Here is a 144,179-nt window from a genome sequence, read left to right on the forward strand (position 1 = left end):
GAAGGCTTCTCCTAAAGCTGTGGTGCTCCAGCCTGTTACTGAGATGGGACAGTGGTTTGCAGTGAGCTTTCTAAGGGGGAATTCTACCAAACAAAGAAGAAATAATACCTATTCTACTAAAACTGTTTCGAAGGATAAAAGGGAGGGAATATTTTCAAACTTGTTTTATGAGGCCAGCATTACCTTGATTCCCAAACCAGACAAAGCCCGACCAAAATGAATTACAGATCAACATCCCTAATAAACATGGATGTAAACACTCTCACCAAGATACTATCAAATAGGATCCAATGGTACATTTACATTAAGAAAATTGTTCACCAAGACCAAGTGGGATTTATCCCCACAATGCAAGGGTGGTTCAACACCTATAGAACAATCAGTGTGATAGATTACATCAATAAGAGAAAAAGCTAGAACCATATGATCCTCTCAATAGATGCAGAGGAAGCATTTGACAAAATACAGCATCCATTCCTGATCAAAACTCTTCAGAGTGTAGGCATAGAGAGAACATTTCTCAATATCCTAAAAGCCATTTATGAAAAGCCCACAGCAAATATTCTCAATGGGGAAACACTGAGAGCCTTTCCCCTAATCAGGAACATGACAGGGATGTCCACTCTCACCACTGCTATTCAACATAGTACTAGAAGTCCTAGCCTCAGCAATCAGAAAACAAAAAGAAATAAAAGACATTCAAATTGGCAAAGAAGAAGTCAAAGTCTCCCTCTTAGCAGATGACATGATACCGTACATAGAAAATCCAAAAGACTCCACCCCAAGATTGCTAAACTCATACAGCAAGTGGGCAGTGTGGCAGGATACAAAATCAATGCCCAGAAATCAGTGGCATCCCTATACACTAACAATGAGACTGAAGAAAGAGAAATTAAGGAATCAATCCCATTTACATTTGCCCCCAAAAGCATAAGATACCTAGGAATAAACCTAACCAAAGAGGTAAAGGATCTCTACCCTAAAAACTACAGAATACTCCTGTAAGAAATTGAGGAAGTCTCAAAGAGATGGAAAAATATTACATGCTCATGGATTGGGAGAATTAATATTGTGAAAATATCCATGCTTCCCAGGGAAATTTACACATTTAATACAATTCCTATCAAAATACCATGGACCTTCTTCAGAGAGTTGGAACAAATCATCTTAAGATTTCTGTGGAATCAGAAAAGACCCCAAATAGCCATAGGAATATTGAAAAAGAAAACCAGAGCCAGGGGCATCACAATGGCCGATTTCAAACTGTATTACAAAGCTGTGATCATCAAGACAGTGTGGTACTGGCACAAAAACAGACACATAGATCAATGGAACAGAATAGAGAACCCATAAATGGGCCCTCAACTCTATGGGCAACTAATATGCGACAAAGCAGGGAAGACTATCCACTGGAAAAAAGACAGCCTCTTCAATAAATGGTGCTGGGAAAATTGGACAGCTACATGCAGAAGAATGAAACTAGACCATTCTCTTACACCATACACAAAGATAAACTCAAAATGGATGAAAGATCTAAATGTGAGACAAGAATCCATCAAAATCCTAGAGGAGAGCACAGGCAACAACCTTCTTGAACTTGGCCACAGTAACTTCTTGCAAGATACATCTATGAAGGCAAGGGAAACAAAATCAAAAATAAACTATTGGGACTTCATCAAGATAAGAAGCCTCTACACAGCAAAAGAAACAGTCAACAAAACTAAAAGACAACCTACAGAATGGGAGAAGATATTTGCAAATGACATATCAGATAAAGGGTTAGTATCCAAGATCTATAAAGAACTTATTAAACTCAACACCAAAGAAACAAACAATCCAATCATGAAATAGGCAAAAGACATGAACAGAAATCTCACAGAGGAAGACATACACATTGCCAACAAGCACATGAGAAAATGCTCTGCATCACTTGCCATCAGGGAAATACAAATCCAAACCACAATGAGATACCACTTCACACCAGTGAGAATGGGGAAAATTAACAAGACAGGAAACAACAAATGTTGGAGAGGATGTGGAGAAAGAGGAACCCTCTTGCACTGTTGGTGGGAATGCAAACTAACTAGTACAGCCACTCTGGAAAGCAGTGTGGAGGTTGCTCAAGCTCTAAAAATAGAGCTAAATTATGACCCAGCAATTGCACTGCTGGGTATCTACCCCAAAGATACTGATGTAGTGAAACACTGGGATACCTGCACCTCAATGTTCATAGCAGCAATGTCCACAATAGCCAAACTGTGGGAGGAGTCCTGATGTCCTTCGACAAATGAATGGGCAAAGAAGAGATGTTATGTACATACAATGGAGTATTACTCAGCCAGAGAAGAGACAAATACCCACCATTTGCTTCAACATGGATGGACCTGGAAGGTATTATGTTGAGTGAAGTAAGTCAATCTAAGAAGGACAATCATCATATGGTTTCACTCATACGTGGAATATAGGAAATAGTGAAAGGGACCATAAGGGAAGGAGGGGAAACAGAAAGGGGAAAAATTAGAGAGGAAAACAAACCATGACAATCTCTTGACTCTAGGAAATAAACAGGGTTGCTGAAAGGGAGGCAGGTGGGGGGATGGGGTAACTGAATGATGGACATTAAAGAAGGCATGTGATGTGATGAGTACTGGGTGTTATGTTATATGTTGGCAAATTGAATTGAATTTTAAAAAAATAAATAAGAAGAGAAATTAAAATTATTTCTCTTTATAAAAGTTTTGTTTTTAAAAACAAAACAAAAACAAAAAACCAAAAGATTTATTTATTTATTTGAGGCACGGAGGGGCAGACAGAGAGGGAGTGAGAATCCCAAGCAAACTCTGGACTGAACACAGAGCCTGACCCGGGGCTCAATCTCACGATCCCTGAGATTCCAACCCAGAGATCACAGCCTGAGCTGAAACAGTCAAATGCTTACCCAACTACACCACCCAGGCACCCCCATAGAGCAACATCAGTGTATCTAGAACATCTTCAGGTAGAACCTCTCATAGAGGAACAGTATATTATAGTAAGAACTTCACTTCCTATCATGGGGTGGGTTGAGAATGTACCATCAACCCACCTCTGCCATGGATCAAACTCCCACTTTGACTAAGTGGTGTGCTTTTCTGCAGCAAAAGAGCACCATGTTCACCAGCCCACTGTCTCTAGAAATGCAGGAGGTACTAGGCCCTGTAGACTATATAGATTCTCCAAATACCCTCACACATTCCTGTGGTGGCCCCTGCACCCTGTATAGAGAAGTTGGGGATATTTCTGCTGATGCCTGGCATACAGATAGGTCTAGTCAGGGCATCTTCCACAGGAGCTGGAGTCACTATTCAATCCAACACTGATGCCATCTGGATGGAAAAGGAAAAAACCGCAGTAGCCAGTGGGCTGAACTCAGAGCAGTTTGGCTAGTGATTGCTCATGAGCCCTGGCCATTAACCCTGACTGACAGTTGGGCCGATCAAAAAGGATTAAACCAATTTCTTGGATAATGCGAAGCTGAGGTGTGGATAATCATGAATAATCCCCTTGTGGGGTTGTCTATGTGGAAAAGGTATTTGGGTTTGCCTGCAAGAGCCTAAGCAGTCCTCACCTTCTTCCATATCACATCTTATAAGGTATTGATACCTCTTAGCCCAGGTATAACCCCTAGCAACTAACCCTTCAGTACATACAGCAGATTGGGTGCATAGAAGAGTGGCCAGTCACCATAGTATCCAGGTTGAATGGCATATTGCCAAGAATGGTGGATTGCCCTCGAAATACAGTGATTTGGTTAGTGCAATAACAGCATTCCTGTATTTTCTAAACAATGCCCATGGCAACTGCCAAAGGCCATCCACCAGAGCTCAACCAGTGAGAGACTGGCAAATTGATTATATTGGTCCCATCCCTCCAAGGGAGGGTTTGAAATATGCCTTTGTTTGTGTGGATACCGCATCTGGCCTAATCCAAGCCTTCCCATCGATGTGTAAGCCAAGCTACTATCATTAGGGCATTAGAGAAACTGAGTACTATATAGAAACACAATCACATTTTAAGAGTCATTATATTCAAGCCTAGGCAAAAGAACATGACATTAATGGAGGTTACATCTCCTTTATAACCTGTAAGTAGCAGAGATAGTAGAAAGAAAAATGGAATAGTAAAGCAGCAGATTAAATAACTAACAGATAAAACCACCTTGGCCAGGTGAACTAAAGTATTACCCCAAGCTTTAATACATTTAAATGATCAACAAGCAGAGGTTGTTGCCCCATGTGCCCAATTAGGGACCCCTGCCAAGACATCCACTATCAAAAAGGTATGGAAATCACAGTAAATAGTCATTGTCCCAACTCTCACCACAGATCAATGTTCTTTGTTGATGAGAACACCAAGCCCCATCATACCTGGGAAAGGCATTATCTACTGGGATATGGAATGGAATGACCTACTGGAATGCGTGATTACTTTACATCCCTGGGTGAACCACTCAACTTGGGATCCCATTTTCCTGCTGCAAGCCAGACCTATTGAAACACACTATACTTGGAATGAAACACACGCCGTTGAAAGAGGGGGAAATTTAGAGGTCCTGATCTAGTATATCCTGCCGCCAGTCCATCTTCTCACACCTTGACAGTGCTGCTTCCCTCAGCCAATAAGTATGGTATGCACAACAAAGTCAAGTTCCTAAAGCTGCCAACCTCCCTCTCTTTAAGGCCAGATGGGCATGTTCTGTTTTCCACTGGTACAATCATTTGGCTATCATCTCCTTTCCTTCCATTGGCCTGGTGGACATTATAGCATACATTATAAGCCATTACTAAATTCACCCAACAAGCTTTAAATGATAGCCAGGACATTCAAATTGGCAAAGAAGAAGTCAAACTCTCCCTCTTTGCAGATGACATGATACTGTACATAGAAAACCCAAAAGACTCCACCCCAAGATTGCTAGAACTCATACAGCAATTTGGCAGCATGGCAGGATACAAAATCAAGCCCAGAAAACAGTGGCATTTCTATACACTAACAATGAGACTGAAGAAAGAGAAATTAAGGAGTCAATCCCATTTACATTTGCACCCAAAGGCATAAGAGACCTAGGAATAAACCAAAGAAGTATAGGATCTATACCCTAGAAACTATAGAACACTTCTGAAAGAACTTGAGGAAGACACAAGAGATGGAAAAATATTCCATGCTCATGGATTGGAAGAATTAATATTGTCAAAATGTCAATGCTACCTAGGGCAATTTACACATTTAATGCAATTGCTATCAAACTACCATGGACTTTCTTCAGAGAGTTGGAACAAATTATCTTAAGATTTGTGTGGAATCAGAAAAGACCCCGAATAGCCAAGGGAATTTTAAAAAAGAAAACCATAGCTGGGGGCATCACAATGGCAGATTTCAGGTTGTACTACAAAGCTGCGGTCATCAAGACAGTGTGGTACTGGCACAAAAACATACACATAGATCAATGGAACAGAATAGAGAATCCAGAAGTGGACCCTCAACTTTATGGTCAACTAATATTCGACAAAGGAGGAAAGACTATCCACTGGAAAAAAGACAGTCTCTTCAATAAATGGTGCTTGGAAAATTGGACATCCACATGCAGAAGAATGAAACTGGACCATTCTCTTACACCATACACAGAGATAAACTCAAAATGGATGAAGAATCTAAATGTGAGACAAGATTCCATCAAAATCCTAGAGGAGAACACAGGCAACAACACCCTTTTTGAACTTGGCCACAGTAACTTCTTGCAAGATACATCCAGGAAGGCAAGAGAAACAAAAGCAAAAATGAACTATTGGACTTCATCAACATAAGAAGCTTTTGCACAGCAAAAGAAATAGTCAATAAAACTAAAAGACAACCTACAGAATGGGAGAAGATATTTGCAAATGATGTATCAGATAAAGGGCTAATATCCAAGATCTATAAAGAACTTATTAAACTCAACACCAAAGAAACAAACAATCCAATCATGAAATGGGCAAAAGACATGAAGAGAGATTTCACAGAGGAAGACATAGACATGGCCAACAAGTACATGAGAAAATGCTCCGCATCACTTGCCATCAGGGAAATAGAAAATCAAAACCACAATGAGATACCACCTCACACCAGTGAGAATGGGGAAAATTAACAAGGCAGGAAACCACAAATGTTGGAGAGGATGTGGAGAAAGGGGAATCCTCTTGCACTGTTGGTGGGAATGTGAACTGGTGCAGCCACTCTGGAAAACTATGTGGAGGTTCCTCAAAGAGTTAAAAATAGATCTGCCCTACAACCCAGCAATTGCACTGCTGGGGATTTACCCCAAAGATACAGGTGCAGTGAAATGCCAGGACACCTGCACCCTGATGTTTATAGCAGCAATGTCCACAATAGCCAAACTGTGGAAGGAGCTTCAGTGTCCACTGAAAGATGAATGGATAAAGAAGATGTGGTATATGTATACAATGAAATATTACTCAGCCATTAGAAATGACAAATATCCACCATTTGCTTCGACGTGGATGGAACTGGAGGGTATTATGCTGAGTGAAGTAAGTCAATTGGAGAAGGCCAAACATTATATGGTCTCATTCATTTTGGGGAATATAAAAAATAGTGAAAGGGAATAAAGGGGAAAGGAGAGAAAATGAATGGAAATATCAGAAAGGCAGCCAGAACATGAGAGACTCCTAACTCTGGGAAATGAACAAGGGGTGGTGGAAAGGGAGGTGGGTGGGGGGTGCGGGTGACTGGGTGACGGGCACTGATGGGGCACTTGATGGGATGAGCACTGGGTGTTATCCTATATGTTGACAAATTGAACTCCAATAAAATAAAATAAATAAAATAATAAAATAAATAAAATAATAAAATAAAATAAAATAAAATTTAATTTAATTTAAAAATGCCACTTCCCAATATGGAATGGTCTACCTTTTTCTTTGATATCCCCTTACCCTCCAGGTATAGGGACCAGTCTACAAACCAACAGTTGGAGATTTCAATAGCCCTCTCTCAACAGTTGATAGAACAACTAGAAAGAAAATCAATGAGGATATAGAAATCAACAACAGTAATGGGCAGCCCGGTGGCTCAGCGATTTAGCATCACCTTCAGCCCAAGGTATGATCCTGGGGATCTGGGATCAAGTCCCATGTCGAGTTCCATGCATGGAGTCTGCTTCTCCCTCTGCCTGTGTGTGTGTGTGTGTGTCATGAATAAATAAATAAAATCTTTAAAGAAACACAATATTGAATCAACATTTCCAGAATGCTTCAAACAATAGCAAAATGAATATTCTTTTCAAATGCCTACATAATATATGCCAAGATAGACTATATCCAAGGTCATAAATCAAACCTCAATAAATTGAAAGAAATCCTACAGACTGTGTTTTCCAAATACAATGGAAGAAAACTAAAAATTAATAACAAAAACTTAAGAGGAAAAACTATAAATATTTGGAATCTGAAAAATATACCTCTAAATAATCAATGGGTCAAAAAGGAAGTCTCTGGAGAAATCAAAATATAGTAAACTGCATAGAAAAAATATTCCATATTAAAATTCATGACACAAAGTTAAAGCAGTGATGAGGGAAATTCAAGAGCACTAAATGTTACATTATATGAGAAAAATAACAAATCAATAATCTAAGTTTCCACCTCTAGAACCAAGAAAAAGAAAACCAACATAAATCAAAAGCATACAGAAAAAATTAAATAATAATAAAAACAGAAATCAATGAGACTGAAATCACAAAGCAAACAAAGAGTTCACTCTGAAAAATGTCAACAAAATTGACAAACCTCTAAAAACACTGACAAAGAAAAGAGAGAACACACAACTTACTGATACTAGAATGAAACAAGGGACTATCATTGCAGACTCTACAGATATCAAAATAATAAAGATATAATGCAAACAACACTGCACATAGGAATCTAAAAATGTAGATGAAATAGATCAACTCCTCAAAAAATACAAACCATAATTCACCCCAAATGAAACATTATTTGAATAGCTCTATAGGTTTCAACATAAATGAATTCATACTTTGAAATGCTCCCCAAAGGTCTCCAAGCTCAGATAGTTTCACTGGAGAATAATAGCAAGGGTTTAAAGAATTAACACTAATTCTGCATGATCCCTTCTAGAAAACAGAAAAGGAGATAACACTTTTTAATTTATTTTACAAAGCTAGAATCCTGACAGTAAGACCAAACAGATGACAGAGAAAGAAAAGTATAAAACAATATCCCTATAAATATAAATATAAAAAATCCTTAACAAAATACTAGCAAATAGAATTCAGTAATATATATAAAAAAATCATATATCATGACCAAGTTGGGTTAATTCCAAGGATGCAGGGCTGGTTAAATAAAAATCAATCAGGATGTCACGAACATGACCCAGTCTCCATTCCCCCAACAAAGATCAACAATTAGATAGCTATCCACAAACAAAAATAACTCTGAAATGGCTCAAAAGTCCACGTAAGAAGCTTCAGCAACCCAGTGAAACAAAAACCTGAACATAACTACATAAAAAGTGTGGAACAAAACCTTTGCATTACCTGCATCATCCCCTTTGCCATGCCAGTGGTGCTCAGCTCCAAGAGGAAACTCTCCCATTTGAAAGAGTACCCCTCGTTGGGAAAGGGAGAGTGGGGTGAGCAACCAGCTTTCCCAGCCTTTCAGAGCACTACACAAAGAATCCATTTCATTTTCCCCCTACCCAGAGATTGGCAAAGCTGAGATGTATAGAGATGACCAGGAACAAAGAATGGCTCTAATATCAGTCACACAGCAGGAGTGACTGGTTACCAATGACCTACTTACTCTGCAGACAACCACAACAGTTTTTGCCACTAAAGAAAGCAACAGCCAGCACAGCAAATGTGACACCTTATAGATTTCACTTGTTTTTCTCCCACTGATATTCAAGTTGATTGCTTTTTCTGGGACTGGATTTTATCTTATATACTGTCACTGGCCTGCACTATTGGGCTGATCTGAGACCTGCATGCCCCTGGTTCAACCTCCATCACTGGCCTCCTTTGCCATGCACATACCCATGGGGAGAGAGTTTAGCCAAAGTATTGCATACCAACAGCCAGAACTCATGCACCTGGTTTGGGGCCCAGATCTAGCCCTGTCTTCTGTTACTGGCTTGCACCAATGGGCTCACCTAAAGCTAGCCCTTCCAGCTGTGTACCTGTATGCCACCAGCCTGATCCCCATGACCAGCATCCACTGCCATGTACATGCCTGCAGAATGACCATGCATCCACAGGAAAGCATGTTGATGGCCAGGGCCCATGCAGCTTCTTGTAGGCCCAGATTTGGACTTATCTCCTGTCACTGGCCAGCACTATTGTGTTCACTTGCAACTATGCCCTCTAATTGTGCACCTGCATGCCCCTGATCTGACTCCCAATTGTCATTGTCAAAAATGTAGACCCCAATGGCCTGAACTAATGAGTCATACCCAGATCTGGAGCTACAAAACTCTCCTGCACTTAGTAATCTGCATCACTAGACCCATGACCACAGCACACATCAGTATGCCACCACCCACAGGTAAAGGTTTGTTCTTACTGAAATTAGTCCATAAGGCCTGGAAGAAGTAACTGCTTCTTCAAATTTGCAGACAACTATACAAGACTACAGGGATCAAGAAAAATCACAGAAACATGACAACACCAAAGAAACAAGGTAAGCTTTCAGAAACTAACCCCAAAGGAGTAGAGATATGTGAAGTGCCAGACAGATAATTCAAAACAATTGTTCTAAAGACTTGCAGAGAGTTACAAGAGGAAACATATAAAAGAATTTTTTAAAGATTTCATTTATTTATTCATGAGAGACACACAGAGGCAGAGACATAGGCAGAGGGAGAAGCAGGCTCCCACGGGGAGCCTGATGTGGGACCTGATCCCAGGACCTTAACCCAAGGCAGATGCTCAAACACTGAGCTACCCAGGTGTCCCAGAGATAGGAAACATTTAAAAAGCAAAAATTTTATAGCTGAATAATACAACAACTAGAGAATCCAATAGAGAGCTTTAACTGCAGACTAGACCAAGCAGAAGAAAAATCAATGAGCTCAAAGACAGATAATTTGAAACTACTCAGAGGAGCAAAAAGAAAAAGGAATAAAAAAATGAATGGGAGGAAAGGAAGATAGTAGTGGAATAGGAGGACCTTAGGCTCATCTCCCACGAACACAACTAGATAACCATAAAATCATTCTAAATACCCTAGAAATAAACCTGAAGACTAACAGAACAAACTCCACAACTAAAGGCAAAAAAGAGGCCATATCAAAGAAAGTAAGAAGTGCAGACACGTGGTTTAGGGGAGAAATGAATCACAGGTATGGTAGAGGGAAGAGAGCCATTGTTGGTGAGAAGAGCAAGAAAGAGAAGGGCACACAGGGAAATGAAAAAGTAGAATGTTTCCCCAAACACACTGGCTTGGAAAATGACAGGAAAACATTAGTTTGTACAACTAGTGAAACTTCAAGCCTGGAGTGAACAGGCTTGGCAGGGTAGAATTAGGATGGCACTGTGCTGCTCCTGGGAAGATGGCAGGCAAACAACCCAGGGGAAGACAGTGTGAGGAAACAGTGATCTGAAGAACACCTGGTGCACACAGCAAGATTATTCCCTGCTCTAAGACTGAATCCCTGAGAGGCAGTATTCATGGAGATGTATCTCCAGGAACAAAGGAGCTGGTTTGCATCCTTTTCTCTCCCCAACACTCAACACAAACACAGAGCCACTTGTGGGAAGCAATATAGCACCAACACTGACTGCCTAACTTGCTTACACTAAGCCAAAAACCCCCTATGCTCTGGTGGGACTACCCTTTTCAGTCAACCATGCCCCAGTCCCAGTGCAGTTGGTGCCTCTCCCAGCATACCAGGACAAACCATTACTCAAGTCACATCTCCCAACCAGAGAGGTCTACAGGGCCTTATTCTGGTGGAAGTAATGTAGGTCTCATTTAACAAGCAGACCAGAGCACACCTAATTAAAACTAGCCACATTCAGGACAGGGACCAAATACTACCCACAGCAAACAAGGAGAGTCTCTGCAGACCTGAAGGACAGAGAAGCAAAAACACAACAGAATGAATACAACACCAACTAGAGACACTCACTGAAGTGCCAAGCTGTGGGCACTTTCTGACCTCTTCTTTATAAGGTCATTACTTCCAGGAGTGGGAGATATAACTCACTTTTCTAACACAGAGAAGAAGGCAGAAACTTAGACAAAGTGCCAAGACAGAGGAATTTCCCCCAAATAAAACAAAAAATAAGGCCACATATAGAGATCTAAGCAAAACAGATATAAATAACATGCCTGATGGAGAATATAAAGCAAAACTCATAAGGGTAGCCACTGGGTTTGAGAAAAAAATAAAAGACATCAGTGAGACCCTTACCACAGACATAGAAGAGTTAAAAAAGGATCAATCAGAGAAGAAGAATGCAATAAATAAGATTGGAAATGGCCTGGTGCAATGCACAGCACACTGGAAGAAGCAGAGAAATGAATTAGTCATGCAGAAGGCAAAATAATGGAATATAATGAAGCTCAACAAAAGAGAGAAAGAATTATGCAACACAAGAATAGACTTAGGGAACTTAGTGACTCAATCAAATGTAATGACATTTGTATTATAGGAGTCACAGAAGAAAAGGAGAGAAAAGGGGTCAGAAAATTTACTTGAAGAAATAATAGCTGAAAACTTCCCTAATCACGGAAAGAAAAAGACAACCAGATCCAGGAAGGACAGTCAATGCCCATCTAAATCAACAAAATCAGGAGCCCCTGGGTGGCTCCATTGTTTAAGCATCAGCTTCCAGCTCAGGTCATGATCCTGGAGTCCTGGGATGGAGCCCCACGTCAGGCTCCCTCCCTGCTCAGCAGGGAGCCTGTGTCTTCCTCTTCCTCCCTCTGCTTGTGTTCTCTCTCTCCCTCACACTCTCTCTCAAATAAATATTTACATACATAAATAAATAAATAAATAAATAAATAAATAAATAAATAAATACAGGCCAAAACCAAGACATATTATAATTAAATTTGCAAAATATAATGATAAAGAAAAAGTTGTACAAGCAGTAAGACAAAAGAATTCCTTAACATACAAGGGGAGACCCATAAAGCTAGTTGGGGTTTCTTAACAGAAACTTGGGGGATCCCTGGGTGGCGCGGCGGTTTGGCGCCTGCCTTTGGCCCAGGGCGCGATCCTGGAGACCCGGGATCGAATCCCGCATCGGGCTCCCGGTGCATGGAGCCTGCTTCTCCCTCTGCCTGCTTCTCCCTCTGCCTGTGTCTCTGCCTCTCTCTCTCTCTGTGACTATCATAAATAAATAAAAATTTTAAAAAATTAAAAAAAAAGAAACTTGGGAAGCCAGAAGTAAATGACATGACATATTCACAGTGCTGAATGGGAAGAATCAGCAGCCAAAAATATGCTCTCCAGCAAGATTATCATTCAGAATAGGAGATAAAGATTCCCAGACAAACAAAAACTAAAGGAGTTAGTGGCCACTAAACCAGCTCTACAATAAGCATTAAAAGTGACTCTCAGTAAAAAGGAGAGACCAAAACCCACAAAGACAAAGGATCAGAGAAATCCCCAGAAACAATGATAAAACAATAAAATGGCACTACATACATATTTATCAATAATTACATTGAATGTAAATAGACTAAATGCTCAAATCAAAAGATATAGGGTGTCAGAAAGGATGAAAAAAATCCCATCTATATGCAGGGTATAAGAGAGTCATTTTAGACTTAAAGACACCTGCAGGTTGAAAGTGAAGGGATAGGGCAGCCCAGGTGACTCAGTGGTTTAGCGCTGCCTTCAGCCCAGGGCCTGATCCTGGAGACCCGGGATCGAGTCCAACATCGGACTCCCTGCATGGAGCCTGCTTCTCCCTCTGCCTGTGTCTCTGCCTCTCTCTCTCTCTGTGTGTGTGTGTGTGTCTCTCATGAATAAATAAATAAAATCTTTAAAAAAATTCTGAAAGTGAGGGGATAGGAAAACATTTATCATGCAAATGAATATCAAAAGAAAGCCAGAGTAGCAATATTGATATTGGACAAGCTAGACTTTAAAACAAAGACTATAATAAGAGACAAAGAATGGCACTATACCATAATAAAGGGAGCGATCAAAAGAGAAGATGTAACAATTGTAAAACATTTATTCATCCAACATGGACAATCAAGTATATAAAACAATTAGTAACAAACATGAAGGAATTCATTGAAAATAACACAATAATAGAAGGGGGCATTAACATCCACTTACATGAATAAAAAGATCATCTAAGCAGAAAATCAACCAGGAAACCATGCCTTTGAAGGACACACTGGGCCAGATGGATATAACAGATATATTCAGACCATTTCGTCCTAAAATAGCAGAATACACATTCCTTTCAAGTGTACATGGGACATTCTAGTGGTTTTTAGCGGGAAGTACATAGCAACACAGGCCTAACTCAAGAGCAAGAAAAATCACAAATAAACAAACTAATCTTACATGTAAGGGATCTAAAAACAGAAGAATACACCAAACCAGTAGAAGGAAGGAAATAATAAAGATTAGAGCAGAAATAAATGATCCAGAAACTAAGAAAACAATACATGACATCAATGAAAGCAGGACCTAGTTCTTTGAAAATATCAACAAAATTGATAAATCTCTATATAGATTCCTTGTAAAAAAATGAGAGACAGAGGACACAAATACACAATATCACATATAAGAGGCAAGAAATAACCAACACCCCAGAAATACAAACTCTTATAAGAGGATACTATGAAAAATTATATGCCAACAAATTAGACAAACCTAGAATAAATGGATAAATTCCTAGAAACATATAACCTACCAAAACTGAAGTGGGAATATATAGAAAATAGGAGCAGACTATTTACCAGCAGTGAAATTGAATCAGTAATCAAAAATTTCCCAACAAACAAAAGTCCAGGACCAGATGGTTTCCCAGGGAAATTCTACCAAATATTTAAAGAATAGTTAATACCTATTTTTCCCAAACTATTCCAAAAAATTAAAGAGGAAGGACACTTCCAAATTCATTCTATGCGGTCAGTATCACCCTGGTACCAAAACCAAATAAAGATGCCACAAAATAAATTAAAGAGAGAGAGAGAGCACTACAGGCCAGTATCTCTGATGAACATAGATGCAAAAAATCCTCAAAGGATGACTAGCAAACCAAATCCAAAAATACATTTTAAAAACACACCAAAATCAAATAGACTTTATTCCAGGGATGCAAAGGTGGTTCAATATGAACATGATACAGCACATTAATAATGAAAAATAAAAACTATGTGATCCTTTCAGTGGCTGCAGAAAGGCATTTGACAAAGTACAATAGCCATTCATAATAAAAATCCCTCAACAAAAGTCTAGAGGGAACATACCTCAATATAATAAAAGTCTTATATGGAAAACCCACAGCCAACATCATATTCAATGGGGAAAACTAAGAGCCTTCTCCCTAAGGTCAGGAACCACACAGGACATCCATTCTCACTATTATCATTCAACATAGTACTGGAAGTCCTTGCCACAGCTATTAGACAACAAAAATAAAAAAAAGGTGTTAAAATTGTTAAGAAAGAAGTAAAACTCCTGCTATCTGCAAATGATATGATACTCTATATAGAAAACTTGAAAGACTCCACCAAAAACACTACTAAAATTGATAAATGAATTAAGTAAAGTTGCAGCATACAAACTCAATGTACAGAAATCTGTTGCATTCCAATATACTATTAATGAAGAAGCATAAAGTGAAATTAATAAAACAATTCCATTTACAATTGCACCAAAAACAATGAAATACCTAGGAATAAGTTTAACCAAAGAGGTGAAAGATCTGTACTCTGAAAATCATAAAACATTGATGGAATAAATTCAAGATGATGTAGAGAAATAGAAAGTTATTCCATGCTCATGGGTTGGAAGAACAAATATTGTTAAAAAATCTACACTACCCAAAGCAATATACAGATTTAATGCAATGCATATCAAAATACCACTAGCATTTTTCATAGAGTTAGAACAATCCTAAAATATGTATGGAGCCACAAAAGACCCCAAATACACAAAACAATCTTGAAAAAGACAACAAAAACTGGAGGTATCACAATTCCAGACTTCAGGTGTTATTAAAAAGTTATAGTGAAAAAGACAGTATGGTACTGGTATAAAAATAGACACAGAAATCAATGGAACAGAATAGAAAAGGTAGAAATGAACCCACAACTATATGGTCAATTAATCTTCAACAGAACAGGAAAGAATATCCAATGGGAAAAAGACATTCTCTTTAACAAATAGTGTTGGGAAAACCAGACAGTAACATGCAAAACAATGAAACTGGAACACTTTCTTTCACCATACACAAAAATAAACTCAAAATGTATTAAAGAACTAAATAGTGAAGCCTCAAACAATAAAAATCTTAGAATAGAGCACAGGCAGTAAATTCTCAGGTATCAGTTACAGCAACACCTTTCTAGATATGTCTTCTGATCAAAGGGAAATAAAAGCAGAAATAAACTATTGGGACTACATCAAAATAAAAGGCTTCCACACAGAAAAGGAGACAATTAGCAAAACTAAATGGCAACCTACCGAATGGGAGAAGAAATCGGCAAATGACACATCCAAGAAATGGTTAGTATCTAAAATATATAAAGAACTGATACCACTAAATACCAAAAAACCCCACAAATAATCCAATTAAGAAATAGGCAGAAAACATGAGGAGACATTTCTCCAAAGGAGACATACAGATGGCCAACAGACACAGGAAAATATGCTCAATATCACTCATTATGAGGAAAATGCAAATCAAAACCACAGTGAGGTATTGCCACACATCTGTCAGAATGGCAAAAACCAAAAACACAAGAAACAACAAATGTTAGCAAGGATGTGTGGGGGGAAAAAAGGAACCCTCTTGCACTGGTGGTGGGAATGCCAAATTGTTGCAGCCACTCTGGAAAACAGTATGGAGGCTCCACAAAAAGTTAAAAACAGAACTACCCTCGGATCCATTAATCACACTACTGCGTATTTACCCACCAAAATACAAAAAGCCAACTCAAAGGGATACATGCATCCTTATGTGTATAGCAGCATTATTTGCAATAGCCAAAATATGGAAGCAGCCCAAGTGTCCTTTGATTGATTAATGGATAAAGAAGATGAGGTACATGTATTCAATGGAATATTATTCAGCCATGAAATGAATGAAATCTTGTCATTTGCAACAACATGTATGGAGCTAGAGAGTATAACAATAAGGAAAATAAGTCAGAGAAAGACAAATACTGTATGACTTCACTCATATGTGGGATTTTAAAAACAAAACAAATGCACAAAAGAAAAAAAAGAAAACAAGAAGACAAACCAAGAAACAGACTTCTACCTATAGAGAACAAACTGATGTTTACCAGAGGAAAGATGTGTGGGAGGAGGGTTAAATAGGTGATGGAACTAAAGACTGCAGCTGTTGTGATGCGCACCTAGTGATGTATGGAATCGCTGTACGCTCGAAACTAATACTTGTATGTTAATAATATTAGAATTAAAATTTTAAAAATAAAAACTATGAGAAAAATTCAATAATAAATTTCAGTGAAGTGGCAGGATACAAAATTAATGTATAAAAAATCAGCAATTTTTCTATATATACTGACAATAAACTATCTGAAAAAGAAGTGAAGGAAACAATCCCATTTACTATAACATCTGAAAGTATAAAACACTGATGAAAGAAATTAAAGACACAAGTAAATGGAAATATATCCTATGTTCATGGATTAGGAAAATTAATATTGTTAATATTTCCACAATACACAAAGTGATAAACAGATTTACTGCAATTCCTATCAAAATCTCAATGACATTTTTAACAAAAATGGAAAAAATCCTAAAATTTATATGGAACCACAATATATCCTGAATAGCCAGAGTAATCTTGAACAAGAGGAAGAAAGTTTCAGCCATTACACTGCTGATTTCAAAATATACTAGATAACCGTAGTAATCAAAACAGTATAGTACTGGCAAAAAAAAACCCCAGACATATCAATCAATAAAACAGAATAGAGAGCCCAAATATGAATTCATGGATTTCTGGTCATCTGATCTTTAACACAGTTGTTAATGAAATGGGGAAAAGACATGAACAGAAATTTCACCAAAGAAGACATACACATGGCCAACAAGCACATGAGAAAATGCTCTGCATCACTTGCCATCTGGGAAATACAAACCAAAACCACAATGAGATACCACCTCACACCAGTGAGAATGGGGAAAATTGACAAGACAGGAAACCACAAATGTTGGAGAGGATGTGGAGAAAGGGGAACCCTCTTGCACTGTTGGTGGAAATGTGAACTGCTACAGCCACTCTGGAAAACTGTGTGGAGATTCCTCAAAGAGTTAAAAATAGATCTGCCCTACAACCCAGCAATTGCACTGCTGGGGATTTACCCCAAAGATACAGATGCAGTGAAAAGCTGAGACACCTGCACCCCAATGTTTATAGCAGCAATGTCCACAATAGCCAAACTGTGGAAGGAGCCTTGGTGTCCATCGAAAGATGAATGGATAAAGAAGATGTGGTATATATATATATATATACAATGGAATATTACTCAGCCATTGGAAATGACAAATACTCACCATTTGCTTCCATGTGGATAGAACTGGAGGATATTATGCTGAGTCAATCGGAGAAGGACAAACATATGGTTTCATTCATTTGGGGAATATAAAAATACTAAAAGGGATTAAAGGGGAAAGGAGAGAAAATGAGTGGGAAATATCAGAGAGAGTGACAGAACATGAGAGACTCCTAACTCTGGGAAATGAACAAGGGGTAGTGGAAGGGGAGGTGGGCAGGGGATGGGGTGACTGGGTGACGGGCACTGAGGGGGGCACTTGATGGGATGAGCACTGGGTGTTATATTACATGTTGGTAAATAGAACTCCAACCAAAAAAATATACAAAAACAATAACACAGTTGTCAAGAACATGGAAACAGCATATTCTCTTTAATAAATGGCATGAAACTGGATAACCACATGACAAAGAATAAAATTATCCCCTTTTCTTATGTCATATACAAAAATTTACTGAAAATGGATTAAGGCTTAAATGTAAGATCCAAAACTATAAAACTCCTAGAAGAAAACATAGGGGAAAAAAAACTTGACATTGATCTGAGCAATGATTTTTTTGGATTTGGCCCTATAAGCACAGTCAAAAAAAAAAATAGACAAGCCAGGTTGCATCACACTAAAAACCTCTGCACAACCCTGGAAATAATCAACAAAATAGGAATAGCATTTGGAATGGGAGAAATATTTGCAAATCATACATGTGATAAGGGGTTAATATCTAAAATATATAAGAAACTTAAACAATTCCATAGCAAAAAAAAAACCTCACAGTAACTCAATTAAAAATGGGTAAAGGGTTCATACTACCCAAAGCAATCTACAGTTTCAATGGCATCCCTACCAAAATGCCAATAGCATTTTCTTCACAGCACTATAACAACTAATTTAAAATTTGCCTATAACTGCAAAAGGCCTCAAATAGCCAAAGAAACCTTGAAAAAGAACAAAACTGAATATATCATAATCCCAGATTTCAAGATATACTACAAAGTTATACTAATCAAAACAGAATGGTATTGGCACAAAAATTAACATAGAAATCAAAAGAACAGGATAAAAAACCCAGAAATAAACACCTATATGGTAAATTAATATATGACAAAGGAGGCAAGAATACACAATGAGAAAAAACAGTCTCTTTAATAAATGGTGTTGTAAAAACTGGAGAGCTACATGCAAAAGAATGAAACTGGACCACTTTCTTACACCATACACAAAAATAAACTCACAATTTTTTTAAACTCACAATTGATTAAGACCTAAATGTGAGACCTGAAACCATAAAACTCCTAAAAGAAAATGTAGGCAGTAATTTCTTGGACATCAGCCTTAGCAACATATTTATGGATATGTTTCCACAGGCAAGGGAAATGAAAGTAAAATTAAACTACTGAAACAAAACAAAAACCCTTCATACAACAAAAGCCATCCACCAAAAAAAGGTAACCTACGGAAAGGGAAAAGATACTTGCAAATGATATATATATCGTATAAAGGGTTAATATTCAAAACATACACAGAACTTACATAATTCAACACACACAAAAAAACCCAATTTGATTTAAAAATGTGCAGAGTACCTGAATAGACATTTTTTTTAAAAGACATACAGATGGCCAACAGACACATTAAAAGATATTCAACATCACTTATCATCAGAGAAATGCAAATCAAAACCATAATGACACATCACTTCACACCTTTTAGGATGGCTATTATTAAAAGGACAAATGATAAGGTGGTGAGGATATGGAGAAAGGGAACCTTCATACACTGTTGGTGGGAATGTAAATTCGTGCAACTATTGTGGAAAGCAGTAAAGAGGTTCCTCAAAAAATTACAAAACAGAAATACCATATGATCCAGCAATTCCACTTCTGGGTATTTTTCCAAAGAAAACAAAAACACCAATCTGAAGAGATATATCCACCCCTTTGTTCATTGCAGCATTATTTACAATAATCAAGAAACAACCCAAGTGCCCATCAATAGATGAAAGGATAAAAAAGATTTGGCATACACACACACACACACACACCAAATAATGGAATAATACTAAACCATAAAAAAGAATGAAATCTCACCATTTGCAATAACAAGGATGGACCTACAGGGTATTATGCTAAGTGAAATAAGTCAGACAGAGAAAGACAAATACCATATAATTTCGCTTACATGTGGAAGGAATCTAAAAACCAAAACAAATGAACAAAGTCTTAAACATAGAGAACAAATTTGTGGTAGCCAGAGGGTTGGAGAGTGCAAAATAGATGAAGGGGATTAAGAGGTACAAACTTCCAGTTATAAAATAAATAAGTCATGAAATTGGAAAGGAATGCATAGGCAATATAGTCAGTAATATTGTAGTAATGTATAATGACAGATGGTGACTACACTTATCTCAGTACTACATAGAATTGTCAAATCAAGACATTATATACTGGAAACTCATATGATACTATATGTTAATTATACTTCAGTAATTTAAAAAATTGGGAAGAATGGGTAAAATAGACAAAAGAGATTAAGAGCACACTTACTGAGCACTGAGAAATGTGTAGAATTGAATCATACTGTATACCTTAAATTAATATAACATTGTGTTAATTATACTTGAATAAAAATTTTAAAAACATATATACCATTCATATTGTAACCAAAAGAGAGTGAAGGTGGCTATACTAATAACAAACAAAATAGGCTCTAAGTCAAACACTGTTGCAAGAGACAAAAAAGACATTATTATATATTGCCAGTAGTCAATTTGCCAAGAAGATATAACAATAAAAAACATATGCACCAGGTATCAAGACTCAAAATATATGAGGCAAATATTGATAAAAATCGAAAGAAGAAATACACAGCCCTACAATAATAGCTGGAGACTCTAATACCCTACATTCAGAATGCATAGAATAATCAGACATTGTATAAGTAAGGAAACAGAAGTCTTGAACTGCACAATAAATCTACCAGACCTCGCATATACATTAACAGTCCATGAATCAACAGCAGAACACACATTCTTCTCATGTGCACAACAAACATCCTCCAAGATAGAGGACTCTAAGTCTACAAAATAATACTAACACACTTAAGAGGTCTAAAATCATGCAAAGTATTATTCTAGACAGAAAGGAATGATACTAGAAATCAATAGTAAAAAAAACAGAAAATTCTCTAATACATGGAAATTAACACTAAAAAAAGCACAAAGAAATTTTTAAAATATTTTGAGAGAATCAAACAAAACACATGACACAAAAGCTTATAGGATGCAGTGAAAGCAGTGTTAAGATGGAAATTAGTAGATCTAAGTGTTTATATTGAAAAAAGAAGAAAGACTTTAAATCAACAACTAAAATTCACATGTTAAGTAACTAGGAAAAAATAAAACTAAATTCAAACCTAGCAGAATGAAGAAAATGATAATAATTAAAGTGGAAACAAATGAAATAGATAATGGGAAAAAAACGAGTAAATCAACAAAATAAAAAATTGGTTCTTTGAAAAGATCAACAAATTTGACAAACGTTTACCTATGCCGACTAAGTAAAAAGAGAAAAAAAATTATCAAATCGGCAATGAAGTGGAACCTTACTACTGATTTTAAGAGATAAAAAGATTGTAAAAGAATACTATGAAAAGTTGTCCACCAAGAAACTAGATAACTTAGATGAAATGGACAAGTTTTTAGAAACGCATGATCTGGGTGGGGGGATGGGGTGACTGGGTGACAGGCACTGAGGGGGCACTTGACGGGATGAGCACTGGGTGTTATATTCTATGTTGGCAAATCTAACTCCAATTAAAAATATATACAAAAAATAGAAACACATGATCTACCAACACTGATTCATGAAGAAATAGAAAATCTGAATAGACCTATAACTAGTATGAAGATGGACTCAGTAATCAAAAACCTCTCAATAAAGAAAAGCCCTGCATCAGATGGCTTCCTTGAGTAAACTACACCAAATACTTAAAGAATAATTAACATTAAGTCTTCTCAAACTCTTATAAAACATTGAGGAAGAGCAAAGACTTCCCAATTCGTTCTATAAGGCTAGCATTATCATGAGACCAAAGGCAGATAAAGGCATTAAATACTATGGAGAGTTCTCAAAAAAAAATCTAAAAATAAAACTATCATGTGACCCAGCAATCTCTCTTCTGGATATATTCTCCCCAAAAATGAAAGCAATACTTTCAAGATAGCATCAAAAAAATTGTATACTTAGGAATAAATTTAACCAAGAAAATAAAAAATCTGTACATTAAAAAACACAAGACTTTGCCAAAAGAAATAAAACACACAGAAATGGAAGGGCATCCTGTGTTCATGGATTGCAAGAATTAACATTATTAATTATTTTTAAAGATTTTATTTATTTATTTTAGAGACAGGGAGATAGTGAGAAAGAGCATGAGCATGGGAGAGAGGGAGAAGCAGGCTCCCTGCTGAGCAGGGAGCCCAACCTGGGGTCCAGTCTCAGGACCCTAGGATCATGACCTGAGCCAAAGACAGATGCTTAACCAACTGAGTCACTCAGTTGCCCTGGAAGAGTTATTATTATTATTTTTTAAAGATTTTTTATTTATGTATTCATGAGAGACACAGAGAGAGGCAGAGACATAGCAGAGGGAGAAGCAGGCTCCATACAGGGAGCCCAATGTGGGACTCAATCATGGAACTCCAGGACCATACCCTGAGCCGAAGACTGAATGCGCTTAACCACTGAACCACCCAGGTGTCCAAAGAGTTAATATTATTAAAATGTCCTTGTTACTCAAAGCCATCTATAAATTCAAAACATTTCTATCAAAATCTCAATTGCATTTTTCAGAGATAGAACAACAATCCTAAAACTTGTAGAACTATAAAAGACCCAAACAGCCAAAGCAATAATGAGAAAGAACAAAATTGGAGGCATCTATATTTCAACTATATTACAAAGCTATAATAATTAAAACATATGGTACTGGCATAAAAATAGACACATAGATCAATATAACAGAATTAAACCCCCACATTATTTTATTATTAAGCTAATACTTGATAAGGGAGCTAAGACTATCCAATGTGGAAAAGACAATGTCCTCAACAAATGGTGCTGGAAAAATTGGATAACCACATACAGAAACATGAAATTGGACCCCTATCTTACACCACTCAGAAGAAGTAGCTTGAAATAGATTAAAGACTTAAACATAAACTTGAAACCATAAAACTTCTAGTAAGAAAATATAGGGAAGAATCTCCTTGATATTGGTCTTGACAATGGTTTTCTTTATATGACACCAAAAGCACAGGCAACAAAAGAAAAATAAACAAGACTAGATCAAACTTAAACAATCAAGAAGATGAAGAAAACAAAAAAACAACAATCAAGAAGATGAAGAAAATACATGGAAAAAATATTTGCCAATTATGTATCAAAAAGTGTGTAAACATCCAAAAATTTTCAAGAACTCATGCAACTCAATAACAAATAAATAAAATTCTAATTAAAGAATGGGCAGAGAAACTACACAGATTTTTTTTTCCCAAATAAGACATCCAAAATGTCAACAGGTACATGAAAAGGTACTCAACATTGCTAATCAGGAAAATACAAATCAAAACCATAGTGAGATATTACCTTACACCTGTCAGAAAAATGGTCATCAAGAAGGCTAGAATTAACAAGTGTTGGCAAGGAAGTGGAGAAAAGGGAATCCTTGTACAGTTGGTGAGATTATAAAACTTGTTCAGTCATTATGGAGAATAGTATGGTAATTCCTCAAAAAATTAAAAACATAAATAGCATATGATCCAGTAATCCCTCTTCTGAGTATATATCCAAAGGAAATGAAAGCTGGTTATTAAAGAATATATGCAGCCCCATGTTTATTGTAGTATTTATTATTCAAAATATCCAAAATATGAAAAAATAACATTATCAATGGGTAAGTGGATTAAAAAGACATGGTGTATACATAATGAAATACTATTCAACCACGAGAAAAAAGGAAATTCTGTCATTTGCTACAACATAGATGGAATTTGAAGACATTATGCTACATGAGATAAGTCAGAAAAATAAATACTGTATGGTATCCCTTAATGTGAAATCTAAAAAAAAAAAAAAAACAACTTGAAAACACAGAGTGGATTCATGGTTATAAGGGGTTGGGGAGTGGGGAAATGGGAGAGATATTGCTTAAGGCCACATGCTTGCAATTGGTAGATAAATAAGACCTAGAGATCTAATACACAGTACAGTGACAAAAATATAAACATTGAACTTTCTAAGAGACTAGATTTTAATTCTTCCTACCACTAGAAGAAATAACAGTTATGTGGCATGACAGAGGTTTTACCTAATGCCACAGTGGCAATCTTATTGAGATATAAATTTATTAAGTCAATATGTTATAGACCTTAAATTTACACACTGTTATATGTCAATTATTACTCAATAAAATATTTTTTCATAAAATAAAGTAAAAAAACAAAAAGTATGAAGCAAACAGTAACAATAAGAGAGCTAGGGTGTCCATGCTAATATAAAAATATAAACCAACATTATTACTTGAGATAAAGAGGGATATTTCATAGTGGTTAAGAATTAATTCATCAGGAAAATATAAGAATTGTAAACATATCTGTACCTAACAAAGGAGCCCCATACTACACGAAGCAAAAATTAACAGAAATGAATAAAATATGTAAAATCCAACAAAAATAGTTGGAGACTTCAGTGACGCATTCTGCATAATGGAGAGGAAAATGAGACAGAATATCAACAAGAATATAGGAGAAATAAACAGAACTATGAGGTAGACCTAACTCACATTTTTAGAACAATCCAACCAATAACAATATAAATTCCTCTCAAATATACATAAAACTCTCTTAAAATAAATACTATGGTAAAATAAAATAAATCCCAAAAAACTTTAAAGGATTTTATATCATACAATTTATGTCCCCAAACCACACTGAAATTAAATTAGAAATCAACAACAGAAGAAAATTTAATTCAAATAGAAATGTTTTAATTCAAAATTAATTTAAATTTTGGAAATCCTTAAGAAAGGAAAAGACAGAGACAAGGGGTTGGGAGCAAGAAGGAGAAGCAAAAAAGAAGAACAGGAGAAGTAGGAAAAAGAGAAAAAAGGAGGGAAGGAAAAGATCTAGATTAGAAAGGAACAGATAAAACTGTTCATCACAGATTACATAAATTTACATGTAGAAAACCCTAAGAATTTTACAGATACTGGCACAGACACACATAGACACACACATGCACACACACAGATACACACATTAGAACTACTAAATGTGCTCAGAAAGGGCAAGAGGCTGCACATCAATATACAAAAATAAATTGTACTACCATAAACTAATAATATGCAACCCCAAAATGAAATTCAGTAATTCTGTTAACAATAGGTTCAAAAAAAGAGAAAACATGTAGAAATAAGTTTAACAAAAGAACTGCAAGTTTTGTGCACTGACAACTATAAAACATTATTAGAGAAAATTTTAATATTTAAATAAATGGAGAAATATGCCATGTTCAAGATCAGATGACTTAACATTGCTAACTTGGTAATGGTCCCAAATTTATCTATAGATTCATTGTGATTCCTATCAAAATTCCAGCTAGTTTTTTAAAAGAAATTGATGAGATGATCTTAAAATTTATGTAGTAATATGGAAGACTCAGGGAGGTCAAAATAATAATTAAAAAGCAAATTTACTGGACATACATATTCTAATTTAAAAACTTAGTACAAAACAAAAACCTACTACAAAGTTATAATATTCAAGATGGTATGGTACTGACATGAAGACAGACCTAGAGACAAGTGAATAGAATTAAGAGTCCAGGAACAAATCTCTAAGTTTACAGTTAATTGATTTTCAACAGAGATATCAAGGTAATTCAATTTAGAAAAAGGACAGTGTTCAACAAATGGTGCTGGGACAATTCAACAGCCACATGTAAAAATATGTATTTAGACTCTTATACAAACCACACACAAAAATGAACTCAAAATGGATCACAGACCTAAAAATGTTTTAGAAGTAAACAGAGCAAGTCTTTTTGATATTGTGTTAAGCAAAAATTGCTTAGGTACATATTAAAGGCACAAGCAATAAAATTTGATGAGTTGGGTTTTATCAAAATTGAAAACTTTTTCAGTTCAAAAGATGCCATGAACAACATAAAAAGGCAAGCCACAGACTAGTAGAAAATGTCTATTCACCATACATCTGATAAAGGACTTCTATCTAGAACATGTAAAGGGCACTTTGTAACTCAACAAGTAGACAACCAATTTTTTTAAAAAAGTTATACACACACAAAGTTATACACAAATGTTCATTGAAATTTTATTTATAAAAGCCAAAATCTAGGGGGGGGAGATTTCCTCAGTAGGTGAACTGCTCAACAAATCATTGTATATCTGTACTATAAATACTATACAGCAACAAAAAAGGAATGAATCGTGGATATACCCAGGAATCTAGATGATCCTCAGAAGTATGCTGAGGGGGAGGCGGGGCAAGATGGCAGAAGAGTAGGATTCCCAAGTCACCTGTCCCCACCAACTTACCTAGATAACTTTCAAATCATCCTGAAAACCTATGAATTCGGTCTGAGATTTAAAGAAAGAACAACTGGAATGCTACAGTGAGAAGAGTTCACGCTACTATCAAGGTAGGAAGACGGGAAAGGAAAGAAAAAAGAAAGAAAGAAAAGAAAGAAAAAGAAGAAAGAAAGAAAGAAAGAAAGAAAGAAAGAAAGAAAGAAAGAAAAGAAAAGAAAAAGAAAAAAAAGAAAGAAAGAGAAAGAAAGAAAGAAAGAAAGAAAGAAAGAAAGAAAGAAAGAAAGAAAGAAAAAGGCATCCGAGGGGGAGGAGCCCCAGCGAGGAGCCGGGCTAAGGCCCCGCAGCGAGTGCCCCCAGGTCAGTAAAGCCCAGGCCCAGAGAAGCGGAGCTTCACCAATCTTCCTGGATGGAAAGGCACTCCCAGGGAGCTTAGGCAGGATCCCAGGAATGGCGGGGATGCCCTCAGGCTCCCAGAGGAACTGCGCCCTGGGGGAGAGCACACCACACACTCTGCAGGCCTAGCTCCCTAAAGGGCTGCAGCGCAGGCCGGCAGGGTGGGGCGTGGGAGCAGCTCAGGCAGTGGCTCAGGCTGCAGCTCCGCGTGGAGAGGGCTGCGCGCCCAGGGAGCATGATACCAGCAGCACAGGCACCGGAGCCCACGGCCCTGGGGGACACAGCCTACAATCCGGTGCTCCCCCCGTGACAGGCAGAGGCTGGGAGGACACAGGACAGCAAGGACGCTCCTGCCACGGTGCAGCCCCAAGCTGTGTAGATCTGCACCCCCTGCCCCTGGAGCTTCCAGGCCCCTGTGGACTGGGAGCTGTGGTAGTTACTGCAGGAGCTGACTCTAAGGCAGGAGAGCTGGACTCCACCGCCACTGTTGTTCCTTCTGGTGTCACCTTGACCTGGGACTGAACAGGGGCCTCACAGGATAAAGAGCTCCCACTGAGCCGTGCACCTGACAGGGGGCTGGGCAGCTCCCCCAGGTGCACACACCTGAGAATCAGCACAGCAGGCGCCTCCCCCAGAAGACCAGCTAGAAGGACAGAGGAAAAGCAAGTCATTGACCAAGCAACACTGGAAAGTTCCAGGGGAAGTAGAGGGATCTACAGTATATAGAATTAGAGGATACTCCCCCTTGTTTTCTGTTTGCTTCCCCCCCCCCACCTTTTTCTTTTTTTTTTCCTTTTTTCTTTTTCTTTTTCCAGTAAAACTTGTTTTTGGCCACTCTGCACTGAGCAAAATGACTAGAAGGAAAAACTCACCTCAAAAGAAAGAATCAGAAACAGTCCTCTCTCCCACAGAGTTCCAAATTTGGATTACAATTCAATGTCAGAAAGCAAATTCAGAAGCACAATTATAAAGCTACTGGTGGCTCTAGAAAAAAGCACAAAGGATTCAAGGGACTTCATGACTGCAGAATTTAGATCTAATCAGGCCGAAATTAAAAATCAATTAAATGAGATGCAATCCAAACTGGAGGTCCTAATGACGAGGGTTAATGAGGTAGAAGAATGAGTGAGTGACATAGAAGACAAGTTGATGGCAAGGAAGGAAGCTCAGGACAAAAGAGAAAAACAAAAGATCATGAGGATAGGTTAAGGGAAATAAATGACAGCCTCAGAAGGAAAAAATCTACATTTAATTGGGGTTCCCTAGGGTGCCAAAAGGGACAGAAGTCCAGAGTATGTATTTGAACAAATCATAGCTGAAAACTTTCCTATTCTGGGAAGGGAAACAGGCATTCAGATCCAGGAGATAGAGATATTCCCCCCCCCCTTAAATCAATAAAAACCACTCAACACCTCCACATTTAATAGTGAAACTTGCAGATTCCAAAGATAAAGAGAAGATCCTTAAAGCAGCAAGAGACAAGAAATACATAACCTTTATGAGGAGAAACATTAAGATAACAGCAGACCTCTCCACAGAGACCTGGCAGGCCAGAAAGGGCTGGCAAGATATGTTCAGGGTCCTAAATGAGAAGAACCTGCAGCCAAGAATACTTTATCCCAAAAGGCTCTCATTCAGAATAGAAGAAGAGATAAAGAGCTTCCAAGATAGGCAGAAACTGAGAAAATATATGACCACCAAGCCGGCTCTGCAAGAAATATTAAGGGGGACCCTGTAAAAGAAAGAGGAAGTCCAAGGAAACAATCCACAAAAACAGGGACTGAAGAGGTATCATGATGATACTAAATTCACATCTTTCAATAATAACTCTGAACGTGAATGGGCTTAATGACCCCATCAAGCAGCGCAGAGTTTCAGACTGGATAAAAAAGCAAGACCCAGCTATTTGCTGTTTACAAGGGACTCATTTTAAACATAAAGACACCTACAGCCTGAAAATAAAAAGTTGGAGAACCATGTATCATTCAGATGGTCCTCAGAAGAAAGCAGGGGTAGCCATCCTCATATCAGATAAATTAAAGTTTATCCCAAAGACTGTAGTAAGAGATGAAGAAGGACACTATAACAATTGGAAGGATCTATCCAATAAGAGGAGCTAACAATCATGAATATTTATGCCCTGAATGTGGCAGCTGCCAAGTATATCAATCACTTATTAACCAAAGTTAAGATATGCTTTGATAATAATATACTTGGTGGCTTGAATGTAGCGCTTTTTACAACCCACAGGTCTTCTAAGCACAACATCTCCAAAGAAACAAGAGCTTTATATGATACACTGGACCAGATGGATTTCAGAGATATTTACAGAACTTTACATCCAAATGCAACTGAATACACATTCTTCTCAAGTGCACATGGAACTTTCTCCAGAATAGACCACATACTGGATCACAAATCAGGTCTTAACCGATACCAAAAGATTGGGATCGTCCCCTGCATATTTTCAGACCATAATGCTTTGAAACTAGAACTCAATCACAAGAAGTTTGGAAGGATTTCAAACAGGAGGAGGTTAAGGACCATCCTGCTAAAAGATGAAAGGGTCAACCAGGAAATTAAGGAAGAATTAAAAAGATTCATGGAAACTAATGAGAATGAAGATACAACTGTTCAAAATCTTTGGGATACAGCAAAAGCAGTCCTGAGGGGGAAATACAATGCAATACAAGCATCCATCCAAAAACTGGAAACAACCCAAATACAAAAGCTAACCTTGCACCTAAAGGAGATAGAGAAAAAACAGCAAATAGATCCTACACCCAGCAGAAGAAGAGAATTAATAAAGATTCAAGCAGAACTCAATGAAGTCGAGACCAGAAGAACTGTGGAACAGATGAACAAAACCAGGAGTTGGTTCTTTGAAAGAATTAGTAAGATAGATAAACCATTAGCCAGCCTTATTAAAAAGAAAGGAGAAAAGACTCAAATTAATAAAATCATGAATGAGAAAGGGGAGATCACCACCAATACCAAGGAAATACAAACGATTTTTAAAGCTTATTATGAACAGCTATACGCCAATAAATTAGGCAATCTAGAAGAAATGGACGCATTTCTGGAAAACCACAAACTACTAAATCTGGAACAGGAAGAAATAGAAAGCCTGAACGGGCCGATAACCAGGGAGGAAATTAAAGCAGTCATCCCAAACCTCCCAGGACACAAAAGTCCAGGGCCAGATGGCTTCCCAGGGGAATTGTATCAAACGTTTAAAGAAGAAACCATACCTACTTTACTAAAGCTGTTCCAAAAGATAAAAACAGATGGAGTACTTCCAAACACTTTCTATGAGGCCAGCATCACCTTACTTCCAAAACCAGACAAAGACCCCACCAAGAGGAGAATTATACACCAATATCCCTGATGAGCATGGATACAAAAATTCTCAACAAGATACTAGCCAATAGGATCCAACAGTACACTCAGAAGATTATTCACCATGACCAAGTGGGATTTATCCTTGGGATGCAAGACTGGTTCAACACTCGTAAAGCAATCAATGCAATTGATTATATCAGCAAGAGAAAAAACAAGAACCATATGATCCTCTCAATAGATGCAGAGGAAGGCATTTGACAAAATACAGCATCCATTCCTGAACAAAACTCTTGAGAGTGTAAGGATAGAGGGAACATTTCTCAGTATCTTAAAAGCCATCTATGAAAAGCCCACAGCCAATATCATTCTCAGTGGGGAAACACTGGGAGCCTTTCCCCTAAGATCAGGAACAAGACAGGGTGTCCACTCTCATCACAGCTATTCAACATAGGACTATAAGTCCGAGCCTCAGCAATCAGACAACAAAAAGAAATAAAAGGCATTCAAATTGGCAAAGAAGAAGTCAATCTCTCACTCTTTGCAGATGACATGATACTCTACATAGAAAACCCAAAAGATTCCACCCCAAGATTGCTAGAACTCGTGCAGCAATTCGGCAGCGTGGCAGGATACAAAATCTAGCCCAGAAAACCGTGGCATTTCTATACATTAACAATGAGACTGAAGAAAGAGAAATTGAGGAGTCAATCCCATTTACAATTGCACCCAAAAGCCTAAGATGCCTAGGAATAAACCTAACCAAAGAGGTAAAGGATCTATACCCTAAAAACTACAGAACACTTCTGAAAGAAATTGAGGAAGACACAAAGAGTTGGAAAAATATTCCATGCTCATGGATTGGCAGAATTAATATTGTGAAAATGTCAATGTTACCCAGGGCAATTTACACATTCAATGCAATCCCTATCAAAATACCATGGACTTTCTTCAGAGAGTTGGAACAAATCATCTTAAGATTTGTGTGGAATCAGAAAGGACCCCGAATAGACAGGGGAATATTAAAAAAGAAAACCATAGCTGGGGGCCTCACAATGCCAGATTTCAGGTTGTACTACAAAGCTATAGTCATCAAGACAGTGTGGTACTGGCACAAAAACAGACACATAGATCAATGGAACAGAATCCCGAAATGGACCCTCAACTTTATGGTCAACTAATATTTGACAAAGCAGGGAAGACTATCTACTGGAAAAAAGACAGTCTCTTCAATAAATGGTGCTGGGAAAATTGGACATCCACCTCCAGAAGAATGAAACTAGACCATTCTCTTACACCATACACAAAGATCAACTCAAAATGGATGAAAGATCTAAATGTGAGACAAGATTCCATCAAAATCCTAGAGGAGAACACAGGCAACACCCTTTTTGAACTCGGTCACAGTTAACTTCTCGCAAGATACATCCACCAAGGCAAAAGAACAAAAGCAAAAATGAACTATTGGGACTTCATCAAGATAAGAAGCTTTTGCACAGCAAAGGATACAGTCAACAAAACTAAAAGACAACCTACAGAATGGGAGAAGATAATGGGCAGGAGATGAAGACACAGATGAGGCTCCCGCCTACTCAGACTCAGATTGACCAGGGACCTCGGCTAGAACTCTCATTCCCCTACAGAGGCCCTTTTATTTCTTTTTTATTATTTTTTTTAGCTCTTAAAAGACCCAATTTTAATTTAGGGCTAGTATCCAAGATCTATAAAGAACTTATTAAACTCAACAGCAAAGAAACAATCCAATCATGAAATGGGCAAAAGACATGAACAGAAATTTCACAGAACAAGACATGGCAACAAGCACATGAGAAAATGTTCTGCATCACTGGCCATCAGGGAAATACAAATCAAAACCACAATGAGATACCACCTCACACCAGTGAGAATGGGGTACATTAACAAGACAGGAAACCACAAATGTTGGAGAGGATGTGGAGAAAGGGGAACCCTCTTGCACTGTTGGTGGGAATGTGAACTGCTACAGCCACTCTGGAAAACTGTGGGGAGGTTCCTCAAAGAGTTAAAAATAGATCTGCCCTACAATCCAGCAATTGCACTGCTGGGGATTTACCCCAAAGATACAGATGCAGTGAAATGCCAGGACACCTGCAACCTGATGTTTATAGCAGCAATGTCCACAATAGCCAAATTGTGGAAGGAGCCTTGGTGTCCATCGAAAGATGAATGGATAAAGAAGATGTGGCATATGTATACAATGGAATATTACTCAGCCATTAGAAACGACAAATACCCACCATTTGCTTTGATGTGGATGGAACTGGAGGGTATTATGCTGAGTGAAATAAGTCAGTCGGAGAAGGACAAACAGTGTATGTTCTCATTCATTTGGGGAATATAAAAATTAGAGAAAGGGAATAAAGGGAAAGGAGAGAAAATGACTGAAAATATCAGTGAGGATGACAAAAAATGAGACACCTAATTCTGGGAAATGAACAAGGGGTAGTGGAAGGGGAAGTGGGCGGGGGGTTGGGGAAGTGATGGGCACTGAGGGGGGCAGTTGGTGGGATGAGCACTGGGTGTTATGCTATATGTTGGCAAATTGAACTCCAATTAAAAAAGTAAAAAAAATTACTGGATGAAATCAGAGACCCAAGTAAATTGAAAGACACTCAATAAAATAAAATAAAATAATATTAAAAAAAATAAGAAGTACGTGAGTGAAAAAGCCAATCCCCAAACGTTACATACCATGTGACACAATTTACATAACATTCATGAAAATACAAAAATTATAGATGGTAAACAGCTTAAAGGTTGCTGGGGATAGAGGGAGGAACTGTTATAAAAAGATGACAGTAGGAATCCTTGTGGTGATGTAACCGTTCTTTATCCTGTCTATAGTAATAGTCATAGGAACCTACGCCTGTGATAAAATTGCATAGAACTAAATTCACACACAGACACATACACACACATGAATACATGTATGACTGAGGAACTCTGAGTAAGATGGGTAGATTGTACAATGTCAATTTTGTGTACTATGGTGTTCTTTTGTGTATAGATAGTGTACTATAGTTATGCAAGATGTTATCATTGGGAAATACTGAGTAAAAGGTAAACAGGACTTCTCTGTATTAGTTTCTACAATTATATGTGAATATCTTTAAAAAAGCTTAATTTAAAAAATGGGTAAAAGATTTGAATAAACAGTTCATCAAAGAATGTATATAATAAAAACAAGCATGTGAAAAGATGTTCAACCTCATTAGTCATTAGGGAAACATAAAATAAACCTACAATATGATATACTTCATACCCACAAGAATAGCTCTAATAAAAAAATAACAGATGTTGGAGAGAATGTGGAGAAAATGGAACTTTCATACATTGCTGCTGGGAATGCAAACTGATTGATCCACCTCAAAAAACAGTTTGGCAGTTATCTTAAAATCAACAGTCTTACCATATAATCCAGTAATTCCACTCATAGATATCTACCCTTGAGAAATTAAAACGCATGTTCACACAAGGACATGTATGTGAATTTTATTTTTTTTATTTTTTATTTTTTATTGTAGTTCAATTTGCCAACGCATAGCATAACACGCAGTGCTCAACCCATCAAGTGCTCCCCTCAGTGCCCGTCACCCAGTCACCCCCACCCTCCGCCCACCTCCCTTTCCACCACCCTTTGTTCGTTTCCCAGAGTTAGGAGTCTCTCATGTTCTGTCTCCCTTTCTGATATTTCCCACTCATTTTTTCTCCTTTCCCCTTGTATGTGAATTTTAATAGCAGCATCTTCATAATATCCAAAATGTGGAAGCAATCCAAATATCATCAATTAGTGAATGGATAAAATGTGATATATCCTTACAATGACATACTATTTATCAGTTAAAAGGAATGGAGTACTTATATAAGATACAACATGGATAAATCTGAAAAATATTATGCTAAGCAAAAGAAACTAGATAAAAAAGACCACATATTGTATGATCAAATTTATTTTAAATGTCTAGAAAAAGAAATCTATAGAGACAGAAAGTAGACTAATTATTGCCTGAGGCTAGGGGTCAGAATGGGGAATGGTTGAAAATGGAACAGATTTCTTTTGGGTGTGACAGAAATGTTCTAAAATTAGTTTGTAGTGATAGTTGCAAAACTCTGTAGATGTACTAAAATCACTGAATGTACTAAAAACTCTGTAGATGTACTAAAATCACTGTACACTTAGAAAGAGAGAGAAAAGGACGGAAAGGAGGATGGGAGGGAGGGAGGGAGAATCATCTTAAAAGTTACATTTCTTTTCAGCTGTTCTAAGATTGAAACCCCCTTAGGTGGTTAAACCTGTTACTTCTTGACTCAGGTCCCCATCTATCAGACAGAGTAATTACCCCATGCCCTGCTCAGCTCATCAGACAAAAAGTTATATGGCCTACTTTCTTCTCCACCCACTCCTAGCTTTAGTATTCTTGATAGTTACTAAATTATCATTTAAAAATCATGTTCCTTGTATTTACTGACAAAATGTGTTTTTCTCAGCTTGCCCAATTCCAAATTCTCCTATATATAGCAAAGCAACTTACTTTTGGAATTATATATGCATTTTCAGCACAGTGTATATGCAAGAAAGCAGACCATACTTGTGAGTTTCTCCAAGCGTAGCACTGCTTTGTTCTTTTGAATATGACTAAATGTCAAGACTGCTTTCCATTTTGACAGTATGATTTCCCCCTCCCTCTCCTCCCCTCCCATCCCCCACAGTCATCATTTCTTACCATAGTTCCAATATCTTACTTGCACTTATCACGAAGTCCACACTTTATACTCCTTTCTCTTTTTCTCCTTAAAATATCTCTTCCTAGCCTAATCCTGAATGGTGAAAAGGAGAAGCTACTATTTAAGCAGTAATCGGCAAAATACTTCCATTTAGTCAGTGACTTGGACTTTTATGGATAATACAGCATGTTTGGAAAATTTTTAGTATTGCCTATGACTCTTTTACTTTTTGAAAGGGAAGAACTGGTGTGAAATATTGATTTGATCTAAGTCTAAAGTATTTTGCTCCCATAAATGACACATGATACATTTTCATTAATCTCCAAGAAAAGCAGATATATTGTATCTGTCTTATCAGAAGGCTATGGTCAAATATTATTAGACTAGTAAAGTTCTCTATACTACAGAAACTAAAGTGCAGCCACTCTGGAAAACTGTGTGGAGGTTCCTCAAAGAGTTAAAAATAGAACTGTCCTATGACCCAGCAATTGCACTGCTGGGGATTTGCCCCACAGATACAGATGCAGTGAAACGCCAGGACACCTGCACCCCAATGTTTATAGTAGCAATGTCCACAATAGCCAAACTGTGGAAGGAGCCTCGGTGTCCATGGAAAGATGAATGGATAAAGAAGATGTGGTATATGTATAATGGAATATTACTCAGCCATTAGAAACAACAAATACCCACCATTTGCTTCAACATGGATGGAACTAGAGGGTGTTATGTTGAGTGAAATAAGTCAATCGGAAAAGGACAAACATTATATGGTCTCATTCATTTGGGGAATATAAAAAATAGTGAAAGGGAATAAAGGGGAAAGGAGAAAAAATGAGTGAGATATATCAGAAAGGGAGACAGAACATGAGAGACTCCTAACTGGGAAACGAACAAGGGGTGGTAGAAAGGGAGGGGGCGGGGGGTGGGGTAACTGGTGACTGGGTGCCACTGAGGGGGGTACTTGATAGGATGAGCACTGGGTGTTATTCTATATGTTGGCAAATTGAACACCAATAAAAAAATAACTAAATAAAAAACAAATAAAAAAAAAGAAACGACAAATACCCACCATTTGCTTCAACGTGGATGAAACTGGAGGGTATTATGCTGAGTGAAATAAGTCAATTGGAAAAGGACAAACATTATATGGTCTCATTCATTCGGGGGAATATAAGAATTAGTGAAAGGGAATAAAGGGAAAGGAGAGAAAATGAGTGAAAATATCAGTGAGGGTGACAAAACATGATGGGCACTGAGGGGGGCACTTGGCAGGATGAGCACTGGGTATTATGCTATATGTTGGCAAACTGAACTCCAATAAAAAATTTAAAAAAACTAAATTTTGTTGCTTATTGATAATGTTGCAACATATTTTTAAAGTTCATAAGTAAACAAGGTATGGAGTACAAAACATTTTTTCACCTTAATAACACAAACTTATTGATAATAATAATGGTTTGATCAGCACCTCTTACAAAACTAATTTCTTCTTCCCTCATGCATCCTAAATGCTTTGTTTGTATTGCTATACTGCTAACATAATACTCATCTTAAAGTACACTTATAGGGTGCCTGAGTGGCTCATTTGGTTAATACTCTGACTCTTGGTTAATCCTTTTAGCTAAGGCCATGATCTCATGGGTCCTGGGATCCAGCCCCAAGCCAGGGTCTGCACTGGACTTGGAGCATGCTTGAACTGCCCAGCTCTCTCTCTCTCTCTCTCTCTCTCTCTCTCTCAAATAAATGAATAAATCTTTTAAAAAATAAAGTGCAGTTATGTCTATTTCCCCAGTCTCACCATCAAATTTGGATGGAGCTGCAGAGTAGCAGAAAGAGCTGTGAAGCTGATATTAAAATACCTGGATCACAGGATTTGTTTTATTAATTAGCAGCTATGTGACATTACTGTCCTAATGATCCCTGATTTCTGTGCTACTGCTAAGTATTAAATAGTTTGACACATAGTTTGGAAACTCAAAATATGTGATCTCTACAACATTTTAGTGATTGTGGAGAAGATAGGAAAAAATATTTGAAATGGAAAATTTTGGACAAAATGTTACCACAGACCTTAATTACTTAAACTTCATGAGACTCAGTTTTGCCATCTATAAAATAGATATGATGATGCTTACCTCATAGGATTGTTTAAGGGTTAACTGAGATACTGTACATGAAAGAGTCTAGCTCAGTGTCTGGAAGATGGATGATGTTCATTAATGTTTCCTTAGGTTGGAATGCTTCCTCCACCTCCTCCATGCCCCTCTCCCCTGTAAAAAGGAAAAAAACAGACAAAAAACTCCAAACTTCAAACATCTTTCAAGAAACAGCCCAAAAGGCACCACTGTACAAAGCCTTTCCAAACAACTTCAGGCAGTGTAGCCCTCTGGTTAAGAATACTGGGCTTTTGAAATCAGAAGAGATTCCCAAGTTTAAAAACAGGTCTGCCATTTAGTAACGCCAGGATCTTGGGCACATTATTTATCCTCCGTGCATCTAGGTCTTCCATCTGCAAAGTGAGATCATCCTGGTACATATCTCATGCTGTTGTGAAGTATTAAATGCGATATTCACAAAGAGTGCTTAGCAAAGTCCCACTTAGTAAATCCTTTATTAAGTATTACACAGTAGAAGTAGCAATAGAAATTTTCCTCTTCAGTAAAATGTTAATAAAAATACCTCGCAGGGTGGTAAAATTCTGATGCAAAAGTCTTTTAAACTATAATGCTGAACAAACAAACATAAGGGATTGGTATATACCTTGAGATCTCTGGGGCAAAGTTCTAACCTCACGTTTTAGAATATACATTCCCTGCACTGGGTGGGGGTGTGTGGTAAATAATATCCACTACTAATGAATGGGAAATAAAGCCAGAAGATACGTCCCAGGGGCCCAAGCAACAGAAACCCAAAAAGCAATATTAAGCACAGAACCCGCAAACCCGGCCTCGATAATTCCCTGGAGTTCACCTCTAACGCCCCCCTTCCTTTAGAGCCGCGCAAGCGTAGACTGATTTTTTTCCTCTCTCCCTCGGGCCCCCGCCTCCAACTCCCCCCACCCATTCTGCCCCAATACGCAGGCGCATCTCTTCAAATCGTGTCCCTACCCCTCGTTCTTTCCCTTCATTTCGTTCCCCCTCCTCTTCCAGCACTTTGGCAGGTTCAAACTCTTCGGGAGGGTGGCGGCGATCGAGAGATCACGTGATGAGCATCCTGCTGCCCAACATGGCGGAGTTCGACACCATCTCGGAACTGGAGGAGGAGGAAGAAGAAGCGGCAACGTCGTCGTCGTCGTCGCCGTCATCGTCGGTATCGGGGCCAGACGACGACGAGGAAGATGAAGAGGACGAGGAAGAAGAGGAGGACGAGGAAGAAGAGGAAGAGGAGACGCCGCCCCCGCCTCGGGTAGTGAGTGAGGAGCATCTGCGCAGATATGCCCCTGATCCTGTATTAGTGCGGGGCGCCGGCCATATCACTGTGTAAGCAAGAGGGGGCCAGGGGTTTGAAAACGCTGAGATTTGTCGACAGAGGAATAAGAAGGTGATCGAGGGGCCTGTGGGGTGGGGGAGGGCTGATAAGGCATAACAATTAGAAAGAGACACCTGGTCTAAATGGAGAAACCAAGGGAGATAGGTGTAAGGGAAGTGAGGAGAATGCAAATGTGATGCACCAACATCAGGTAAAGAGTATAGAACGGGAAGATTAGAGGTTTGGGAACCAAAGAAATTGGGAGTAGAGGTGAGTTTCCTTGCTTCTGTGTATGCTGGCAAGTAGTCTTTAAACTGCAGGATGTACCAGAGGATTCTTTGCTGCTAAAATTGGTGTGTTGTGGAACACTGTGACTGCTGTGATCTGTGACAAGACCTAGGCTTGGATTCTTTAAAACAGAAACACGATATGTTTTGTGAATAATATTATAGACTGTCCACCCACCCACATACTCATTCATCTAATCTTCCTATCTAATCCTTATATGAATGAATACAATAATCCTTTCCACGTCTTAATAACTCCTCTTTCTGACATTCCTTAATTATCACACAATTAGAGGTTCAGATTAAGAGGCAATTGTAAAAAGTAAAAGAGCAGTAGATTGAGAATGAGGGCTCTTGGAAGTTAGTCCCAGCTTTGCTTCTTACTGGCCCTGTGACCTTGCTCAGGTTACTTCATATTTCTGGGCCTTAATTTCTCCATCTGTAAAATGAGGGGTTGGAGGCAGATGGTTTCTAAAACCTTTCAGCTCTGAGATAATTTAAGATACCTATAGGAGATTTTGTATGCCCAAACACTAAATATGCAGACATTAAATACTTATGAAAATTATTCCCCTAGGAGCTGAGGTTGAGTTTTTTGAAAACTTATACAGTGACTTTTTTTTTTAAATTTAAATCTTGGATCATATTTGAGAAAATAAAAGGAGGAGAGACTTCATAGCCTAGTAGTTGCAAAGCAAAAGAAAATTTTAATAGTTCTCTGGGCTTTGAAGAGTGCTTTTTCTTTTTTTATGTGCTTGAAAATTTACATGCTTGAAAATTTGAGTGTGTGTCATGTTTATCTTCTTAACAATGCGGTCTTTTCCTGCATTTTCCTATTGCTGCCTCTAATTTTGATAATGACTCACCTAGTCCCTTTGACTTTCAATTGACTTCATATTATCAGAAATCATGTATTATAATATGGAACACTTCCCTTCCATCATGTTAGCTTTTAATTTTAACATGTTAGATATTTTTATTGTAATACGCTTTTGTGATCTTTGCATGGAATATATTAAGAAAGATTTTGAAATGGTGGATGAGTTTGGGAAGATTTTTAGACCTGCTTTTTGGTTAGGCAATTATTTTAACACAATTTTTCTTGGTCCAAGAATTTTGCAGATAGTCTACAATGATCAGATGACAGCCTACTGCGCTGTTTTACTTTTATTCCTTTCATCACTAGGGAGACAATTTATTACTCTAATTATGATTCTGGCACCAAAGGTTACTTTCATGCAGATTATTTCACATGACTGAACAGAAAAGTAGTTTTTATTCCAGTCTATAATTTTATATTCCCAACATTCCAACCCCCTTCTTATTTTCTAACATTAAGAAAACAGGAGGAGCAAGGAAACAGAATTCAAGTTACCAGAAACTTAATTGTGGTTCTGTTTTTCACACAATCATGGTGAAGTACTTATCAACCTGTTTTCAATTAAAAGTAAAGCACTGGTACTTGCCATATCCGGGGCCTTGTGATAGGTATAAAGTCCCTCCCAGCTTAAAAATTAGGAGTATGAAGCAGTGGTGCTGGAAGTAACCATTGGTATTAATTGAAGCCAAAACCTGAAAAGCAGGAAACTACTACTTGAACCACTAACCAGTGTATATAGTTTGGAGAATTATCTAGTTGTATTGTACACACTCTCTCAACTAAAAAGCACATCTGATGTTCAATGTCTGAGATTTGAAAAAAATGAAATTTTTAGGAGAAAGTTTTACTGAATCTGAGGAACTCGCCTTTCTATGGTAGTGAAACTTGCCCTGTATCAGGTAAAGATCCTTATGAAATAGTTAATATAATTTTGAGACATCTAAAATAACCAGCTCTGTTAAAATTTTTTCTGGCATGCGAGTATTAGACTTTCCCTCTCTGAATGGAATATTTCTTATTGTCTCCTACCTCTTATTTTTTCCATTCACTATGTAGTCGTCTATTACACAGAGGACTTTGTTTCTTTTCAAAGTTTAAAATTTGAGAACCATTGCTTCAAGAAACTCAGTATATCTTAAGCCATCATTTTCCCACCCCACATGGCTATGCATTCCAGTTGCCCCATTTCTGACCCTGATATCACCACTCCAATATTTGGGGGTAGTATTTCAAATCCTCATTTTAACTATTCCTTTTCCTTGACTTCTCCAGTGCCATTCTGTCCCAGAATTATGTCCTCAGATCTTTTGAAATGTATATTAGATTTATTTTCTCCATTTCTACTGGCACCACTGTAGTTTAGGTTGCCATCAACTCCTGCTTGAATTATTGCCACAGTCTGCCACCTCTCTCCCCTCCAATCCATTCTGCATGCTTGTGCCAAACTAATTTTCTTAAAACACAGTTTAATCATGTTGCTTTCCTGCTGAAAAACCTGCACTAGATCTTAATTAGGTCTGAGTTCTTACGCTCTCTTCCTCTAGCCTCAGAGGTCACTTCTCCTAAACTTACCACTCCACTTGTGCTTTCTGCACCCTTCTCTTCCAGCCTCCTCCCAAATCTTGCTCCATCAGGCAGTCTCATCTCTCCAATATTACCTCTCTGCATCAGCCTATGAACATATTTAGTTTCTTTCTTTAAAACAAAATAACACAAAGCCTCCCTAGACCTATGTTCCCCTTTAGCTACTCTCTTGTCTTTCTTCCTTACCTCTCAAGATTTCTTAAGAGTAGCTACATTCACCATATCTGTGTCCACTTAACCCCTCTGTAACCTGGATTCTGCCATCATGATCACAGTCTAAGGGGTGGGGGAGAACTAGCCTTGTTAAGATCACCATGACCCTTTTGTTATTAGTGGGCATTTCTCATTCCCTGTCTTTCTGGTCCTCTCTGCTGTATATGACACTTATAATGACTCCCTCTTTTTTGGAGGCTTGTAATCCAGGGGTCACAAACACACAGGCCTTCAGAGGTAATACAGGTCACAGAAAGTGGTGTAACATGAGTAACGATGGGGCCTTAGTTGAACTGGAAGGTGGTATATATTGTGCCTAAAGATACTCAGATTCTGATTTTGTAAAAACATTTTGCCTGTCAAACAAACCTAGGAATTTCTTGGCCACTTCAGTCTCCTGGCTCACCCTGTATTTTTCTGGTGATTCTTTAACTCTCTCATTCATTGGCTTCTCTTATTCTCTTGACCCTTGAATACTAGTGGTCTTCAAGGTTTTGTTCTCAACCTGCTCCTCTTCTTATTTCCTACTCTGCCTAGATGATCTCATCTCGATTCTCATGGTTTCAATTTTCTGACATCTCCCAAATATTTATCTCTGTACAGACTTTGCTCAGACTTTCATCCGAGCTTCCTCACCTGACAGCCTACAGTCATCCTAAGTTCAGCATATTCAAAACAGAACTCATCCCTCTACACCTCCATCCCAACCCCCTCAAAAACTCCCCCCTATTTCTGTGTTTTCCATCTCAGTTAAATATTCTTCCACCTATCCCATTATTGATCCTTGGTTCCTCTTTCTCACTTATACTTAGTAACAAGTATTAATAATATATGACCTAAAAAATTCTTCTTTTCCTCCCTGCCAGCACTTCCCTGATTTGATCCCCTTTCACCACCTTAACCAGTCAACTTGCCTTCATCCTTGTCATCTTCACATCCATTCCCCAGCCTACTACCAGATTGAGATACCCCTTTACTGCTTAAGACTATTCTGTGGTTTTCCCTTTACCCACAGGGTAGAATCTAAGCTCCATTACATGGCATATAGAACTGGATGCTGCCTATCTATCAGCGTAATCTTATGACATTCCCCCTTATGGCTCACGTTTTCCTGTTTGTAGCATGCTGTTTCTTATCTCTTTGCTACTACTCAAACTGGGACCTCCAACTAGAATTTCAGTACCCACTGCCCTTACCCCTGGTCTCCATATGTCACCATCTCTTACAAGTCTTCTCTACCCTCACTAAATTGTAATTTGCAATATAGCAGAAACAACTTTTAGTTCCCTCTGAATCCTCATTGCCTAGCACAGTGCATGCCCTGAAGTAGGTAGTCAATAAAAGTGAGTTGAAGGAATACAGTTTCACTTTAGTAACACTCAATATTTTTATCATAATGCATGCTATATTTTAGGCCCCCAACAAATACCAGTTACTTGAATCATGCTGGAGAGTGAACTTGTGATTCTGAGGTAGGATCTATAGGGCTACAGTAATATCACCAGTCCCAGTGATGGGGGGTTATGGCATGGCCTTACCTCTGAAATCTTTGTTAAGATGTGAGAATATGCCTATCTGTATTATCTTAATATATTGGCTTTCTAGTTACCTTAACAAGATACTAATCTTTTAACATGGAATTAGTTATAAGTTTTGAAGAAGTAGAATGAGCTAACCACACTAATTGTAATTCTAGTGCTGAGATGATGAGGATGAATGGATATTTGGGGATTTTTTTTCCAAATTAAAAAAAATATATGACAAAATTAGCTCCACAGATATGAGTTTATAGAAACAGACATAATAAAATGCCTCTTGGAAATATTAAGTGTTTTACAAATACTATACATATAATATAATGATATAATTATAATTTAGTGTCTATCACCTTTCTTCTTGATATTTCTAGGATAAATATTTGGATCCAATGTATTGAAATACAAGGAAAATTATATCTCATGAGATCTTTTATTGATAGGCATTATCACACTCTTTATATTGCTTAAAACATACAGGGGTGCCTGGGTGGCTCAGTCAGTTAAACATCTGCCATCAACTCAGGTCATGATCTCAGGGTCCTGGGATCAAGCCCTGTATCTGGCTCCCTGCTCTGCGGGGAGTCTGCTTCCCCCTCACCCTCTGACACTCCCCACCACACTACCCCCACCTCTCGTGTGCACAAACACTCTCTCTCTCAAATAAATAAATAAAATCTCTTAAAAGAAAACCAACATAATTTACCCTTGATAGTAGATCTGTATGCAAATTAGTAGAGATGACAGGTTACCAATTCTTATAAAATTGTCTCATTAAAATTAATCTATAAGAGGTAAAGTTATTCCATATAGAATTGAAAAAGATGGCCACATTTTCCAAAAAGTGCATTTCTGTAAAATTTAGACAGCAATTATTAGACTATGGTTAGTGATACTTCTCAGGTCACTTAATGGAATGCCTGTTCTATAAAGTTATCTTTGAGGAATTACAGTGATGCATTGTTAATATGTGTTTGTATAAGGTAAATATTTTATAAGATTTTAGGCTTTCAGGGATGCCTGGGTGGCTGAGCGGTTGAGCGTCTGCCTTTGGCTCAGGGCATGATCCTGGGGTTGAGATCGAGTCCAGCATCAGGCTCCTTGCTGGAGGCCTGCTTCTCCCTCTGTCTGTCTGTCTGTCTGTCTGTCTCTCTCTCTCTCTGTATCTATCATGAATAAGTAAATAAAATTTCCTTTAAAAAAGATTTTAGGCTTTCAGAATATTGAAGTCATTGTAACTTGCCATTTTACAGTGTGGCAAGACGTGATTGTTTTTATATAAAATATTAAAGAGATTTAACTATAATGTTTCTGAAAATATCTTTGAATTTTATGGCATAGACTTTCCTTTTTCATGGTATAGTAAATAAAGTTCAATGTATACACTTCAGAATCTCTACTGTAAGTACATAATTTTCTAGTGAATTCGTGTTTCTTGTTGGCAGAATTTTACTATTTTTATCTGTTTTCTTAAACAACCTGAACACATAAGCTTTAATTTGTAAAGTGTTTTCAAAAACTAGTGTGCAGCCATTTCCAAAGGGATTAAAAACAATGGGGGGGGTGTGGGGAGGGAGAGAGGAAGGAAGAGCAACTAAGAGGACCCATCCTTCTTTGCCTCAGTTTCCTTTACTCCAAAGAATCATCCAAGAAACTAAAAACTTAAAGCATTGAAGATACTTGACAAATAAAATACAGTCATTAGGAACCACCAGCTAGGACAGCTTCAAGCACATAATAGTCTCTATGTTTAATGAAGCCGATAAAAGAGACAGTGTGAGAAGTTCCCAAGTGCCTATTTAATGCTGAAAAACCCCCATATCTTGGCTAATGCCTATCACTAATCAGTAATGCGTAGATGATCTTCTCTAACCTCTGTGGACTCACAGTTCTTAATAGCTTGTTTATGAAACAGAGCTGAGGTGTTTATTCAGCAGCAGCCACTTCAACGTTTTCCTAGTAGGTATCAAGTGAAATGTTATGCCTAAGGTTATTTGAGTTAAGTATTCTTTTTAAGTGCTGAGTCTATAATGAAGAAAGATAAGAAAAAAATTCCTGGTAGACAAGAATAGGATTGCTACTGCCTTTTAACCAAAATTATGAGAGTGTATCAAGCCTAGTTTGCCTATATACCTTTTGAAATATAGACATGTATATAGCCTCTAAAGAAGTATTTTATTTTATTTTTTTAGGATTTTATTTATTTATTCATGAGAGACACAGAAAGAAAGAGAGGCAGAGACACACAGGCAGAGGGAGAAGCAGGCTCAATGCAGGACTGGATCCGGGAACTCCAGGATCACACCCTGAGCCGAAGGCAGATGCTTAACTGCTGAGCCACCCAGGCGTCCCTAAAGAAGTATTTTAAAAAGTAAAATGAGAGTCTCACCATTTCTAATATAATTTTTATATTTTAGAAAAGACAATCCCTTTTTATATTAAAGAAGAAAATTAGTAATGTGAATATAGCAAGTATAGAGAACTTGTATACTGGCCTAAGCACTATGAAGAATACAGAAAAAAAGCAAAGTACAAGTTGCTTTAAAAAACTAACAGGAAAATTGCCTTTAAGATAATTGCTATAGGGATCCCTGGGTGGCGCAGCGGTTTAGCGCCTGCCTTTGGCCCAGGGCGCGATCCTGGAGACCCGGGATCGAATCCCACGTCGGGCTCCCGGTGTATGGAGCCTGCTTCTCCCTCTGCCTGTGTCTCTGCCTCTCTCTCTCTCACTGTGTGCCTATCATAAAAAAAAAGATAATTGCTATAGAGTAGCAAAGGATAATGGAAAATATTTTACTAGCTGTTGAATTGTATAGTACAGATTAGAAGCATCTGTGAGCATTCAGAGAAAGAAGGAATCCATAAAAGCTTGAACATTCAAGTCATAACAGCAGGGGTTGGGACTTGACTTGAGCCTCAAAGGTTACATAGGATTTAAACTAGGGAGGGGAAGCAGGAGGAACCACCTGAGCAAAGACAACAGCCAATATGGCACTTGCAGTGGAAGGGAAAGAATGAGTATGAGAACGATTTCAGAGAATCAACTCACAGGACTTGGGGCCACCTTAGAGCAAGTAAGGTACAAAAAATAGGAGAGAGGAGGTGCAAAACCAATACCAAGAGAGTTAAAGAGAGTCAGTGTACCATTGATAGGGATGAGAAATTTGAAAGGGTATTAGTTTCCAATAAAAAGATAACATTTAATTTTAGACATGTTTTGCTTGAGGTGGTATTGTTTTTAACAAGATATCGAAAAGAAAATTTTCAGTATGTAGTTAGAGACCAAAGAATGTTGGAAAATACAGAAGTAGAGATACAGATTTGATAGTCATCAGCATAGAAGTGCTGTCAAACTATAAAATGTAGATGAGCTGTTAAAGTTCCTTTCGAAAGACAAGCAGATGACTAAAAGCTAAATTTTGGGGAAAGGCAAGATTAGAGAGTAAAAGGATGGGAGAGAGAGTGTTAGGAAGGGAATGATCAACAGTGTGACAAAGCTGCAAAGTCAAGGAGAAAAGTTCTAGGAAGAGGATATAAAATTAAATAAGACATGATGAACTTGTCTTTCTGAATAAATTTACTCAATAAGATTATTTTCAGTTAAAATGACAGCATCAAAGGGAAATTCTAAATGGGTAAGAAAGGAGAGAATATTAAGGAAGTGGAAACAGAGGAAAGTTCACTTGCTCAGTGATAAATTCAAAGAGAATAGCAAACCTCAGAATTTTTAAAATAATAAAAATATTCTGTATGTTTTGAAAGATAGATCTGTCTATATCTTCTACATATTTGATACATAGTAAAAGAATGGCAGCCTGAAAAATCTATAATAGCAGCAATCTCCAAATGAGGTAGGAACATGGTTTTTTTTATTAAGATATAATTACCATACAATGTTATATTAGTTTCAGGTGTACAATACTGTGGATCAGCAAGTGTATACATTCTCAGTACTCCTCAGGATAGGTGTACTCTTAATTCCCTTTATTCATTTTACCCATCCCCCACCCATCTCCCCTCTGGCAACCACCAGTTTCTTCTCTGTATTTAGCAGTCGATTTTTGGTTTGACTCTTTTTTTTTTTCGTCATTTGTGATGTTTCTTAAATGCCACATATCAGTGAAATCATGTTGTCTTTCTCTGGCTGACTTATTTCACTTAGCATTAAACCCTCTAGGTCCATCCATGTTGCAAATTACAAGATTTTATCCTTTTTATGGCTGAGTAATATTCCTGTGTGTGTGTGTGTGTGTGTGTAGCTTCTATCTTGGCTCTTAAAAATAATGCTACATTAAACACAGGATGCATGTATCTTTTCAAATTAATGGTTTTATTTTCTTTGGTTAAAGACCCAGTAGTGGAATTACTGGGTCACATGGTATTTCTATTTTTAATTTTATGAGGAACCTCCACACTGTTTTCCACAGTGGCTGTACCAGTTTGCATTCCCACCAACAGTGCATGAGGGTTCCTTTTACTCCACATCCTCACCAACACTTGTTATTTCTTATCACTTTGATTTTGGCCATTCTGACAAGTGTAAAGTAGTATTTCATTATTGTTTTAATTTGGATTTCCCTGAAGATTAGTGATGTTGACCATCTTTTCATGTGTCTGTTGGCCATCTATATGTCTTCTTGGGAAAAATGTTCAAATTCTCTGCCCATTTTTAATCAGATTGTTTGTTTTCCTGGTGTTGAGTTGTATAAGTTCTTACATATTTTGGATATTAACTCTTCATTGCAAATATCTTCTCCCACTCAGTAGGTTGCCTTTTAGTTTTTTGATGATTTCCTTTACTGTGCAAAAAAGCTTGTTATTTTGGTGTAGTCTCAATCATTTAATTTTGCTTATGTTTCCCTTAACCAGAAGAGACAGACCTAAAAAAATTTATCTATGACCAATGTCAAAGAAATTACTGCTAGTGTTTTCTTCCAGGAATTTTATGGTTTGGGGTCTCACATTTAGGTCTTTAATCCATTTTGATCATGTTTTTGTATATAGTGTAAGAAAGTGATCTGGTTTCATTATTTTGCATGTAGCTATCCAGTTTCCCAGCACCATGTGTTGAATAGTCTTTTTCTCATTGTATATTCTTGCCTCCGTTGTTGGAGATTAATTGACCTAAAATCATGGGTTTACTTCTGTACTCTTATTCTTTTTTTATTTTATTTATTCATGAGAGAGATAGAGAGAAAGAGAGGCAAAGACACAGGCAGAGGGAGAAGCAGGCTCCATGCAGGGAGCCTGATGTGGGACTCGATCCCGGGTCTCCAGGATCATGCCCTGGGCTGAAAGCGGTGCTAAACCGCTGAGCCACCCTCTCAGCAGCAGTCTGGGCTGCCCTGGACTCTTATTCTTAACCTTGATCTATATGTCTATTTTTATGCCAGTACCATACCATTTTGATCAATACAGCTTTGTAGTATATCTTGAAATATGAGACTGTGATGACTCCAGTTTTGTTCTTTTTCAAGATTGCTTTGGCTATTCATGGCCTTTCATGGTTCCATACAAATCTTAAAATTATTTGTTTTAGTTCTGTGGAAAATGTCATTGATATTCTTATAGGAATTGCCTTAAATCTGTAGATTGCTTTGAGTAGTATGGACATTCTAACCATATTGGTTCTTCCAAGCTATGAGCATGAAATATATTTCCATTTGTTTATGTCATCTTCAAATTTCTTTCCCCAGTGTATCAATTTTCTGAGTATGGGGCATTCACCTCCTGGGTTAAGTTTATTCCTAGCTATTTTATTTTATTTTTTTTTTGGTGTATAGAAAATGGAATTATTTTTTAATTCTCCTTCTGTTACTTTCATTATTAGTGTACACATGCAACAGATTTCTGCATATTAATTTTGTATCCTGTGACTTTATTGAATTCATTAAGCAGTCCTAGTAGGTTTTTTTTCTAGTAGGTTTTTGGTGAAGTTTTTAGGTTTTCCTATATATAATATATCATCTGCAAATAGGTAAAGTTTTAAGTCTTGTTTACCAATTTGGTGTCTTCTATTTCTTATCTGATTTCTGTGGCTAGAACTTCTAGTTCTAGTTGTATATTGATTAAAGGTGATGAAAGTGGACATCCCTGTCTTGTTCCCGATCTTAGAGGAAAAAGCTCTCAGTGTTTTACCACTGAGGATGATGTTTGCTGTGAGTTTTTCATACATGGCCTTTATTGTGTTGAGGTATGTTCCCTCTAAACCTACTTTGTTGCCAATTTTTTTTTATCATGAGGGGATGTTGTACTTTATCAAATGCTTTTTCTGCATTTATCGAGATAATCATAGTTTTTATCCTTTCTCTTGCTAATGTGCTACATCACATTGATTGATTTGCAAACATTGAACCACATTTAAACATCCCTGGAATAAATCCAAATTGATCATGGTGAATGATTTTTTTTAGGTATTGTTGGATTCAGTTTGCTATTATTTTATCAAGGATTTTTGCATCTATGTTCATCAAAGATATTGGCTTGTAGTTTTCTCTCCTTTTTGCAGTGTCTTTATCTGGTTTTGGTATCAGGGTAATACTTGCCTTGCAGAATAAATTTGGAAACTTTCCTTCATCCTCTCTCTTTTATAGTACTTTATGAAAAATAGATATTAACTTTTCTTTAAATTTTTGATATAATTCACCTGTGAATCCATCTAGTCTCAGACTTTTGTGTGTTGTGTTTTTTTTTTTTTGATTACTGAATCCATTTTGTTGTTAGTAATTTGTTTGCCAAATTTTCTATTTCTTCCTGCTTCAGTTTCAGAAGGTTATATGTTTCTAGGAACTTATCCATTTCTTCTAGCTTGTCCCAACTTGTTGGTAAATAATTTTTCATAATACTCTCTTATAAGCCTTTATATTTCGGTGGTGTCAGTTGTTATTTCTCCTCTTCATTTCTGGTTTTATTTAATTGTGCCTTCTCTCTTCCTATTTCTATGAGTATGGCTAAAGATTTATAAGTTTTCTTGACAAATCTGAATAAATCTGAAACCAAGTAACCAATTTTCTTGATAAACCAAAAAACCAAATTCTGGTTTCAATAATTGCTTCCATTAATTTTTTAGACTCTTTTTTTTTTACTTTTGCTCATAACTGTTTTATTTCCTTCCTTCTATTGGCTTCGAGTTTTGTTCTTATTTTTCCAGATCCTTTAGGTATAAGTTTATATTGCTTATTTAAGATTTTCCTTGCTTCTTGAGGTGGATCTGTATTGCTATAAACTTCCCTCCTAGAAAAGCTTTTGCTGCATCCCAAAGATTTGGACCACTACATTTTGATTTTCATTTTCTCAGTGTATTTTTTAAATTTTCTCTGATTTCTTGGTTTATCCATTCAGTGTTTAGTAGCATGTTATTTGGCCTCCATGTATTTCTATTCTTTCCAGATTTTTTCCTGTGATTGATTTCTAGTTTCATAACCTGTAGTCAGGAAAGATGCATGAGATGACTTTAATCTTTTTTAATTTTTTGAGACTATTCTTTTCCCTAACATGTAATCTATTCTGGAGAATGTTCCATATGCACTTGAAAAGAATGAATATTCCATTGTTATTGGATGGAATGTTCTGAATATTCCATCCAATAACAATGGAATATTCTGAATATATTTGTTAGGTCCATCTGGTCTAATGTGTCATTCAAAGCCACTGTTTCCCTATTGATTCTGTCTGGATGATCTATCCATTAATGTAAAGGGATGTTATAGTACCCCACCCTTGAATCACTGTCAACTTCTTCCTTTGTGTCTGTTGATAGTTGTTGCCTCATGTATTTAGGTGCTCCCACATGAGGTGCACGAATATTTACAGTTGTTATAGCATCTTGTTGCTTTGTTCCCTTTATCATTATAGTTTCCTTTTTTGTCTCATGAGAACTATTGCTATCCCAGCTTTCATTTCACTTCATTTGCATGATGAAAGTTTTTCCATTCCTCCATTTTCAATCTGCATGTGTCTCTAGGTTTGATGTTTGTCTCTTGTAGGCAGCATATAGATAGGTCTTGCTTTTTTATCCATTTAGTCATCCTTTGTCTTTTGATTGGAGCATTTACTCAATTTACATTCAAAGTAATTATTGCTCAATATGTACTTACTGCCATTTTATTACTTGTGTTATTATTGTTTTTGTAGTTCTTCTCTGTTCCTTTCTTGTCTTACTCTCTTCCCTTGTGGTTTGGTAGCTTTCTTTAGCGATGTGCTTGGATTCTTTTCTCTTTATTTTTTGTGTACCTCTTACAGATATTTAATTTGTGGTTACTCTTAGGTTCATTTTTATACGTATATTTTTATTGGAGTTTGATTTGCCAGCATATAGTATAACACCCAGTGCTCATCCCATCAAGTGCCCCCCTCAGTGCCCATCACCCAGTCACCCCATCCCTCTGCCCACCTCCCCTTCCACTACCCCTTGTTCGTTTCCCAGAGTTAAAAGAGTCTCTCATGTTTGGTCACCGTCTGATTTTTCCCACTCATTTTCCCCTATAATCCCTTTCACTATTTTTTATAATCCCCATATGAGTGAAACCATATAATGATTGTCCTTCTCCAATTGACTTACTTCACTCAGCATAATACCCTCCAGTTCCATCCATATCAAAGCAAATGGTGGGTATTCGTCATTTCTAATGGCTGAGTAATATTCCATTGTGTGTGTGTGTGTGTGTGTGTGTGTGTATGTATATATCACATCTTCTTTATCCATTCATCATTCGATGGACAACAAGGCGCCTTCCACAGTTTGGCTATTGTGGACATAGCTGCTATAAACATTGGGGTGCAGGTGTCTCAGCTTTTCACTGCATCTGTGTCTTTGGGGTACATCCCCAGCAGGGCAATTGCTGGGTCATAGGGTAGCTCTATTTTCAACTCTCTGAGGAACCTCCACACAGACTTCCAGAGTGGCTATACCAGTTCACATTCCCACCAACAGTGCAAGAGGGTTCCCCTTTCTCCACATCCTCTCCAACATTTGTTGTTTCCTGTCTTGTTAATTTTCACCATTCTCACTGTTGTGAGGTGGTATCTCATTGTGGTTTTGATTTGTATTTCTCTGATGGCAAGTGATACAAAGCGTTTTCTCATGCGCTTCTTGGCCATGTGTATGTCTTCTTTGGTGAAATCTCTGTTCATGTCTTTTGCCCATTTCATGATTGGATTGTTTCTTTGCTGTTGAGTTTAATAAGTTCTTTATAGATCTTGGATACTAGCCCTTTATCTGATATGTCATTTGCAAATATCTTCTCCCATTCTGTAGGTTGTCTTTTAGGTTTGTTGACTGTTTCTTTTGCTTTGCAGAAGCTTTTTATCTTGATGAAGTCCCAATAATTCATTTTTGCTTTTGTTTCCCTTCCCTTCATAGATGTATCTTGCAAGAAGTTGCTGTGGCCAAGTTCAAAAAGGGTGTTGCCTGTGTTCTCCTCTAGGATTTTGATGGATTCTTGTCTCACATTTAGATCTTTCATCCATTTTGAGTTTATCTTTGTGTATGGTGTAAAAGAATGGTCTAGTTTGATTCTTCTGCACATGGCTGTCCAGTTTTCCCAGGACCAATTATTGAAGAGACTGTCCTTTTTCCAGTGGATAGTCTTCCCTGCTTTGTCAAATATTAGTTGACGATAGAGTTGAGGGTCCATTTCTGGGTTCTTTATTCTGTTCCATTGATCTATGTGTCTGTTTTTGTGCCAGTACCACACTGTCTCGATTCAGGTTTGTAGTACAACCTGAAATCTGGCATTGTGATGCCCGCAGCTCTGGTTTTCTTTTTCTTTTTTTTTTTAATAAATTAATTTTTATTGGTGTTCAATTTACCAACATACAGAATAACACCCAGTGCTCATCCCGTCAAGTGGTTTTCTTTTTCAATCTTCCCCTGGCTATTGGGGGTCTTTTCTGATTCCACACAAATCTTAAGATGATTTGTTCCAACTCTCTGAAGGAAGTCCATGGTATTTTGAGAGGGATTGCAGTGAATGTATAAATTGCCCTGGGTAGCATAGACATTTTCACAATATTGATTCTTCCAATTGATGAGCATGGAATATTTTTCCATCTCTTTGTGTCTTCCTCAATTTCTTTCAGAAGTGTTCTGTACTTTTTAGGGTATAGATCCTTTACCTCTTTGGTTAGGTTTATCCCTAGGAATCTTATGCTTTTGGGTGCAATTGTAAGTGGGATTGACTCCTTAATTTCTCTTTCTTCATAATTACTTTTTGAAAAAAATTTCTGAGTATTAGGTTTCTTGTATGTAAGAGGGGTTGACTATCATTCTTGCAGGATTGCAAACTTTAGAAGTAATATATTTATCTAGCACAGTGTCTAACCCATAGTAAGTGGATAGTTACTGGTAACCATTACTATTACTGCCTACATCACCAGGAGTTCTCAATAAATAATCCTGTTTTCTTCATTTTTGCTCACCACCTGTCAACCACTATACAATACTACACTATACTATAAAATTATAGTCACTGTGATATATCATCTAAGATGTAGGAAATGGCCTTTACTATCACTACTGAAACCAAAAAGTAGGTGAATTGAAGGCTTATGAAATTAATCTTGAGTTCTGAAAACACATGGCAATGAGCTTACTTGAGTCAGAGCTTTCAAGGCTGAGACCTGTTTTCTTGAAACAAGTTGAGTGAAAGCCATTTGTAAAGACCACCTTTGAGTATCTGAATACTAACTGATGATAAGTGTTCCAGCTACAGTTCCAAAGTTTAAATTAGTTTTATTAGAAAAAATTTCATATGTACATTAAAGTAGAAACAATAGCGTCATCCAGTCGTATATACTACCAATCAGCCAGATCTATAGTTATCAGCAAAAATGGGTTTTAACAGAAACATTTCAGTCAAAAATCTTATTTCCAGCTCTGATTTGTGATTATTTAATCCCACGTCATTCGTGGATAGCAGTTAGAATCCTACTTTAACATTTGCATCATAAGTTTCTTTGTTAATTCAGATTAATAGTCAAAGATTTGTTTTCTGTAAAAAACATAAAATTATTTTTAGGACATGTTTTTAAATCACCACATCAAAAGAAAAATGCATAGCTTTGTTATTTAAAAAGGGAGAGAAGTAAAGAGAAATATGCTGGGTAGAATATATTTTGTTCTTTGTTTTTAAGGTTTGGCTTGAGCAACAAGTTTGATACTGAATTTCCCTCAGTTCTAACAGGGAAGGTAAGTGAGAATTTACTTTGTGCTTTTCAATTCTAAAAGCATTGTTTTATAGCTTATTCCGTGTTAGGACAAATGCTTTGGCTCCCTGGTAATGTTGGTAATAAGAGACCAGGGTACTTGGAGGCTGTGTCAGTGACTGAAAGCTGTCACCATGACTATGTCACCATGACCAGTTATCTTGTTCATTGTCCATGAATGCCAACCACTATTTGCTTATCTGTTCAGATTTTCCAGTGTTGCCTTTATTCTAAGCACTAGTAGCTGTAATTGTTTTCATTTGGGTCAGTAATCCCAATGTTTTTAGAGTTAACAAAAGTTATCATTGTTTAACTTTGTATCACTCTATTATTTTTAAAGTGTCCTGCAATAGAAGTCAAAAGAATCAAATGTTTAGTTAGGAGTTGGCCTGCCTTTTAGATAGCTTGAGTTTCTAGAATTGGACTCGCTACTTTTCTATTCCCTGGTTCCTCTACATTCAATAGTATCTTCAAACGTGAGGTTCAATGTTACCAGACTTCCTAGGATTTGAAACTGTTTGGAAAATCCTCTTATAACAGTAATGCTAACTTCTGAGCCCAAAGGAAAATACTTTGACTAAGACAAAAAGTTATTTACACGTGTTTGTTACTTGAGGAAATATAGAAGAAAGAGAAAAGCCATTATATTACAAAATACTAATTTCCAAATGGTTAATAGCTGAAATGATGTTTTGGAGTTAAAAGAAATTAACTTTTTGTATTTTGAAGCCTGTAATTTAATATTGTTCTGTTCAATTTTAGTACTAGAATAATGCTGCTTCTCAGAATGGATTTTGGTTGTATTTTAAAATTATTCCATTCCCTAAAGGGCTTTTATGCAACTTATTGTTAATTTTTCTCATAATGTTAGTAAGAAATGCAAGGTGCAAATCAGTGTCTCTGGTATGTGTAATAAAGGGGAGAAATAAGCACATTAATAATTGTGTAAAGAAGTTGTAGAAGGCTATACATGGAACTAAATAAAAGTGGTTACCTTGATGGGAGAAGGGGAATGAGATAGATGGAGGCAAGGGTAAGGATGACACCATTTTTGGAGTATCTTTTAGTAATGTTTTGATTTTTCAACCATGTCACTATGTTACCAATTCAAACCTTAATTTAATTTGTCCTCTCATTCCAAACTCTGAGAATGGGATAAAATACATCTAATATTGACTCTTTTTGGTCATGATATATTTTCCAGCTGATTGCTTTTCACTTTTGGCCTAATCCCAGTCTTCTCCCCAGCCTTATTCAGAGGTGGATGGGGAGAGGAAGATAGCAGAGCTATTTCTTTTCATGAGAATTATCATTAAAATTATAAGAAATTCTATTTGATTTAATCATGAAAGGTATTTTATACTTTATTTGCTTCCTTTACCATCTGAAAAATGGGAGCAAGCAAGAGACACTATAGAGTAGTTAAACTTTGAAACCAGTTCTGGGTTGGAATACAAGGTCTATCACTTACTGGCTTTGTGGCCTGGAGCAAGCCACTTCTTTGAGCCTCAATTCTTAAGTGAAAAATAGAGATGAAGATAACAGTACCTCACTTCTTGTAAGTGCTAAATGAAAGAGCATATATAAAACTAATATATTGTCAGGTACTTATTAGCTTCCCAGTATAAATTTGTGGTTGCTATTGACCACTTTTCACCAGTATATTTCAGTTTCATCCTGATTATTTCTCTAAGTTTTTTCTTACCAGTTTTCAATTTTTAGCTGTTTTTGCTTCTTTTATATTGTTTATCTGAGAAACAGTTTATTCACTGGTCCCATCAGTAATTTATCCTTTTAACTGTTGATCTTTTCTCTCTCTCCTAAAGTATAATGTTAAATCATTCCATATAATAAGCAAGTGGAAATACTCCTTGGCTACGTTAACAGAAAATATATGTCCATTTACCTTTTTAGGATACAAAGAGCCCTCATAAAGAGGTTTTGGCCTCACTCTCTACAATGTTCTACCTTCCTATCCTGATTATTTAGAATAATTTGCCAAGTGAAGCAGCAGTTCAAACTTAGATTTGTTTTATATGAATTAATCATAAATGTTTTCTCCAACAGAAAAAAATAGCTGTGGAAAAATCTCTTGAATAATAATGTGTTGGTGGAAAGGTGACAAATTCAATATTAAATTAAAGAAAATGTGAATTAAAACATCTCCAATAGAAAATATGTTTCCCTGGTACAGCTGCATGTGTTGTCTGGGTAGTTACATTCAGTTTTAATACTGGTTTGTTTTTTAAAAGTTTGAATTACATGGGATGCCTGAGTGGCTCAGCAGTTGAGCATCTCCTTCAGCTCAGGGCATGACCCTAGAGTCCCGGGATCAAATCCCACATCAGGTTCCTTGCATGGAGCCTGCTTCTCCCTCTGCCTGTGTCTCTGCTGCTCCTTCTCTCTGTCTCTCATGAATAAATAAATAAAATCTTTTTTTAAAAAGTTTGAATTACAAGCCCATAGAATTCTAGAAAATGAATAATCAAAAAGAAAAACTGTTCCCAGGATCCCTGGGTGGCTCAGTGGTTAAGCTTCTGCCTTTGGCTCAGGTCATGACCCTGGGATCTGGGATCGAGTCCCGCATTGGGCTCCCTGCATGCAGCCTGCTTCTCCCTCTGCCTGTGTCTCTGACTTTCTCTCTTTCTCTCTCTATCTCTCATAAATAAACAAAATCTTAAAAAAAAAAGAAAATCAGTTCCCAAGCACAAAATTTATCCATCTTTGAAATTGGCCAGTTTTATATGCCCAAGAAATATTCAGAATATTCCTTCATACTTCTTCATTTCTTTACAAGCCTTCTAAAACTAAAAACTCCACCATTGTAAAAGATAATACAATTTTTTTAGAACTAGAATAAGAATATTAAGCTGCTTTTGGTATGCATTTACAAGACCTAAGTGATCTGAATGTGAGATGTTCTTAAAGATATCCTTTCTTTTCAGGTGACCATTTCTGTAGTACATATCAATGACTGGATATTTATTCTAGTGTGCATTATTTAAAGTAGATGAGAATTCTCATATATTAAGTGAGGCACAAATGACACTATGATATTATCTTAGTTTAGTTTTTAGTGATGAAAACAACACTAAAAGGAATTCTGAAAGTCTGACTTGTAAGTCACATGGTGATAACATTAGCTTTATTTATTTTTCTCTTTAATGAAACAGTTTTTGTCTATTACACACTGTTGTATTTGTATAGGTTACTATGAATTATCAAACTGCTTCTCTGATAACTGGGGGAAGGGGCAAGAAGAATTACATTAACCAGGAAAAAAAGCTAAAAGGAAGGTCTGAATTCCAAACTTAGCAACCTTTGTGTAAAATATTTAAAAATGAATAAATGCAGTATCTAAAATAGAAAAATATATCTACCTTTTACAAAATCAGTCTTCTGGCATGAATGGGATTCTAAATAGCTTTTATGCCTAACTAAACAGTATTCCACAGAGTTAATTCTGAAAATGTAAAAAGCCATTTTGACAAACTGTGGCTCAGTATTAATCTTGTGCTTCTTATGTGTTAATGTTTCTAATACAAATAAAAAGTTAACCTTTTATATCAAGTGCAGTAAAGATTGTTTCACTAAAGATAAGTCTTCCTATCATGATAGGGTATATCAATCAGGTGAATACACACAGATTATGGTGGACAGAAAATGAAAGAACCACAGAACTTTAGAAGAAATAAAAGCTTCCAACCCTCAGCTTGAAACAATTAAATGGTATTATGAGGAGATGGGTGTGCAGTGTTGGAGGAACCCTAAGCCATAAAATCGACCATTACTATTGTGATCCAATATGACAGGTGATTGATAGGGTTGTGTTCCTCATGATTGGAAGAGGCAAACAGTCTTGCTGGGTTTTGCTTATATTTTCTTCTGTCTGCAGAGTCTCTTGTATCCTGCTATAAAATATTATGACCCTTTCCCCTACCTTTATGATGTGGCTTGCTTCTTTCTTTCCAAGAAAGTCAAAAGAAATTAAATTTTTCTTTACAACCTGCCATTCAACTAGAAGGTAAAAGGCTCCCATTCAGTTTCATTACTAAAGATACTGAGTTATGTGGAAGTAAATGAGTAAAACTCTGATTCCACAGTTAAATAAACATTTTTTTCACAATGTTTAAAATTAGGAATTAACCAATTCTTATTTCTAATGCCCTCATCATCTGTTTTATAACTTTTACTGTTATTCAAATACAGATTTTTTTCCCAAAGACAATCCTGGCCTCCTTTTAAAAAAGGCAAAATGCAGATTTTATTTTATTGTTTGAAGTTCTAGAAGTTTTCCTTCTAATATGTTTATCTTATGACTTCAAAAAACTTGAATTCTCATTTTTAGTAACTTCAGTATTGCAGTTTTTAGTTTTTCCACGGTAATAGAGTACTAATTGACATGATTATGTCTTAAAGGTGGAAAGTATTAGCAGGAAAGAAGGAAAATTGCCACATTCTGTAAAACCATTGGTTATTTCCAGAAGCATGTAATAAAAGAAAAAAATTATAGCAAATTTTACATACCTTGGTATATATTTTATTAATAATATTTTAACAAAAAACAAGTTTTTACTTTTTAGACTGATTCATTTCTGGCTTTAGCCTCCCTCTTTTATTTATCTGTGCTTATACACTTCCAAATAAATATTCTAAGTAAAAATTTTACTTTTTAAATACAAATTTAAATTTTAATTATAAGCACCTAAATTTGTGAGTGCACAGATTCAGTAATTTTATGATTTATGTGAGTTTATATAAAAATTTACCATATTTTAAAAACGTGTGTGTTTCTGGACACACAATTTAAAAAGAATCAATAGTAATGTTATATTACAAATTAGAGCTAAATATATAAATATATTTTCCTTATTTTAATTTCTATTTGGTTGCCAAGTAATTGACTAGGAAAAAAGTTGAATATCACTGTCTGAGAGGTAAATCTTGATTGCAACCTGGCACCTTTTTTTTTTTAAGGACATCTCTTTTAAACTCCTCTAAAGAATTGAAGAACTGAAGAGCATTGAATTTGCGTGCAAAATGTAGCTGATTGACCATCATGGGCCATGCCCACATATGTACCTCTCTGGACACTTTCCATTGCCTCCAGGTGCCATTGCACACCTGCCCAGCCAGGTGCCCTCAGGTGCCTTTGCACACTGCACTCAGTTGTGCTCCCCTAGCAGTCCTCCTGCACTGTGCCCAACGAAACACCCTCAGCCACCATTGCACATCATACCCAGCCTTGTGCCCTTGGCCACTCTGGTTGAAGCCCACAGCTGCCATGGTGCTTCGGGGGATCCAGCATAGGACTAGTGATCCAGCACAAATTTTGCTAACACTGTCCCTCTGCTCCCAAGTTCCCCAGTAGACACAGCCTCCCAGAGCTGGCCTGCTGGATCCCACAGAGAGTAAGCACAGCCACAACAGGGAGAGAGTCAGTGCAGATGCACTAAAAGGAAAACTGAATCAGATGAAACAGCAGGGCATAACAACACACATAGGATACTGTACTGAAGGGCCAGGTTCTGGTAAACAGGGGACACTGCACTCCAGGGCACTCCAGGACCTCTTCTTCATAAAATCACTACTTTCAAGAACAGAAGAAACAACTGACTTTCTTAACACACGGAGACACAGGCAGACAAAATGAGGAGACAGAGAAATTTATCTGAAATGAAAAAACAGGACAAGGCAATAACCAGAGACCTAGGCCAAACAGATGTAAGTAACATGCCTGATAGAGAACAGTGGTCATAAGGATACTCACTGGGCTTGAGAAAAAAGTGGAGGACATGAGTGAGACCCTTAACACAGAGGTAAAGATTAACATAGCAGAGATAAAGGGCACAATATAAATGAAATGAGAAACACACTTAATGGAATGAACAAAAGATAGAAGAAGCAGAGAAATGAATTAGTGATCTAGAAGACAAAGTAATGAAAATGAATCAAGCTGAATAAAGGAGAAAAGAATTATGCAAAATGAGAATAAACTGAGGGAACTCAGTGACTACATCAAATGTAACAGCATCCATATTATAGGAATCCTAGAAAAACAAGAAGAGAAAAGCAGAAAGTTTATTTGAGGAAATAAGAGCTGAAAATTTCCCTCATCTGGGGAAGGAAAGAGATATCCAGATCCAGGAGGCACAGAGAACACCCAACATAATCAACAAAAGCAGACCAACACACACTTTGTAATTAAATTTGCAAAATATTGTGATAAAGAAAAATTTAAAAGCAGTAAGACAAAAGAAGTCGTCATTAAATTACAAAGGAAAACCCATAAAGGTACCTGCAGATCTCTCCACAGAAACTTTGCAAGCCAGAAGAAATAGCATGATATATTCAAAGTGCTGAATGAGAATCTGCAGCCAACAATACTGTATCCATCTAGGCTATCATTCAGAATACAGGGGGAGAGAAAGAGTTTTCCAGACAAGCAAAAACTAAAGGAGTTCATGACCACTAAATCAGCTCTTTAAGAAACATTAAAGGGACTCTTTGAGTAGAGAGACCAAAAGTGACAGTATAGAGGTAGGAAACACAAAAGCAATAAAAATGAATTTTTCTGCAACATGTCAAGGAACTCACAAAAAAAGGATATAAAATAAAATAACATATACCAGGATCCCTGGGTGGCGCAGCGGTTTGGCGCCTGCCTTTGGCCCAGGGCGCGATCCTGGAGACCCGGGATCGAATCCCACATCGGGCTCCCGGTGCATGGAGCCTGCTTCTCCCTCTGCCTATGTCTCTGCCTCTGTCTCTCTCTTTCTGTGACTATCATAAATAAATAAAAATTAAAAAAAAATAACATATACCTAAAAAGTGGGGAGGACAAGAGAAAAGAATGTGTTCAAACTTAAATGACCATCAACAGTATAGATTGCTATATGCAGAAGAGGTTACGTACAAACCTAACAGTAACCATATCTCAAAAACCACTAATAGATATGCGAAGAATAAAGAGAAAGAAATCCAAATGTATCACTAAAGAAAATAAGCAAAGCATGAAAAAAGACAAGAAAGGATCAGAGAAAATCTTCAGAATCAACCACAAAACAAGTAACAAAATGGCAATAAGCATGTATGTATCAATAATTACGTTGAATGTAAATGGAATAAATGCTGCAAACAGAAGACATAGGATGACACAATGGGTTAAAAAGGGGGTGGGGGGGCAGGCAGCCTGGGTGGCTCAGCAGTTTAGCGCCGCCTATGGCCCAGGGAGGGCATGAACCTGGAGACCTAGGATCGAGTCCTACATCAGGCTCCCTGCATGGAGCCTGCTTCTCCCTCTGACTGTGTCTCTGCCTCTCTCTGTCTGTGTTTCTCATGAATAAATAAATAAAATCTTTAAAAAAAAAAAGACCTGTCTATTTGCTCTCTACGAGAGGCCCGTATAAGAGGGCAGGGCAAGATGACGGAGCAGTAGGGGGTCCCTAAGTCACCTGTCCCCACCAACTTACCTAGATAACTTTCAAATCATCCTGAAAACCTATGAATTTGACCTGAGATTTAAAGAGAGAACAGGTGGAATGCTACAGAGAGAAGAGTTTTCACTTCTAACATGGTAGGAAGGCAGAAAAAAAATTAAAAAAGAATCAAGTAGGGGAGGGGCCACTGCAAGGAGCTGATCTAAGGCAGGGAAGCGAAAGCCTTCCGGGACAGGAAAGCCCACTCCCAGAGAAGCAGGGAACTATAAAAATCCGCACCGGATTCTTCCCGGACAGAAAGGCACTTAGCCGGGAACTCTGGCAGAACTGCAGAAGGGGCAGCGGAACCTCCATTCTCCCGGAGTCAATAACAGAGGAAGTGTGCCCGGGGAGAGCGTGCCACAGACTGTGGGCCAATCTCGGTAAAAGGCTGGAACGTGTACCCGGCGGGGCTTCAGGAGAAGCTCAGGCGGCTATGCCCTGCTGCCTTTGGGAGTCCTGGCCCCGGGAGCACGATTCCAGCAGCACAGACCACAGATCTCAGGATGCCCAGTGGACACAGCCCAGGATCCTGTGCTCCCCCCGGGACAGGCAGAGGCGGGGAGGGCACGGGACAGCAAGGATTCTCCTGCCTCCAGGCACCCCCAAGCTGTGCAGATCAGCACCCCTTGCCCCCGGAGCATCCAGGCTAGTGTGGACTGGGAGAATGTGGTAGTTACTGCGGGAGCTGACTCCAGAGCTGGAGAGCTGGCTGCCGCCAGTGTTGTTCTTCCTGGTGTTACCCTGTGCCTGGGATGGAGTGGGGCCAAGAGGGAACAGGGACCTAACAGGATAAACAGCTCCCACTGAGCCGTGCACCTGGCAGGGGGCGGGGCAGCTCCCCCAGGTGCACACACCTGAGAATCAGCACGTGAGGCCCCTACTCCAAAGACCAACTGGAAGGACAGGGGAAGAGCAAGTTCTTGACCAAGCAACAATGGAAAGCTCCAGGGGAAGTCAAAGGATTTGCAGTATATAGAACCAGAGGATAGCCCTCCTTTATTTTTTCTTCCTTTTTCCAGTACAACTCGTATTTAGCCACTCTGCCCTGAGCAAAATTACTAGAAAGAAGAACTCACCACAAAAGAAAGAATCAGAAACAGTACTCTCTGCCACAGTTACAGAATTTGGAATACAATTCAATGTCAGAAAGCCAATTCAGAAGCACAATTATAAAGCTACTGGTGGCTCTGGAAAAAAGCATAAAGGATTCAAGAGACTTCATGACTGCAGAATTTAGATCTAATCAGGCCGAAATTAAAAATCAATTAAATGAGATGCAATCCAAACTGGCGGTCCTAATGACGAGGGTTAATGAGGTAGAAGAAAGAGTGAGTGAAATAGAAGACAAGTTGATGGCAAGGAAGGAAGCTGAGGAAAAAAGAGAAAAACAAAAGACCATGAAGAAAGGTGAAGGGAAATAAATGACAGCCTCAGAAGGAAAAATCTACATTTAATTGGGGTTCCAGAGGGGCTGAGAAGAACAGAGGACCAGAAAGCATATTTGAACAAATCAGAGCTGAGAACTTCCCTAATTTGGGAAGGGAAACAGGCATTCAGATCCAGGAGATAGAGAGGTCCCCCCTAAAATCAATAAAAACCATTCAACACCTCGACAGTTAATAGTGAAACTTGCAAATTCCAAAGATAGAAAATCCTTAAAGCAGGAAGAGACGAGATCCATAACTTATTTGGGGAAAACTATTATATTAAGAGCAGACCTCTCCACAGAGACCTGGCAGGCCTGAAAGGGCTGGCAGGATATATTCAGGGTCCTAAATGAGAAGAACCTGCAGCCAAGAATACTTTATCCAGCAAGGCTCTCATTCATAATGGAAGGAGAGATAAAGAGCTTCCAAGATAGGCAGAAACTGAAAGAATATGTGACCCCCAAACCAATTCTGCAAGAAATATTAAAGGGGACTCAGTAAAAGAAAGAGGAAGCCCAAAGAAATGTTCCACAAAACAGGGACTGAATAGGTATTATGATGACACTAAATTCATATATTTCAATAGTAACTCTGAATGTAAATGGGCTTAATGATCCCATTAAAAGACACAGGGTATTGCACTGGATAAAAAAGAAAGACCCATCTATTTGCTATCTACAAGAGATACATTTTAGACCTAAGGACACCTCCAGCCTGAAAATGAAATGGTGGAGAACCATTTACCATTCAAATGGTCCTCAAAAGAAAGCTGGGGGTAGCAGTCCTCATCTCAGATAAATTAAAGTTTATCCCAAAGACTGTAGTAAGAGATGAAGAGGAACACTATATCATACTTAAAGGATCTATCCAACAAGAGGACCTAACAATCATGAATATTTATGCCCCTAATGTGGGAGCTGCCAAGTATATCAATCAATTAATAACCAAAGGAAAGACATGCTTAGATAATAATACACTAATACTGGGAGACTTCAACATGGCGTTTTCTGCAAATGACAGATCTTCTAAGCACAACATTTCCAAAGAAACAAGAGCTTTAAATGATACAGTGGACCAGATGGATTTCACAGATGTTTACAGAACTTTACATCCAAACACAACTGAATACACATTCTTCTCAAGTGCACATGGAACTCTCTCCATAATAGACCACATACCTGGTCATAAATCAGCACTCAACCAAAAGATTTGGATTGTCCCCTGCATATTTTCAGACCATAATGCTTTGACGCTTGAACTCAATCACAAGAAGAAATTTGGGAAAAAAACACGTTGAAGTTAAAGAGCATCCTTCTAAAAGTTGAATGGGCCAACCAGGAAATTAGAGAAGAATTAAAATTAAAAAGATTCATGGAAACTAAACTAATGAGAATGAAGATACAACCATTAAAAATCTTTGGGATACAACAAAAGCAGTCCTAAGGGGGAAATACATCACAATACAAGCATCCCTCAAAAAATTGGAAAAAAGTCAAATACACAAGCTAACTTTGCACCTAAAGGAACTGGAGAAAGAACAGCAAATAAAACCTACACCCAGCAGAAGAGAGTTAATAAAGATTCAAGCAGAACTCAATGAAATAGAGACCAGAAGAACTGTGGAACAGATCAACAAAACCAGGAGTTGGTTCTTTGAAAGAATTAATAAGATAGATAAACCATTAGTCTGCCTTATTAAAAACAAAAGAGAAAAGACTCTAAGAATTAAAATTATGAATGGAAAAGGAGAGATCACCACCAATACCAAGGAAATACAAACGATTTTTAAAACATATTTTGAGCAGCTATACGCCAATAAATTAGGCAATCTAGAAGAAATGGATGCATTTCTGGAAAACCACAAACTACTAAATCTGGAACAGGAAGAAATAGAAAACCTGAACAGGCTGATAACCAGGGAAGAAATTGAAGCAATCATCCAAAACCTCCCAAGACACAAAAATCCAGGGCCAGGTGGCTTCTCAGGGGAATTCTATCAAACGTTTAAAGAAGAAACCATACCTATTCTACTAAAGCTGTTCTGAAAGGTAGAAAGGGACAGAATACTTCCAAACTCGTTCTATGAGGCCAGCAACACCTTAATTTCCAAAACCAGACAAAGACCCCACCAAAAAGAATTATAGATCAATATTCCTGATGGACAGAGATGTGGTCTATATATACAATGGAATATTACTCATCCATTAGAAACGACAAATACCCACCATTTGTTTCAACATGGATGGAATTCGAGCATATTATGCTGAGGAAGTAAGTCAATCGGAGAAGGACAAACATTATATGGTCTCATTCATTGGCAGAATATAAAAAATAGTGAAAGGGAATAAAGGGGAAAGGAGAGAAAATGAGTGGGAAATATCAGTGAGGGTGACAGGACATGAGAGACACCTAACTCCAGGAAATGATCAGGGGGTAGTGGAAGCTGGAGGTGGGCAGGGGGATAGGTGACTGGGTGGCAGGCACTGAGGGGGGCACTTGATGGGATGAGCACTGGGTGTTATGCTATATGTTGGCAAATCGAAGTCCAATTAAAAAAATATACCAAAAAATAAAAGGCCCATTTTAGACCTAAGGACACCTACAGATTGAAAGGTAGAGAATGGAGAAACATTTACCATGTAGATGGATGTCAAAAGAAAGCCAGAGTAGCAACATTTATATCAGACAAAATGGATTTTAAAACAAAGACTAACAAGAGACGAGGAAACTATACAATAATAAATGGGATAATCCAACAAGAAGATATAGCAACTGTAAATATGTATGCACCCAATGTAGGAGCGTGCAAATTCATAAAACAGTAACAAAAATAAAGGAACTAATCCATAATAATACAATAATAGTAAGGGACTTTAACACCCAACTTACATCAGTGGACAGATTGTCTAAACAGAACTTCAACAAGGAAACAATGGCTTTGAATGACACATTGGAACAAATACACATTCATGATAGTAACCCTCAACAAAATAGGTTTCGAGGGAACATACCTCGTCATAATAAAGGCCACCTATGAAACACCCATGGCTAACGTCATCATTAATGAGGAAAAACTGAAAACAAGACAAGGATGCCCACCCTCACCACTTGTATTCAACATAGTACTGTAAGTCCTAGTCACAGCAATCAAACAACAAAAAGAAATAAAATGCATTCCGATCAGCAAGGAAGAAGTAAAAGTTTAACTATTTGCAGATGACATGATACTATATGTAGAAAGGCTCCACCAAAAAAATTACTACAACCGATAAACAAATTTAGTAAAGTCACAGGAAACAAAATCAGTGTACAGAAATAAGTTGCATTTCTATACACTAAGAATGAAGTACAGAAAGAGAAATTAAGAAAACAATCCCATTTGTAATCACATCCAAAATAATAAAGACACCTAAGAATAAACCTAACCAAAGAGGTGAAAGAACTGTACGCTAAAAGCTATAAAACACTGATGAAAGAAATTTAAAACAACACAAAGAAATGGAAAGACATTCCATGCTCATGGATTGTAAAAACAAATATTGTTCAAATTTCCATGTTACCCAAAGCAGTCTACAGACTTAATACCATCTGCAACAGCATTTTTCACACAGCTAGTACCAATAATCTTAAAATTTGTCTGGAACCACAAAAGACCCAGAATAACCAAAGCAATCTTGAAAAAGAAAAGCAAAGCTGTAGGCATCACAATTCCGACTTCAAATTATACTTCAAAGCCATAGCAACCAAAACAGTATGGTCCTAGCATAAAAAGGATGTGGAGGAAAAGGAACACTCATGTACTGTGGGGAATGCAAACTCATGCAGCTGCTATGAAAAACAGTATAGAGGTTCCTCAAAAAACTTAAAAATAGAACTACTTTATGTTCCAGCAATATACTACTGGATATTTACCCAAAGAATACTAAAGAGGCATATGCACCTCAATGTTTATAGCATCATTATTTACAATGGGCCAAGGTATGGAAGCAATGTAAGTGTCTGTGGATTGATGAATGGATAAAGAAAATGTGATATACAGTTGTGGATACAGATATAGATATATCCATACAATGGAATATTATTCAGCCATAAAGAGGAATGGAATATTGCCATTTGCAACAACATGGATGGAGCTAGAAAGTATCATTATATAATGATAAGTGCAATAAGTCAGAGAAAGACAAATACCATATGATTTCACTTGTGTGAAATTTTAGATACAAAATAAGCAAAGGGAAAAAATAAGAGACAAAAACCAAGAAACAATGTTAATTATAGAGAACAATTGGTTGGGGGTGATGGGTGAAATAGTGATGGGGATTAAGGAGTGTATTTTTTAAGTGCACAGAGTGATGTATGGAATTGTTGAATTACTCTATTTTACACCTGAAACTAATATAACACTGTATATTACTTTACTGGAATTAAAATGAAAAAAAAAAGGGATCCCTGGGTGGCGCAGTGGTTTGGCGCCTGCCTTTGGCCCAGGGCGCGATCCTGGAGACCCGGGATCGAATCCCACATCAGGCTCCCGGTGCATGGAGCCTGCTTCTCCCTCTGCCTGTATCTCTGCCTCTCTCTCTGTGTGTGTGTGACTATCATAAATAAATAAAAATTTAAAATAAATAAATAAAATAAAATGAAAAAAAAAGTGTAGCTAATTATCCTTTTGTTTATAATAGAGGGTATAGAAAGGCTGTGGATTATTAATGGTTACCTGATCAAACCACCTGCCTTCAGGTGAGACTCCATGCAACAGAGAGATTTGCTTTTCTTTCTCCAAATCCAGTCAAGAGAGAAGATTCATTGGCTTCCTTTTTCAAAACATTCTGATTATGAGGTTCTTATTCAGATATGATTTCCATTTCCTGTAAGATATGTAAGACCAAGATTATTATTCTCATTTTATACATGAAAAACTAAAACGCAGAAAAATTTAATGAATTTGTCTATGATTTTTCATAGCTAATAAGTAACTAGAATCAAAAATATTCATTTATTGTCTAATATGCTTAGCCTGTTAGCATTTTCTATTTTTCAGCTATAAGACATGGTTCTCTGAATTTATTTTCATATTTACCCCAGGAACTTAGCCATTTAATTTGAATTCTTTTTACTTAGTGATTGTCTTTAGGTGATATGGCCAACAATTTAGATGGAGAATAGATTAGTTTATTTGCCCATGTAAAAACAGTTTTGAGCCCTGCAATTTTACAAGTGTTGTTGGTTAACATATTAGGAAGAAAATAAGATTTATGGGTTAAGCAATTAACTTTATTGGATGGCATGAACAATTATAAAGCTAGTATAATTAATGTTTTAATCATGATGGCACTGAATTCTTTGGTCATGTATCTTTATAACATCTGCTAATAGGTATATGGTTTATAGTGATAGTGTTGATTCTAAGATATGTCCATTAAAAGATAAAAATTCAATAAATTGATTCCTCTGGTGCAATTTTTACTTGGAAGAGTTGTAAAGCTCCATATTTTTTTAGCTCCATATTTTTTATACCAAATATGTTAATGGGGTTTTTATTTTTATAGCAGCTTATTTTTCTAATATTTTCATCATTTTTACTTGCACAGCCAGATGTTAGAATTTTTTCCCATAGATTTTATAGTTAAACAGCTTTCTAAAAAAGGAAATAATTTTTGTGATCCAGAAATACGATTTCACTGAAAGCAAACTATTTTTAGTATGCCTTTGAATTGTATAACCTTCAAGCAGCATTTCCAGTATAAATATGCCTACCATGCTCTTGCCTTTGAACTAACTTTGTCATTGTTTACAGAGAGGCACAAGCAGCACTTCCAGGAATGGAGGTCGTAATTTAAAATGTTAAGTTTGTGTATTTAAGGACCTTTCAAAATTCAAAGTTTACAGCAATTTTGAATCTACTTTATGCTGCATATTAAGACCCTTTTTAAAAAATGTAATCACTCCTTACTGTGTTTCTAGTGTAGCTTTTCCCTGCAAACAATAACAAGTGTTAAAATTGTTATGTTGCAACTTTGCCAGGGAGAAAAATTAAAAAATCCAGGAAAAGTTTAAAATCCAGGAATATTACCAAAGTTTAATTTTAATTCCATTTCCTCTGGTAATATTTAGGTTTTAACTGTTACATAACACTTCTAGTCTTACTAGTCATAATGATTGGAGACTGTAATATTCCCTGAATAATGAGAATATTTGGTAGAAAAACTGCTTGATGGGTATTCTTTACCACCAGTTTTATTGTTATTTTATTACTGGTAATTTCAAAAGATTATGTTGAACATCAGAATAAGTTCTGTAAACATGAAATTATATTGTTTTGCTTTCTACATACAGGGAGGAAATGTCTTTAGACACGTAATTCCTTAAAATGTTTGTAATAAGATAAACATTTTCTTTAGGTTTAGAGATAAGTGGTGGAAAGCTGCCCACAAACTGTTAAATAAAGATTATGCCCCTGTTACAGGTGGCCCCAGAAGAATTTAAGACCAGCATTGGCCGTGTGAATGCATGTTTGAAAAAGGCTCTCCCAGTCAATGTGAAATGGCTGCTATGTGGTTGTCTCTGCTGCTGTTGCACACTGGGTTGCAGCCTGTGGCCTGTTATTTGTCTCAACAAAAGAGTGAGTAACCATTTTATGTATAACCTTAGAGCTAACATTTATTCAACACTTAAATGTGCCAAGAATGTTACATAATTTTTTAAAAATTCTCTTAACAGTGCTAGCCTCATTCTAGAGACAAGCTTAGGGGAGAGAGATAAAGTGATTTGTCCAGCCTTTATTAATACTGTATCACTTAGTATGAGTTCCCATCATTTTATTTTCTTCTCTTTTTTGACTATTATTTTTTATTAGTTTCAGGGATAGAATTTAGTGATTCATTAGTTGCATATGACACCCAGTCCTCATTACATCAGGTGCCTTCCTTCATGCCCACTACACAATTATCCCTTCTCCCACTCACCTCCCTTCCAACAACCCTGTTTATTTCCTGGAGTTCAGCATCTCTTATGCTTTTCCTTCCCCTTCCTCCCTTCCTCCCTTCCTCCCTTCCTTCCTTCCTTCCTTCCTTCCTTCCTTCCTCCCTTCCTTCCTTTCTTTTTCTTTCCTCTCTCTCTCTTTCTTTCTTTCTATTATTTTTATCTTTTATTGAAGTTCAATTTACCAACATATACCATATCACCCAGTGCTTACCCCATCAAGTCCCCCCTCAGTGCCCATCACCCAGTCACCTCAACCCCCTGCCCACCTCCCTTTCCACTACCCCTTGTTCATTTCCCAGAGTTAGGAGTCTCTCATGTTCTGCCATCCTCACTGATATTTTCACTCATTTTCTCTCCTTTCCGCTTTATTCCCTTTCATTTTTTTAATCTTACTTTATATTTCCTTCCCATCCCCTATGTCCATTTGTTTTGTTTCTTAAGTTCCACATAGGAGTGAAATCATATGGTATCTCTTTTGCTCTGACTTATTTTACTTAGCATAATACCCTCTGGTTCCATCCATATCATTGCAAATGGCAAGATATCCATTGTTTATATATACCACATCATTTTTATCCATTCATCTATTAATAGACATCTGGTCTCTTTCTACATTTTTTATATTTATATTATTTTATTATTTAAATTTAGTTTGCCAACATATAGTATAATAACCAGTGCTCATCCTATCAAGTGCCTTCCTCATTGCCCATCACCCAGTTACCCCATCCCCCCACCCACCTCCCCTTCCGCAACCCTTTGTTTGTTTCCCAGAGTTAGGAGTCTCTCATGGTTTGTCTCCCTCTCTAATTTTTCCCACTCAGTTCCCCTCCTTTCCTTTATAACCCCTTTCACTATTTCTTATATTCCCTGTATGAGTGAAACCATATGATGCTTGTTCTTCTCAGATTGACTTATTTCACTCAGCTTAATACCCTCCTCTTCCATTCACATCAAAGCAAATGGTGGGTATTCGTCTCTTCTGATAGCTGGGTAATACTCCATTGTGTGTGTGTGTGTGTGTGTGTGTATATATATATATATATATATATATATATATATATATATACATCTTCTTTATCCATTCATCTGTCAAAGGACATCATGACTTCTTCCACAGTTTGGCAATTCTGGACATTGCTGCTATAAACATTGGGGTGCAGGTGTCCCAGTGTTTCACTACATCAGTATCTTTGGGGTAAATACCCAGTAGCGCAATTGCTGGGTCAAAGGGTACCTCTATTTTTAACTTTTTAAGGAAGCTCCATACCGTTTTCCAGAATGGCTGTACCAGTTCACAATCGGGCCAACAGTGCAAGAGGGTTCCCCTTTCTCCACATCCTCCCCAACATTTGTTTTTTCCTGTCTAGTGAATTTTCACCATTCTCACTGTTGTGAGGTAGCATCCTATTGTCATTATGATTTGTATTTCCCTGATACGGAATGATGTTGAGCATTTTCTCATATGTCTGTTGGCCATTTTTATGTCATCTTTGGAAAAATGTCTGTTCATGTTTTCTGCCCATTTCTTGACTGGATTCTGTTTTTTGGGTATTGAGTTTGATAAGTTTTTTATAGATATTGGATACTAGTTCTTCATCTGATAAGATATTTGCAGATATCTTTTCCCATTCTATAGGTTACCTTTTAATTTTGATGATGGTTTCCTTTGCTGTACAGAAGCTTTTTATTTTGATCAAATTCCAGTTGTTCATTTTTGCTTTTGTTTCTCTTGCCTTTGGAGATATGTCTAGCATGTTACAGCCAAGCTGAGAATGATTTCTGCTTGTGTTCTCCTCTAGGATTTTTATGGATTCCTGTCTCACATTTAGGTCTTTCATCCATTTTGAGCTTATTTTTATGTAAGGTGTAAGAAAGTGGTCCAGCTTCACTCTTCTACATGTGGTTGTCCAATTTTCCCAGCACCATTTCTTGAAGAGACTGTCTTTTTTCCATTGGATATTTTTTCCTACTTTGTCGAAGATTAGTTGACCATAGGGTTGAGGTCCATTTCTGGGTTCTCTATACTGTTCCCACTGATCTGTATGTCTGTTTTTGTGTCAGTGCCATACTGTCTTTTAATGGTTACAGCTTTGTAATACGTCTTGAAGCCTGGAATTGTGATGCCTCCAGCTTTGGTTTCCTTTTTCAATGTTCCTTTGGCTATTCAGGGTCTTTTCTGTTTCCATACAAACTTTAAGATTGTTTGTTCCAGCTCTGTGAAAAATGCTGCTGGTATTCTGACAGGGACTGCAGTGAATGTGTAGATTGCTCTGGATAGACTAGATAGTTGAACAATATTTGTTCTTCTATTCCATGAGCATGGAATGTTTTTCCATTTCTTTGTGTCTCCCTCAATTTCTTTCATAAGTGTTCTATAGTTTTCAGAGTGCAGATCCTTTACCTCTTTGGTTAGGTTTATTCCTAGGTATCTTATGGTTTTGGTTCAATTGTAAATGGGGTTGATTCCTTATTTCTCTTTCTTTTGTCTCATTGTTAATGTATAGAACTGCAGCTGACTTCTGTGCATCAATTTTGTATCCTGTGGCTTTGCTGAATTCAAGTATGAACTCTAGCAATTTTTGTATTTGAGTCTTGAGTTTTCTATATACAGTATAATGTTGGCTGCTAAGAATGAAAGATTTATTTCTCTGACTATTGGGATGCATTTTATTTCTTTTTGATATCTGATTGCTGAGGCTAGGACTTCCAATACTATGTTAAATAACAGTGGTGAGAATGGACATCCCTGTTGCTTTCCTGACCTTAAGGGAAAAGCTCTCAGTTTTTCTCCATTGGGGATGATATTCTCTGTAGGTCCTTCTATGTGGTTTTTATGTTATTGAGGTATGTTCCTTCTTTCCCTACACTGCTGACAGTTTTTATCAAGAAGGGATGTTGTATTTTGTCAAATGCTTTTTCTGCATGACTTCAGAGGATTCTGTGATTCTTGTGCTTTTATTATGTGTTGAATCATATTGATTGATTTACAGATGTTGAACCAACCTTGCAAGCCAGAAATAAATCCCACTTGTTCATGGTGAATAATGCATTAATGGACTATTGGATCCTGTTAGCTAGTATCTTGGTGAGAATTTTGGCATCCTTGTTCATCAGCGATATTGGTACCCCTCCTTTTTGGTAGGGTCTGGATTTGAATTCCCATCATTTTAACTAAATGAAGTATAAATGGAGTACTGAAGTAAATTTAAATAAAACTAAGCTATTTAATTCTTTTCACAAAATCCAAAGCTGTGACTTAAAGTATTTCTAAGTGGTGTGCCTCGGTGGCTCAGTCGGTTAGGCATCTGCCTAACTCAGGTCATGATCCTGGGTTCATGGGATGAACCTCTATGTTGGGCACCCTGCTTAGTGGGGTGTCTCCTTCTGCCTCTATCCCTGCCCTCTGCTCATGTGCTCTCTCTCTGGCTCTTACTATCTCTAAAAGATGAATAAAATCTTAAAAATTGCAGATTTCTATTTTATGTATATTTTTTATTGGAGTTGAGTTTGCCAACATATAGTATAACACCCAGTGCTCATCCCTTCAAGTGCCCCCCTCAGTGCTCGTCACCCAGTCACACCCCCCTGCTCACGTTCCCTTCCAATACCCCTTGTTCATTTCCCAGAGTTAGGAGTCTCTCATGTGTTGTCACCCTCTCTGATTTTTCTCATTCATTTTCTCTCCTTTCCCCTATAATCCCTTTCACTATCTTTTATATTCCTCATACGAGTTAAGCCATATGATTATTGTCCTTCTCTGATTAACTTACTTCACCCAGCATAATACCCTCCAGTTCCATCCATATCGAAGCAAATGGTGGGTATTCGTCATTTCTAATGGCTAATATTCCATTGTGTGTGTGTGTGTGTGTGTATGTGTGTGTGTGTGTGTGTGTGTATATATATATATATATATATATATATATATATATATCATATCTTCTTTATCCATTCATCTGTCGATGGACAACAGGCTCCTTCCACAGTTTGGCTATTGTGGATATTGCTGCTATAAACATTGAGGTACAGGTGTCTCAGTCTTTACTGCATCTGTATCTTTGGGGTACATCTCCAACAGTACAATTTCAGGGTTCTAGGGTAGCTCTATTTCTTTTTACAATTATTTAAAAGATTTTATTTATTTATTCATGAGAGACACAGAGAGAGAGAGAGGCAGAGACACAGGCGGAGGAAGAAGCAGGCTCTATGCAGGAAGCCCAAAGTGGGACTCAATCCCAGGACTCCAGGAATACATCCTGAGATAAAGGCAGGCGCCAAACTGCAGAGCTACCCTGGCTCTTTAACTCTCTGAGGAACCTCCACACAGTTTTCCAGAGTGGCTGCACCAGTGCACATTCCTACCAACAGTGAAAAAGGGTTCCCCTTTCTCCACATCCTCTCCAACATTTGTTGTTTCCTGTCTTGTTAATTTTCCCCATTCTCACTGGTGTGAGGTGGTATCTCATTGTGGTTTGGATTTGTATTTCCCTGATGACAAGTGATGCGTAGCATTTCCTCATGGGTTTTTTGGCTGTGTGTATGTCTTCTTTGGTGAAATCTCTGTTCATGTCTTTTGCCCATTTCATGATTGGATTGCTTGGTTCTTGGGTGTTGAGTTTTTAATAAGTTCTTTATAGATCTTAGATACTGCCCTTTATCTGGTATGTCATTTGCAAATATCTTCTCCCATTCTGTAGGTTGTCTTTTAGTTTTGTTGACTGTTTCTCATGCTGTGTAGAAGCTTTTTATCTTGACAAAGTCCCAATAGTTCATTTTTGCTTTTGTTTCCCTTGCCTTCATAGATGTATCTTGCAAAAAGTTGCTGTGGCCAAGTTCAAAAAAATCAAATACACAATGCCTGTGTTCTCATCTAGGATTTTTTTTTCGTTTTTTTTTTTTTTATGATAGTCACAGAGAGAGAGAGACAGGCAGAGACACAGGCAGAGGGAGAAGCAGGCTCCATGCACCGGGAGCCCAACGTGGGATTCGATCCCGGGTCTCCAGGATCGCGCTCTGGGCCAAAGGCAGGAGCTAAACTGCTGCCAGGGATCCCTCATCTAGGATTTTGATGGATTCTTGTCTCATATTTAGATCTTTCATCCATTTGAGTTTACCTTTCTGTATGGTGTAAGAGAATGGTCTAGTTTCATTCTTCTGCATGTGGCTGTGCAATTTTCCCAGCACCATTTATTGAAGAGACTGTCCTTTTTCCAGTGGATAGCCTTCCCTGCTTTGTCGCATATTAGTTGCCCATAGAGTTGAGGGCCCATTTCTGGGTTCTCTAGAATTCTGTTCCATTGATCTTTGTGTCTGTTTTTGTGCCAGTACCACACTGTCTTGATGATCAAGCTTTGTAGTACAACTTGAAATTGGGCATTGTGATGCCCCTGGCTCTGGTTTTCTTTTTCAATTTTCCCCTGACTGTTTGGGGTCTTTTCTAATTCCACATGAATCTTAATGTGATTTGTTCCAACTCTCTGAAGAAAGTCTATGGTATTTTGATAGGGACTGCATTGACGTGTAAATTGCCCTGGGAAGCATAGACATTTTCACAATATTGATTCTTCCAATCCATGAGCATGGAATATTTTTCCATCTCTTTGTGTCTTCCTCAATTTCTTTCAGAAGTGTTCTGTAGTTTTTAGGGTATAGATCCTTTACCTCTTTGGTTAGGTTTATTCCTAAGTATATTATGCATTTGGTTTAAATTCTCAATGGGATTGACTCCTTAATTTCTCTTTCTTCAGTCTCTTTGTTAGTGTATAGGAATGCCACTGATTTCTGTGCATTGATTTTGTATCTTGTCATATTGCCAAATTGCTGTATGAGTTCTAGCAATCTTGGGGTGGACTCTTTGGGATTTTCTCTGTAGAGTATGTCATCTGCAAAGAGGGAGAGTTTGACTTCTTTGTCAATTTGAATGCCTTTTATATCTTTTTGTTGCCTGATTGCTGAGGCTAGGACTTCTAGTACTATGTTGAATAACAGTGCTGAGAGTGGACATTCCTATCGTGTTCCTGATCTTAGGGGAAAAGAGCTCAGTGTTTCCCCATTGAGAATGATAATTGCTGTGGGCTTTTCATAGATGGCTTTAAGATGCTGAGGAATGTTCCCTCTATCCCTACAGTCTGAAGAGTTTTGATTAGGAATGGATGCTGTATTTTGTTAAATGCTTTTTCTGCATCTATTGAGAGAATCATACGGTTCTTATTTTCTCTCCTATTGATATGATCTATCACGTTGATTGTTTTACGAGTGTTGAACCAACCTTGCATCCCCGGATAAATGCCACTTGGTCATGGTGAATAATCTTCTTAATGTACTGTTGGACCCTATTGGCTAGTATCTTGTTGAGAATTGATGCATCTGTGTTTATCAGGGATATTGGTGTATAATTCTCCTTTTTGGTGTGGTCTTTGGTTTTGTAATGAAGGTGATGGTGGCCTCATAAAACGAATTTGGAAGTATTCTGTCTCTTTCTATCCTTTGGAACAGCTTTAGTAGAATCAGTATTATTTATTCTTAAACATTTGATAGAATTATCCTGAGAAGCCATCTGGCCCTGGACTCTTGTGTCTTGGGAGTTTTTTGATGACTGCTTCAATTTCCTCACCGATTATTGGCTGCTCAGGTTTTCTATTTCTTCCAGTTCCAGTTTTGGTAGTTTGTAGTTTTCCAGAAATGCATCCATTTCTTCTAGATTGCCTAATTTGTTGGCATAGAGCTGCTCATAATATATTTTTTAAAATGTTTCTATTTCCTTGGTACTGGTTGTGATCTCTCCTCTTTCATTCATGATTTTATTAATTTGAGTCTTTTTTCTTTTTAATAGGCTGGCTAATGGTTTATCTATCTTATTAATTCTTTCAAAGAACCAACTCCTGGTTTTGTTGATCTGTTCCACAGTTCTTCTGGCCCCTATTTCATTGAGTTCTGTTTGAATCATTATTAACTCTCTTCTGCTTGGTGTAGGTTTTATTTGCTGTTCTTTCTCTAGTTCGTCTAGGTGTGAGGTTATCTTGTGTATTTGATTTTTTTCCAGTTTTTTGAGGGAGGCTTGTATTGCAATGTATTTCCATCTTAGGACTGCTTTTGCTGTATCCCAATGGTTTTGAACGGTTATATCTTCATTCTCATTAGTTTCCATGAATCATTTTAATTATTCTGTAATTTCCTGGTTGACCCATTCATCTTTTAGTAGATGCTCTTGAACCTCCACGTGTTTAAGTTTCTTCCAAATTTCTTTTCGTGATTGAGTTCAAGTTTCAAATCATTATGGTCTGAAAATATGCAGGGGACAATCCCAATCTTTTGGTATTGGTTGAGTGCTGATTTATGACCCAGTATGTGGTCTATTCTGGAGACAGTTCCATGTGTACATGAGAAGAATGTGTATTCAGTTGTGTTCAGATGGAAAGTTCTATAAATATCTGTGAAATCTATCTGATCCAGTGTATCATTTAAGGCCCTTGTTTCTTTGGTAATGTCCTGCTTAGGATATCTGTCATTTGCAGAAAGTGCCATGTTGAAGTCTCCTACTATTGGTGTATAATTATCTAAGTATCTTGGCAGCTCCCACATTAGGGGCTTAAATATTCATGATTCTTAGGTCTTCTTGTTGGATAGACCCTTTAAGTATGATATAATGTCCCTCTTCATCTCTTAGTACAGTCTTTGGGATAGACCTTAATTTATCTGAGATGAGGATTGCTAGCCCAGCTCCTTTTGAGGACCATTTTAATGGTAAATGGTTCTCCACCCTTTCATTTTCAGGCTGGAGGTGACCTTCGGTCTACAATGAGTCCTTTTTAGACAGCAAATCGAGATGTCTTGCTTTTATATCCCGTGCGATACCCTGCGTCTTTTGATGCGATCATTTAGCCCATTCACATTCAGAGTAACTTGAAAGATAACGAATTTAGTGTAATCATAATGCCTGTTCAGTCCCTGTTTCTGCAGATTATTTCTTTGGGCTTCTTCTTTATTTTGCAGTGTCCTCCTTAATATTTCCTGCAGAGCTGGTTTGGTGGTCACATATTCTTCCAGTTTCTGCGTATTTTGGAAACTCTATATCTCTCCTTCTATTCTGAATGAGAGCCCTGTGGGATAAAGTATTCTTGGCTGCATATTGTTCTCATTTAGTACCCTGAATACATCCTGCCAGTCCTACCTAGCCTGCCAGGTCTGTGGAGAGGTCTGCTGTTAATCTGATATTTCTCCCCATATAAGTTAAGAGTCTTGTCTCTCACCGCTTTAAGGATTTTCTCTTTTCTTTGGGATCTGCAGGTTTCACTATTAAATGTCATGGTGTTGAATGGTTTTTATTGATTTGGGGGGAGATCTCTATCTCCTGCATCTTAATTCCCATTTTCCTCCTGAAATTAGGGAAGTTCTCAGCTATGAATTGTTCAAATATGCTTTCTGGTCCTCTGTTCCTCTCGGCGCCCTCTGGAACCCCAATTAAACGTAGATTTTTCCTTTTGAGGCTGTCATTTATTTCCCTTAACCTTTCCTCATGGTCATTTAATTGCTTTTCTCTTTTTTCCTCAGCTTCTTTCCTTGCCATCAACTTGTCTTCTATGTCACTCACTCTTTCTTCTACCTCATTAGCCCTCATCGTTAGGACAATGAGGTTCTCAGCTCTCATTTGTTCAAATATACTTTCTGTCTCTTTCTCCCTCTTGGCATCTTCTGGAACCCCAATTATTCATAGATTGTTCCTTCTCAGGCTATCATTTAATTCTCTTAGCCTTTCTTCATGGGCTGTTAATTGTTTTTCTCTTTTTTTCCTCAGCTTCCTTCCTCACCATCAACTTGTTTTCTATGTTGCTCTTTCTTCTACCACATTAATCCTAGCCGTTAGGACCTGCAGTTTGGATTGCATCTCATTTAATTTATTTTTAATTTTGGCCTGATTAGATCTAAATTCTGCGGTAACAATGTCTCTAGAGTCCTTTATGCTTTTTTCCAGAGCCACCAGTAGTTTTATAATTGTGCTTCTTAAGTAGTTTTCTGACATTGAATTGTAATCCATATTCTGTAACTCTGTGGCAGAGAGTACTGTTTCTGATTGTTTCGTGGTGAATTCTTCCTTCTATTCATTTTGTTCAGTGCAGAGTGGGTGTATGAGCAGGGTGAGGCAAGAATATCAACCACAAACTAAGTAAATTTCACCCTATATGGTTTTGATGAGGTCAGAGACCAGAAAATGAAAAAGAAGATCAGAACAAAATAACACCAAAGGACCACTAATATGAAAAACCAATTTTAAAACAAAGTAGAAAAAAATAAATGGCCAAAAATCCCAAAGAAGAAAAAAAAAAACAAAAGTAAAAAGGAAAAAATTTTAAAACTTGGGCGACTGGGAGATGGTGGTGAAGAAGTTGTAGTGGAGGGATAATGAAGTCTATATGAAAGAAACTACTGGAAATTTTTAGTGTCATATAAAAATGAGTTGTAATTGAAAAGGAAAAAAAATGGGGAAAAAACTTTTAAAATGGGGGGACCCTCTACTTCTGTATATTATATTCCTTTGATTTTCCCTTGGTCCTGGAGCTTTGCTGAGCTGCTTTGTCAATAACTTGCTCTTCCCCTGTCCTTCCAGCTGGTCTCCTGGGGGAGGGGTCAGCTGTGCTGATTCTCAGGTGTGTATGCCTTGGGAAAATGCCCCGCCCCCTACCAGGTGCTGGGCTCAGTGTGAGCTGTTTATGCTGTGAGGCCTTTGTTCCCTGGCGGCCCCTCCCCTCCCAGGCATAAGGTGAAACAAGAAGGAAAAACACAATGGTGGCGGCCAGATTTCCAGTTCTGGAGTCAGCTCCCCTCTAGTAACTAATGCAGTCTCCCAGTCCGCATGCTCTAGATGCTCCCGGGGCTGGCGCAGGTGCACTGATCTGCACAGCTTGTGGGACACCCAGCGGCAGGAGAGTTCTCACTGTCCTGTGCCCGCCCTGGTTCCACCTGTCCCAGGGAGAATGCAGGATTGCTGGCTTTGTCCACTCATGTGCCCTGTTATCTGGGGCCCTGTGCTGCTAGAATTGCGCTCCCAGGGGCCACCTCTCCCAAAGGCAACGGGGCATAGCCACCTCCGTCCAGAGCTGACTGGCTTCCCCCAAATGCCCTAAGGGGTGCACGCTCCAGCCCTTTACTGAGATGGGTCCACAGTTTGTGGTGCGCTTTCCCCCCTTTCCCCCAAGCGCCCTTCCTCTGTTAGTGACTCAGGAAACTGGAGGCTTCACTGACCCTCCTGCGATTCTGCCCGATTTCCCTGCTAAGCACTTTTCTGTCAGGGAAAAATCTGGTGCGGATTCTTAAAGTTCCCACTTCTCCAGGGCTGCTGAGCTTTGGTGTCCTGGAGGCTTTCACTGCTGGGTTTTAGCCCAGCTCCTCATAGAGCCCCTCCCCCACTTTTTTCTTTCTTTCTTTCTTTCTTTCTTTTTTTCTTTCTTTCTTTCTTTCTTTCTTTCTTTCTTTCTTTCTTTCTTTCTTCTTTCTCATTTATATATTTATCTCACCTTCCTACCTTGCTAGAAGTGAAAACTTTTCTTTCTGTAGCATTCCAGCCATTGTTTCTAAATCTGAAGTCAAATTCATAGGTGTTCAGGATGTTTTGAAAGTTATCTAGGTAAGTTGGTGGGACCAGGTGAGTTGAGGACTCCTACTCTTCTGCCCTCTACTGCACTGCAGCCTGTTTAAAGGGATTATTGATATAGTTGGATTAATATATACCATGCTCGTTAACTATTTTCTCTTCATTGCTCATGTTCTTTGTTCCTGTTTTTGTCTCCTAGTCTTTTTCTGTCTTGTATGATTTTAATTGAGTATTTAGTATGATATCATTTTTTATCTTCCCTTAGCATATCAAAAAGGATTTATAATCTTTATAATCCTTTTTGGGAGGGGCTTGCCAACTAAAGTGAGTTTGTAGTATATATATATATATACAACCAATTCAAGACCAGTTTCATATAACACAATACCACTTCCCAGGTCGTGGAAGTACCTTATTTACAGAGTATTTCCAGTTACTTCTTTCCATCCCTTATAACATTGCTGCTATTTGTTTTACTTATCCCTAAGCTATAATCATTAAATACATTATTATTATTTTGAACAAATTGTTACCTCCTAGATCAATTAAGAATAAGAGAAATACACCCAATTTAACCCTCAAATTGAAAAACACGAACACTTTTATTAAAAAAGGAATAACAGAAATAAACTTTTATTTTATCTTCATTTTTTTCCTTCTATAACCCTTCTTGAAGATCTAATTGTCTTAAATATAGCATTTTCCTGTTCTCTGAAGAACTTCTTTTAACATTTCTTACAAGGTAATTCTACTGGTGGCAAGTTCCCTTAATTTTTTGTCTGAGAAAGTCTGTATTTCTTTGCTAGATATGGAATTCCAGGTTGGTGATACATTTTAACACGTTAAATATTTCATTCCACTCTTCTTATCTCACATGGTTTCTAAAGAGATGTCTGATGTAACTGTTATTTTGCTCCTTTATATGTAAGGCATTTTTCTCTTCTGGCTTTGTTCAAGATTTTTCCTTGATTTTCTGCAGTTTAAATAGGAGAGGACTAGGTATAGATTTTTGAGTATCTAGCTTTGTACTCTCTGAACTTCCTCAACCTATGGTTTGAAGCCTTTCATTAATTTTGGAAATTATCTTGTCACTGTAACTTGAAATATTTCCTCTGTTCCTTTCTCGCTTTACCTTCTGACATTTCTGTTAGGTGTCTATTGCTCCTTTTATAATTGGCCCCTAGTTCTGGAATATTCTATGTATTTTTTCTTTTATTTTAGTTTTGAAAGTTTCTGTTGGTATATCTTCAACCTTCACTGATACTTACCTCAGCCATGTCCAGTCTATTGATAGAGCCGATCAAAGACATTCTTTCTGTTATAGTATTTTGGCTTTCTGCCATTTCCTTTTGATTTTTTCTTATAGTTGCCATTTCTCTGCCAACATTACTGTTCTTTCATGTTGTCCACTTTTTGCATTACATGTGGCATATTAATTTTGATTGATTGATATTCCCAGTCTGATCATTTCAGAATCTCTGCCATTTCTGTGCCTGGTTCTGATGCTTGCAGTGTCTTTTAGTATGACTTCTACTTTTTGTTTGAAAGCCACACATATGTACTAGGTGAAAGAAACTGAGGTAAATAGGGCTTTAAATAAGATTTTAACTTCTTTTAACATTTCTTACAAGGTAATGTAAGGTGAGGCATTTGGCTGTATTTACTGTTTGCGGTAGTTGGCACCGTTGAAGGCTAAACTTTCCCCAGTGGGTCCTTGTGTTTGTCTGGCCTGTTTTCTTTAGATTTCCCTAGAGATTTCTTTTTTGTTTTTTAATCTAACATAACTATTTAATAAATTCTCTAGTGTAGGGTACTGCAGGTAAATTATCTTCACTTTTTGCCTATTTTTATTTTTTGTCTTTTGAAGTATAGTTGTCATATAATGATATATTAGTTTCAAGTGTACAACATAGTGATTCAGCAATTCTCTACATTGCACAGTGCTTATTAACACAATAAGTATAGTTACCATGTGTCATCTTACTAAATTATTACAATATTATTGACTATATTCCCTATGGTATACTTTTCATCCATATGATTTATTTTTTATCTTGTCTGAGATGCATGATTCTTTCAGTTGTATTCCCATAAGACACCTTATTGATGAAGTGGTATGGTGTTGGAAGACTGAAAGTATTCTGTAGTACTATGATTTGGCCAGTTTTTTAGTGCCCCTGTGCCCCGGAGCTGTGCTCTTTTAAGTGCTTCCCAGTTTGTTTCATTCTGTTTTATTTTCCCCTTTCAGTGGGACAGGAAGCCTAGAGGGTGCTGGAGTTGTGTATTTCCCTTCCCCAAGATTGGCTAGGCTCTGGTACAATAGTTTATCTTAAGAACAATCTTTAAGAACAGAATGTTCTGGGCATATTTAAAAGTGGCTGTACTTCAGGCCAATAACCAGGGAGGAAATTGAAGCAGTCATCAAAAACCTCCCAAGACACAAGAGTCCAGGGCCAGATGGCTTCCCAGGGGAATTCTATCAAATGTTTAAAGAAGAAATCATACCTATTCTACTAAAGCTGTTTGGAAAGATAGAAAGAGATGGAGTACTTCCAAATTTGTTCTATGAGGCCAGCATCACCTTAATTCCAAAACCAGACAAAGACCCCACCAAAAAGGAGAATTATAGGCCAATATCCCTGATGAACATGGATGCAAAAATTCTCAACAAGATACTAGCCAATAGGATCCAACAACACATTAAGAAAATTATTCACCATGACCAAGTAGGATTTATCCCCGGGACACAAGGCTGGTTCAACACTCGTAAAACAATCAATGTGATTCATCATATCAGCAAGAGAAAATCCAAGAACCATATGATCCTCTCATTAGATGCAGAGAAAGCATTTGACAAAATACAGCATCCATTCCTGATCAAAACTCTTCAGAGTGTAGGGATAGAGGGAACTTTCCTCGACATCTTAAAAGCCATTTACGAAAATCCCACAGCAAATATCATTCTCAATGGGGAAGCACTGGGAGCCTTTCCCCTAAGATCAGGAACAAGACAGGGATGTCCACTCTCACCACTGCTATTCAACATAGTATTGGAAGTCCTAGCCTCAGCAATCAGGCAACAAAAAGACATTAAAGGCATTCAAATTGGCAAAGAAGAAGTCAAACTCTCCCTCTTCACCGATGACATGATACTCTACATAGAAAACCCAAAAGCCTCCACCCCAAGATTGCTAGAACTCATACAGCAATTTGGCAGCATGGCAGGATACAAAAGCAATGCCCAGAAATCAATGGCATTTCTATACACTAACAATGAGACTGAAGAGAATTTAAGGAGTCAATCCCATTTACAGTTGCACCCAAAAGCATAAGATACCTAGGAATAAACCTAACCAAAGAGGTAAAGGATCTATACCCTAAAAACTATAGAACACTTCTGAAAGAAATTGAGGAAGACACAAAGAGATGGAAAAATATTCCATGCTCATGGATTGGCAGAATTAATATTGTGAAAATGTCAATGTTACCCAGGGCAATTTACACGTTTAATGCAATCCCTATCAAAATACCATGGACTTTCTTCAGAGAGTTGGAACAAATTATTTTAAGATTTGTGTGGAATCAGAAAAGACCCCAAATAGCCAGGGGAATTTTAAAAAAGAAAACCATATCTGGGGGCATCACAATGCCAGATTTCAGGTTGTACTACAAAGCTGTGGTCATCAAGACAGTGTGGTACTGGCACAAAAACAGACACATAGATCAATGGAACAGAATAGAGAACCCAGAAGTGGACCCTCAACTCTATGGTCAACTAATATTCGATAAAGGAGGAAAGACTATCCACTGGAAAAAAGACAGTCTCTTCAATAAATGGTGCTGGGAAAATTGGACATCCACATGCAGAAGAATGAAACTAGACCACTCTCTTGCACCATACACAAAGATAAGCTCAAAATGGATGAAAGACCTAAATGTGAGACAAGATTCCATCAAAATCCTAGAGGAGAACACAGGCAACACCCTTTTTGAACTTGGCCACAGTAACTTCTTGCAAGATACATCCACGAAAGCAAAAGAAACAAAAGCAAAAATGAACTATTGGGACTTCATCAAGATAAGAAGCTTTTGCACAGCAAAGGATACAGTCAACAAAACTCAAAGACAACCTACAGAATGGGAGAAGATATTTGCAAATAACATATCAGATAAAGGGCTAGTTTCCAAAATCTATAAAGAACTTATTGAACTCAACAGCAAAGAAACAAACAATCCAATCATGAAATGGGCAAAGGACATGAAGAGAAATCTCACAGAGGAAGACATAGACATGGCCAACATGCACATGAGAAAATGCTCTGCATCACTTGCCATCAGGGAAATACAAATCAAAACCACAATGAGATACCACCTCACACCAGTGAGAATGGGGAAAATTAACAAGGCAAGATACAACAAATGTTGGAGAGGATGCGGAGAAAAGGGAACCCTCTTACACTGTTGGTGGGAATGTGAACTGGTGCAGCCACTCTGGAAAACTGTGTGGAGGTTCCTCAAAGAGTTAAAAATAGACCTGCCCTATGACCCAGCAATTGCACTGTTAGGGATTTACCCCAAAGATTCAGATGCAATGAAACGCCAGGACACCTGCACCCCGATGTTTCTAGCAGCCATGTCCACAATAGCCAAACTGTGGAAGGAGCCTCGGTGTCCATCGAAAGATGAATGGATAAAGAAGATGTGGTTTATGTATACAATGGAATATTACTCAGCCATTAGAAACGACAAATACCCACCATTTGCTTCAACGTGGATGGCACTGGAGGGTATTATGCTGAGTGAAGTAAGTCAATCGGAGAAGGACAAACAGTGTATGTTCTCATTCATTTGGGGAATATGAATAATAGTGAAAGGGAATATAAGGGAAGGGAGAAGAAATGTGTGGGAAATATCAGAAAGGGACACAGAACATAAAGACTCCTAACTCTGGGAAACGAACTAGGGGTGGTGGAGGGGGAAGAGGGCGGGGGGTGGGGGTGAATGGGTGACGGGCACTGAGGGGGGCAGTTGGCGGGATGAGCACTGGGTGTTATTCTGTATGTTGGTAAATTGAACACCAATAAAAATTAATTTATTAAAAAAAGAAGATGTGGTTTATGTATACAATGGAATATTACTCAGCCATTAGAAATGACAAATACCCGCCATTTCCTTCAACATGGATGGCACTGGAGGGTATTATGCTGAGTGAAGTAAGTCAGTCGGAGAAGGACAAACAGTGTATGTTCTCATTCATTTGGGGAATATAAATAATGGTGAAAGGGAAAATAAGGGAAGGGAGAAGAAATGTGTGGGAAATATCAGAAAGGGAGACAGAACATAAAGACTCCTAACTCTGGGAAATGAACTAGGGGTGGTGGAAGGGGAGGGGGGCGGGGGGTGATGGTGAATGGGTGACAGGCACTGAGGGGGGCACTTGGCGGGATGAGCACTGGGTGTTAATCTGTATGTTGGTAAATTGAACACCAATAAAAAATTAATTTATTAAAAAAATAAATAAATAATTAAAAAAATAAAAGTGGCTGTTCTGGAAAGATGAAGGGATTTTTCCCTAGTCACTGTGAGAACCTGAGAGGGCTCCTGGTAACAAAACTCAAACTGTGGGAGTCTTCCCCATGACTGGGCCCCTTTGGGATTTTTAACTCTCAAACTTGTCTCTACTGAGCTTCCAGCAATTCATCAAGTTCAGGCGCTGCTACCCTTGTCCTGGTACCCACAGTTTTCTTCTCCTGTGTTTCTACTCTGATGAATCTAAGAGGAGTTGGCTTTCAGGTTGTTCTGTTTTTTTGTTTTGTTTTGTTTTGTTTTGTTTTGTTTTTTTCTTGATATGTGGGCAGAAGAGATGACTTTGAAGCCTTTATATGCATAAATGAATTACCTTAATTTTCTAAAGTTAATTTTGATGCATATGGGTTTCTTGGTTGACAATCTTTTTTTCTTTCATCACTTTCAATTTTTTATCCTACTGTCTTCTGTCCTATATTGTTTCTTTTTTAAAAGATTTTATTTAGTTACTCATGAGAGACACAGAGAGAGAAGCAGAGACATAGGCAGAGGGAGAAGCGGACTCCCTGCAAGGATCCCGATATGGGACTTGATCCTGGGTCTCCAGGATCAGGTCCTGGGCTGAAGGCAGGCTCTAAACCTCTGAGCCACCCAGGCTGCCCCATCCTTTTCAAGCTTGTTCATGCCCTGAGCCAAAGGCAGACGCTCAACCATTGAGCCACCCAGGTGCCCCTTACATTGTTTCTAATCAGACATCAGCTATTTATCCTACTGTAGTTTCCTTGTAAGTAATGAGTCATTTCATCCTGCTACTTTCATGATTTTCTGTTTTCTGTTTTTCAGTATATACTGTTATGTATCTGCTTTGGATCTCCTTGTGGTTTATTTCTGCTTGGAGCTCTTTAGCTTCCTAGAAATATAAGTGTTTTTCACTAAATGTGGAAATTTTCACATTATTTCTTTAAATATTTCTTATGTTTTGTTTTCGTATTTTTCTGATACTCCCAATATATGTATGTTAGTGCCTTTAATGATGTCTAACATTTCTCTGAGGCTGTTTTCATTTTCCTTCATTCTATTTTTCTGTGCTTTGAGATTACATATTATCTTCTGATCTGTCTTCAAGTTCACTGATTATTCTTCAGCTCAAACTTACTTTCTCTTCTTTTATATCAGTTTTGTACTTCTCAACTCCAGAATTCCATTTGATTCTTTTTAATAATTTGTCTCCTTGTAGATATTAATGAGCCATTGACAACATAATTTTTTTTAAATTTCTGGTCATGGCATATTATATTCCTTTATTATAAGAATCTTAATTTCTGGGTAGCCCGGGTGGCTCAGTGGTTTAGTGCTGCCTTCAGCCCAGGGCATGATCCTGGAGACCCGGGATCAAGTCCCATGTAAGGCTCCCTGCATGGAGCCTGCTTCTCCCTCTGCCTGTGTCTCTGCCTCTGTGTGTGTGTGTGTGTGTGTGTGTGTATCTCATGAATAAATAAAGAAAATCTAAAAAAAAAAATCTTAATTTCTTTTGGGTGCATATGTCCTCCTTGCTGTGCACATTTAAAGTTACTTCAAATTCATCTTTACTTCTTTTTCAGGCTTCTATACCTTCATACCAAGATGTCTGCAGTCAGGCTATCATTTTTTTGGAGTTCAGTTTTTCATTTAGGGATGGGGTCATCTGTATTGTACAGAAATTACTTATATTTTGGTCAACTAATGATATCTTTTTTTTTTGGTTTCTACTGTGCTTACTGGATTTTTCTGAAAATGTGTTATAGTGGTAAAATACACATAACATTTACCATTTTAAGGATTCAGTGGCATTAATTACATTCACAATGTAAGTACTATTACCTATTTCCAAATCTTTTTCATGACTTTTTAGCAGAAACTCTGTAGCCATTAAGTAATAACTCCTCATTCCCCTTCCCCTCAGACCCTGATAACCTCTAATCTACTTTCTGTATCTACAGATTTGCCTATCCTGGATACCTCATATAAATAGAGTAATTCCATATTTGTCCTGGCATTAAATCACTTAGCTTATTTCACTTAGCATAATGTCTTCAAGGTTCATCCATGTCATAGCATGTTTTAGAACTTCATTCCTTTATTTGGCTGAATAACAGTCCATTCTATATATATTCCACATTGTTTATTCACTCATCAGTTGATGAACACCTGAATTCTTTCTACCTTTTTTCTATTGTGAATAATACTGCATTTAACATTGCCATACAAATATCTGGTCAAGTCCTGCTTTCAGTTCTTTTGGGAACTATACATAGGAGTAGAATTGCTGGATCACATGGCAATTATTTAACTTTTTGAGAAACTGCCAAACTTCCATTGGAGCTACACCATTTTACATTCCCATCAGTAATGCACAAAGATTCCAGTTTCTGCAGATCTTCACCAACAATAGCTATTTTCCATTTTATTGGTAATAGCCACTCAGATAGGTGTGAAGTGTTGTTTTACTGTGATTATGATTTGCATTTCTCTGACTAGGGTTGAGCATTTTTACATGTGCTATTGGCCATTTCTAGTATTAGGTATTTTGTTCATTTTGCATCTAAGCTGTTTTTTGTTGTTGAGTTGGGGCAGTTTTTATATATTCTGGTTTATATATAAAATAAAATGGTTTAAATTCTGGTTTATAGTTTTTATATATTCTGGTTATTAATCCCTTATCAGATGCATGATTTGCAAATATTTTCCTCCATTCTGTAGATTATCTTTTCATTCTCTTGATAGTAGTGTCATTTGATGCATAAAAGTTGTTAATTTTGATGAAGTCCAATTAAACTATTTTCTCCTTTTTCGCCTGTGCTTTCAGTGTCATAGCCAAGAAATTATTGTAAAATCCAATGTCACAAAGATTGTCTCTGATATTTTCTTCACAGACTTTTATAGTTTTCACTCTTATGTTTGGTTTTTTAGTCCATTTTGAGTTAATTTTTGTATATGGTGTAAATGTAGGGTCCAGCTTAATATTTTTTGCATGTGGATATCCAGTTTTCCTTGCAGCCCCCATTGAATGGTTGGCACTCTTGTCAAAAAACAGTTGAAGTTGACCATATACATTCAAAGGTTTATTTCTGGGCTCTACTCTATTCCATTGGTCTATATATCTATCTTTATTCGAGTACCATGTTTGTTTGTTTGTGTTTTGGTTACTATTGCTGTGTAATAAGTTATGGAATCAGGAGATGTGAGTCTTTCATATTTGTTCATTTTCAAGATTGCTGCCTAATAGTGGTCTCTTGATTCCGTATGAATTTTAGGATGTTTTTCTATTTCTACAAAAAAGTCACTGGGATTCCAATAAGGAGTGCATTGAATCTGTAGATCATTTTGGACAACACTGTCATGTTAGCAATATTAAGTCATGTAGCCCATGAACATAGGATGCCTTTACATTTATTTAGGTTTTTAAATTCTTTTAACAATGTTTTGTAGTTTTCTGTGTTACCAGTCTTTCACCTCTTTAAGTTTATTATTAAGTATTTTATTCTTTTTGGTGCTATTGTAAATGTAATTATTTTCTTAATTTCTTTTTTGAATTATTATTATTGTGTAGAAATGCAACTGAATTTTGCATGTTGATTTTGTATCATGAAACATTGCTGAATTTGTTTGTTAGCGTTAACAGATTTTTTTGTATATTTTTTGGGGGGTTTTCTACACATAAGATAATATCACCTGCCAACAGAGATAATTTTACTTCTTCCTTTCCAATTTAAATGTCTTTGCTTTTCTTGCCTAACTGACCTGTCTAGAATTTCCAGTAGTGTGTTGAATAGAAGTGGCAAACATGGGCATCATTGTCTTTTTCCTGTCCTAGAAGAAAAACTTTCAGTCTTTGGTATAATTTTGGGACTTATGATTTTTTTCTTATTTGGTATGATATTAGCTGTGGGTTTTTTTAGCCCAGAGCCAGAGGGTGTGATCTGCTAATATTCACCATCTATCAAATCTACCCAGAATATGTCTGCCCTTGGAAGATGGGAACTGCCACTTAGTTGTCTAGCCAAGTAAATCAGTTTTCCCACAATATGGATATGTGCCAAAAAGAGGGACTGCTCTCTTCACCAACTGTTTTGCCAATTTTGCAAAGTTGACAGTAGGGAAGTGGATGCTCCCCTGCTGCCACAACCCATGCAATGTAGACTTTCTGCAACACAGAGTTGTTGCCGTGCCGAAACTACCCAGGAAAGCAGTTCCACTCCAGGGAGCTAGGAGCTATGGGGAACCACTTGGCACTCAGCTCCCAACCTTGTTAAAATAGTGCTTCCACAAGGTAGAGCAATGGAGAAATGGGTGTATTGCCTAGCATCATTACCAAGGCCTCCCAGTATTCTTAGCTATTATCTATAACTTTGTTGAATAAATACTTCTCAATCTATTGTAATCCCTTTGATCAGTCTCTGGAACATTTGATTGAGTATCCTTGCTAATACTGATCAGTTTAATAGTTGTCTCTACAAGGAAGAGATTTTCCTAAGATCCTCACATGGCCATTCTGGAAGGACTCTCACTTTCTTGATATCTTTGACACACAAAAATTTTAAATTTTGATTAGGTCATATTTAAATTTTTCTTGCTTGTACTTTTTGCATCATATCTAAAAGGGCTTTGCCTAACTCAAGATCACAAAGATTTACTCCTATATTATAGTTTTAAAATTTTACCTCTTATGGTTAGGTCTTTGATCTATTTTGAATTAATTTCTGTGCATGGTGTGAGATAGGTATCTGAGTTTATAATTTTTCTTTTGGATATCCAGTTGTTCCAGCATCATTGTTGTGAATGCTATTCCATGAGTCTTCTGATTCATGAACATAGGATATCTCTCCATTTATTTACCTCTTCTTTAGGGTATTTTAGGAGAGTTTTTTCTTGTTTTTCAATTTATAAGTCTTATACTTCCTTTATCAAATTTATTTCTAAATATTTTATTCTTAATATATTGTAAAAGGTCTGTTACTCTCCTTTTCAGATTGTTCATTACTAGTGTATACAAATACAATTGATTTTTATAGGTTGATCCTTATATTTTTCTATCTAGTGTAACAAACTTAATGGCTTAGAACAATACCTTTTATTATTTCATAGTCAGAAGTCTGAGCGTGTGGGCAGCCCAGGTGTCTCAGCAGTTCAGCACCACCTTCGGCCCAGGGCGTGATCCTGGAGACCCAGGATCAAGTCCGGCTTCAGGCTCCCTGCATGGAGCCTGCTTCTCCCTCTGCCTGTGTCTCTGCCTCTCTCTCTCTCTCTCTCTCTCTCTCTCTCTCTCTCTCTCTGTGTGTGTGTGTGTGTGTGTGTGTGTGTGTGTCTCATGGGTAAATAAATCTTAAAAAGTCTGAGCGTGGCTGAATTGAGTTCTCATATTAGGATCTCACAAGTTCAAAATCAAGGTGCTGGCAGGGCTGTATTTCTTTCTAGAGATTCAGGGAAAGAATTTGCTTACAAACTCAGATTTTGGCAGAAATCATTTCCTTCTTATATGGCCCTTTCTATCTTAAAGCTAGCAATGGTGGTTTGAATTCTTCTTATGCTTCAAATCCCTCTGACTGTCCTTCCATGTGCCAGGAAAAGTTCTCTGCTCTTTTTTAAAGATTTTATTTATTCATGAGAGACACAGAGAGAGAGGCAGAGACATAGGCTGAGTCTCTGAGACTCCCTGCAGAGAGTCCGATGTGGGACTCCATCCCAAGACCCCAGGATTACAACCTGTGCCAAAGGCATACACTCAACCACTGAGCCACTCAGGTGCCCCAAAAGTTCTCTACTTTTAAGAGCTTTTAAGATTACATCAGGTCCACCATAGTAATCCAGGATAATCTCTCCCTATTTTAAAGCCAAATAGTAACTTTAATTACATCTTCAGTATCCCTTTTGCAATGTAGTGTAACATATTCACAGCTATAACTCCAGGAGGTGAAGATTATGGAGGCCAGAATTCTACCTATCAACATCTCATTTCCTGCAAACTTGAATTTACTTATTCAAGTAATGTTTTAGTGAATTTGTAACCTAACAACTAAAGTGAGTTCACTCCTTGGTGAGTTACAAACAGACTACATCAGGTGAAGTTGTCACACAAAGAAAACTTTACTTCAACAAATAAGGAAATCATGAGAAATAGCTTCCAAAGCCATGACTCCTGAGTGGAGATAAATGGATTTCTTTTATTTAGGGATAGGATGAATATTCAGAAAAGTTGGGGAGGGATTTGTCGTTGCATGTAGAGGTTTAATGTCATATACGCGTATTTAGGAAATAGGCCTTTACATGCATTGTATGTTATGCTAATGAGGTTTGTATTCCTCCTTGGGCAGAGATTATAATGAAGTAGAAGTTACTGTCAGACATTCCATGGTCCATCTGCACAAGTGTGAGTCTGTGGTCAAGCTCAAACTAGTCTAAGCCTACCCAAGCTCTTCCTGTTGTTTGCCTCTAAAAGATAAGGATAACATTCTTGTGAAGAAGGAGTAGTCACTGAGGGTCTTGCTGGTGACCGTTTTAACTTCATTAACCCTATGGAGCATAGTTTCAAATCCCTTAGGGTTTTCTCTATACAGGATCATGTCTGCAAATGAAGATGATTTCACTTTTTCTTTTCCAATTTGGATGCCTTTTATTTCTTACTTTCGTCTAATTGCCCACACTATACTTTCTAGTACAGTGTTTAATAAAAGTAGTGAGAAGAGACATTCTTGTCTTTTTCCTGAACTTTTTTAAAAAGATTTTATGTATTGGTTCATAAGAGACACAGAGAGAGAGGCAGAGGGAGAAGCATGCTACCTGCAGGGAGCCTAATGTGGGACTCCACCCCAGGACCCTTGGATCATGACCTGAGCCAAAGGCAGATGCTCAACCATTGAACGACCCAGGCATCCCTTTTTCCTGATCTAAAGAGGAAAACAATCTCTCTCCATTAAGTATATTAGCTGCAGTTTTTTCATAGATGACCTTTATCAAGTTGAGGAAGTTTAAATTTATTCCTAGTTTTTTTAGGATTTTTATCATGAATAGATATTGGCTTTTGTCCAGGGCTTTTTCTAAAACTATGAAGATGATCATGTCATTTTTTCCTTTATTCTATTAATATTGTACCAATTTATTTTTGTGTTCCTCAAATAAATTCCACTTGGTCATAATATATAATCTTTTTCATACGTTGTTAGATTCAGTTTGCTAGTATTTTGTTGAGTTTGTGTTTGTATTCATGGCACTATTTCCTCTTAAACTGTTTGGTAGAACTCATCATTGAAACCATCTGGACCTGGGTTTTTCTTTGCAAAAAGATTTATAATTATTAATTCAGTCTCTTTGTTACCCATCTGATTTTGTTTACAGAGATTCTATCAAGTACAGTAGCCCTAAGGTATACTCTAGCTGGCATTGTTGCTGATCTGGCCCACTGTGAATGAGCTGAATACAATTGCCATTGATTGTTAGCTTACATAATTAAACAAATAGTTTCTTATGTTGGTGCTTTGGAAATCATTATAGATACAAGTTTGTATGTCATTTAATTTTAAGTAGTTTTAAAATTTGGGCAGCCCGGGTGGCTCAGCGGTTTAGCACTGCCTTCACAGCCCAGGGCCTGATCCTAGAGACCAAGGATCGAGTCCCACGTCAGGCTCCCTGCATGGAGCCTGCTTCTCCCTCTGCCTGTGTCTCTGCCTCTCTCTCTCTCTCTCTTTCTCTCTCTCTCTCTGTCTCTCATGAATAAATAAATAAAATCTTTAAAAAAAGTAACAATTACTTCTTTATCAGAAACCTCTTCCAAATAAGAGTTGAAAATGTATAATCTTTTATTTTAATTTTTTGAAGGTTTTGCAAACTTTTCTTCCTCCCTACAAAATATGTGCACTCCAAATAGAGAAATTCACCCTCTGTCCCCTTGTTTAGGACTGTGCTGCTTCTCATTGATATTTTTTCCTTTAAATACAGTTTTTCTGATTAGCTGTTTTTAAATGTTCTTTTCAGTGGAAATTCTGATATATGTTGGCTTGCTTCATTCAGTTTGTATACTTTGCCTCGAGTGACTACTATATGCCAGGCATTGTGCTAGGACCTCTTATGAGAAAGCTTTCTGTGAGGATTCAGATTAACTTGGCGTATTACATGTGTATAGAAAAAGTAACCCTATGGAAAGGTATGTGAAAGTCAAGATTAGGTCCATAAATGGACTACTAGTGGTATCGGTAATGATTTCACAATAATCTGGTGAATGCATAACACAGAACAATTTGTACATATTTCATTTTGAAAAGCATATACTAAAATCTCATATATATAGGTGTGGGTGTATGAAGAGAGGAAGAGAGAGATCTTATATTAACAGTATAATAATTGCTCATAATATTACTCCTCTTTTGGAAGTTTCTGTCAGTTACATTGCTTTTTTCTGATTTCTAAAGGAAAAACAAGAAGAGAAAATAATTGGATTTTACAAATAAGCAGAAAAATATAGATACACATAATTTACAAAGTTCTTCAGTTCATCTTGTAACAAAGTCTTGATTCTTTCTCTTAGACCAGAAGATCAATTCAGAAGTTATTAGAATGGGAAAATAACAGATTATATCACAAGGTAAGAAAGTTTAAGCAAGTAAATGCCCCAATTTATATATTTGCATTATTATATTGAAAAAAATGGGAATTTTTCAGGCCACAAAAGAATGGATTAAAGAACTAATATTCAATTTTTTAAAAAATTTTTTAATATTCAATTTTAATGTATATTCTTTACAAGTTGTTTTTAAATGTTATATTATGTATCTTATGCTTATTCCTGGATGGTTCTCAGTGATTTATTCAAATGTTATAGGTAATAATATAAATTGATATCAAAATTCTTTTTTTTTTTGTTTTTTTTTTGTTTTTTTTATTTTCAAAATTCTTTTTTTTTATATCAAAATTCTTAACTGTACTTTCTTAGCTTGCTTTGCACTGGAAGTTGACTAAAAGGAAATGCGAAACTAGCAATATGATGGAATATGTAAGTATGCTGTTGTTTCTAATTACTTTTTTTGGATTCCATTCTAAATGTTACATTTTACTATGCTTATTTATCATTTGTCAGTTCTTCTTTCTACCTTTTCTCTCCTCAGCCTAAACTTTTGTCATTTGGAACATAGAGATTTCCTTCCATCTTCCTTAGATTTGTAGCCAACATAAAGTATCTTGAAGGCTAGTAATTACTTAGTTCCGAGAAAAATCTCAGGTAGTATTCTCCAATGAAAACATGGTACAACCTTAATCTTTTCATATAGGTACAGACCATCACATATGGTAATGGGTACAGCTGCTGTTGAACAAAGTATTTCTAAATGCGATCTTGACAAAACTTGCATAAAATAGTAATTGGCTTCTGAATTCTGAATTCATGTTCCTGGTTTTTGTCTTAGCTAACATTTAATTTTTAATAAAGAAATCATAGGCTTTTTTTACTGAAATCTATACAATCTTAATCACAAAACACAACATATAGCCAATATGGTAACTTCAGCATCATAAACATTCACAAGAGGGTCACGTGGGTGGCTCAGCAGTTGAGCGTCTGTCTGCCTTTGGCTCAGGGCCTGATCCCAGAGTCCCAGAAATGAGTCCGTCATCAGGCTTCCTGCATGGAGCCTGCTTCTCCCTCTGCCTGTGTCTCTGCCTCTCTCTCTCTCTCTGTCTCTCATGAATAAATAAATAAAATCTTTAAAAAAATTTAAAAACATTCAAAATAATATGAAATTTATCTAAGCTTCAAGTTGTTGGCATATAGTATATATTTACTGTATAAACATCCCATTTCCATATCATAAATAAGGATTATCATGTTATTTTTCTCCACTTTGAATAGCTAGGGAAAAAATGTGCAAATGACCACAAATCGAAAATCCACTATAGATAAATACCTTATATAATGTATTATAAGTTTATACATTAAATTTATAAATAAAATATTAAATATAAATTTAATGTATAAATTTATGTTTATAAATACCTTAGGTTCTTATTATAATTCTAGCCTTTCTTTAATTAAAATGTTTTAATCAATCCATTTGGATACTTCATTATTTTTTGCAAACAATTTGTAAAAGGTAGTAATAACCATTATCACTGCTTTAATTGAAAAATATATAGATGTAATATACATAAAGGTATTTTTTCAAATCTGTATAAAACAGTTTTAATCCCTTCTACTTTGTTAGAAAGGGGAGGGGGGAGAGGAGGTGTAGAAGGAGATGATAATGTAAGAGGGTTTACTTTTCTGCACCTAAACAAATAACTATTGTAAATTAGGTCATAGAAACTTAGCTACAATAAATAGTTATATTTGCCAGTTTAATTGCTAATCTAATGATAACTTGTAGTAAATTGTTTCTATAACCATTTTATATATTTCACTTGCTTTATACAGAGGACCAAAGTATAATCCTGTGAAAAATGATTTTAGACTTCTTGGGTTATATATGTTCTAGTAAATGAAAATTATTTTGTCAATATATTCTTATTTGTTTTTATTTTACAGGTAATACTAATAGAATTCTTACCAAAATATCCCATATTCCGGCCTGACTGAGGAATTTGATTCAGTCACTTCTGTGTTACTTGTCATTTCCTACCCTTAGTGCCTTGTAGATGATTTTGGAATGAAGATGGTCTCCTTTACTGTGTTCAACTTATTCTTTATTATTATTATTATTATTATTATTATTATTTCTTCTTCTTCTTCTTCTTCTTCTTCTTCTTCTTCTTCTTCTTCTTCTTCTTCTTCTTCCTCCTCCTCCTCCTCCTCCTCCTCCTCCTCCTCCTCCTCCTCCTTAGAATATTCTCCTTTACTCTTTTATTTGTGTTGGTTTAAGAAGAAAATTTGCACATCTTTTTTTTTGTTAAATGAAGCTTGTGTTTTGCACTCTCAGTTTTTAAATAAATACACAGAGACGTATATGTATATATATAGTTGCCACTAAAGATAAAACATCAGTGCTGGTGTTTAAAAAACAAAAACAAAAATTTGTTCTGAGCATGCTGCCTTATAATTTTCATACTCACTGTTTCTAAATATGCATCAGTTTTCTAGGCTACTTAATGCTCTGTAATCCCTTACTGGACATAAGTAAATTAGCTTTTGGTAGCTTTTAGAAATGGTTTTACTCTTACTTGCTTTTAAAGGACATGCAATTAATAGCACTGGTTTTGTCCTGCACTTTGCTAAATTATCACTTATGTTAGTGGATAAAATATTTAAACTCTTAAAAAACTTGTAAATACTGTCTCTTTGCATAACATAAAATGTGCTATGCCATGGTTTACAGAATGTAATATTACTCTTACTGTATTGCCAACAAATCTGCATAGGTTTTAATATGAATGAAGTTTGCAAGCATCCTCTTGAATGTATAGACTGTTAACATGCTGTTTTATGGCAGAGCCATAATGAGTTTGTTAAAAATTTCAGGTGTAGGGCAGGATTACCCTTTGTAACGAGTGGATTAAAATTAAAATCATTGTCTGATATATTCTGCATTGCACCTGAAACCAAGAACCTTAGTTTTTCCATTTAATCCAGTAATTCCCATTTTTTCCTCCACTCCCACCCCCCAAAAAATTCATTTGACATCTGACACATTTCATAGCCTCACTGTCCTTATTTATTTCCCATTATGTATCCTTTCCCTCATTTGAAAATATACACAATTATGATCTTAAAGGAGTGTTTTCAAGATTTCAGATGTCCTGGGAGGTGTCTAGATCCTCACTCAAAGCCACTGCTAATCCCTTTTTGGAGTTCTGATATTTTGTTTTGGGAAAGAGAAGGCTAATTGAGAAGCTGTATCTAAAGAATACTTCGTGGCTGATTCATAATTGATAAAAATATTATTTTTTGAACATCTTTTTTAAACATTTGGATATTATTAATGAGGAAAGATAGGTACTTAGACAAAAGTACTTTAGTTTATAAATTCACCACACATGTAGCCTTTTTATTGATATGTACCTATTTTTCTTTTTCTCTTCACAAGATGAACGAGAACACCACACTTAGTTTGATTTTTTAACATAATTAAAGCTTTATATTGTGTTAATTCAACTACAAATGTATGCCTATATATAGGCATTATTTGTAATTCCTGTTGCTAAAAATAAGTTAAAACTATCTGAGATTCAGTAATATCCTATTTGTCATCTTAACTCTTACTTAGTACATTCAGTAAAAATTTTTAGGTAAACATTTATCCCAGTGAAGAGAACAGTCATTTTTTCATACAAGTTCAAGTCTTTTAAAGTCACTTTTAAAATCCATGCCTAATTTGAAATCCATAGTCCTGGACCAGTAAAAGAAGAGGGAAAAAAGAGACACAATGACTCTAATTGTTTGCACACTTTTCCACCTCCCACTGTAGAGCGCCATTACCCCGTGCTACCAATCCACCCAGAATTTCTAACTTGTAATATGTGTGCCTGCAAATATCATTTGTCTGTCTGTCTGCTGCAAAATTAAATATGTATTTTTATAGACAAGGTGGAAACCTCTGAAAATGCATACCAAATGTCTTGTTTTATAGCTAAGGTCAGGGAATAATTGTATCTGTGGTTTATGCTCCAGCTAATATCATCACGTTTATGCTTCAAACTGTGACTAATATCAAAATTGTTTTCCAGAACAGTATGAAATTTCTAATTAGCAATGATAGAATAATTTTGAGTGTCAATCCTTAAAACCTCATTTTCTTCTGTACATTTAGAATTTGGTCATAGTAACTTTTTCTGCCATGTATAAATCACACTTGGTTTGCTCAAAGAACAGCAAGAAGTGGTGAATTGTTTCCATGAAACAAATATCGAGACAGAAATAGAGTGCATCTGAAGGTGACAGAATATAACTCAAGTTACAGTAATATTTGTCATAAAAATAATTTGCCAGTGTTTGTAAACTTAATTTTTAAACCTACTCTAATTGTTTTTAAATTTATTGTTTTATTGCTCATTATGCTGGTTGGCTCATCTTATTTTCTTGAACTACTCAGAAAATACCCAATTTTCTTTTTTCTTTCTTATATGATTGTTTTTTCAAACTATTTTCCTATGTAGGGGGCTAATTAGCAGTTGAGTATTTTGGACTGCTTTGGAGGGGGATGTTTTCAATGAAATTGGCAGCAATGAATTCACCATTGACAAAGTACAATGACGAAGTACACTATGTGATCATTAATTCTTCCCCCATTGGCCTTTTTTTCTTTTATCCTCAGGATACAACATACTTGGATGTTTCCATCAAGTTAGTAGAATATTCTTATGAAAGCTGTTTTTAGGTTGAAGAAAGTTGAATTTCTTTGTTACATGATATTTTTTTATGAAACCTGCTGTGGTAGGTTCCAGAGAAAATAACATCTATTTGCCAAAGTACATAGATCTCACAAAGCTTTGAAATTACAAGTTAAAACTGTTCCTTCTCTAACATTCCGTTGCACATCTCCATCCTCAATGCCCCTTTAAACACCTAAATTATGTATAAAAAGAAATTAAGGCCTAACCTTTTCCAACTACTTTTTGTTCCCTCCTACCCACTATATTAATTTAAGAAAGAGACCATTGTAGTCAGATGTTAGAATTAGATGGAGAAGTGCCTTGTCTTTTTTCAACAAAGATAACGTTTTATTTTGAAGGAAACAGAATGGATAAATTGACAGATCATGGAATTTAAAACCATCTTTTTCAAATATACCAATATTTCATTAGCATATTATATTTCTTCTATTACTTAAACCCTATTTCCTTGTTTTCCCCTAATCATATATGTTAGTAATAAAATATTACAGAACTGGACTATAAATCACTTAAAAAACTGGTATAATTCTAATGCTAGCAAATATGTAATTTAATATGGTTCTAGAAAAACAGTGGTCTTTGAAGCCCTACCAAAATCCGCTTAAGTATTTAATGTACATGCTATTTATATTATTATCTATAAACACTAATATGTGATCAATTAATCTGTGTTAATATTTAGCACCCTACCATTTTTAATGAAATTTATTCTTATTTTTTCATAATTTGAATGAAGTTCCATACACATCCTTACAAATGTTCCATAACAACATTTGTAAGTCTTAGAACAACTAGGGTTTTTCCAGATGTATTAGAGCTTTTAAAAATTATTAGCATTTTAATTTTGTTTACAAATAAAACACCACTTAAAATCAAACCTCAGTACTTGAGCATAAAACCCCAAACAGTATTTCATCAGAATTAACTATGTTGACCTAGAAGGATATAAAAATTATATATACTCGTTTGAGCAGTTTCACATATGGAAATATGTTTTGCTAATTTGATTATAACATCCCCAAATTCATTGAAGTTAAGTCCTCTTATGCCTATTAAAATTCTGCATTAAAAAATTCATTTTGCATTTTGCACCAATTGTCAAATTGTTGGAATTCCTTTAAATGGTAAACTATTGGAAAATTTTCACAGAAAAGGAATAGATTTTATTAATAATACTTATGTAACATGAGGACTAAAAAAAAGAAAAGATATGTATATCGTTATCTTGCCCCAAATTTCTCTTTTTTGATTCTGAGCCAGCTTTTCATTTTGATGATGGCAACCTGAGAATATATTCATTTCCTGTGGACTTTGTCAGGTTCTTACTAAGTGAGGAAATGATCTAATATCATGGGCTTTGGGCAAGTCACTTAAATTACATATCCGTCTATTCATCTGTAAAAGCATGGGGTTGAACCTAGAGCTGGACAGAAAATTAGAGATAACCTAACATGCTTTGATTCTAGGAATCCTTAGGAAATTTTTCTCTACAGAATCCCAGAATGATTTTTCTCAGATCTTCTACCCTTGGTGGAAATTCTCACAGTGCCTTGCACACAGTAAATGTTTGATTTGCCAACTGGCTCCTAGCTGATGTGTGTTCATGTCACACAGACTCAAAGAACCTGATACCTGCTAGACATCAGCCCTTCTGTGGTAATAAAAATAAATTTAATTTCCCTAAGAACTAAAGATTTAGGTCTGTGGGCTGTGCATATGTGGAATCTATGTTTTTGGTATCCAGGCAAGAATTACAACTGTGACAACAATGGAGATATGGGAGGATCCACTTTGAAATTGATGTGAAAAATTTAATATCCAATATCTGCTTCAGTGTCTTAAGTTCCATATCCTCAAAAGGATCTGTTGGAACAAATTGCTATTAGACGGAAAGAGAAGTAGTATGGAATTCAAACCCAAGTCACTTCTGGTTTAATTCTTAGCTCTGCTGCTTAATTCCTCTGTACCTCATGTCCTCATTGTGGAAGTGGGGACAATAATCTGGACCTACCTCACAGGGGAATTGAGGATTTTTTCACATATTAATGTGCTTTTGAAGTTGACTGAAAGATAAATACTGGATATCATAATTTTGTAATTTCTAAATAGATTCCTTTAAGTCTTTATGTTTTCTTTCTCAGTCAAACCCTACAGAATGAGTGTTGCAGTTAATCTGTTTTATCAGTAGTAAATTTTTTTATTAATTCCCTATATGTTAACATGAGTAATTGTGTTATGTTAATACTTGACTTAGGAAGGAAAAGCAGATGGATGTAAATGAGTGGTTCCCAACTTGGGACAGATAAAGATAGCAGTGAGGGCATCCTTGAACCTTTTTTAATACTTCAAAAAGCATACTAGAAATCATACATTTACCCATAATATTTCTACTGCATAAGCCAACTAAAACATTGAATTTCCATGCATTTTGCTTAGATTTTTTAAATCCTGCCTAACATAATACTGGTTATCACACACTGATCAGAAGTTGTGAATGACAGTTCTGCTTTTGATTAATAAAAGAATGAAAAAGCCTGCTATTACATACAGTTTAGTAAATAAAATTCTTCAAAACATGGGGAAGGAATAATAAAGGGATCCTTATGGTGAAAATGTTGGAGGCCACTTTTGTAAAGGAACTAAGATTATTTGACCCTCTCCACGAGTTACTTAAACCAGTCCCTAAATAATGAAATGCTGAATTGTGGTGTGTGTGTGTGTGTGTGTGTGTGTGTGTGTGTGTGTGTGTGTTTTGGCTAGACTGGGCTATATAACTTCAGATTAGAATCTGCCTTCTGTTCTCTTCTGTTCCAGGATAATTGAGTTGATTGTGTATTTGTAAATTATACATACACACATAGGATTGCAAATGTGGAAACTGTTATATGTTCTAGCATTGGACTAAATATCAATTTCTGAGTCTCAAAGTAGTTCTGTGTATAAACTCATTATGAGCAATAATTTCTAAAATGTCCCTTTTTGTCCTTATTTTGTTGCTTTTTACTTCGCTTTTCTTAATTTTCCATTTTTCTAGTAAGTATATAGTGTAAAATTATTTTAATGCCTGAACTTTGAACAAATTACAGATGTTTGAAATTATATAATCAACAAGCTAGTTTGCCCTCCTTGGACTAACCACATACAAATATGAATTTCAGCTACAAAAACAGGAAATGCTGGTAGCTGGAAAATGGGCATTGATCAAAACATCCATTTGAAAAGCCTAGGATTTCTACTTTATGGCAGAGGATTCCTACTGGGACAGCTTTACCAGAAAAGAATAAAAATGGATATGTCCATTCAAACCAAGAATATTCATGCATCTTGTATTGTTACATAGCTTGTGGAATGAATTTATTTTCTCCCTAGTTTGAGAGTCACTCCCCTGAAAGAACTCAACCTATTTACAGCTGTGCCAAAATGAAGGACACTTGCCTCTCTGAAACTTTCACTGCTGCTTCTTTTGTTCACTTGTCAGATATAAAATTTTATTATCTCAGGATGCAAAATTACAATAAAGTGCAAATCTATGTTAATGAATTGTGTGTCCTTTGGTACATCTCCCTTTCTTCCTTCTCTTCTATGTTTTCATCATTCTAAGTTGGTTACTTAAGGCATCCTTTTAAAAATTGTATTTTGCATATTGCATATCTTCCTGCACTTGCTAATGTTATATCTAAACCTGTAAGTAATTCACACTATACATTCGCCTAGGAGGCCTTTGTTGTGCCCAGTGTTTGGTATTTGCCTAAGTAGGAATTTGTTTCTAAACTACCTTGCATGCCCACCTGTGAACTATAAAATTAAAAGTCAAGTCATATGGCATTCCAGCTTACTTAAGCATAACTTTTTAGTGAAGGAAATGTCAAAATATGAAGCTACTTGGTAAAAGTTTTGACTCTCTTGTCAACAGTTATAAATTCAAATGTTAACATCTACCTGATTTGCTACTCAAGCTGATTAGCATGCAATATTAGATTTTTTTAAACTTATGTCAAACTTTTGCAAATTCAGCAAAGCAGGAAAATGTAATATAACAAAAATTCAATTCTTCCCATCATCTTTGATAATTATAATTATCTCAAGGTCCTGGAATTCAGCTCCACATGGGGCTCCTCACTCAGCAGGGAGCCCTCTTCTCCCTCTCCTTCTGACCCTTGTCTCAGATCATGCTCTCTAGCTCTCGCTTTGCTCTCTCTCAAAATCTTAAAAATAAATAAAATTATTTTTTGAAACTTTACCATATGGGTATGTAAAAATCTATACTTTTTATTGATAACTTCTTGGGTGTGGAGTAGGATGTGCTATGTGGGAAATACTTTTACATTACATTTTCTATTATTGAGGGCTGATGCCAGCTGCCTTTATATCTGTGATTAAATAATATTTAACACAGAATGGGATTTTCCTACCTCAGTGTAGGAAATTCTTTGGGGGATACTAGAATTCTCCAGTTGTAATTACCATAAATCTGAATTGTGATCCCTGTTCTGTTGCCTGAGTGACTTCTAGCAAAAATCAGAACACTCAGCTTGATTTTATCCATCAGCCCCAGGAAGGAGGCTGAGTTATATCAGAGTTGCAAACTAAGATTCAGCCAGTCCTCCAACAGACATGTCTTTGACCTACAGACTTTTTTTTCACACATTTTGAGATAGTTGCCAGCACTTAAGAGACTTCAGATAAAAATCCAGATTTCTCACTTCTTTTGAGAAATTTCACATGTGAACAATTAGCTAGAGCTGAATGGCAGCCTGCCCTTTTTGGAGGGAGCATTTATTGTTTTGCCACAGTCGTTACTATTTACTCTTGTCTCCCTGAAACTCATGTTATGTTTTCTTATGATATAGGTAAAAAGCAAAATATTTCTTGAATCCATGTCTCAAAATTAAGGAAAAAATATGAACCATGGTAACTACATATATTCTTTTTAAAAATTTGGTGAGTGGGTGGTGGTGATGGAGAGAGTGGGGTTTTAGGTGTTTGTTTTGTTTTTGTGGTGGAGGGAACTGTTTTCTTAACAAATGACCTACTGATTTCATAATTCCTGAGTTAGACACTCTCTAGAGCCTCAATTAATTCTGACATTTTAAGTTTCCATGAGATGATTCTATAATATTGGTGTATTTCAAATTGAATGTCTCTGAAGGTCTGTGTATGATAAATGGATAGTGTTTATGAAGCTACTCAAGCTTCCAAATAGAATAGTGGCATCAAAGACCACCTAGTGAAACACAGCCACAAGCAGGGAAGACAAACACATTATTTTACAACTAATCTTTATAGCTTTGCAACAAAAGTTTGGCCAAACACCCAAAGCAGCAGCTACCTTGTTATCTCCCCAGAGTAATATTGCCCAAGGTGACACTTCCATGATAAGAATTCTAGGTATGAATCATAAAATCTATCCTATCTTTTGTTATTTATATTGGACTGCTAATTGTTTCTCTTTTATCACAATATGTTGTACCAAGATATTAATCTAAAAGAAAATTTAGACTTATTTCAAAATAGGCTGTTTAGGGCGGAGGAATAGGGTCCCCAAGTCACCTATCCTCACCAGCTTACCTAGGTAAACTTCAAATCATCCTGAAAACCAATGAATTCAACCTGAGATTTATTTTTTTAATGTTTCTCCTTCTCTGATTGACTTATTTCACTCAGCAAAATACCCTCCAGTTCCATCCACATCAAAGCAAATGGTGGGTATTTGTCGTTTCTACTGGCTGAGTAATATTCCATTGTATACATATACCACAGCTTCTTTATCCATTCATCTTTCAATGGACACCGAGGCTCTTTCCACAGTTTACGACCTGAGATTTAAAGACAAAACGACTGGAACATTACTGAGAGATGAGTTTTCGCTTCTAACAAAACAACTCATTTTTAGCCACTCTGCACTGAGCAAAATGACTAAAAGGAAGAACTCACCACACACACACACACAAAAAGAATCAGAAACAGTACTTGCTACCACAGAGTTACAGAATATAGATTACAATTCGATGTCAGAAAGCCAATTCAGAAGCACAATTCTAAAGCTACTGGTGGCTCAGGAAAAAAGCATGAAGTATTCAAGAGATTTCATGACTGCACAATTTAGATCTAATCATGCCGAAATTAAAAATCATTAAATGAGAGGCAATACAAACTGGAGGTCCTAACAAGGGTTAATGAGGCAGAAGAGTGAGTGACACAAGACAAGTTGATGGCAAGGAAGGAAGCTGAGAAAAAAAAAAAACGAATAAAAGACCATGAGGAAATAAATGACAGCCTCAGAAGGAAAAATTCACGTTTAATTGGGGTTCCAGAAGGCACCAAGAGGGACAGAGGACCAGAAAGCATATTTGAACAAATCCTACCTGAGAACTTCCCTAATTTGGGGAGGGAAACAGGCATTCAGATCGAGGAGATAGAGAGGTCCCCCCCTAAAATAAAAAACCATTCAGGGACGCCTGGGTGGCTAAGCAGTTGGGTGCCTGCCTTTGGCTCAGGACGTGATCCCCGGATCCGGGATCGAGTCTCGCTTCGGGCTCCCTGCGAGGAGCCTGCTTCTCCCTCTGCCTATGTCTCTGCCTATCCTCTCAATCTGGGTCTCTCATGAATAAATAAATAAATCTTTTAAAAAAACCGTTCAACACTTCGACATTTAATAGCGAAACTTGCAAATTCCAAAGATAAAGAGAAAATCCTTAAAGCAACAAGAGACAAGAGATCCCAAATTTATATGTGGAGAACTATTACATTCACAGCAGACCTCTCCAGAGACCTGGCAGGCCAGAAAGGTCTGGCAGGATATATTCAGGGTTCTAAATGAGAAGAACATGCAGGGAGTTGCTGGCGATGGCAAAAGAGTAGGGACCCCAAGTCACCTGTCCCCACCAACCTACCTAGTTAACCTTCAAATCATCCTGAAGACCTACGAATTCAGCCTGAGACTTAAAGAGAAAATAGCTGGAATGCTACAGTGAGAAGAGTTTGCGCTTCTATCAAGGTAGGAAGACGGGAAAAAATAATAAAGCATCCAAGGGAGAGGGGCCCACACGAGGAGGTGGGCTAAGGACCCGCCGGCGAGTGCCCCCAGGACAGGAAAGCCCAGTCCCGGAGAAGCAGGAGCTTTACCAATCTTCCCCAAGGGAAAGGCGCTCAAAGGGGGTTCGAGCAGGATCCCAGGAGGGGCAGGGATGCCCTCAGGTTCCCAGGGGCACTAACAGAGGAACTGCGCCCCAGGGGAGAGCGTGCCACACACCGCGGCCAAGCTCCCTAAAGGGCTGCAGCGACCGCCCGGCTGAGCCCAGGAGCAGCTCGGAGGCGGCTCGGGCAGAGGCTGCGAAGAGGATGCTGCGTGGCTAGGAGCACAATTCCAGCGGTGCAGGCCCTGGAGCCCAGGGCGCTGGGGGACAAGCCCAAGATCCAGCCCAGATCTTCTCCCGGGGCAGGCAGAGGCAGGGAGGTCCCAAGACAGCAAGGATGCTCCTGCCGCCAGGCAGCCCAAACTGTGCAGATATGTGTCCCACCTCCCCGGAGTATCCAGGCCCCAGTGGACTGGACCTGTGGTGGTTACTGCAGGAGCTGACTCCAGGGCTGGAGAGCTGGCTGCCTCCACTGCTATTCCTCCTGGTGTCACCTTGTACCTGGGAATGAGCAGGGGCATCACAGGATAAACAGCTCCCACTGAGCCGTGCACCTGGCAGGGGGCTGGGCAGCTATCCCAGGTGCACACACCTGAGAATCAGCACAGCAGGCCCCTCCCCCAAAAGACCACTTGGAAGGACAGGGGAAGAACAAGTTATTGACCAAGCAGCGCTGGAAAGTTCCAGGGGAAGTTGAGGGATTTACAGTATATATTATCAGAAGATACTCCCCCTTGTTTTTTGTTTTCTGTTTGTTTCCTCCCCCCCCCCTTTTTTTTCTTTTTTTTTTCTTTTTTTTCTTCCTCTCTTTTTCTCCTTTTTCCAGCACAACTTGTTTTTGGCCACTCTGCACTGAGCAAAAGGACTAGAAAGAAAAACTCACCTCAAAAGAAAGAATCAGAAACAGTCCTCTCTCCCACAGAGTTACAAAATCTGGATTAAAATTCAATGTCAGAAAGCCAATTCAGAAGCACAATTATAAAGCTACTGGTGGCTCTACAAAAAAGCATAAAGAAAAAAAAAGCATAAAGGATTCGAGAGACTTCATGACTGCAGAATTTAGATCTAATCAAGCCAAATTAAAAATCAATTAAATGAGATGGAATCCAAACTGGAGGTCCTAATACCGAGGGTTAATGAGGTAGAAGAACAAGTGAGTGACATAGAAGACAAGTTGATGGCAAGGAGGAAAACTGAGGGAAAAGAGAAAAACAATTAAAACATCATGAAGATAGGTGAAGGGAAATAAATGACAGCCTCAGAAGGAAAAATCTACGTTTAATTGGGGTTCCCGAGGGCACCGAGAGGGACAGAGGTCCAGAATATGTATTTGAACAAATCGTAGCTGAGAACTTCCCTAACTTGGGAAGGGAAACAGGCATTCAGATCCAGGAGATAGACAGATCCCCCCCCCTAAAATCAATAAAAACCACTCAACACCTTGACATTTAATAGTGAAACTTGCAAATTCCAAATATAAAGAGAAGATCCTTAAAGCAGCAAGAGACAAGAAATCCCTAACTTTTATGGGGAGAAGCATTAGGATAACAGCAGACCTCTCCACAGAGACCTGGCAGGCCAGAAAGGGGTGGCAGGATATATTCAGGGTCCTAAATGATAAGAACATGCAGCCAAGAATACTTTATCCCAAAGGCTCTCATTCAGAATAGAAGGAGAGATAAAGAGCTTCCAAGATAGGCAGAAACTGAAAGAATATATGACCACCACACCATCTCTGCAAGAAATATTAAGGGGGACTATGTAAAAGGAAGAGGAAGCCCCAAAAGCAATGCACAAAAACAGGGACTGAATAGGTATCATGTTGAAACTAAATTCATATCTTTAAATAGTAATTCTGAACGTGGATGGGCTTAATTACCCCATCAAAAGGGGCAGGGTTTTAGACTGGATAAAAAAAGCAAGACCCATCTATTTGCTGTCTACAAGAGACTCATTTTAGACATAAGGACACCTACAGCCTGAAAATAAAAGGTTGGAGAACCATTTACCATTCAAATGGTCCTCAAAAGAAAGCAGGGGTAGCCATCCTTTCATCAGATAAATTAAACTTTATCCCAAAGACTGTAGTAAGAGATGAAGAGGGACACTATCATATTTAAAGGATCTATCCAACAAGAGGACCTAACAATCATGAATATTTATGCCCTGAATGTGGGAGCTGCCAAGTATATCAATCAATTAATAACCAAAGTTAAGACATACTTAGATAATAACACACTTATTCTTGGTGACTTCAATGTAGCACTTTCTACAATCGACAAATATTCTAAGCACAACATCTCCAAAGAAACAAGAGCTTTAAATGATACACTGGACCAGATGGATTTCAGAGATATTTACAGAACTTTACATCCAAATGCAACTGAATACACATTCTTCTCAAGTGCACATGGAACTTTCCCCAGAATAGACCACATACTGGGTCACAAATCAAGTATTAACTGATACCAATAGATTGGGATCGTCCCCCACATATTTTCAGACCATAATGCTTTGAAACTTGAACTCAATCACAAGAAGAAATTTGAAAGGATTTCAAACACGTGGAGGTTAAGGACCACCTTGCTTAAAGATGACAGGGCCAACCAGGAAATTAGGGAAAAATTAAAAAGATTCATGGAAACTAATGAGAATGAGGAATACAACCATTCAAAATCTGGTATACAGAAAAAGAAGTCCTGAGGGGGAAATACATCGCAATACAACCATCCCTCAAAAAACTGGAAAAACTCAAATACCCAAGCTAACCATGCACCTAAAGGAACTGGACAAACAACAGCAAATAAGACCTACACTCAGCAGAAGAAGAGAGTTAATAATGATTCAAACAAAACTCAATGAAATAGAGAACAGAACTGTAGAACAGATAAACAAAACCAGGAGATGGTTCTTTAAAAGAATTAAAAAAGATAGATAAACCACTGGCCAACCTTATTAAAAACAAGACAGAAAAGACTCAAATTAATAAAATCATGAATGAGGGGGATCCCTGGGTGGCGCAGTGGTTTGGCGCCTGCCTTTGGCCCAGGGCGCGATCCTGGAGACCCGGGATCGAATCCTACGTCGGGCTCCCGGTGCATGGAGCCTCCTTCTCCCTCTGCCTGTGTCTCTGCCTCTCTCTCTCTCTCTCTCTCTCTCTGTGTGTGTGACTATCATAAATAAATAAAAATTTAAAAAAAATAAAATAAAATCATGAACGAGAAAGGAGATCACTACCAACACCAAGGAAAAACAAGCGATTTTAAAAACATATTATGAGCAGCTATATGCCAATAAATTAGGCAATCTGGTAGAAATGGATGCATTTCTGGAAAACCACAAACTACCAAACCTGGAACAGGAAGAAATAGAAAACGTAAACAGGCCAATAACCAGCAAGGAAATTGAAGCAGTCATCAAAAACCTCCCAAGACACAAAAGTCCAGGGCCAGCTGGCTTCCCAGGGGAATTCTAACAAACATTTAAAGAAGAAACCATACCTATTCTACTAAAGCTGTTTGGAAAGATAGAAAGAAATGTAATACTTCCAAACTCGTTCTATGAGGCCACAATCACCTTAATTCCAAAACCAGACAAAGACCCCACCAAAAAGGAGAATTATAGACCAATATCCCTGATGAACATGGATGCAAAAATTCTCAACAAGATACTAGACCATAGAATCCAACAATACATTAAGAAGATTATTCACCATGACCAAGTGGGAATTATCCCTGGGATGCAAGGCTGGTTCAACACACATAAAACAATCAACGTGATAGATCATATCAACAAGAGAAAAAACAAGAACCATATGATCCTCTCAATACATGTAAAGGAAGCATTTGACAAAATACAGCATCCATTCCTGATCAAAACTCTTCAGAGTGTAGGGATAGAGTGAACATTCCTCAACATCTTAAAAGCCATCTGTGAAAAGCCCACAGCAAATATCATCCTCAATGGGGAAACACTGGGAGCCTTTCCCCTAAGATCAGGAACACGACAGGGATGTCCACTCTCCCCACTGCTATTCAACATAGTATAGGAGTCAGTCAACCAAAACAAATGAAAGGCATTCAAATTGGCAAAGAAGAAGTCAAGCTCTCCCTCTTTGCAGATGACATGATACTATACGTAGAAAACCCAAAATACTCCACTCCAATATTGCTAGAACTCATACAGCAATTCAGCAATGTGGCAGGATACAAAATCAATGCCCAGAAAACAGTGGCATTTCTATACACTAACAATGAGACTGAAGAAAGAGAAATTAAGGAGTCAATCCATTTACAATTACACCCAAAAGCATAAGATATCTAGGAATAAACCTAACCAAAGAGGTAAAGGTACCCTAAAACTACAGAACAGAGTTTTAGGTACCCTAAAAACTACAGAACAGTTCTGAAAGAAATTGAGGAAGACACAAAAGCATAAGACCCAAAAGCATTAGATACCTAGGAATAAACCTAACCAAAGAGGTAAAGGTACCCTAAAACTACAGAACAGAGTTGTAGGTACCCTAAAAACTACAGAACAGTTCTGAAAGAAATTGAGGAAGACACAAAGTGATGGAAAAATATTCCATGCTCATGGATTGGAAGAATTAATATTGTGGAAATGTCAATGTTACCCAGGGCAATGTACACATTTAATGCAGTCCCTATCAAACTACCATGGACTTTCTTCAGAGAGTTGGAACAAATCGTCTTTTTTTTTTTTTTTGGAACAAATCATCTTAAGATTTGTGTGGAAGTGGAAAAGATCCTGGATAGCCAGGGGAATAATTAAAAAGAAAACCATAGCCAGGGGCATCACAATGCCAGATTTCAAGTTGTACTACAAAGCTCTGATCATTAAGATAGCATGGTACTGGCACAAAAACAGACAACTAGAGTAATGGAACAGAATAGAGAACCCAGAAATGGGCCCTCAGCTCCACGGTCAATTAATATTCGACAGAGCAGGAAAGACTATCCACTGGAAAAAGGAAAGTCTCTTCAATAAATGGTGCTGGGAAAATTGGACAGCCACATGCAGAAGAATGAAACTAGACCATTCTCTTACGCCATACACAAAGATAAACTCAAAATGGATGAAAGATCTAAATATGACACAATCCATCAAAATCCTGGAGGAGAACACAGGCAACACCCATTTTGAAGTTGGCCACAGCAACTTCTTGCAAGGTACATCTATGAAGGGAAGGGAAACAAAAGCAAAAATCAATTATTGGGACTTCATCAAGATAAGAAGCACCTGCACAGCAAATGAAAGAGTCCACAAAACTAAAAGACCACCTACAGAATGGGAGAATATATTTGCAAATGACATATCAGATAAAGGGCTAGTATCCATGATCTATAAAGAACTTATCAAACTCAGCACCCAAGAAACAAAAAAATCCAATTATGAAATGGGCAAAAGACATGAACAAAAGTTTCACCAAAGAAGACATACACACGGCCAACAAGCCCATGAGGAAATGCTCTGCATCACTTGTCATCAGGGAAATACAAATACAAACCACAATGAGATACCACCTCACACCAGTGAGAATGGGGAAAATTAACAAGGCAGGAAACAACAAATGTTGGAGAGGATGTGGAGAAAGGGGAACCCTCTTGCACTGTTGGTGGGAATGTGAACTGGTGCAGCCACTCTGGAAAACTGTGTGGAGGTTCCTCAAAGACTTAAAAATAGATCTGCCCTACGACCCAGCAATTGCACTGCTAGGGATTTACCCCCAAGATACAGATGCAGTGAATCACCGAGACATCTGCACCCCAATGTTTATAGCAGCAATGTCCAAAATAGCCAAACTGTGGAAGGGGCCTCGGTGTCCATAGAATGATGAATGGATCAAGAAGATGTGGTCTATGTATGCAATGGAATATTACTCAGCCATTAGAAATGACAAGTACCCACCATTTGCTTCGACATGGATGGAACTGGAGGGTATTATGCTGAGTGAAATAAGTCAATTAGAGAAGGCCAAACATTATATGGTCTCATTCATTTGGGGAATATAAAAAATAGTGAAAGGGAATGAAGGGGAAAGGAGAGAAAATGAGTAGGAAATATCAGTGAAGGTGACAGAACATGAGGGACACCTAACTCTGGGAAACAATCAAGGTGTAGTGGAAAGGGAGGTGGGTGGGGGGATGGGGTGACTGGGTGATGAGCACTGAGGGGGGCACTTGATGGGATGGGCACTGGGTGTTATACTATATGTTGGCAATTCGAACTCCAATTAAAAATATACAAAAAAATTTTTTAATTAGTCTATTTTTTCCCTTCTGTAAAAAAGGACCCAATAAATAGGCTAATATTATTTCACTCATAAATTGAATCTAAAAAAGCAAATAAATAAAAACAATCAGATCTATAAATACAGAGAACAAACTGATGGTTGCCAGAGCAAAGGGGATTGGAGGAGTGTGCAAAATGGGTGAAGGAGAGTGGGAGATACAGGCTTCCAGTTATGGAATGAACAAGTCACCTGAATAAAAGGCATTACATAGAGAATATATTAAATAATATTGTAATACTGTTGTATGGTAACAGATGGTATATACACTTGTGGTAAGCATAGCATACCCTTTTTCAGGGATACAAGGGAATCTGTATGTTGTACACCTGAAACTAATGTAATATTGTGTGTCAACTATACTCAAAACATTTTTGAAAAATAGGTTTAGATACTACAACCAGAACTAAGTTTTTGTTTTAATAGCACCTGTATTATGGTCTAATGGATGAAAAGTTTGGTAATTAAGATAATTTTCCCTTTTAAAAATATTGGCTTCTACTATAAAATATGGTGAGTATGAAGAAGAAAATAAGTTTCCCATAACCCCATCATCTACAACCATTTTAATGTCTTAAATGTTACAGCATAACATTTTTATATGTATGTGTAATGCATTTTTTAAAAGTTTTAATTATATTGCATATTGTATGCTGCATTTACAGTTTCATATTTTCCCATATCAGTATGTGATCTTTGAAATGAAATCATGGTTATATAGAAGTACAGTGTTTGAATATGACATAACTTTCCACAGTTTGGTATTCAGTCTGTTTTCAATGTTTTGCTACCTTAAATAATGACTTCTTGAGCATTTTCATACATAAATCTTTACCTGAATCTGGTAATTTCCTTCAGAAAGATTCCTATAAATTATTAGGTGAAAGGATATGAAGTCTTTATAGGTCTTGATGTATATTCCAAAATTGCTTTAAGAGAAGCATGGGAGATGCGACACTCAGTATTTCTGTCTTCCTCTGGATAGACAGAGAGAATTAAGGGTAAGAATCAATAGACACACTATTTAGAGGTGCTAATTGGGTGGGGTATTGGCAAAAATTGGAAGGATCAAACTGGCATCCCCAGCATCCAAGAATAGAACAGAAAATCCTTGCTCCTCCATTGAGGGGCCTGAGGACACTATCCTCCGCCCTGCAGATCTGTCCTTAAAAGTCAGTGCTAGATACTTCAACCCTTAGAAACCACTGACTCAAATTCTATGATTTACAAAACTCTGATAGTTAGTAAAAAAAAAAACAGCAAACACAATTTGTGTCTATAATTACCCTCCCATCTTTCAACAATCAGATATACTGCTTCCCTTGATAGCTTTTAAAATTTCACCTTATGAAAGAGGCCCTTCCTAACATATTATTTGCCATATTCTGTGTCCCTACAGGATTATTTCTCACTCTTCTAAAATGGCTACCTCTTACCTGCTTTCCCAATTCTTCAAAGGCAGCCATGATTCAGAGAAAGAAGCACAGTATCTATATTACATTTACTGTAAATTGTTTTATGCTTTCTGCCTGCTATTCCCCTCTAGACAATCTTGAGAAAGCAGTTTTACTCTTAGCCTTTGCTTCTTCCGTAAAATAGAAATAATTACATCTAACAGAATAGTTAGGATTAAGAAGGTAGCATGTGAAAGGACTGGGAAGATCTCAAGTCACAGTACTTTTGTTTCTATGGAAGAGCAATTTCGCAATGTATGCCTTCTGATAGGTGAATAAATTAATCCAATTCTTTCATCAAGATTATCTACTGCTGCTTATGTTTTTAAAAATGTTGATCATTCAAAACATTGCCAAGGTAGAAGTAGTGGGTCCTTTCTCAGTTCTTTTTACTTGAGGTCACTCTTCAAGTTCTTTTGGCATTCTTTGTACGCCCATCATGTGCATGGACCCTGCTATGTTTCATTGTGTTTTCTGAGAAAACATCCTGAAATACAGTTGACCTTTAACACAGGGGTTAGGAGCTCCAACCAGCCACCACCATCCCCCATGTAGTCAAATCTCCATGTATAAATTTGACTCCCCAAAACCTCAACTACTAGCCTACTGCTGACTGAAAGCCTTATTAATAACATAGTCAACACATATTTTGTAGGTTACCTGTATTATATACTATATTCTTATAAACTAGAGAAAAGGTTATTAAGAAAATCATAAGGGGGATCCCTGGGTGGCAGAGCGGTTTAGCACCTGCCTTTGGCCCAGGGCGCGATCCTGCAGACCCGGGATCGAATCCCACGTCGGGCTCCCGGTGCATGGAGCCTGCTTCTCCCTCTGCCTATGTCTCTGCCTCTCTCTCTCTCTCTCTCTCTCTCTCTGTGTGTGTGTGTGTGACTATCATAAATTAAAAAAAAGAAAATCATAAGGAAAATATATTTATAGTACTGTACTATTTTAAAAATCTATATATAAGCAGACCCGCACAGTTCAAACCCATGTTGTTCAAGGACCAACTGTACTTACAGTTTGATCAGGGTTCTCACAGATGAAAACTGGGCAACAATGCAGATATTCAGAGTGACATAGATAATGATCAGAATGAAAGGCAGAGGAAGAGACTTCCAAATGCTTTCAAAATTGAAGTCCCCAAGGATTAGTGAAATTAGATAGAATGTACATTAAAGGGGCCAAAGAGCAAGAGTAATGAATTATAAACAATGATTTTACACTTTTGGATGTTGAAGAAATTTTCTGGGACCCTTTTTCCTCCAGCTGATTATTTGAAGTGACTAGAGAAGGAGAAAGTTCAAATATACCAACCTTTCAACTAACTGGATGCTCTTAACATCCATATTTGATGGAGATTATCTCTGCATTCACATCCCCATTTTCTATGATATATCTAATATCAGTCTGCTACTCTATAAAGAACTTAATGAGTAATCAATTATAATACTGTGTTATATAATCCTTAATTTTATTTGTCTTTCAGTTTGGCTTTTATCTCAACCTTGGCTTTTATTCATCTATCTCAAATTTTTCTTTGCTCAAGGTGAAAGAAACAATCAACAAATAAATCTGTGCTCACAAATGAGAATGGGAACTCCACTGGCCAAACTATTGAGTTCATCTGACTCATGTTAGTGTTGGCTTGGCCTCTAAGAACAATGAACTTTGATATATTTCAGGCACCAAGTCAGAATTAAGTCTCAATTGGGAGGAATGAGTACCAAAGATACCATAAGATTAAGTCTCAATTGGGAGGAATGAGTACCAAAGATACCATAAGATTAAGAGAAATGGTTTGATCACTAAGAGCAGACCTATGCTGACTCCAGAAGTTGTAATGAAGAGAAATGAGATCAAGACCTACCATAATGGGACACCTGCACCCCAATGTTTATAGCAGCAATGTCCACAATAGCCAAACTGTGGAAGGAGCCTCGGTGTCCATCGAAAGATGAATGGATAAAGAAGATGTGGTTTATGTATACAATGGAATATTACTCAGCCATTAGAAATGACAAATACACACCATTTGCTTCAACGTGGATGGAACTGGAGGGTATTATGCTGAGTGAAATAAGTCAATTGGAGAAGGGCAAACCTTATATGGTCTCATTCATTTGGGGAATACAAAGATTAGTGAAAGGGAATAGAGGGGAAGGGAGAAGAAATGGGTAGGAAATATCAGAAAGGGAAACAGAACATGGAAGACTCCTAACTCTGGGAAATGAACTAGGGGTGGTGGAAGGGGAGGAGGGTGGGGGGGTGGGGGTGACTGGGTGGCGGGCACTGAGGGGGGCACTTGACAGGATGAGCACTGGGTGTTATTCTGTATGTTGGCAAATTGAACCCCAATAAAAAAATGAATTTATTAAAAAAAAGACCCTACCATAAAGAACGGAGCATCTAGAGGGATATATGATATTGCATCCAAAGAAATCAGTGGCTAGTGTCACTCAAATATTATGTTCCAGTTTTTCCTCAGATCAGTAATAGTTGACAGAGATAATTTATGCTCATATTGTCTAGTTGTTTAATAGAAAAGGTTGGTAATGGGACATGGCTTGGAAAGGGGTTTTAAGATGTTCTTTCTTGGGGAAAAAATGAATTGTAACTTGTAAAAATGAATAGTTCCTCAAGACATGCCAGCAACTAAGCCTACAACACACTCACATCTACTTTAAAATCTCTCTTTTCTAGGTATGCAATGCATCTTTCCCACGTTCTAGTCGGTTGATCTACAACAGAATGGAAAACAAAACTAAAGATTAAAAGAGATCATGGACTAGTGAGTAGAAAAAGAAAGAATAGGCAGCCTTTGGAGACTGCTCTGAGACCTAGCACCTGAAGTAGAGTAAAAGTGGTCTTGTGGAAAGAGCACTGAACTTGGAATCAGATTATTCGGATTCAAATGCTGGCCCTACGTTTTTCTAGCTTTGAGATCACGTAAAATCTATGATATACTTATGAAATGGTGAGAATATAATGATTCTTGCTTCATAGGGCTATTGTGAGGATCAAATGAGATCATAGATATGAAAGAGCTTTCAAAACTGCAAGTGAAGGAAAGTATTGCTGTTGTCCAGGACATCTCCACACATACTAGCTACCAGAGCACAGATGAAAAAGAAAGGATCCTCCCCCTTAGGGAAGCTGTGGCCAGTGAACTCCTATAGCAGTCAGCCTCTTATTTATCCCCTTGAGATAATTCAAAGTTTGTGAAAACTAAGTGGCATATAGTACTAAAAATTACTAATTAATCTTTCCATTTGCTTTCCGCTTCAACATAGACTCTTAAAGATGCTTTGCTTCCTTTCTTCCTTTTAAATCTTTTTAACTAATTCCAACACCTGACATAATAGTTTTAAGATTAAAACACCATAGTTTTAAACTATTAAAGCATAATAGTTTTATCTTCCTCATGTTCAGGTAACATTACCTTGGTACTTTTTACACTAGTTTTGAGAATGTAGTACAGATACTCTTGTTCAGGCCTCCCCATAACCAGTAGCACATATTTGTGAGACTACTTGCTATGATTGAGGAAGTAATCTATGATAAAGTAAGGGGATCTAAACTTATTGACTTGGCCTCATTAACATGATGTTTGAACAACTCACATTTGCATTTAAATTTTAAACTTCCAGGGAACATTATAGAATGACAGTGTTAGATGTGGAAGAAGATCTATGAGGGCATCTTCTCCAATACAAATAAGAAAAAGTCCTAATGTGGACAGAGACTTGCTTTTAACAGCAGAGTTGGAACTGAAGCTAAGTTTGCCTGACTCTCATTGCAGTATTATTTATTTTCTTTTATTTGTCTTTACATTGCTAACAACAGGACCACCTGCTTTCTCTCCCCTCCCCTATCTCTAGATAAATGATCTCTGAATCAGGCAAATGATCTAGGCATCATGATGCAAATTTCAATAATTAGTGGTATCAGACAGCTGTCAAGGAATGGGCCTAAAAATTTGATTTTTCACTAAATTTTTTCTTTTTTTAAGATTTTATTTATTTATTTATTTATTTATTTATTGAAAGAGAGGGAGAGGGCAGGGGATGGCAGAGAGACAGGGAGAGAGAATCTCAAGCAGACTCTGCACTGAGTGCAGAGCTGGACACAGGGCTCAATCCCACAACCCCAAGATCACGACGTAAACTGAAATAAAGGCAGACCCTTAACATACTGAGTCACTCAGGTACCCCTTCACTGGCTTTTTTCTTACACTATTCATTACATTTTCATAGGAGGCTGTGACTACAATATTCTATTTATATCTTTTCCTATATTTTATGGTCTTTATCATGTTTGATGGCTATAGAAGTCATTCCAGTTGATATTAGAGTTTATTTCCATTGCTTCATCTGAAAAACAAGGTGGCGTGATTTTTAAAAAAATATCAGAAAGGGAGACAGAACATAAAGACTCCTAACTCTGAGAAACGAACTAGGGGTGCTGGAAGGGGAGGAGGGCGGGGGGTGGGGGTGAGTGGGTGACGGGCACTGAGGGGGACACTTGACAGGATGAGCACTGGGTGTTATTCTGTATGTTGGTAAATTGAACACCAATAAAAAATTAATTTATTAAAAAAAAGTTGCAAGCTTAATTGGCTGAGCCACCCAGGTGCCCCTTTTGTCACATTTTGATTTGCAAACTCTGCAAGTAAAAGTGCTGGGTTTAGAATAATAACAAATAGTTCAGTTACATATGTAGAGCACTACCCTGAGAAACTACCTTGAAAGGTGGCCTGGTTGATAAAACTCTCCAACATTTTACCCTTGATCTTCTTTCTTTTTTTCATTGAATGATACAGTATTTGCAAGCTAACATACTTTTTACTGTTAGAAATTGCAGATATACTTTGATCTATTATTGTAAATATACTATACATTTGAATTTACATTTAAGACGAAATGTCTGGGATCCCTGGGTGGCGCAGCGGTTTGGCGCCTGCCTTTGGCCCAGGGCGCGATCCTGGAGACCCAGGATCGAATCCCACGTCAGGCTCCCGGTGCATGGAGCCTGCTTCTCCCTCTGCCTGTGTCTCTGTCTCTCTCTCTCTCTCTCTCTCTGTGACTATCATAAATAAATAAAAAAAAAATTTAAAAAAAAAAGACGAAATGTCTCTTTTGTTACCTTTGATATTACTTTGGTAATTATTACAATGATTCTTTCTATGATTATACATAACATGTGGAACAATTATGTCAGAACTTTTTTCAATTCAATTAATTTTCTGTGTCCTATCTTTATTTGGCTTTTCGAGATTTTAAAGATGATCAGCCTGTGTTTATATAACTTTTATAAATAATAATTATAATTTATGGCCGAGTCAATATAGTAAAACATCCTTTTACTCATAAAAAAAATAGCATTTGGAAAAAAATGACCTCAAAGATTCTGGTTTCAGCATTCTATGATTTTAGAATTTAAACATTTCCCCATTGGGGACTTTTGGAAAATTCCCCCATTTTCCACTAATAGAACATCAGTGGTATTACACAAATATCTTTTAACTTATTCATAATATTTCCCTAGGACACATCCTGGAAATGGAATTTCTAGGTTAAAGAGCAGACTGACTTTCTTACAACTCTTGATGCATAATACCAGATTGCTCTCTATAAATATTTACAAGGACAAATTATGTCACTATCAGCAATGCATAAATGTACCTAATTCTTGGCAAACTCTTTAGCATTGAGTTCTAGTAGTAGTAGTAGTAGTAGTAGTAGTAGTAGTATCTTAAGAGGAGTAAAATGTTCCTAACAATTCAGTTTGCATTTATTTCTAGTGAGGCTGAGCATTTTTCAAGTAGGGCTTATTATTTGTAATACAGAGTAGCATAATTATATAGATAACAGGCTTCAGTGCTTGAAAGAACTACATTAAACCACCTAGTAACTCTTTGTCTTAGGGCAAATTACTTAACTTCTCAAGGCCTCAGTTTCTTTATTAATATCACCATATTAATAGTACCAGATTCTGAGTGTTCTTGTGCAGATTCAGTGACAAAATACATGTAAAGTACTTAACCCAGAGTCTGGCATAAAGCAAAATTTCAATAAATGTGAAACATTCTTATATGATTTGTGGGTGACAGTATAGTATGATGGAGAAAACATCGGACTCGGTATTTTTTAAGCCAAAATTCTAGTCTTGTTTTGCCATTTACTATAAGATCTTGGGCAGTGATCCCTGGGTGGCGCAGTGGTTTGGCGCCTGCCTTTGGCCCAGGGCGCGATCCTGGAGACTCGAGATCGAATCCCACATTGGGCTCCCGGTGCATGGAGCCTGCTTCTCCCTCTGCCTGTGTCTCTGCCTCTCTCTCTCTCTGTGTGACTATCATAAATAAATAAAAATTAAAAAAAAAGATCTTGGGCAATCTGGGCTTCAGTGTCTCTGCTGTCAAATAAGGGATTTCAAGGATCTATATTCCAGTTCTAAAATATTATGCCAATATTGTTTTAATCATGTACATTGTCGGACCACCCCAAGCATCTTTGCAAGTTCTTTATGTGAAACTTTAATTTGTCATTTATCACGAATAAATTTATTCTATGAGGTAGAAAAATATCCTGGATCTTTTTTTATTGAACTTATCTCCAATCTCCCACTTATAGCTGTCAATTCCATAGGAAAAAAATAGATCTCTGGAAATACAGGGATAATTCTTGGGGCATGAGCCAGGAATCAAACTGAGAAATGAAGTTTTTCTGATCTTAGTAGGCTACAATCTGACAGGATCTGGCATTCTGATTCATCTATGCAAATTGTAGATATCTGTAAATTAATATATTTCTGTACAAGTTGATATATTTCCTGGCATGTCCATATCCCCTTCGTTAGCTGGGACTTTGCTTGCATTCCATCTGATAGCTACCCCTTGATGTAGTTATCCTAAGACAAGGCCCAAAGGATGATTTGCTGCTCAGGGTAAAATGGAGTCAGATCAATTCTGAGCTATGTGGACTTGGGTTTGTTACTTAGGCCACACCAGAAATTTGTTCAGTTGTGATATCAACAGATGCCCAATATTGGATTCCCTCCAATATGAAACAATTGCTATTCTGAGAATCACTATGTTCATGTTTAGAATGCCCTCTCCCTCCTTTTCATAAACTTATACATCTTGCCTCCTCAGTGAAAATTTTGACCACCCTGTGTCAAAAAAAATCTTCCATGTAGCACTCTTTCTCAGTCCTTTCACACTGAACTAGTATATAAAATATGCTATTTCTCCATCTGTGTGTATTGCCTATTGTAACCAAACATCCTGAATCCTTTATTACAGTACAGATTTTAAAAAGTTGGGATCCCTGGGTGGCGCAGCGGTTTGGCGCTTGCCTTTGGCCCAGGGCGCGATCCTGGAGACCCGGGATCAAATCCCACATCGGGCTCCAGGTGCATGGAGCCTGCTTCTCCCTCTGCCTGTGTCTCTGCCTCTCTCTCTCTCTCTCTGACTATCATAAATAAATAAAAAATTTAAAAAAATTTTAAAAAAATATTTAAAAAAGTTGTTCCTATGTCTCTAGAGGAACATATGTACTTACACCACAAATCAAAAATTTTGATATGGAAAATAGGAATAGTATTACACAGTTAAACATGATGTCATCAAGGGAAGAAGGAACATTTGAGAGCTTGAAATTCTTCTATCTCCCTCAAGGGTGCCTAGTACAAAATTGGGCATACAGTAGACATTGGATAAGGAAGGTTGATCAACAGTTGGGTCAGTATGGGCCAATCAAATGTATACATTTCCTGGAAATAAACAGACTCCAAGATGTGGGATATGCTAAAATGTCCTTGAATCCAAGAATGCTATTCTACAGATGACGTGTATATAGGTTTTAAATAGTGGATACACAAATACTGCAAGATGCCCTGTAATCCCATTTGCTTTCACTCCTTCCTTTCACTAAACTGACCTAACTAGTACTATATAACCATCACTTTCATATCTAAAGGACTTTTAACACTTTTACAGAATTTTCACTTCTCTCAAATTACTTCTTTTAATTAATTTCTATTCTCTCAATTCTCACCAAAAAAAATCTGCTAAGTAAGTAAATCAGACATTATTTCCACCTTAAAGTTAAGAAAATCAGGACATGGAGGATCGCAACTGAGTAGGAGGGCCCTGGTCTCATCTCATCTCACAAACACAACTAGGTAACTAGAAGATCATCCTAAATAGCCCAGAAATTACCTGAAACTGACATAACAAACCCAATAAAGAAAGGGAAAGAAGAGGCAACATCAAAGAAGATAGGAAGGGCAGAGATGTGGTATAGGGAAGAAACATATCACAGATGCTATGGAGGGGGGATGCTCTGGTTGCAGAGAACGATGAAAAAGAGAGGAACACAGGGGAATGCAAAATGAGAAGGTTTCCCCAAAGCCTTGGGTTGGAAAATGAGAGGGGCTGAATTTTGTGAGTTCTTGCAACCAACAGGACTTAAAAACTGGAGTTTTAAAGGTCACCAGGCAGGACACCTGGATGGCTCAGAGGTTGACCATCTGCCTTCGGTTCAGGATGTGATCCTGGGTCCAGGGGTCGAGTCCCACATCGGGTTCCCTGTGGGGAGTCTGCTTCGCCCTCTGCCTATGTCTCTGCCTCTCTCTGTGTCTCTCATGAATAAATAAAAATCTTAAAAATAATAAAATTTTTTTAAAAAATAAAATAAAGATCAGCGGGCTTGGCTGGAATAGAGCCACTGACATTGGCTGTCTATCTTACTTACACCAAGCCCCAACCCCATGCCCTCTGGTGGAACTACCCTTCTTAGTCAAGTTTGCCTCTGTCCGAGCATGTCAGGCGCATCCCTCAGAAGACCAACACAACCCCTGCCCACACAGTATCTTCCAACCAGAGAATTCTGCAACGAAGTAGTGTCAGGTCTCATTTCCCAAGCAGACTAGAGCACACCCAGTTAAAACTTGCCATATTCAGGCCACAGACCAAACATTGCCCAGTGTAGGCAAGGAGAGCCATGGCAGAAAACTGTCCTGACAATCATTATATGGTCTCATTCATATGGGGAATATAAAAAATAATGACAGGGAATAAAGGGGAAAGGAGAGAAAATGAGTGGGAAATATCAGAGAGGGAGACAGAACATGAGAGATTCCTAACTCTGGGAAACGAACAAGGGGTGGTGGAAAGGGAGGTGGGTGTGGGGTGGGAGTGACTGAGTGATGGGCACTGAGGGGAGCACTTGATAGGATGAGCATTGGGTGTTATGCTATATGTTGGCAAAATGAACTCCAATAAATAAATAAATAAATAAATAAGAAAAAGAAAAAACAAAACTGTCCTGAAAGATAGGGCAGCCAAAAGACAACATCAGAGGGCATGCAATACACAATAGAGACATTCCATGAAGTGCCAGGCCTTGGTCACAACATGACCTCTTCTTCAAAAGCCCATTGCTTTCAGGAGGAGGAGACATAAATGGCTTTTCTGACACCCCCCAAAAAAGCAGAGACTGGGAAAAAAAAGCCAATATGGAGGAATTTATCCCAAGTGAAAGAACAAGATAAAGCTACAGATCTCTGGCTGTAAAAGGGGAAAGGATATGACAAGCATGCCCAATGGAGTATTTAAAGCAACAATCATAAGGATACTCACTGGACTTGAGAAAAGCATGGAAGACATCAATGAGACACTACAGAGATAAAGGAGCTAAAAATAATTCATCAGAGATGAAGAATGAAGAATACACAAGGTTAGAAACAGGCTTGAAGCAAATAACAGTAGAATGGAAGAAACAGAAGAATGATTTAGTGACATAGAAGACAAAATAATGGAAAAAATAAAGCTAAACAAAAAGGAGAAAGAATTATACAAGAAAAGAACAGACTCAGGGGACTCTGTGACTCCATCAAATGTAATAGGATTTTTATCATAGAAGTCCCAGAAGAAGAGATAGAAAAGGAGGCAGAGAATTTATTTGAGGAAATCATAACTGAAAATTTCCCTAATCTGGGTAAGGAAACAGATATCCAAATCCAGGAAACACTGAGAACTCACATCAAAATCAACAAAATCAGGGGTGCCTAGGAGATTGTGTTTTTTTTAATTTTTAAAGATTTTTAATTTCTTTATTCATGAGAGACATAAAGAGAGAGAGAGAGTGGCAGAGGGAGAAGCAGGCTACATGCAGGGAGCCCGATGTGGGACTCGATCCTGGATCCCCAGGATCAGGCCTTGGGCTAAGGCGGCATTAAACCGATGAGCCACCCAGGCTGCCCAAGATTCTGTTGGTTAAGCGTCTGACTCTTGATTTTGGCTCAGATCATGATCTTAGGGTTGTGAGATGGAGCCCCAAATCAGGCTCACACACTGAGTATGGAGCCTACTTGGAATTCTCTCCGCCTCTCTCTCTCTCTCTCTCTTTAAAAATAATAGTAATAATAATAATGATAATAAACAAAATCAAGCCAATGCTCAGACACATTGTAATTAAATTTGCAAAATATAGTGATAAGAAAAAAAACTTAAAGTCAGTAAGACAAAAGAAGTCCTTAATTTAAGACAAGACCTACAGGGCTAGCTGGGGATTTCTTAACAAAAATTTGGTGACTCAGAAGGGAGTGGCATGATATATTCAATGTGCTATATGGGAAAAATCAGACAAGAATATTCTCTCCAGCAAACCTATCATTCAGAATAGAAAGAGAGATCGTTTTGCAGACAAATAAAAACTAAAGGAGTTCATGATCACTAAATAGCCCTGCAAGAAATATTAAAGGAAACTCTCTGAGTGTGAAGGAGACACCAAAAGTGACAAAGACAAGAAAAAAAGAGTAAAAATCTCCAGAAACAACAACAACAACAAAAAAAAACCAAGTAATACAATGGCACTACATACGTATCTATCAATACTTACATTGAATATAAATGGACTAAATACTCCAGTCAAAAGACATAGGGTGTCAGAATGGATTTAAAAAAAAAGACCCATCTGTATACTGCTTACAAGAGATTGATATTAAACCTAAAAACAACTACAGACAAAGTGAGGGGATGGAGTAATATTTCTCATATAAATGAATGTCAAAAGAAAAGCAGAATATGAATACTTATATCAGACAAATGAGATTTTAAAACAAAAAATAAAAAGAGACAAAAAAGGCACTATATGACCACAAAAGTGACAAGCAACAAAAAAATATAAAAATTGTGGGCAGCTCCGGAAGAGGAGGAGAACGAGGTGGAGGAGCTCGTTTCCTCTTCTCAGACCCTGGAGTGTTGGGACACAGAGCCTGGAACCGGGGGAATGCAGCAATTGCAATGGCCCCAGAGGAGGCAATGTGGCAGAAGAGTAGGTCCCTCATTTCATCTGGTCCCCCAAATTTAGCTAGATAAATTTCAAACCATCCTAAACACCTATGAATTCAACCTAAGATGTAAAAAAAGAACAGCTGGAATGCTAAAGAGAGAAAAGTGATCACTTCTTACAAGCCATTATACACTGGACAAAATGAATAGATGGAAGAGTTCACCACAAGAGAAAGAACCAGAATTAATACTCTCAGCCACAGATCTAATGGATATGGATTTAATTAACATGTCACAGATACAATTCAGGAGTACAATTATAAAATTACTAGTGGATCTTGGGAAAAGTATAAAAGACTGTATAGAAATTCTCTTACTGTAGAATTCAGGTCTAATCAGGCCAAAATTAAAAATACCTTAGTGAGATACAGTCCAAACTGGATGCTCTAACAGCTAGGGTTAATGAAGCAGAAGAGAGAATGAGTGACATAGAAGACAAGTTAATGGAAAGGAAGGAAGCTGAGGAAAGAATAGAAAAACAAGAGCCCACAAGGAGAGACGATGAGAATTAAGTAATAGTTTGGGAAGGAATAATATTCCTCTTATTGGGATTCCAGAGGATATGGAGAGAGAGGGGACTAGAAAGTATGTTTGAACAAATCATAGCTGAGAACTTACGTGATCTGGAGAAAGAAACAGGGATTCATATCCAAGAGATAGAGAGGACTCCTGGAAGAAAAAAAAAACAGTAACATCCCAACATATAATAGTGAAGCTTGCAATTTCAGAGATAAAGAGAAAATCCTAAATGCAGCTTGAAATAAGAGATTCCTAACTTATATGGGGAGAAAATTCAGATTAACAGCAGACCTATGCACAGAGACTTGGCAGGCCAGTAAGGGCTGGCATGCAATATTCAGGGTACAAAAGTAGAAAAACATGAAGCCAAAAATACTTTTTCCAGCTAGGTTGTCATTCAGAATATAAGGAGATGTAAAAAGCTTCCAGGATAGAGAGAAACTGAAAGAATATGTGACCACCAAACCAGCCCTGCAAAAAAGACTAAGGGGGACCCTGTAATTGAAGAGGGAGCCCAAAGAAACAATCTGCAGAAACAGGGACTGTATAGGTAATACTATGACACTAAATTCATATCTTTCAGTAGTTACTCTGAATGTGAATGGGCTTAAATGATCCAGTCAAAAGACACAAGGCATAAGAATAGATTTTAAAAAGCAAGATCCATCTATATGCTGTCTACAAGAGACTCATTTTAGACCTAAGGACGCCTCCAGACTGAAAATGAGGGGGCAGAGAACCATTTACCATTCAAAAGGTCCTCAAAAGAAAGCTGAGGTAGCAGTCCTCATGTCAGATAAGTTAGATTTTAAATGAAAGACTGTAATAACAGATGAAGAGGGACATTATATCATACTTAAAGGGTTGATCCAACAAGAAGACCTAACAATTACAAATATTTATGCCCCTAATGTGGTAACAGACAATTATATCAACCAATAAATAACCAAAGGAAGGAGATACTTAGATAATGATACATTAATAGTAGGAGACATCAACATGACACTCTAAGCAAAAGACAGATATTCTAAGCATAAGATCACCAAAGAAACAAAGGCCTTGAATGACACACAGGACCAAATGGATTTCACATATATATAAATAACAACAGAATACACATTCTCCTCAACTACACATGGAACTTTCCCCAGAATAGACCACATACTGGGTCACAAATCCGGTCTCAACTGATACCAAAATATTGGGATTACTTCCTGCACACCACAATGCTTTTGAAACTAGAACTCAATCACAAGAAGAAATTTGGAAGGAACTGACACACTCGGAGGTTCAAGAGCATCCTACTAAAAGATGAATGGGTCAACCAGGAAATTAGACAAGAATTAAAAAGATTCGTGGAAATTAAAACAATGAAAGCAAAACTGTTCAAAATCTTTGGGATACAGCAAAGGTGGTCCTAAGACGGAAATACATCGCAATACAAGCCTCCCTCAAAAAAGTGGAAAAATCTCAAATACACAAGATAACCTTACACCTACCTGGAACTGGAGAAAGAACAGCAAGTAAAACCTAAACCAAACAGAAAGGAAATAATAAAGATGAGAGCTGAACTCAATGAAATAGAGACATGAAGAACTGCAGAACAGATTTACAAAACAAGGAGCTGGTTCTTTGAAAGAATTGATACATAAACCCATAGCCAGACTTATTAAAAAGAAAAAAAGAGTCAAATTAATAAAATCAGGAATGAAAGTGGAGAGATAAACACAGTAGAAAGACAAAAAATTTTAAGAATATATTATGAGCAATGATAGACCAACAAATTAGGCAATCGGGAAGAAGTGGATGTATTCCTGGAAACCTACAATTTACCAAAACTGAAACAGGAAGAAATAGAAAACCTAAGCAGGCCAACAACCAGTTAGGATATTGAAACAGTAATCAAAAACCTTACAAGAAACAAAAGTCCAGGGCCAGATGACTTCCCAGGGGAATTCTACCAAACTTTGAAAAGAAATACTGATTCCACTAAAGCTGTTTCAAAGGATAGAAATGGAAGGAATATTTCCAAACTTATTCTATGAGGCCAGCATTATCTTGATTCCAAAACCAGACAAAGACCCTACCAGAAAGGAGAATTTTAGACCAATATCCCTGATGAACATGGATGCAAAAATTCTCACCAAGATACTAGCCAATAGGATCCAATAGTACATTAAGAGGATTATTCACCACAAATAAATGGGACTTAACCATGAGATGTAAGGGTGGTTCAACATTCATAAAACAATCAATGTAACAGATTACATCAATAAAAAAATACAAGAACCATATGATCCTTCCAATAGATGCAGAGAAAACATTTGACAAAATACAACATCCATTCCTGATTAAAACTCTTTCAAAGGGTACAGATAGAGGGAACATATCTCAATATTACATAGGCCAATTATGAAAAGTCCACAGTGAATATCTTTCTCAATGGGGAAAAATTGACAGCTTTTCCCCTAAGGTCAGGAACATGACAGTGATGCACACTCTCAACATTGTTGTTCAACATAATACTAGAAGTCCTAGCCTCAGCAATCAGACAAGAAAAAGAAATAAAAGGCATTCAAATTGGCAAGGAAGACGTCAAACTCTCCCTCTTTGCAGATGACATGATATCATATGTAAAAAACCCAAAAGACTAAACCCCAAGATAGCTAGAACTCATACAGTAATTCAGCAATGTGGCAGGATACAAAATCAATGCACAGAAATCAGTGCCATTTCTATACACTAACAATGAACTGAAGAAAGAGAAATTAAGGAGTCAATGCCATTTACAATCACACCCAAAAGCATAAGAATATCTAGGAATAAATGTAACCAAAGTAAAGGATCTATACTCTAAAAACTACAGAACACTTCTGAAAGAAATCAAGAGACACAAGAGATGGAAAAATATTCCATGCTCATGGATTGGCAGAATTAATATTGTGAAAATGTCTATGCTACCCAAGGCAATTTACATATTCAGTGCAATCCCTATCAAAATACCATGGACTTTCTTCACACGCTTGGAACAAATAATCTTAAGATTTCTATGGAACCAGAAAAGAACCCAAAACCAGAGGAATATTGAAAAACAAAACCAAAGTTGGGGTCACAATATCTGACTTTAAGCTATATTGCAAGGCAGTGATCATCAAGACAGTATGGCACTGGCACAAAAACAGACACATAGATCAATGGAACAGAATAGAGAATCCAGAAGTGGACCCTCAACTCTATGGTAAACTAATATTCGACAGAGCAGGAAAGACTATCCACTGGAAAAGGGACAGTCTCTTCAATTAATGGTGCTGGGAAAATTGGACAGACACATGCAGAAGAATGAAAGTGGACTATACTCTTACACCACACACAAAGATAAAACGGGTGAAAGATCTAAATGTGAGACAAGAATCCATCAAAATCCTAGAGAAGAACACAGGCAACACCCTTTTTGAACTAGGCCACAGAAAATTCTTGCAAGGTACATCTATGAAGGCAAAGAAAACAAAAGCAAAAAATGAATTATGGGGGACTCAAGATAAAAAGCTTCTGCACAGCAAAAGAAACAGTCAAAACAGCTAAAAGACAACCTACAGAATGGGAGAAGATATTTGCAATTGACATATCAGATAAAGAGCTAGTATCCAAGATTTACAAAGAACTTATCAAACTCAACAGCCAAGAAACGAAGAATCCAATCTTAAAATGGGCAAAAAAAACATGAACTAAAACTTCACCAAAGAAGACATAGACATGGCCAACAAGCACATGAGGAAATGCTCTATATCACTTGCCATCAGGAAAATACAAATCAAAACCACAATGAGATACCACCTCACACCAGTGAGAATGGGGAAAATTAACAAGGCAGGAAACAACAAATGTTGGAGAGGATGTGGAGAAAGGGGAACCTTCTTGCACTGTTGGTGGGAATGTGAACTGGCAGCCACTCTGGAAAACTGTGTGGAGGTTCCTCAAAGAATTAAAAATAGACCTGCCCTACGACCCAGCAATTGCACTGTTAGGGATTTACCCCGAAGATTCAGATGCAATGAAACGCCGGGGCACCTGCACCCCGATGTTTCTAGCAGCCATGTCCACAATAGCCAAACTGTGGAAGGAGCCTCGGTGCCCATCGAAAGATGAATGGATAAAGAAGATGTGGTTTATGTATACAATGGAATATTACTCAGCCATTAGAAACGACAAATACCCACCATTTGCTTCAACGTGGATGGAACTGGAGGGTATTATGCTGAGTGAAGTAACTCAACCGGAGGACAATCATCATATGGTTTTTTTTCAGTCATACAGGGAATATAAAAAATAGTGAAAGTGGGAAAAATTAGAGTTTAAAACATGAGAGACTCCTAACTCTGGGAAACAAAGGGTAGTGGAAGGAGAGGCAGGTGGGAGGATGGGTTAACTGGGTAATAGGTATTGAGGAGGGCACTTGATGGGATAAGCACTGGGTCTTATACTATATGTTGGCCAATCAAACTTCAATAAAAAATAAAAAATAAGGAGGGGCAAGATGGCGGAAGAGTAGGGTGCCCAAATCACCTGTCCCCACCAAATTACCTAGATAACCTTCAAATCATCCTGAAAATCTATGAATTCGGCCTGAGATTTAAAGGGAGACCAGTTGGAATGCTACAGTGAGAAGAGTTCGCGCTTCTATCAAGGTAGGAAGACGGGAAAAAGAAATAAAGGAACAAAAGGCCTCCGAGGGGGAAGGGCCCCGCGAGGAGCCGGGCTGAGGCCGGGGCTAGTGTCCCCAGGACAGGAGAGCCCCGTCCCGGAGAAGCAGGAGCTGCACCAACCTTCCCGGGCAGAAAGGGGCTCGCAGGGAGTTAGAGCAGGACCCAGGAGGGCGGGGATACCCTCGGGCTCCCGGGGACACTAACAGACACCTGCGCGCGCAGGAGAGGGCGCCGAGCTCCCTAAGGGCTGCAGCGCGCACGGCGGGACCCGGAGCAGCTCGGAGGGGCTCGGGCGGCAGCTCCGCAGAGGGGACTGCGCGGCTCCGGCAGAGGAAGAGGCTCCGTGCGGAGGGGGCTGCGCGGCTCCGGGAGCAGCTCGGCGGCGGCGGCGGCTCCCGCAGAGGAAGAGGCTCAGCGCGGAGGGGGCTGTGCAGCTCTGGGAGCAGCTCGGCAGCGGCGGCTCGGGCAGAGGAAGAGGCTTCGTGCGGAGGGGGCTGCGCGGCGGGGAGCAGCTCGGAGGGGCTCGAGTGGCTCCGCAGAGCGTCGGCTGCGCGACCGGGAGCGCGAATCCCACAGCGCAGGCCCCGCAGCACAGGGCGCCGGGACACAGCCCAGGATCCGGCCTCCCCCCGGGACAGGCAGGGGCTGGGAGGGCCCAGGACAGCAAGGACGCTCCTGCCCAGAGCTGAGCAGATCAGCGGCCCCGCCCCAGAGCCTCCAGGCCCTGCAGAGAGCCCCGTAGTTCCTGCGGGAGCTGAATCCAGGCTTCCAGAGCTGCCGTAACAACTGCAGCTGTTCCTCCTGGGGCCTCATGGTGTAAACAACCCCCATAGAGCCCTGCACCAGGCAGGGAGCAGAGCAGCTCCCCCAAGTGCTAACACCTGAAAATCAGCACAACAGGCCCCTCCCCCAGAAGACAGCTAGACAGACCAGTTCCAGGGGAAATCAAGGGATTTAAAGTCTACAAAATCGGAAGCTACTCCCCCGTGTTTTCTGTTTTTTTTCTTTTTTCTTTTTGATTTCTGATTGCTTCCCCACCCCCCTTTTTTTATCTTTCTTTCTGTTTCTTTCTCTTTTTCTTCTCTTTTTTTCCTTTTCTTTTTCTTTTTTCTTTTTCTCTTTTCTTTCCTTCTCTCTCTTTCTCTCCTTTTCCCAATACAACTTGATTTTGGCCACTCTGCACTGAGAAAAATGACTAGAAGGAAAACCTCACCTCAAAAGAAAGAATCACAAACAGCCCTCTCTCCCACAGAGTTACAAAATCTGGATTACAATTCAATGTCAGAAAGCCAATTCAGAAGCACTATTATACAGCTACTGGTGGCTCTAGAAAAAAGCATTAAGGACTCACGAGACTTCATGACTGCAGAATTTAGACCCAATCAGGCAGAAATTAAAAAGGAATTGAATAAGATGCAATCCAAACTAGAAGTCCTAACGACGAGGGTTAACGAGGTGGAAGAACGAGTGAGTGACATAGAAGACAAGTTAATGGCAAAGAGGGAAACTGAGGAAAAAAGAGACAATCAATTAAGGGACCATGAAGACAGATTAAGGGAAATAAATGACAGCCTAAGGAAGAAAAACCTACGTTTAATTGGGGTTCCCGAGGGCACCAAAAGGACCAGAGGGCCAGAATATGTATTTGAACAAATCCTAGCTGAAAACTTTCCCAATCTGGGAAGGGAGACAGGCATTCAGATCCAGCATTCAGATCCAGGAAATAGAGAGATCCCCCCCTAAAATCAATAAAAACGATTCAACACCTCGACATTTAAGAGTGAAGCTTGCAAATTCCAAAGATAAAGAGAAGATCCTTAAAGCAGCAAGAGACGAGAAGTCCCTGACTTACATGGGGAGGAATATTAGGGTAACAGCAGACCTCTCCACAGAGACGTGGCAGGCCAGAAAGGGCTGGCAGGATATATTCAGGGTCCTAAATGAGAAGAACATGCAACCAAGAATACTTTATCCAGCAAGGCTCTCATTCAAAATGGAAGGAGAGATAAAGAGCTTCCAAGACAGGCAGGAACTGAAAGAATATGTGACCTCCAAACCAGATCTGCAAGAAATTTTAAGGGGGACTCTTAAAATTCCCCTTTAAGAAGAAGTTCAGTGAAAAAAATAAAAAAAGAAGTTCAGTGGAACAATCCACAAAAACAAGGACTAAATAGATATCATGATGACACTAAACTCATATCTGTCAATCGTAACTCTGAACGTGAACGGGCGTAATGACCCCATCAAAAGGCGCAGGGTTTCAGACTGGATAAAAAAGCAGGACCCATCTATTTGCTGTCTACAAGAGACTCATTTTAGACAGAAGGACACCTACAACCTGAAAATAAAAGGTTGGAGAACCATTTACCATTCAAATGGTTCTCAAAAGAAAGCAGGGGTAGCCATCCTTATATCAGATAAACTAAAATTTACCCCGAAGACTGTAGTGAGAGACGAAGAGGGACACTATATCATACTTAAAGGATCTATCCAACAAGAGGACTTAACAATCCTCAATATATATGCCCCGAATGTGGGAGCTGCCAAATACTTAAACGAATTATTAACCAAAGTGAAGAAATACTTAGATAATAATACACGTATACTTGGTGAATTCAATCTAGCTCTTTCTACCCTCGATAGGTCTTCTAAGCACAACATCTCCAAAGAAACGAGAGCTTTAAATGATACACTGGACCAGATAGATTTCACAGATATCTACAGAACTTAACATCCAAACTCAACTGAATACACATTCTTCTCAAGTGCACATGAAACTTTCTCCAGAATAGACCACATACTGGGTCACAAATCGGGTCTGAACCGATACCAAAAGATTGGGATCATCCCCTGCATATTATCAGACCATAACGCCTTGAAATTAGAACTCAATCACAAGAAGAAGTTTGGAAGGACATCAAACACGTGGAGGTTAAGGACCCTCCTGCTAAAAGATAAAAGGGTCAACCAGGAAATTAAGGAAGAATTAAAAAGATTCATGGAAACCAATGAGAATGAAGATACTACCCTTCAAAATCTTTGGGATGCAGCAAAAGCAGTCCTGAGGGGGAAATACATCGCAACAACAATCCATTCAAAATCTGGAAAGAACTCAAATACAAAAGCTAACCTTACACATAAAGGAGCTAGAGAAAAAACAGGAAATGGACCCGACGCCCAGCAGAAGAAGAGACTTAATTAAAATTCGAGCAGAGGGGATCCCTGGGTGGCGCAGCGGTTTAGCGCCTGCCTTTGGCCCAGGGCGCGACCCTGGAGACCCGGGATCAAATCCCACATCAGGCTCCCGGTGCATGGAGCCTGCTTCTCCCTCTGCCTATGTCTCAGCCTCTCTCTCTCTCTCTCTCTCTCTCTCTCTCTCTCTCTCTCTCTCTCACTGTGTGCCTATCATAAATAAATAAAATAAAATAATAAAATAAAAAAATTCGAGCAGAACTCAACGAAATTGAGACCAGAAGAACTGTGGAACAGATCAATAGAACCGCGAGTTGGTTCTTTGAAAGAATTAATAAGATAGATAAACCATTAGCCAACCTTATTAAAAAGAAGAGATAGAAGATTCAAATTAATAAAATCATGAACGAGAAAGGAGAGATCACTACCAACACCAAGGAAATACAAACGATTTTAAAAACATATTATGAAGAGCTCTACGCCAATAAATTAGGCAATCTAGAAGAAATGGACGCATTCCTGGAAAGCCACAAACTACCAAAACTGGAACAGGAAGCAATAGAAAACCTGAACAGGCCAATAACCAGGGAGGAAATTGAAGAAGTCATCAAAAACCTCCCAAGACACAAGAGTCCAGGGCCAGATGGCTTCCCAGGGGAATTCTATCAAACGTTTAAAGAAGAAACCATACCTATACTACTAAAGCTGTTCGGAAAGATAGAAAGAGATGGAGTACTTCCAAATTCATTCTATGAGGCCAGCATCACCTTAATTCCAAAACCAGACAAAGACCCCACCAAAAAGGAGAATTATAGGCCAATATCCCTGATGAACATGGATGCAAAAATTCTCAACAAGATACTAGCCAATAGGATCCAACAACACATTAAGAAAATTATTCACCATGACCAAGTAGATTTATCCCCGGGACACAAGGCTGGTTCAACACTCGTAAAACAATCAATGTGATTCATCATATCAGCAAGAGAAAAATCCAAGAATCATATGATCCTCTCATTAGATGCAGAGAAAGCATTTGACAAAATACAGCATCCATTCCTGATCAAAACTCTTCAGAGTGTAGGGATAGAGGGAACTTTCCTCGACATCTTAAAAGCCATTTACGAAAATCCCACAGCAAATATCATTCTCAATGGGGAAGCACTGGGAGCCTTTCCCCTAAGATCAGGAACAAGACAGGGATGTCCACTCTCACCACTGCTATTCAACATAGTACTGGAAGTCCTAGCCTCAGCAATCAGACAACAAAAAGACATTAAAGGCATTCAAATTGGCAAAGAAGAAGTCAAACTCTCCCTCTTCGCCAATGACATGATACTCTACATAGAAAACCCAAAAGCCTCCACCCCAAGATTGCTAGAACTCATACAGCAATTTGGTAGCATGGCAGGATACAAAATCAATGCCCAGAAATCAGTGGCATTTCTATACACTAACAATGAGACTGAAGAAAGAGAAATCAAGGAGTCAATCCCATTTACAATTGCACCCAAAAGCATAAGATACCTAGGAATAAACCTAACCAAAGAGGTAAAGGATCTATACCCTAAAAACTATAGAACACTTCTGAAAGATATTGAGGAAGACACAAAGAGATGGAAAAATATTCCATGCTCATGGATTGGCAGAATTAATATTGTGAAAATGTCAATGTTACCCAGGGCAATTTACATGTATAATGCAATCCCTATCAAAATACCATGGACTTTCTTCAGACAGTTGGAACAAATTATTTTAAGATTTGTGTGGAATCAGAAAAGACCCCGAATAGCCAGGGGAATTTTAAAAAAGAAAACCATATCTGGGGGCATCACAATGCCAGATTTCAGGTTGTACTACAAAGCTGTGGTCATCAAGACAGTGTGGTACTGGCACAAAAACAGACACATAGATCAATGGAACAGAATAGAGAACCCAGAAGTGCACCCTGAACTTTATGGTCAACTAATATTTGATAAAGGAGGAAAGACTATCCACTGGAAGAAAGATAGTCTCTTCAATAAATGGTGCTGGGAAAATTCGACATCCACATGCAGAAGAATGAAACTAGACCACTCTCTTGCACCATACACAAAGATAAACTCAAAATGGATGAAAGATCTAAATGTGAGACAAGATTCCATCAAAATCCTAGAGGAGAACACAGGCAACACCCTTTTTGAACTTGGCCACAGTAACTTCTTGCAAGATACATCCACGAAAGCAAAAGAAACAAAAGCAAAAATGAACTATTGGGACTTCATCAAGATAAGAAGCTTTTGCACAGCAAAGGATACAGTCAACAAAACTCAAAGACAACCTACAGAATGGGAGAAGATATTTGCAAATAACATATCAGATAAAGGGCTACTTTCCAAAATCTATAAAGAACTTATTAAACTCAACACCAAAGAAACAAACAATCCAATCATGAAATGGGCAAAGGACATGAAGAGAAATCTCACAGAGGAAGACATAGACATGGCCAACAAGCACATGAGAAAATGCTCTGCATCACTTGCCATCAGGGAAATACAAATCAAAACCACAATGAGATACCACCTCACACCAGTGAGAATGGGAAAAATTAACAAGGCAGGAAACAACAAATGTTGGAGAGGATGCGGAGAAAAGGGAACCCTCTTACACTGTTGGTGGGAATGTGAACTGGTGCAGCCACTCTGGAAAACTGTGTGGAGGTTCCTCAAAGAGTTAAAAATAGACCTGCCCTACGACCCAGCAATTGCACTTTTAGGGATTTACCCCAAAGATTCAGATGCAATGAAACGCCGGGACACCTGCACCCCGATGTTTCTAGCGGCAATGTCCACAATAGCCAAACTGTGGAAGGAGCCTCAGTGTCCATCGAAAGATGAATGGATAAAGAAGATGTGGTTTATGTATACAATGGAATATTACTCAGCCATTAGAAACGACAAATACCCACCATTTGCTTCAACGTGGATGGAACTGGAGGGTATTATGCTGAGTGAAGTAAGTCAATCGGAGAAAGACAAACAGTGTATGTTCTCATTCATTTGGGGAATATGAATAATAGTGAAAGGGAATATAAGGGAAGGGAGAAGAAATGTGTGGGAAATATCAGAAAGGGAGACAGAACATAAAGACTCCTAACTCTGGGAAACGAACTAGGGGTTGTGGAAGGGGAGGAGGGCGGGGGGTGGGGGTGAATGGGTGACGGGCACTGAGGGGGACACTTGACGGGATGAGCACTGGGTGTTATTCTGTATGTTGGTAAATTGAACACCAATAAAAATTAATTTATTAAAAAAACAAACTAAATAAATAAATAAATAAATAAATAAATAAAATATATAAATAATAAAAATAAATGTTTGGTACAGTTCTCTGGTAAAGACCTTTATTTGCTGGGAAGATTTGATTACCAGTTGAATCCTAGGCTTTTAATTGGGGGCAGGAGTGATTACTATTTCAATTTCCTCCTTAATTATATGTCTATTCAGATTTTGTATTTTTCATAATCTTGATAGGTTGTATATTTCTAGGAATTTATCCACTTTGTCTAGATTACCAATTTGTTGCTGTGTAATTGTTCACTCTAGTCACTTTTAACACTCTATATTAGTTTGGCTTCAGTTGTAATGTTTACTCTTCCAGCAATTTCTGATTTTATTTCAAAATTTTAAAATTTCTCTTGAAACATTTCATCAACTTGTTATTTAGAGATATGTAATCTAGTTTCCAAGTATTTTGCATATTCCAGGTGTCTTTCACTTAGTGATATTTAAATTAATTCCATTGTGGTTTCAGAGCCTACTTTTTTATTTTTTAATTATTTGTAATTGTTATTTTTTAAGTATAGTGGACATACAATATTATGTTAGTTTCAGGTGCACAATATAGTGACTAAACGCATACATGATATGCAGTGCTCACCACAATAACTGTAGTTACCATTTGTCATCATACAAAATTATTAAAATATTATTTACTATATTCTCTATGCTCTATTTTTCATAACCAAGAATTATTCATTTTATTATTTTTAAAAGATTTATCTGTTTATTCATGAGAGACAGAGAGAGAGAGAAGCAGAGACATGGGCAGAGGGAAAAGGAGGCTCCCTGTGTGAAGCCCGATGTGGAACTCAATCCCAGAACCCTGGGATCGCAACCTGAGTCAAAGACAGTCACTCAACCACTGAGCCACCCAGGTGCCCCTTATCATTTTTATTGCTCCTCCTCTTATTCTTTATTTAATTCTAGTACAGTTAACATAGTGTTATATTAACTTCAATTGTACAATTTAGTGATTCAACAATTCCACACATCACCCAGTGCTCATCACAAGGGCACTCCTTAATACACATTTCCTATATCACCCATCCCAACCTACTCAACCTCCCCGCTGGTAACCATCTGTTTGTTTTCTATAGTTGAGTCCGTTTTTTGGCTATTCTCTTCCTTACCTCCACCCCTTTGTTTTATTTCTTGAGTTCCATATATGAATGAAATCACATGTTCTTTGTCTTCCCTGACTTATCTCATTTAGCATTATACTCTTTAGCTCCATCCATATCATTGCAAATAGAAAGATTTCATTCTTTGGCTGAGTAATATGTATATGCCACATCTTCTTTATCATTCATCATTTGATGGACAGACGCAGAGCTATAATATTTTGGCTATTGTAAATAATGCTGCTACAAACATAGGTGTACAGCTATTCCTTAAAACTAGTATTTTGTATTTTTGGGTAAATACCCAGTAGTGTGATTACTGGATGGTAGTGTAGTTCCATTTTTAACATTTTGAGGAGACTCCATACTATTTTCCAGAGTGGTACCAATTTGCATTCCCACCAAAAGTGCAAGAGCGTTCCCTTTTCTCCAAATCATCATCATAAACACCTGTTGTTTCTTGTATTTTAGCCATTCTGACTCGTGTGAGGTGACAGCTCATTGTAGTTTTGATTTGTAGTTCCCTGATGACGAGTGATGTTGAGCATCTTTTTATGTGTCTGTTGGCCATCTGTATGATTTCTTTGGAGAAATGTCTGTTCATGTCTCCTTCTTATTTTTTAATTGGATTGTTTGGGTTTTGGGTTTGAGTTCTAAAAGTTCTTTATATACTTTGGATAGTGACCCTTTACCAGATATGTCATTTGTAAATATCATCTCCCATTCCATAGGTTGTCTTTTACTTTTGTTGATTGCTTCCTTCACTGTGAAGAGCTTTTAATTTTGATGAGATCCCAGTGGTTCAATCTTACTTTTATTTCTCCTGCCTCAGGAGACATATCCAGAAAAATGTTGATACGGCTGATATCACAGACATTACTGCCTCTGTTCTCCTCTATGATTTTTATGATTACAGGTCTCACATTTAGGTCTTTTATCCATTTTGAATTTACTGTTTTGTATAGTGTAAAACAGTGATCCAGTTTTATTCTTTGCATGTCACTGTCGAGTTTTTCCAACACCATTTGTTAAAGAGACAGTCTTTTTTCTATTGGATATTTTTTCTTTCTTTGTTGAAGATTAACTGACCATAAAATTGTGTGTATCTTTCTGAATTTTCTATAATGTTTTGTTGATCCATGTGTCTGTTTTTGTGCCAGTACCATTCTCTCTTGATCACTACAGCTTTGTAATGCAACTTGAAGTCTAGAATTGTGATACCTCCAACTTTGTTTCTCTTCTTCAAGATTGCTTTGGATAATGGGATTTTTCTGGTTCCATACAAACTTTAGGATTCTTTATTTTAGCTCTGTGAAAAAGGTTACTAGTGTTTTGCTGGAGATGACATTAGATATGTAGATTCTTTTGAATAATATAGACATTTTAACAATATTTCTTCATCTAATCCGTGAGAATGGAATGACCTTCCATTTTTTGTCATCTTCAATTTCTTTCATCAGGGTTTTTTAGTTTTCAGATTACAGTTCTTTCACCTCATTGGATAGGTTTATTCCTAGGTATCTTATTATTTTGAATGCAACTGAAAAAGGAATTGTTTCCTTAAATTCTCTTTTTGTTGTTTCATTATTAGTGCATCGAAATTCAAGAGATTTCTGAACACTGATTTTGTATTCTGCAACTATACTGAATTCCTTTATCAGTTCTAGAACTTCAGTGGTCTTTTGGATTTTCTATATATATTATCATGTCACCTACAAATAGGGAAACTTTTACTTCATCCTGACGAATTTGCATGTCTTTTATTTCTTTTGGTTTTCTGCTTTCTCTGACTAGGACTTTCAATGCTGTTTTATTTTATTTTACGTTTTCTGGAATGAGATGTTTATGATTTTATTTTTTTATTGGAGTTCAATTTGCCACCATATAGCATAACACCCAGTGTTCATCCTGCCAAATGCCCACCTCAGTGACCATCACCCAGTAACCACAACCTTCCGCCCACCCCCCCTTCCATTACCGCTTGTTCATTTCCCAGACTTAGGGGTCTCTCATGTTTTGTCACCCTCACTGATATTTTCACTCATTTAATCTACTTTATTCGCTTACATTAATTTTTATATTCCCCAAATGAATGAGAACATATGATGTTCGCCCTTTTCCGATTACTTATTTCACTCAGCATAATACCCTCCAGTTCCATCCACGTCAAAGCAAATGGTGGGTATTTGTCGTTTCTAACGGCTGAGGAATATTCCATTGTATAAATATACCACATCTTCTTGAACCATTCATCTTTCTATGGACAACGAGGCTCCTTCCACAGTTTGGCTATTGTGGACATTTCTGCTATAAACATCGGGGTGCAGGTGTCCCGGTGTTTCACTGTATCTGTATCTTTAGGGTAAATCCCCAGCAGTGCAACTGCTGAGTCGTAGGGCAGTTCCATTTTTAACTCATTGAGGAACCTCCACACAGTTTTCCAGAGTGGCTGCACCAGTTCACATTCCCACCAAAAGTGAAAAAGTGTTCCCCTTTCTGCATATCCTCCCCAACATTTGTTGTTTTCTGCCTTGTTAATTTTCCCCATTCTCACTGGTGTGAGGTGGTATCTCATTGTGGTTTTGATTTGTATTTCCCTGATGGCAAGTGATGCAGAGCATTTTCTCATGTGCTTGTTGGCCATGTCTATGTCTTCCTCTGTGAGATTTCTCTTCATGTCCTTTGCCCATTTCATGATTGGATTGTTTGTTTCTTTGGTGTTGAGTTTAATAAGTTCTTTATAGATTTTGGAAAGTAGCCCTTTATCTGATATGTTATTTGCAAATATCTTCTCCCATTCTGTAGGTTGTCTTTGAGTTTTGTTGACTGTATCCTTTGCTGTGCAAAAGCTTCTTATCTTGATGAAGTCCCAATAGTTCATTTTGCTTTTGTTTCTTTTGCCTTTGTGGATGTATCTTGCAAGAAGTTACTGTGGCCAAGTTCAAAAAGGGTGTTGCCTGTGTTCTCCTCTAGGATTTTGATGGAATCTTGTCTCACATTTAGATCTTTCATCCATTTTGAGTTTATCTTTGTGTATGGTGCAAGAGAGTGGTCTAGTTTCATTCTTCTGCATGTGGATGTCCAATTTTCCCAGCACCATTTATTGAAGAGACTATCTTTCTTCCAGTGGATAGTCTTTCCTCCTTTATCAAATATTAGTTGACCATAAAGTTCAGGGTGCACCTCTGGGTTCTCTATTCTGTTCCATTGATCTATGTGTCTGTTTTTGTGCCAGTACCACACTGTCTTGATGACCACAGCTTTGTAGTACAACCTGAAATCTGGCATTGTGATGCCCCCAGATATGGTTTTCTTTTTTAAAATTCCCCTGGCTATTCGGGGTCTTTTCTGATTCCACACAAATCTTAAAATAATTTGTTCCAACTGTCTGAAGAAAGTCCATGGTATTTTGATAGGGATTGCATTAAACATGTAAATTGCCCTGGGTAACATTGACATTTTCACAATATTAATTCTGCCAATCCATGAGCATGGAATATTTTTCCATCTCTTTGTGTCTTCCTCAATATCTTTCAGAAGTGTTCTATAGTTTTTAGGTTATAGATCCTTTACCTCTTTGGTTAGTTTATTCCTAGGTATCTTATGCTTTGGGTCCAATTGTAAATGGGATTGACTCCTTAATTTTTTTTAATTTTTTTTTGATTCTCATTGTTAGTGTAGAGAAATGCCAATGATTTCTGGGTATTGATTTTGTATCCTGCCACACTGCCAAATTGCTGTATGAGTTCTAGCAATCTAGGGGTGGAGTCTTTTGGGTTTTCTACATACAGTATCATGTCATCTGCAAAGAGGGAGAGCTTGACTTCTTCTTTGCCAATTTGAATGCCTTTGATTTCTTTTTCTTGTCTTATAGCTGAGGCTAGGACTTCTATTCCTATGTTGAATAGCAGTGGTGAGAGTGGACATCCCTGTCTTGTTCCTGATCTTAGGGAAAAGGCTCCCAGTGCTTCCCCATTGAGAATGATAATTGCTGTGGGCTTTTCATAGATGGCTTTTAAGATGCTGAGGAATGGAGATCCCCGGGTGGTGCAGCGGTTTAGCGCCTGCCTTTGGCCCAGGGCATGATCCTGGAGACCCGGGATCGAATCCCACGTCGGGCTCCCAGTGCATGGAGCCTGCTTCTCCCTCTGCCTATGTCTCTGCCTCTCTCTTTCTCTCTCTGTGTGACTATCATAAATAAATAAAAATTCAAAAAAAATTTAAAAAAATAAAAAAAAAGATGCTGAGGAATGTTCCCTCTATCGCTATACTCTGAAGAGTTTTGATCAGGAATGGATGCTGTATTTTGTCAAATGATTCCTCTGCATCTATTGAAAGGATCATATGGTTTCTTGTTTTCTCTCTTGCTGATATGATCAATCATATTGAATGCTTTATGAGTGTTTAACCAGCCTTACATCCCGGGGATAAATCCTACTTGTTCATGGTGAATAATCTTAATGTATTGGTGGATCCCATTGGCTTGTATCTTGTTGAGAATTTTTGCATCCATGTTCCATCAGGGATATTGGTCAATAATTCTCCTTTTGGTGGGGTCTTTGTCTGGTTTTGGAATTAAGGTGATGCTCACCTCATAGAATGAGTTTAGAAGTACTCCGTCTTTTTCTATCTTTCTGAACAGTTTTAGTAGAATAGGTATGGTTTCTTCTTTAAATATTTGATAGAATTCCCCTGGCCATCTGGCCCTGGACTTTTGTGTCTTGGGAGGTTTTTGATGACTGCTTCAATTTCCTTGCTGGTTATTGGCCTATTCAGGTTTTCTATTTCTTCCTGTTCCAGGTTTGGTGGTTTGTGGTTTTCCAGAAATGCGTCCATTTCTTCTAGATTGCCTAATTTATTGGCATATAGCTCTCATAATAAGTTTTTAAAATCGTTTGTATTTCCTTGTTATTGGTGGTGATCTCTCCTTTCTCAATCATTATTTTATTAACTTGACTCTTTTCTCTCTTCTTTTTAATAAGGCTGGCTAATGGTTTATCTATCTTATTAATTCTTTCAAAGAACCAACTCCTGGTTTTCTTGATCTGTTCTACAGTTCTTCTGGTCTCTATTTCATTGAGTTCTGCTCAAATCTTTATTCTCTTCTTTTGCTGAGTGTAGGATCTATTTGCTGTTTTTTCTCCAACTCCTTTAGGTGCAAGGTAGACTTTTGTATTTGAGTTCTTTCCAGTTTTTGGATGGATGCTTGTATTGCAATGTATTTCCCCCTCAGGAGTGCTTTTGCTGTATCCCAAAGATTTTGAATGGTTGTATCTTCATTCTCATTAGTTTCCATGAATCTTTTTAATTCTTCTCTAATTTCCTGGTTGACCCTTTCATCCTTTAGCAAGATGGTCCTTAACCTCCACATGTTAGAATTCCTTCCAAAATTCTTCTTGTGATTGAGTTCTAGTTTCAAAGCATTATTGTCTGAAAATATGCAGGGGATGATCACAATCTTTTGGTATCGGTTAAGGCCTGATTTGTGTCCCAGTATGTGGTCTATTTTGGAGAAAGTTCCATGTGCAGTTCAGAAGACTGTGTATTCAGCTGCGTTTGGATGTAAAGTTCTGTAAATATCTGTGAAATCTCCCTGGTACAGTGTATCATTTAAAGCTCTTGTTTCGGGATCTCTGGGTGGCGCAGCGGTTTGGCG

At 37.6% G+C, this 144,179-nt stretch overlaps 1 protein-coding gene across 1 annotated transcript; it reads left to right on the forward strand.

Annotated features, from left to right (window-relative positions):
• The first annotated feature begins 37,976 nt into the window (after positions 1–37,976).
• Positions 37,977–102,941, forward strand: CHIC1 (cysteine rich hydrophobic domain 1). Its single transcript, XM_055338982.1, has 6 exons — positions 37,977–38,360; positions 53,982–54,036; positions 69,428–69,583; positions 94,620–94,676; positions 95,025–95,084; positions 96,609–102,941. The coding sequence occupies exons 1-6, from the start codon at positions 38,086–38,088 to the stop codon at positions 96,657–96,659; spliced, it is 654 nt and encodes a 217-aa protein (XP_055194957.1). The 5' UTR covers positions 37,977–38,085; the 3' UTR covers positions 96,660–102,941.
• The last annotated feature ends 41,238 nt before the right edge of the window (positions 102,942–144,179 follow it).

Source organism: Nyctereutes procyonoides, unplaced genomic scaffold (genome assembly GCF_905146905.1).
Source record: "Nyctereutes procyonoides isolate TBG_1078 unplaced genomic scaffold, NYPRO_anot_genome, whole genome shotgun sequence".
Lineage (NCBI taxonomy): Eukaryota > Metazoa > Chordata > Mammalia > Carnivora > Canidae > Nyctereutes > Nyctereutes procyonoides.

Bases quoted from the DNA above. Each gene is read 5' to 3' on its own strand.
- CHIC1 (XM_055338982.1), top strand. From the start codon at position 38,086: ATGAGCATCCTGCTGCCCAACATGGCGGAGTTCGACACCATCTCGGAA. The intron at 38,361-53,981 runs GTAAGCAAGAGG...TTTGTTTTTAAG, and splicing joins GGCGCCGGCCATATCACTGT to GTTTGGCTTGAGCAACAAGT. The intron at 94,677-95,024 runs GTAAGAAAGTTT...GTACTTTCTTAG, and splicing joins ATAACAGATTATATCACAAG to CTTGCTTTGCACTGGAAGTT.